This window comes from Watersipora subatra, chromosome 3, assembly GCF_963576615.1.
Source record: "Watersipora subatra chromosome 3, tzWatSuba1.1, whole genome shotgun sequence".
Lineage (NCBI taxonomy): Eukaryota > Metazoa > Bryozoa > Gymnolaemata > Cheilostomatida > Watersiporidae > Watersipora > Watersipora subatra.
In genome coordinates, this window is record NC_088710.1 from 41,711,727 (window position 1) to 41,814,658 (window position 102,932).

The 102,932-nt window shown below is 36.7% G+C and overlaps 5 protein-coding genes and 1 pseudogene across 6 annotated transcripts; 3 read left to right on the forward strand and 3 right to left on the reverse strand.

Annotated features, from left to right (window-relative positions):
• The first annotated feature begins 248 nt into the window (after positions 1-248).
• On the forward strand, positions 249-5,171 carry LOC137391421 (uncharacterized). 2 transcript variants are annotated; one of them, XM_068077887.1, is made up of 6 exons: positions 249-321; positions 1,364-1,510; positions 2,217-2,381; positions 3,223-3,282; positions 3,564-3,727; positions 4,542-5,171. In XM_068077887.1, the coding sequence occupies exons 2-5, from the start codon at positions 1,433-1,435 to the stop codon at positions 3,627-3,629; spliced, it is 369 nt and encodes a 122-aa protein (XP_067933988.1). In that variant the 5' UTR covers positions 249-321; positions 1,364-1,432; the 3' UTR covers positions 3,630-3,727; positions 4,542-5,171. The 2 variants fall into 2 exon arrangements, with proteins under 2 accessions (XP_067933988.1, XP_067933990.1); XM_068077889.1 differs by having other exon boundaries at positions 262-321; positions 1,406-1,510.
• A 2,550-nt stretch (positions 5,172-7,721) lies between these two features.
• Positions 7,722-9,512, reverse strand: LOC137392008 (uncharacterized). The gene is made up of 3 exons (XM_068078595.1): positions 9,427-9,512; positions 8,923-9,130; positions 7,722-8,724 (listed from the first exon to the last, which is right to left on the reverse strand). Exons 2-3 carry the CDS (start codon positions 9,122-9,124, stop codon positions 8,012-8,014), a joined length of 915 nt encoding a protein of 304 aa, XP_067934696.1. The 5' UTR covers positions 9,125-9,130; positions 9,427-9,512; the 3' UTR covers positions 7,722-8,011.
• Positions 9,513-10,180: 668 nt separating this feature from the next.
• LOC137390014 (UNC93-like protein MFSD11) lies at positions 10,181-50,584 on the forward strand. The gene is made up of 10 exons (XM_068076236.1): positions 10,181-10,344; positions 13,792-13,865; positions 16,609-16,688; positions 23,353-23,446; positions 23,612-23,785; positions 36,836-36,900; positions 39,229-39,354; positions 46,180-46,243; positions 47,040-47,113; positions 50,062-50,584. Exons 1-10 carry the CDS (start codon positions 10,246-10,248, stop codon positions 50,166-50,168), a joined length of 957 nt encoding a protein of 318 aa, XP_067932337.1. The 5' UTR covers positions 10,181-10,245; the 3' UTR covers positions 50,169-50,584.
• A 1,062-nt stretch (positions 50,585-51,646) lies between these two features.
• Positions 51,647-55,576, forward strand: LOC137391380 (uncharacterized). The gene is made up of 5 exons (XM_068077836.1): positions 51,647-52,000; positions 52,782-52,827; positions 53,695-53,753; positions 54,249-54,305; positions 55,173-55,576. The coding sequence occupies exons 1-5, from the start codon at positions 51,970-51,972 to the stop codon at positions 55,343-55,345; spliced, it is 366 nt and encodes a 121-aa protein (XP_067933937.1). The 5' UTR covers positions 51,647-51,969; the 3' UTR covers positions 55,346-55,576.
• LOC137391379 (uncharacterized protein F21D5.5-like) lies at positions 55,483-59,013 on the reverse strand (annotated as a pseudogene).
• A 20,570-nt stretch (positions 59,014-79,583) lies between these two features.
• LOC137391378 (tubulin alpha-1A chain) lies at positions 79,584-81,457 on the reverse strand. The gene is made up of 3 exons (XM_068077835.1): positions 81,316-81,457; positions 80,972-81,194; positions 79,584-80,870 (listed from the first exon to the last, which is right to left on the reverse strand). Exons 1-3 carry the CDS (start codon positions 81,316-81,318, stop codon positions 79,741-79,743), a joined length of 1,356 nt encoding a protein of 451 aa, XP_067933936.1. The 5' UTR covers positions 81,319-81,457; the 3' UTR covers positions 79,584-79,740.
• Positions 81,458-102,932: the final 21,475 nt, after the last annotated feature.

The window sequence follows — 102,932 nt, forward strand, 5'->3', positions numbered from 1 at the left end:
CATCCACTCACAACTTAGTTCCCTGAGCTGTACTCCCGATTTCAGAATTGTGGTAGCCAGGTCCCCACTGTCATCTTGTAAAAGCGTGTGCTCATACCAGTCATTGAACTGCTTGTTAACAAAATTCTTCAATGACTTGTTCACACTCAAATCCAGGGTCAGGTATAATTGCAGTGGCTCAAAACCTGGTCAGTTTCTGGGTCGTTTTGTAGGGGTGGAGCTTAATCCGGAAATACAAAAGCTTTAAAGTTAGTCGAACCACTGCAAACGTTTAGTTGTTGATAAATCGAGTAGTTATCTTTTTGTTTAACAAAATATCACGTAAGCATCTTTTCCAAGCAAATTTTTAATTACAAATATGAGTTCTTTTAGCAAAATAACATAGAGTATTTACATAGCTGTTTATCGTAGTTTTTTCTTGTTAAGAATAAATGGTAACACGCTCACAAAACGGAAAAAATCTTCTCAAAAATACACCATTAATTATTCTGTATTCGTTTATATTTGAAAAATAGTTATATATTTTTTTAATATGAATACACTTTTGTAAAGCGGTATTACATAAAATATTGAAAAGTTACGATTATGTTCTGAACAAAGAAAATGCATATTAAAACGGTTGTCCACTTTGTTACCATTCTGAGAGCCTAAAATGATTCTATTTTAATTCACTGTAAATATTAGTATTAGCATCTCGTTAGGCATTGATTGTAAAAATGAAGGCAACAGAAGACATCAGTTTTTTATCTTTACTGTATTTGCTGCAAGCACACACTTTTTTAACAACTAACTTTATATTACTACCAAGTCTCAACTGTAGCACATTTTGAAACAACGACAGTATGTAGCTACCTAAGGAACAACCATTTAATTGTGTATCTCAAATTTTATTTGAACTTGTTACTACAATGGTGCGCTGTCAGTAGCACCGCCAGGCCTAGGCTGTATCTCATCTGTTTGGTTCACAAAAAGTGTAGGAGAGGAGGCAAGGTAAAGCAAGTTTTTGTAGTCTTCTGCAATGCAGGGCAGTTATATTTTTGGACTAGACAGCCTGCCTGTGATCAGTAGTCCTCAGTAGTCAGAGTCGCTTACTGCTTGCAATTTGTCTTAAAAAATTAATTGAAATGCACTGCATATTCATATTGCTTCAAGACCTCAGTGGGTCATCATGTATTCATAACTGACTTTTTGTATTCATCATTTCATCTTCTATATAGACCTACCTACAGGCCTCCCGTGCCTGTAGTCGGCAATCATGTCGGTAGGTTATCAAAGCCTCGATAGCTGAATGACATGATCGCTGACGACAGTCAACTTCTACGAGGAGCCTGAGGGCCTACCAAATATATATTTTTAATTGCAGTGCATTTAAGCATTATGCCGCTCCTTCTTGCCTCATTGTTAGACGAGTCTGAGCAAGCTATCAAAGCCCATGAAATCGAATATGGCAACAAGTTTTACACAAACCATGAGGACGGCATATTCAACAAGCATGAAAGACTTTTTGAAGGTAATCTCATATCCTTAAAGCACTTTTTCTTCACTGCCTAATTTGTGATCTTTGCGTTGAAAATGAACATTTTATACCTCGGATATTTTAGTGTAACCTTGATGTTGAAGTGTAACCTTGATTGTAAAATGTAGGCCTATGCTTGGTTGTTGTGCAATAGAAGTACATGTCAATAGTAGCTTATATGTTTTTATGCTGCAGTTTGATGAAGCCCTTTTTGGTTTATTTTTGTACCATGTGATCTATGACGTCACAGGCCCTACTTGAAGCAGAGTTGACACAATTTTCATCAGTTCACTAGCAACTCACACTGGATACACACCATCTAAGTCTCAGCAATAAAGGATTACTCTCTATAGACACTCAACTCTTAAGCTTAATTTGACGAAGTGGATATTCGTGTATATACAGACATGCAGTGGATTACGATCAAGCTTATAGTGCAGCCTTGATTAGAAGATATACATGGACTTCAGTGTACAAGCATTGGCATGCAATTGAGATGACATTAAAAATCATTGTATATATTAATAACTACAATCAAGCAAGCAATAAATGTATCAAGCATCATATACATGCAGTAGTTAGTTCCCAATTGAGTGTTAGCAATCAAGTAAGGCTAAAAACCTACAACGTCTTCAGCCAATGAATCTAAAAAATCTGTACCATGTTTCTTAATTTTAAAATTTTATCTGCTCTAATTTAGCAAGGTGAAGATATTTGGAGAGGTAAGAACGTCATCCATGACAGTCAAAGCTATTTATGTATGTATGGCGAAGAAAAAGAGTATGGCGAAAAAAAAGAGTATGGCTGCATGTACGGCCCTGAAAGACAGCAAACCCAGAAGGAAAAGTACAAAGAACAGCAGAGGGTAAGTTACCGGTACACCAATAATATTTTACTCAGCCTATTATAAGGGATATTTTTGGACAGCAAAACTCGGTCATTGTATGTCCAATATATTTAGACAGGGCTATCCTTCCATGTCTTTGCAAATGCACAGATAGTATAGTATGGATTTTACATAGAGATGATGAATAATATTTATTACTTTTATGGATTTTAAATTGTTTTATTTCTGAAATAGCTATCTTGTAACAAAAGCATGCGTGCACATTTATATTCTTGTAAGCCAAAATCAGAGAATGCAGTAAATCTAAGTCTACACTACTGTGAGGGTTGCGACATGTCTAAGCTGTATTCGATACTTTGCTTTCGGTCTCACAATACATCAAAGTTCAAAAACATTTTCTCTTATTTTAATTTATCTACTCTCTCATAGAAATTTGGTAGAATTGCAAAGAAACACGGACTTGATTGGAATGCTCAGATACCATATCCTTGACCCAATAGCCAGTGAAGTTTACGGCAATCTGTCTCATTTTTCTTGAGAATTTCTCATCCCGAGGCCTCACACATGCGCCAGATAGTATTATATCGCAGTTCACACCTTTGGTTAAACTTCGACGTAATATTTTATTTTACATTTAATATTTCACACCTAAAATTTGCAAAAACAATCATTAAAAGCAAGATAAAATGAATGCTTATTTTGGAGCCCTGGCAACAAGGCCTTTGTTTGGACTCTTTTGCCAATTTGAATTTAGTTAGATTGTGCCCACAAATATAAATATGCTATACATGTGCATAAATTCATATATGTTGTCACATGGTGTCGATATACATAATTTACGTATTGTTTATATTTTTAGTCACAGAATCCAACAAAGAGACCGCATCCTCAAGACAATACATCTGATAGTAACACGGAGGTACTCACTCACACAACCAGCAATAAAATTTTAGGCAAATCGTGCAATATTAATTATGGTTAAATGTGGAATTTCATTGGTAGGCGCATCTTCAAGCCATTTATAGCCCTAGATTAGTAGCTAGAAAAACGTGAAGTTATAGTAGGATAATGCAGAAGAACCCTTTGTGTAGGCAGGATTAGGTTTCAGAAACAAATTATTTGCTGCCAACTGCGATATTTGTTAAGTTGCCTGTTCACACCCAGCCAAACGTTCAATGCCTCGAGCATTCTGATTTATAGCTCAAGATAAGGAGGAAACGCAGTGCTTGCTCAGGATGGGTAGGAGTAAGAGCAGAGGCTATGTGAGCTTCCATAGATGTGGGGAGCATCTACGAAATGCCACAAACAACAGCATAATAGATGTAACTCAGACACCTGATGTTACTTTCATACCTAACAGTCCGGTGAGTGGTAATATTCAGTAACTCAGTTTTAAAATTAGAACCCTGTTGCATGATGCTTTTGTGTCACTTTAGTGTAAGTGCTCAGTGTCTGAATTGGAGAGAGTTGTGCAGCGATGTTCCCAAGTCTTTGATTCCAGATTTGTAAAGCATATCAAATCGCTGGCATGCGTTTTGCTCCAAATCAAATCACTTAGAAGGGTGACTGCTCAGCATTCAAATAAAATGAAATTAAAACCATCATCCACTATGTAATTGATGGTTTTAATTTGATTTAATTTACAAACTGGGTAATCCATTTTTATGGTGCTTTGATGCCAATCTCACGATTGGTGATTTGATGTAATGTGCAAATCTCTAATCAGGATTTGGGAGCATCTCTGGAGTTGTTATCAACTCTTTGAGACATTGATAACAAGGTGCCACAACACCATCCGATTCATAGACTGAGTACTTAGACTAATTTCGCTGTTGTTTTGTACAAGTCAACTCTATGGGCTAAGTCGGTTGAGCAATGTAGGATTGGAGAAGATATATGAAGCCAGGAAATAATTGTGAAATAAAACTACTGTAAAAACAGTAATAAAGTCAGGAACTAGCAAAAGCAGATTTGTCCGGTTCTTTGAGATCGCCAAATTACCTTCCAGCTAATCACAATGTCCAATGTAACTTTCCAATCTACTTCATTAAATTAACAAATATTATTCCTGTCAAAGTCAAAAATTGTCGCAAATAATGCCACTTGAATACTGCATTCACAGTACTTTACAAGTTCAAGGAGATGTAAATACACATGCTATGATTGTTTTTATTTTAGATCAAGGATCTCCAAGAGGAGTTTGCAGGGAGTAAGAAATGACAGAGCAAAAATGCTTCCTGAGGCTTTCTAATACAAGCAATATCTAGATAGGCATAGAGCAAGTTTGTTCCCCATAGCTGTGGGTGAACTGGCAATGAAGGGAAGTCACGCCAGATGGCATTTGGCGTGCCCTCTACCTCATTGCCAATTCATCTGCAGCCATAGAGAACAAACTTGTTCTAGATAGGAATACTTTTATATGCAAAATCTCGAACTGTTTCAGCTTGTACTGTGCTCAATTTTGAGTGAATATATTGATCAAATTAAAACATACCTACATACATAAAACATTCAGGATTTTCAACACTGATTTTTTTTAAATAAACCAGACTTATATTCACTTATTTTCACATATCTACATGTAGTATATGTAGCCCTTTTCTACTGTGTTATTCTGTTCTCATTTGTGCTTGTTAAAGGCCTTTTATGGCTTTGGTGCTGATGTGGTAGTAATTAAGTTATGTGCAACATTTTCTTTTTATATCAAATAAAGTAAAATTATTAAACTTTACGATTTATCATGATAGATTCGTCCGATAACTAAAACAACCTACTTCCCATCATTGTTCCAGTGGTCCATCACCAGACATTTTGTCATTGCGCATCGACTTTTCAAACAATGTATGTTGTACAACATCAGCAATGCCAATAGACATACATCATGCTGAAGGTTTTGTGTGTGCTGCCCTCTGATTTTCCAGAATTGGCTAAATTGTGCTTGTGGAGGTAACGGGAAAGCTGCTAACAATGATGCACAACAATTGCCACATGCATTATTTATATTGGAGCAAGAAATTACATCATCATGCCAACAAAAAAAAAATATTTTTTGCTCAACAAATCAAGAAAATTTTTTTGGTCACACAATGCTGTACATAAATAATAAATATATAAGCAAATTGACAAATGAATACCTACAGAGTGCGGTCATGTTCAAAATCTAAACAAAGTTAGTTGTTGGAGAAGTCGGTGTTTGTAGTAAAGATAAGATAGACTAATGTCTTCTGTTGCCTTTTCACAATCTTTGTCTTACGATACGCTAACATAAATAGTTACACTAAAATGAAATAAAATCTTCTTTAGCTCTCAGAATGGTAGCAAAGTAGACAATTGTTTCAATGTGCATTTTATTTGGTTAGAACATAATCACAAATATTCAATAACTTATATAATACCGCGTTACATACATGTAAGTGCAATCATATTACAACGTATGTAAGACATTTTTATACACACTGTATAAACGAATACAGAATAATTAATGATGTACTTTTGAGAAGATTTTTTTTTCCGTTTCGTGAGCATGTTACTATTTCGTCTTAACACGACAAAACTACGATAAACAACTATGTGAATACGTTATGTTAGTTTGATGAAAGATCTCATATTTTTGATTAAAGATTTGTCTAAAACGATGTTTATGCTTTATTTTGTTACAAAAAATAATAAGATTACAGACTCAATTTCTAACCGACTAAACATTGGCACTTGCTTAAAACCTCGTCGCTTAGTGCCGACAAAACATTTGCATTTCCGGATTAAGCTCCACCTCTACAAAACGACCCAGAAACTGACCAGGTTTTGAGCCACTGCAATTATACCTGACCTCCTGTCTGAGCCAGACGATACATTCGGCATTACTGGACTCGGTGTTGGTGCGACAACCAAAGGAGGCAATTGCTGATAGCTATAAGTAATAGATTCATACGTTTCATCTTGTTTATCCATTTGGTTGTTTTATCCACCTAATTCAATGCGGCTCATAGCATACATGTGCCTATGCATCTGCTGAACAATATTGATTGCCATCTACTGTGTTTCACCTATAGCGCAAGGTTTGAGCGCCTACAAGGCTACAAGCAATATTTCAATTTGAAGATGACACCCAGTCTTATAGTATGGCGTATGGCGCCTTACAGTGCCTCGCGTTGCGCGTTCACAACTCCAGTTGCACAACTCGGCACATTAAAATTCGCCATTAGCTCTAGTTTTACAGTACATACATAGTTTAATTTCTATTAACTAACGGGTGTCTATCGATGTACCATTGTTAAAATAACCAGATCTACGGTTATGCTACCGTAATACTAATATATTGCCCCTTACTTTTACAAAGTCGCGTTGCGTGTTCACAACAAGTTGTGAACAAGCAACGCGACGCACTGTAAGGCGTCATAATCTCATCTCATCGTTTCATTTTCTCTTGCTATATGGAATTTTTTTCGGTGCATAATAAAACGCCGTTGAAATAATTTCTATGTTAATTCAGTTTCTTGTCAGGTTCTAGAGCAATAAATATTTTTTCATTTAAAAAAGAAGTTGCCCGGCTCCCACATAGATTGTTTTTTTAATTTGCTCTTTACATTCTACAGATGTTTTTGTCTCGTTATATTTATAGAAATAAATATGCGCAAATATTGCCAATTTATATAATTTAAATGTGTATATATATTTAAATTATTAATATTAAATTTCTGGAAATGAGACACCCCAATTACTCACTTTGCTTTCTTTACGAGCCCGTGTTAGTTTTGCATAACAACTCGAGTTCATCACAAACCCATGTCGAATTGTATAACACGGCAACTCAAGTTGCGAGCACGAAACTCGGGGCACCGTAAGGCGCCATACCATATTTATAGAGCTTTTGTTTCCTTTCAATCCATAAGTAAAACAAAAGGCATGGACTGCAGAGCAAGTATTGGCAAAAGGTCAACATTGCAAGAGCAAAGGTAATCAATAACAACGCCATTAGTTTGAAAATTATATAAATGTAGTACTACAAAGAAGCAATGACCTGAAGATGCTGATTATCTGCTATTCCTGTCAACCACAGACGAGGAATTCAGTAATTGAATGCTATCCAAAAGGCTGTTCATGCATATTCAACATAGAACTGAATAGCTTACATATTCAAAAGGTGTTGACCGATATTTGTGTAAAGCAAAGCTGGTTGTATTCACTCAATAAGAACTTTAGGCTATCACAACTCCCATCTTTGCATTTGGCAAAAACTGAAAACAGACCACCCTTTAACCAAAACTTACATTATTTAAATGACATTCACATTATTCAAATAGCATATGCTAACAATGCATAATGCCAATTTATTGCGCTTATTATCCATTGCTACATTAGTAATATTTGCTTATTATTTATTGTAACTTCTTCTCTGTGCATAAATAGTCAACATTTGAGGTGGTAGGAAAGTGAGCCAAAACTGTACACGTTGGTTAGTTCAGCATACACTCACAAAACATACTTCATGTACACTAAAACCGAGCTTCATCAAAATCGTTATAACAGTAGTCACAGAAACCTTTTAACAACAAAATGTAAAAACTATGGAAGGAAATAGCTCTTTAGACACTATCAATTCTTCCCAGTCCTCATGGTCTAACAAAAATATTTTTATATTTTATCTATACCTATGCTCCTAGACGCCACTGGATATAGACAGCCTTGAATGAATCAAAACCAGCCAAGACACCAGCTCCGGCAACACCACGCAACACATTTGCCCCAGCACCTTTCATTAATGACATGAATCCTTCGTTTTTCATGATTTGCATGCCGCAGTCGATGGAACCTTTGTATTTCACAGCCTGACCAGAGGTCATCATCATCCTTCGTCGAATAGTGTCAATAGGGTAAGACATGAGACCAGCGGACACAGTGACGGCCCATCCAAGCAAGAAGCTGATAAAAAGTCCGGCATCTTCTTTGAGCAAAATCGGTTTCAACGTGTCATATAAGCCAAAATAAAAGCCACGGTAAACAATAATACCGACGCAAGAAATGACAAAGCCTCTGTAGAGTCCAACAATTCCATCAGTCTTCAAGGTCTTTCTGTACACATCGACAAGGCCATTAAACTGACGTTCACCACCACCCTTACCAGCAGATTTGGCATCATTCGCTAAACGGGTACGAGCATAATCAAGCGAATAGACAAAGCACAAAGACAAAGCTCCGGCACAACCACCAGAAGCTATGTTTTTGCTAAACTTGATGCCATAGGAATCTGATTTCTTAGGATTAAAGACTTTCTTTATGCTGTCTTTGAAAGCAAAATTCAGAGCCTGGGTTGGAAAGTATCGGATGCAGTTTGCCAAGTTGCCTCTCCAGAATGGCAGAACACCTTCAAAACAACAATTGATTGTAACAGCGGCAACATTCTAATTCTAACTAAACTTATTTAATCAGTTTAACTTACTTACACACCGATAGAGCATTCTATGTCACTAGTCATTACCTTGTTAAAATTAAAATGGTAAAATAATATATTATCAGACAACAATAAATTAGAGAAAACATGAACGAATTATTATATACAAACCTTCAGTTCTGAATGTACGAAGTGTGCAGTCAATAACACCTTTGTATGGGGTTTCTAGACGACCTTGTTTAATCATCTCATCTTGATTTTGGACAAGCAGTTTGACACGCTCAATTGGTGCGGAAGCTGTTTTAGAGATGATGGCAGCAGTACCACTGAGACCAAAGCTCTCGGCAAAACTGAGTTTGTCTTTGGATCCCATAATTAGCTATACGAAAAAATTGCAAGATTTGAGGTTTATTAGACGGTCACAGTGAAAAATTGCCCTAACAAATGCTAGCCTTTTAATTTATACTGCTGTCTAACCAAACGATTGTTTTGAATGAGGCAAAACTGATTCAAATGTGAGTAACAATGACTAACCATCGGTGATTGTAAACAATACAGTGCATACATATCCTAACACCTGGTAACCACACTCAATAAAAATAGCTACCAAATTATCAGCCAAACTTACTGCTAAAAAGCAAATAATAACTATCACATTTAAATGTGATTATGTACCTTTATAAGATCGAGGAAGAAGGAATGAACAACCTAAACGAATGGGAGCACGAAGACTGAACTCGCTGGTGCCGGTCACCGTAATTGAAGAGAACCCCCAGCGACGAAACGTCAACTGGATATATACTCCCAAATACATTTCGTAAAATAATTAGATATTTCGGCAAACGCTGAACGTTAAAAATAAATTGTACCAGTCTAATAGTTGAGCCAATAAAAAAATTGCCGGTGCGGATGTACCTTAGCGTTAAAATCTAACGTTGAGAAGTTATTTTACATTTTCATTGAACTAAACACGTTATGGACTCGCTGCAAGAAAAGATAAAATTTAAATCATAACAGCTATCACAACTGGAGCATTCCACAGCACTACGTCAGTGAAGTAATTTAATAGATGTTGTCCGAAGAACACCTTTAATAGGTAAACTGATGTCTAAGTCTTGTACTGTAGTTAAAAATCACAACTAGTTAATAAATTTACTACGTCAAAAAAATATTAAATTAAAATTAATAAAATATTATACTTATATATATAATATAAATCTAGGTCGAGTACTTGTGAGCATATCAGATAACACCCTAGACCTATTAACTGTACGATATAGTTAATAGGTCTATGGATAACATATAGAAACACGATACGTACTTGTTGTTTTTGAGGAGTTTTCCCTCCGTTGAACGGGCTAGCAAAACAACAGTTGTTTTGTTCGCCCGCTTGATGGGGGGACAGCTCCGCAAAAATAACAGTTTGTCAAGACAGGCTACATACCAGCGCACAATCTCTAAACTTTAGAGGATTACGATCATGTGATTTGCAAAATGGCAGTCGTGTGGGATCGAAGCTTGTACAATGTAGTTTTTATAGCGATAGCATTCATGTTAGTATTTACGTCTTTTCAGACTGGAGCCATGATAGAGGTAAGTTAACGTTTTTAAAATTATTGTGTTGGTTTAAAAATGTTTAGCCTTTAATTACGGAAAAATTTCTACAGCTGATTTTTACACCTAAATGTACACGTTTTTCAGCTTCTCTGCAACATACACCTATGTATATCATGCCTGTATAGGAACTGGTTTAGACAATCTAATACGTAATGAAACTGTTTATGTTATTTATAAATTACGTGCTTACATTGCCCTAGTCTAGTGTAACTCGTTAACTAAAATGAAAAAAAAACGTATGCATGTAAATACATAGGTACAAATAAATACAGGTATGTACATACCTGCCAACTCTCATGCGTTAGGCGTGAGAGTCACGCAATCACCCAAAAAAAATGAAAATGCGTGAGATTTTTGCCCCAATTTCCACAATTTTATACATACTATCATTGACACATCAGTTGCCCCAAAACCAAATCTCACTCATTGCCCCACTCTTGGGTTGGCAGGTCTGGGTATGTATTATAAAATGCGTAGATAGTGATCAGTAGTTGTTTAAAAAATTTTAAACTCTGGTCTTGCCTATACTATATCTATAAGAGTACAGCTGATCCATTTCCAAGTCACGGTAATATTTATATATATATAATATATATATATATATAATTGTTTCATCACCCCAGTTAACCCGTATGGGTGGTTATTTCGGCTCTAACTCATATATATATAATATATATATATATATAATTGTTTCATCACCCCAGTTAACCCGTATGGGTGGTTATTTCGGCTCTAACTCGGGTCTCCTACCAGAGACCTGGGAGTTAGTCAAGCCGTCAAGACATATCTTACTAAAATCTTCAAGGGTGTTATTTCACTAGCCCTCCTAGCTTTGCTTTTCCGGGACCCCTTTTTCGAGGGCATCAGCATCCAAGCCATGGAACTTCTCTAAGAGGTTCTCTTCGCCTGAAATAATAGCTGAAGCTCGGGCCCCTTACGCATAGCTTCCAATGTAGTTTCACTTGAATGAGAGCCCACCTTACTTTTACCAGAATGAGAATCTACTGGAACCAGTTCACCACCAGTAGCCACCACCTCCATGGCCTCAATCTCTCTGGACGAGTCAGCTCCTCTACTAGCCTCCGAATCACATGTATCCCTAAACTCGTCAGCATTTCTGCTGATGCCTTCCAAGCTAACCTGTACACCTTCACTTCTGCCAGTGATGTCACTTGCAATGGTTATGGTGACAGTACCTGCTTTACCAACATTTTTGCTGTTCTCTTTACTACTGCTGGCAGTGGCACAAGAACGTCGTACAGAGGTCATCACCTCGACCAGGGGCTCTGAAGCCTCAAACAGCCTCTGAGGCCTCAAACATCTGCCTCTCCTTTCCACCCTTTTTTGGAAAGATTATCCTTTTCCTCCTGAAATTTGGTCAGAGTTTTCTCATAAGCTGCTCTGGCTGCCCGTCTCCTACTGTTAATGCTCTCGTCTTCTCATTTACCTCTTTTTTCGACATAAATTCAGACTTGATACTGTTTAAAAACAGCTGCACCTTATCAGTCACTGGCTGTCTAATCACCTTAGCTGCAGCTGCTTAGCTGGTGCTACAAGCAGTCACCTTCACCTTTGAATGTCTTTTCTGAGCTGGTACTATACCTCTTCGACCCGAAGATTTCAATTCATTTGTGCGGTGAGCCTTTAGGCTTGCTCGAGCAAGCATGTTAACTCGAGTGCTCATCTCTGATGATTTGGAGATATTTGCCAAATAGTTTGGTAAAGGTAACATCTAAAAAGCAAATCAGAGGTTTAACAAGGTACATCAGGTTGTCATAAGTTTTTTTTTCATCAATATATATAACATCAGTTGATTGTGCAATGATGTTATATATATTGTACTGTATACAAGTAATAGTAATAAGTAGATGACTAAGGGAGTAATTTTTCTTGGATTGTATCTTATATCTGCTGGGTGTATTTTTGGATTCTGACATGAGATTAACAGAAAGGAGAACATGAAATATTAAATATAAACTAAATTATTGCTATTGTTCAAGAAAAAATATTCCAAACTCATTTTATCACTCGCTCATTGTCATAACATTTCAGAAATTTGACCTTAAGTTTGATTCAAAAAATATTTGACTCATATGTAAAGTTTAACTTTAGAAACATTAGGCGTCGATAGACAGTACCGTTGAAGTCAAGCTTGGATAGCATTTGTCATATTTCACTTGATCAGTGGGAAAGATTATACTATTTATTATGTGGTTTTACCATTTTACATGTAGATATAGTAATCCTAAAAATCATTTTAAAAGTAGCATTAAACCAAATAGCTATAAATTGCAAATTAGCCAAAGCTGTATTTATGAAAAAACAGAAATGTCTAAATTGGTAAAAATAATGACATTAAACGGTTAAGAGATCCAACTTTTCTACCCTTACCCTCTGCCATTTTGCGATTGATTTTTTGAGCCAAGCGTCTGTTGCTTGAAAATAACTAAAATTAGGTTGAACCTGCTAATACTGGCATCACATTGCCCAAACTCCCTTAGATAATAATTTCACAAGCGCTAAGCTGCTTGGGAAAATTATATGGGAAAATATATGTCAATAATTTGATTTGTTTATCAAATCAAAATCATAATTTACTATATTTTCTTTTAATCAACTCCCAGATCACTTCTATATTTGTTCAAATCTAATTTCGACTGACTTCAATCACTGATTCATGGAAGTTTTTAGATGAGGCACAGTTTGGAGTTGAACAAATTTTAGTTACTATCTGCAAATTCCATAATATAATTTCATAAATTATTTTTTAGTAGCGAATAAGTTATTCGCTGCTAAAGAATAATTAGGAATAATTTATTCGCTACTCATTTTCTTCGCTACCATGGTATATATATGCTAATATATAGGTGCTACCTATATATTATTTGCTACTAAATATTTGTAATCTCATATTCTTCTAACATTTGACTATGGCAGTGTAAGCCTCTATGGCTTTATTTACTATGTCTCGGCTTGTCTCAAATAGTTATTTTTACTATGTCTCAGCTTGTCTCAAATAGTTATTTTTACTATGTCTCAGCTTGTTTCAAATAGTTATTTTTACTATGTTTCAGCTTGTCTCAAATAATTATTTTCCAAAAGAGTAAAAATTTAGCTCCGATTGGAATTGTTTTGTGAATCAATTGCAAGTTTTGCGAAGTCCAATTGGTTTGTTCACACGAAGTTGATAAATTTATTGTTAGCAACTCTGTCTACCCAAAAGGACCTGTACAAGGTCAGTATGACTAAAAGGGTCACAACAGATGGACCTAAAGTTCAATTGTATGTCCATTCACTATTCTGTGTCCAAACCTTTTGTAAACAGATAATATGACATTAATAAACTGTTTTTGTGTAGCAGTTAGCTGGTGGTACGCCAATGCTTACATCGCAGCAAATCTGATTGTTTCTGTTTCAAATTAGCCTGTGGTCCTTGAAGATGTACAGAATGAAACAAAATACTCACCGAATCCTTTCACAGGCACTGGATACACAAGGTCGGCCTAACTTATTTCCTCGCATGTATTACCATTACAAGATGTAGATAAAAAGGGCTCTTAGCATAGTTGCTCAGCCTCTAGCATTCAAGACATGTAACAGTTGGGCCTTTCTAGCAAGTTTTACCATTTTTTTCATATGATAAAATCGAGATGAGTAACTTTCTCTTATTTTACAAGCTAGGCGACGAGTTCTAATCGATATTTTGGTAAATTTATTGAGAGTGCAAGATGCAAATATTCTAGTGAAAACGCAACTTGGTGGGTAACCTCCTCAAAGGGTAAATAAATGTGAGGATAGGACTCTCTCTTCTCAAGAAGTCTGCACGAGGTCAGTATGACTAAAAATGAATGTTTCCTACAGACTTACCTAATGTTCAATTTTGGTTCTATTTATTATTCTGTGTCAGCTTTTTGAGAAGAGAGAGCGCAAATTTAGGCTTGTCACTTACACAAGTGATTTTACTTTTGTAAGGCTTGTCAGCCCCTGCCTATCAATGCAAGTTGAACAGCTGGTGGGGGTAATAAAATCGATGAGCTGTCAAGGAATCCGAGTAAATATTTATTGGCAATAGCAACTACCGTAGAACCTCTATTTGAATGCCATGACGCTCATTTTTTCAACCCTTCGAGTGGCGCTTTATTAGAGCTGACGTTCAAATAAAAAGTGGTGTTGTATTTTTCAAACCTTGGTCAGAATATTGAGAAGACAAATTTAACCCTTTCACTGGTGAATTAAATGTCATTTATATTTTGCACTCTCCTTCGGGCAGGGCGAAAGAAATTTGCTAACATACCTCCAACTTGTAGATCTCTGCATAAATATGTACAGGGAAGCTGATTCATGTTGATATCTATTGCTAGCAACTAGCCTATGATGATCTTATAACCTGCAATGCAATTTTTTTAAAGAGGAGAGTTGGAAGACCCTGCTGTTTGACCGGTTGTCATAGAGGAGGTCATTTTCAGTGTCACAACAATTGCTCGTATGCGAATTGAATGAATGGTTTGTGGCAAATTGTGTAAAACACTTATTTTATTAATATCTTTTGTGCAATTTGAAGTAGTGTTATGCAGCTTTTCCTATGACGCTTTATTATGATATCACAATGACGCCCACACATGCGACTGCCTTTATTGTGATATCACAATGACGCCCACACATGCGACTGCCTTTATTGTGATATCACAATGATGCCCACACACGCGACTGCCTTTATTGTGATATCACAATGATGCCCACACATGCGACTGCCTTTATTATGATATCACAATGACGCCCACACATGCGACTGCCTTTATTGTGATATCACAATGATGCCCACACATGCGACTGCCTTTATTGTGATATCACAATGACGCCCACACATGCAACTGCCTTTATTGTGATATCACAATGATGCCCACACATGCGACTGCCTTTATTGTGATATCACAATGACGCCGACACATGCAACTGCCTTTATTGTGATATCACAATGACGCCCACACATGCGACTGCCTTTATTGTGATATCACAATGACGCCCACACATGCGACTGCCTTTATTGTAATATCACAATGACGCAGGACTGGAAAAAACCATGGTTTTTATATAAAAAAAACACGTAAACCAGGTTTTTTTTTGTTTAAATTGGTTTTTATGGTTTGAACCAGTTTTTATGGTTTATGTAATTTGACCAAGGTTTTTGCAATTTCAAATCTAATTAACATCACTTACTATAGCTGCATGATTGAGTATTGAACATACATATTTGGAATCGTCTGTTAAAGATGGTACTATGGGAATTGTTAAGACAAGGAAAGAAAACATATATAGAAATTTCAGGATGAACCTTTAATCAAACATGAACGAAGAATTACAGAACAGAAATCTTATCACATAAAGTCAATATATTACATGTATACAGCTCCGTGAATAAGTAGGAATTTTTATCCCAGTGATTGTGTGGTATTGAAGAGCAGAGCATAATGATCTATAATATTATTGTTAAAATTGAGGCAAAAAATGTGTAAATCTGTAAGGGTAATATAGTACAGTAGATACTAATAATATAGATAATAGTAGATAATAATAGTAGATAATAATAGTAGATACAATACGTGACTGAATATGTACTTAGGTATTGGGCAATGCCCTTCATCACACTTTTACTTCAGTAATTTATCTTAAAACTGTTGCAAGTGCGACAATCAAAGGTAATAGCTGTGAGATCAATTTTAGTGGCAGCATCAATATACTTCAGCTGCTTGCTCAGTCATTCTACAGCAAAACTTTGATTTCATTTTTCATGTCTGACGATCGCACAAACGAGATACAAAGTGTAGCCCAAATCTGTTTTAGTAAACTCTGTTTTACATATTATTTATATATACAAATAATATGTAAAACAGATTTTACTAAAATGGATTTGGGCTACACTTTCTGTTGTTTGCGCAGAGCCATCGAGCATGAGAAAAGAGATCAAATTTATGCTGTTTAAAGACTGAGCAGGTAGCTGTGCGAATGCCTAGTCTGAGGTGTTAACCACTTCATCTGCACACTTATTCTTATAGTGAGTAGCATTTAGGCGCCTACTAAAACTCGTTAGGCTGAAAGTGTTGAAGGATTAACTAAGTGAAGACTGTACAAGGGTAGAGGCTACTTTACATGACTTCATTGTCATCCTTTGTCACTGCTAACAATGATTGCTTACTCATATCGCTGTTTGATCGCCTTTTCAACATTGACTGTCTGTTTTAGCGGTTTCATTGCTTCCTTTTTGGGCCCACAGACCTGGCTGCTCTACCTTATGTCTGTACTGCTCGGCATCGCTGCTGCAAGTATGTAACATTATTATCTTTCATAATTCGCACATGAATGGAATACATCCTTAGCTAAGTGATGCTGTATTGTGTGTATTTGTGCGTAAAAAAATTGTGGATACAAACCAATAATTCTACAGTTGCTGTACAGTTATTAAACAGTAATTCTACAGTTGCTGTACAGTTATTAAACAGTTATTCTACAGTTACTGTACAGTTATTAAACAGTAATTCTACAGTTACTGTACAGTTATTAAACAGTTATTCTACAGTTGCTGTACAGTTATTAAACAGTTATTCTACAGTTACTGTACAGTTATTAAACAGTAATTCTACAGTTACTGTACAGTTATTAAACAGTTATTCTACAGTTACTGTACATTTATTAAACAGTTATTCTACAGTTACTGTGCAGTTATTAAACAGTAATTCTACAGTTACTGTGCAGTTATTAAACAGTAATTCTACAGTTACTGTACAGTTATTAAACAGTAATTCTACAGTTACTGTTTAATAACTGTACAGTAACTGTAGAATTACTGTTTAATAACTGTACAGTAACTGTAGAAGTCGGTTTTGCAACAATTACAATAAAAGATGATACGGTAATGATAAAATTAATACAAACTGAGAAAACAAAATAAAAATAATGAATATGTTGAATTAATAGTAGCAATTCTTGCATAAAAGTGTGTGGGTAGAAAAGGGTTACTGTCCCACCAGAAACTATCCATCAATTCTTTGAATACGACGATACTAAAAAATATGACAGAATGTCATAGTATTTTGTAGTTGAGATTTTATTAAAACAATGTCTGCCAAAAATGGTTGAATAAAAGAATAATATTAATAATAAAGATTGGAAACTAATCAATTAATAATAACAGTGATAGGAAAATGAATAATGTTTAAACTTCACACGATACTCAATTTATGTTTAAAAGAATGCAAGTTGAAATAATAACAACGATGAAACAAACTTTAAAAAACTTATATTATAAACTTCAAAAGTTATTAAACAGTTATTCTACAGTTACTGTACAGTTATTAAACAGTTATTCTACAGTTACTGTACAGTTATTAAACAGTTATTCTACAGTTACTGTACAGTTATTAAATTAAAAAGTTAGGTTTAGTTTTTTCCTTTTTAAATGGCCAAAGGAGTGATTTTGGGAAGATCTTGCAAGGTATCATGCAATTTACATGTATTGTACTGTTCATATAACATAAAATTCCTACAACATGAACGTTCTAGGAAAGGATTTTTTACGTTGTAGGGGCATCTACTGTAGCTCACTCCTAAAATGTTCATATACAGTAGACGCTCCTAGTAGATACCTCCTATAACGTAAGCTCCAGATAACGTAAATTATACCTCCTATTACATCAGTTCCAGATAATGTAAAAAAAATTATGTGAAGTTTTTGCTTCTTACTACGTAAAAAATTCCATATAACGTAAAGTGTCAAGTTGGGCGAGTTTTCAGGATTGATTTGAATGTTAGTTTATTTTGCTGCACTTGCAGAAAAAAAACGCCGTTCGTCTGCGTACTATTTATGATATATAACTTTCGCGACATTTTAGTTCGTCGTAATAGACCGTTAAATGTGTTGACGAATAGGATAGCTGCGAAATTGTTCATAAATACAAAGGCGATCAGCAAGTGTAGGTGTTACAGTATCGGTCTACCAGTCTTATTGTCACGTATCGTCGAGTATTATCTTTATTCTAGTCTTGACCCCTGTATAGTAACAGACGACGAACAGGTAGAACTGCCTTTTATAGTAAAAATATTTTGTTGTTTTGTCTTATTTTAAACGTACACAATATTTGTTATTAGCTTTACTTTGCACAATAGACTTTGCCGTTTAGAAAAAATAAGCAAATCATTGTAAATGAACATCGAAAATCTGCAGCTCCTAACTTGTTGTAAATTTACCGCAATCATGGTCTATAAAACCTGTGAGATTGATCATGAAAAGGAGAAAAGTTGTTGATACAAAACAATAATACCGCAGTTACGGTACAGCCCACAAATTAAAAGAGTTAAGTAAAGTTTTTTGTTTTCGGTATGGCCAAAGGGGTGAGTTTGGAAAGATTTTGGAATGGATTGAGCAATTTACATGTATTTTACTGTTCTTTTAACGTAAATTCCCCATAACGTAAACGTTCTTAGAGCGGATTATTTATGTTATAGGAGCGTCTACTATAAAATAACACAAATCTAAAACAGTCGACTGAATCTTCGTTGTTCCTTACTTGCGAATAGTCCACAGTCATTGCATTGTGTTGGAGTTGTGGCGCCTTAATTTGATCTTATTAATCACTTCATTGGCATACAATACTTGATATGAATGAGAAATTATCAGACATGTTTTGATTGGTTATTTTCACTCATAGGAGGGTGAGTCAGTTTAAACCTCAGTTGTGTGAGAAGTTGTTTCACCTCTGCACCACAAATCACTAATTAGCATTGTTGTCAGGCCTGTATTTCCCTGGGGGGCTGAGCCATCCCAGCCTTTTGGGGATTTTCGGTGGCTAAGCATTAAGAATTGCAGTCTAAGCTCATTCACTTGGAATTTCCAAGTTGGAAATTATAACAGCTGTTGAAAATTCCAACAACTAATTTACTAGCAACTAGTGTTCTATATTGTCTCCGTGGTGATCTCGCCAAATGAGTGATCTTGTGAGACTTTGTTAAGACTTGGAAACGGAACTCTTTTGCTTATAGTGAGGATGTGAAGAAGACCCCCAAACTTGAATTTTCCTCATCATATAGAACTTGTGCCATTACAAACTTGCTTCAATAAAGCCTTTTTGTTGAGAGATATAGAGCTTTTAGCTGTTTAGATGAACATTGACTACACTACAATGAATGAACAAAAGAAATTAACTGCATTCTTCTCCAGGTAAGCCTTGTGGTGTAGTAACTAGGTGTTTTGGTTGATTCTGCCACTAAAGATAAACAGGCTGATCATGAGCAATACACTCTGATCATTCTTAATCAATCAATAACTCTCAAAATCATCAATCTTTCCTCCTAGCATCAATCAAACCATACCAATGAATTTGCTTGCTGGATAAGATGTTGATCTCAATGGAGAGTGCAGTGATGGTGATTGGTGACATCATTACACATTGAATCTAGATTCTACCAACTTTATTAATAAAGCAAACCAGTTAAACATGTTGGACCATGCCAACGATGAATCATGAGCGTAAGCTGGAAGTGACTAATAGTGATGACACATCCATCCACGCACCATTGATATTACACTCAGTCAAAGTCACTATGCCAGTCATTACCACCATTAAAGGTTTATTCACAGTAAAATTCACATTACAGTTATTTGTAAAGATAACTGATAAAGATAAAAATATTAAAAGATTCACCATGTCTTACTCTGTTGTGTGGTAGGCCTAGGTGCGAAATATGTGGAAATGGGATTACAATCTCTTAAAAGCTCAAAAACGAACAGTTAATCGCAGCCATCACGAAAACGCTGTAGATTAGAGTTCCTTTCCAAAACGGAGTAAATGGGACGTAACTGAACAAGATGGCTTCTGTTTACACATTCATGCAGTCTCTTTCGTCGAAATATTTTCACAAATTTACTTCACGCATTCAATAAAACCGTGTCTATTGTCATTATGCGCCTATTGCGCGAGAAAAAATCTGGTCGCGGTAAAAACGCTCAGGCCAAACAAACTTGCCCAAAATGATGTCACGCGTGATTTATCTGTCAATATACCTCGTATTCACATCGGCTATTTGCGATAAAAGTCTAGTCCTACGCGGCTGTATTGGCATATATTTTACTTTGTATTTGCTCATGTTGGTTAGAATTAAATTTTAAATGCATCTACAGATACATTATTATGAATGTTTCAAAGGCCTCAAATAACAAAAATTGAAAATTTGTCTTACTCACTTTCTCCAAATGCTGTGTAAAAATTTGAGTACCGACTACCAATTCTACCGGTCTACGGTAATTCTGTTAAGCAAACTATGTAGAATAAGGTCTTTGTATCAGCGCAGTACCGCCGCTACCCACACTAATGATATACAGCCTCCCAAAAGCCCCGCCCACATTATGTCCGTCGCCTATCCTTGGGGCGGGGCTGTATATCATTGCCTACACCGTCTACTAGTTTCTTACTACCGTAAGTAAAATAAGCATTTGCGTCTTTGAAAAGAATATACATAGGGATAGAGTTTAAGGATGAGAAGTCTGCTGCAAACTGGATTTGAACTCACATTTTCCAGTTCTGCGGACATCCATATACCGTATCCAATTCACTGCAATATTCTGCAAATCATGTTTTGCATTATTTTCAACAATATAATTTTATTATATAATTTTTACAAGCAAAAAGATTTTCATCTCGGCTTTTATTAAAAATATTCATCAAGTCGTGGCCACTCACATAGTTTTAGCTGAAACAATAAGACAAATTCATCTACTGCAACAAACTCAAACAAAACATCATGGTTTATGCAGCACACATTCAAGTCTCTCTTTACCCTTTATGGCAGTTTTCACACTGACAAAGCTGCTCCGGCTGGTGGGACGACATAAACATCTTGTAATCAGTAAAACGAATGCAATAAATATATGTCATTCATAGATGTCATTCTAAAGCGTATCTACTGAAAGCTTTCAGATTGGGAGTTTGATAGATTGCGAGTGTAATTCTAAAAAGGAATAAACGTTTAACAAAGGCACCAGTATGCCAAGCCAATGATTCGAAGCTTTGGTTCTGGAAGTTAAAGATTTGCATTGATCAATCGATTTTCTTCACATTCTACAATTGAAAAGTGAACATCTAAAGTCAAATCATAAATCTAATTTACTAGATAAAACTGCCACAGAAAATTTGAAGCAAATGTAGCTAGGTGAACCGATAAAAAACATAAAACGATGATTAGTGATAGCAAAAAGTTATAATTTTATTAATTAGTACATGTATTAATGAGTACTAAAATATTACCTTGAGTATATTCATCAATCTAAGCCATTGTATTGCTAGATGCTAAAGATTAAAAAGAAGCCGTCAAGAACTCACTGTACATACATGTACGTATCTCGAAGGCACAGGAACTCACATTTTAGCCTCAAACAGGGAAATATAATCTGAATATAAACTCAACAGGAAACTCTATAGGAGACTCAAAGTAAAAGGTAAATTTACCTCCATTCTCCGATCTTCCTCCGTAGAACTTTAACTACCGGATGCCAAGAAAACTCGGAGTCACCTTCGCAGCAATTTTTACAATTCTGTTGTTCGCCAATAAAACGTGTCGATCGAGTAATTCATTAAAGTAACGATGTTAATTAGTTTAGTAAATATCCATGTCCAGGCAATTTAATAATATGTAGAGTAAAATCCCTAAATTTGAGATCACAGACAACGCGTTTTACGAGTGATAACTTTTATTACGGCCTATATAAAAGTTTCGCGCTGATGATTGGCTAAGGAAGCGACCTCATATTTATTGCTCGTGGTTTCTTTTCAGATGTATTGCTTGTGACGTCACGAAAGAAGCATTCGCTGGAACGTGAGCTTTTTATAAGAGGGTCTCATTCAAACGCATATATCTCTGGACAGGGTTGGCCTACAAAGACAAAATTAGCATCAAATTGTAGCTGATGTTTTAGCCTTTTATGGGTCTTAATTTCATTAAATCAAATTTTTTGACGCAACAACATCTTTAAGAGCTTGTAATCACATTTCCACATATTTTGCACCTACACAGCAGAGTAAGACATGGTGAATCTTTTGACACCAAATAACTGTAATGTAAATTTTATTGCAAGTCAACATTCAACTATTTAGCACCCAGCAAAGGTCGTGCAACAATTGGCCATTCTCTCCACTGGAGCTGGTTCACACACTTATGGATAAAACTCCTGAATCAAGTTTGGAACTTTCTTCCTGACTCCATAAGAGTAGCAGTAGGATGGTTCTTGATGAAGTGGAAAGGCTCACTAATCTAGTATTGGTTTTGCCTGCCACTACTGCAACGACTGAGAATTCCTTTTCTGCATTGAAGCAAATCAAAACTTCGATGAGGAGTACTATGGGGCACGCTCGTCTAAATAATCTTTTTATATTACGCATATAAAAAGATGTTGAAATAGATACAGAATCAGTTGTGAAAGATTTCTGCCATGGACGCTTGACAGAACAAGAGCTATTGCAATAAAGAAGTAATAGCTCTTGTTCTGTCAATGTCCCTTACAGAAATCTGTAGCGTCATAAGTTTTATATCGTTCGTTAAATAAAGAAAAGGTTTTGTTTACCATGAACCATAAACATGTAGATTCCGAACAACCATATATTCATGTAGATTTCGATGCTTACAATTGATTGCATTTATGCATACTTGAGGGTTGTTGATGCTTAAAATGTCCAGAGCTTGAGCGCTGCCACGAACCCCGTTGGGTGGCTTACACCGCCCCCAAGCCTCCAGGTGTTTATAACTAGCCGCCTAACATTTGCAGCCCCAACTTGCATCCAGGGAATACAGGCCTGATTGTCGTAGCTCTAGCAGGGAAGTTAGCATATTCTCAGCCTGTGCTAGCAGGTCAACGGGTACACTTCTGTCATCGCCCACTTGACAATAGAAAGGTCATTATGATACTGACTGTTCAACCTTGACCGGCTATCAATATTGTAGTATGGACTGCTCAAGGCAACTTCCTTACCCTCAACTCTACTAGAGAAACCATGGGTCATAACTCTGGTCTCTTCTGGGCTCTATTCCAGTGCAAGTATTTCTTACCCCAACTCTAATAATATGAAGGAGTCTGCTGATCTGGTAAACATAGATAAATATCAGATATATTGAGTATTTTTGTGCCTCCATTATTTCTAGGCTCATGTCTTACTTCCGGTCATAATCTTTGTTTTTTTCGCAAACGCATTTTCTGTTACAGCCTGCTCTTTAGAAACCTATTCGTCTTTCTTGAGCTCAGAGGCTTGACTACTATTTCTAAATCAACAAGAACTGTTGTTTATGGCGGGCTAGCTGGGACGGCGGTCCTTGGAACCCTCCTTCTCCTCGTTCTCCAGAAACCACCCAATTCAGATGACCAGGCTACTGTCAATGAGTAAGGCAGCTCATATGATATTTATCTTTTCAGTTGATATTCCTGAACTTTATCACTGACAACAAGTACCGCTTATCTGTGTAATGGCTCTCTGCCAATATCAGTGGTACTATGAACTTCACGAGGCCATAACTCTGACCTATTAAATCCTGTTTCTCCTCGGAGTATTATAAAGCTGGTTGTTCCTGACTTGTAAAATAGCTTAATATACGTTTGCATTAAAAATCATTTGAATATCTCATATAAAACACTGGCTGCATTACCCGCCTACAGAAACAGATTCATGTGCAGCATAAGGTTTATTGAGAGTTGTCTTTCATACTGTAAAACAACTCCAAATATGCAGTCTACTGAAATTGTTGTCCTGATCAGGGTATGCCATTGACATATACATGTCAATATTGTTGGGAGAACAATGTAAATCTGCAATGGGTTTTACAGCTAGATGCGTGTAAAATCTAGTAAATATTCTAGATTCATGTGTCTAGATTCATGCATCCATTCATACCGGTCTATATTTGCGGTTGACGATTGCGCACTTTTGCCGCTGAGCCCCCGTCTCGGCTGACCAGTCTTTACCTGCCTCGCAGTTGACAATCGCGCTCTTGCACTCGCCTCGCAATCAATCACTTCGCACTCGCAATCAATCGTCCTACACCCGCCTCACAATCAATCACCACGCAATCAATCACCTTGCACTCGCAACCAATCGTCTCGCAACCAATCGCCTCGCGCTCGCAATCAATTGCCTAGCACTCGCCAACTCATTCATCCGGAAAGCCGCGCCTGGAGCCTCTCGCTGCACTCTCCCGAGTGACGCCCCAAGCTTAGCTGTGTTACGCGGCGTTGCCCGGGTAGTAAAAAAAGTCTGCATAGAAAATTGATTTGTATTTAACATATAACATAATTTGCCATTCTAACTTTCAAACTACATATCATGAAAGAAGTGTTTTGTGTAGTTGAAATAAATTAAGAGAGAAAATAAAACAACTGTAAAGGTTTTCAAACTTTTTCAAACAATTTCAACTTTCAAACTTCATATCATGAGGAAAATGTTTTGTGCAGGACAACTGATTTAAAAATAATTAAAACAACTGTAAAGGTTTTCAAACCAATGTAAATTTAAAATTTCATAACTTTCAGCGACCTATTTCTTTTGATAAAGTATAGTGGAACCTCAGTTCTCGAACATAAACAGTTCTAGAAGTTCGAAATCCGAAACAATTTTTCCCATTAAAATAAAATAATGTAAATTTTAATCCGCTTCAAAGCGAGAAAACAACTTCGGTAAAGTATTTTTTCAACATTTTACACCATAAGCTGTACTTGTACCCGGGTAATGAAAAAGTCTTTGCACAGAAAATCTATTTGTATTTTTGACATATATAACAACATTTGCCAATCTAGCATTCAAACTACATAGGTAACATGAGAAAACATATTAGGTAACCAACCTATCATGAGAAAAGTGTTTTGTGTAGTTGAAATAGTTTGAGAAAATAAAAACAACTGTAAAGTTTATCAAACTTTGTCAAACAACTGTAATTTTCAAACTGCATATCATGAAGAAAAAGGTTTTCTGCCAGTCTAATAAATTAAAAAAATAAAACAAATGTAAAATGGATTAAATGTAAATTTTAAATAATTAGCAAGTAATAGTTAAATTAAGTCGGTTTTGCAACAATTACAATAAAAGATGATACGGTAGTGATACAATTAATACAAACTGAGAAAACAAAATAAAAATAATGAATATGTTGAATTAATAGTAGCAATTCTTGCATAAAAGTGTGTGGGTAGAAAAGGGTTACTGTCCCACCAGAAACTATCCATCAATTCTTTGAATACGACGATACTAAAAAATATGACAGAATATCATAGTATTTTGTAGTTGAGATTTTATTAAAACAATGTCTGCCAAAAATGGTTGAATAAAAGAATAATATTAATAACTAGAAATTCCACTGTCATACAGCCCACGACCAAAGAGATGGCCAGAGATACTGGCAAAAAAAGAAAGGGTACTGATGGTTGAGAAATGCAATATTAGCAATCAAATGGCTCTGCAGTGCAATAGGATTACTGCAATGGTAGCTGTAATGTACTGGGTGTGGGTGTTATTATATACAACAATAAGCAGTAATGAATGGAAAAGATCTTTATATTTTCCCCCTGCAATAGGAGAAATGCAATATTGGCCAATATTAGAAGTAAAATGCACTGATATTCTTAGAATAATCAATTTTATTAATATAGTAATAATAGAAAAACAATACACAATTTTGATTACATTTCAAAACGTAATAGGTAGCAATATCACGAAGTTGTGATATTTATATAGATTTTCCTATATATATAGTAAAATATATACTAATTTCTACTATATATATATATAGTATATTTTTCTAGAATATAGTAAACTGGGTGTTATTATATACAACAAATAGTAATAATGAAAGGAAAAAATTATATGTTTATATCTCTCCTCCTGCAAAAAAAGAAATGCAATATTGGCCAATATTAGAAGTAAAATGCATTGATATTATTAGAATAACCAATATTATTTATATAGTAATAATAAAAAACCAATGCACAATTTTGTTTACATTTCAAAACGGCATAGCTAACAATATCACGAAGTTGTGATATTTATATAGATTTTTAGAAAATCTGTACTACGTAGTCATTGTCCTGTAGTCATCCAAACTTATAATTAATTATTGCAATAATCTCATTTGAACCGTTAGAAAAAATATCATCGTCATGCCTTTACTTACACTGCGTTAGATTTTTAGAAAGTCTGTACTACGTAATCATTGTTCTGTAGTCGTCCAAACTTATAGTTAATTATTGTAATAATCTCATAAGAAACGTTAAAAAATATCATCGTAATTTGCTTGCCTTTACTTATACTGCGTTGGACATCAGTTAGAATGGGAAAGTATTTAAATGTGTTGGCAAATGAAAATGAAAAAATTGAAATCAGCAAAAATGAAACGATTTCTGTACTCCTATGTTAATGGCCAAAACCTTCGGCAATTCGACAATGCTATAGACTGGTGAAAAGTGCACGTTACTTTTTCGTGAAATGCGCAAGACATTTTCATACTTCATCGTTCTATTATCTGTCCCTCGGCGTTTTAGTTTCCGGTCTTAACTTTTATTAAACCAAGCTTTTCAAGTGTTTTGTGGCGATTTTCGTTGAAATTAATCTGTCTATTTGTGTATAATCCGATCAGATGGGTGAGTTTTAAGATATTATCATAGGTTTACAAAGACTTGGTAACATATTTAAATAGTTTTAAATATGTTTTGTATCGTTATTATACTTTAACGACTTTAAATTCCGATGCTTAAATTTTTTGATGAAATTTCTTGACGAGGGTTCGTCTCATTGTTGATGAATAATTTTCGTAAGTTGTGTGCGCATGCATTTATCATAAAACTCCCACACTTCCGCTCCGCTCGTGTGGTCGTGGGATAAAGATTGGAAACTAATCAATTAATAATAACAGTGATAGGAAAATGAATAATGTTTAAACTTCACACGATACTCAATTTATGTTTAAAAGAATGCAAGTTGAAATAATAACAACGATGAAACAAACTTTAAAAAACTTATATTATAAACTTCAAAAGTCATAAGAAGTTTATAAATGTAAAAAGAGAATTTAAATTTATGTATTTATATATATTTCTCAAAGTATTTAAATATAAGAGAGTGGAGAAAAACTGACTTGCAATCTTACACGATAAATCTTACAAATTTTACACGATAAATCTTACACGATAGTCTTACAAATGTTTGTTGTAAAATGTGAAATCAATCACGAAAAACTAACTGGTTAGGTTTAACAGGAAAGATGTGTAAGCTAATACATCTAGCTGTACGACCCTGCGTTGCCCGGGTAATAAAAAACTGAGCAGAAAATTGATTTGTATTCAACATACAACAACATTTGCCATTTTACCTAAAACAATTATGAAGGTTTTCAAACTTACTTTGTCAAACAACTTTTAAGCTTCATATCATGACAAAAAAGGTTTCCTGCAGGTCAAATAATCTTTAAAAATAAAACGACTATAAAGGGTTTAGATGTATATCATAAAGCCAGGAATTGTAAGTTAATAATGTTATATTGTATGAACTGTAATGAACTGTATGCATAGGATGTGTGTAAGCAACTGGCAAACATAGCTAGCCCAAACATAGCTAGCCCAAACATAGCTAGCCCAAACATAGCTAGCCCAAACATAGCTAGCCCAAACATAGCTAGCCCAAACATAGCTAGCCCAAACATAGCTAGCCCAAACATAGCTAGCATAAGTAATCTTATAATAATAGGATAAGCTGACTCGGCTACTGTAGGGCTAGTAGAGTCATTAGCATTCAGTGTGAGCACACACTGTGACATCTTCCTCTTTTAGTTGTTGTTACAATTCAAACTGCTCTAAAATATCACAAGTCAGACACTTACAGAAAAATAACATATCTGCATAACAGTTTAAAATAATAGAAGTTATAATGATTGCAGAATAGAAGAATAGAATAGAAGAATAATGATTGCAAAACACAATTGTACAAAGTCTGATTCTTGGTAGAAATTGACTCTTAGTCCAAAACCACACCAAAAACAAAACATGATTTTTTTTAACTAAAAAGACCCAAAAATCTGGTGGATGTAGCTTACAATAATTGTCCTAATCAAGAGAAACCTAAACGAGTGGGTGGTTTGGACACTCTTCCCGACCTAGTGACAATCGAGGAAAAGCTTGAACTCATTTGATTAGGATTGGTTGCACCTGTCGATGCAGGAGTGGCGGTGCCACTCTGGTCAACAGAATTGGGAACAAACGCTAACTGACTTTGCTGAGCAGACTGGACCGGAACCAAAGTTTTATCAGAATTAGTACTTTCAACCAGTTTCTGTTGTTTATCAAGGTTATCATTAATCAAGGTTTTATTATAGGCATGAGAAGATCGGTTAGGTCTCAGAGATTTTATGTTGCGTCTGAAAACTTTGCCATTCGATAATTTAATGTAGTAACTTCGAGGCGTTTTCGCGTGTTCAACAATAACACCTTCTGCCCATTTCTATGGCCTAGTTTACACCAAACTTTCATTCCTACGCAATACTCAGTGGGAAGGGTAGCTGTGTTGTTCTGAAATATAGCTTGTGATTGTCTTTTAACAAAGCGACTGTGTATTTCCCCTAGATGTAGTCCTTGGGGCTTGAGTTGGTGGGGTAGGCAATGCAATTGTCCTCTTAAATTTCGAGCCTGTAGCAAAACTGCTGGAGGTGGGAGTTGGTCACCCAATGGAGTTGACCGTAATGTGGCCAAAACATCACACAATCACTATGTTTCCAAGATGCGCAGTGCTTCGGAGTTGCGCTATCTCCGAATCATGGAAACGGCGTCTTCGCACTGAAATCACTGCGCACTGATCAGTGCGAAGCCAGTGCAAATTCGCAGCAAAGAAACAGCGACTGCGCAGTGGCTGCGCATAGCTCTCATGCCGTGGATACGGATTCTTCGAAGGCCATAAACTAGTACAAAGGTTGTCCTGCTAATCTTGTTTTTTTATTCTTCCGATCTTCTTTCACTTAAATTTAATTATAGTCTGCAATCACGAGGATGATGAGGTGATTACTTTCCTGGACTTTGTTATCGATGCCAACACATTTCGAAAAATAAGTGGCAAGTCCTAAATCAACGTATAAATAATATATTACTTGAAAATACTTATTAAAAATATATTACTTTGTAAAAAGTGTGTTAAGGTTTGTAAAACCTTGTGAATGTGTATTGTAAATAAAAGTATAATGACGACAGAATCATAAAAAGACCGTTTATGACGTTCGGTATCCGTGATCGATTCTATTTCTCCATCAGGCGATTCAATTTATACAATTTCTCTTCTCTGGCTAATTTGCTGAAATTCTGAAAACCACTGCGCAGCATGGCAACGTACAATCCCCTCGACTTCGGAGGGGGGCTGCTTCGCAGTACTGCGCACCATGGAAACATAGTGAATGTCTGACCAGATATCAACGCCTTTCTGAGGCTGTTTTTGATGGTTTGATTCATGTGTTCGGCCAACCCGTTAGAGCGTAAATGATAGGGAGAGGAAGTTATGTGTTTAACGTCATTATCCTCAATGAAGCATTTAAATTCATAAGATGTGAAATATGACGCATTGTCACTGACCAAGGTTTCAGGCCAACCAAAGTCGATGAACTGCCTTTTTAGTAAATCTATGACTTCTAAAGACCGAGAAGTTTTTAATTGATAGCAGGCTGGCCACTTCGAGTATCGATCTACTGTTACCAAATAATCGTTGCCATCGAGGTGGAAAATGTCCATACTAACCGATTGCATAGGGTATTCTGGGATATCATATGGTTCAAGGCTATACTGACTGTTCGATCTCATGTATTCTTGACAAACAGAACACGATTCTATCAAATCTCTAATCTGACCTAAATAGCCTGGCCAATAAACTGCACCTTTGGCTCGCTCAGTACATTTATTAACTCCCATGTGACCAGCATGTATTTGGTCCAAAACCGTTTTTCTCATTGCTATAGGAATAACAATTTGGGCCCGGCACAGTAACAGGTCATTATGCATTGTGAGATCAGATTTTACATTCCAGTAAGGTTTTAGTGGCTCAAGGCAAGCATGTTTAGTCATTGGCCAACCATGCTTTATGTATGATGCTAGCATCTGCATTGTGGAATCTAGTTTCGTTGCCTGACTCAACTTTTCCTTTAAACAGAGGCTGTGTGATAATGCCTGTGGTTATTGAATCAATCTAATCATGATCTAGTGCTTCAAGTTTATTAGCCTCAGCACCGTAGCTAGGAAGAAATGCACGTGACAACGTATCAGCTAAAATTAGGTTTCTACCTGGTTTATGAATTAAAGTGTAATCGTATCCTTGATTACGTAGTCTCATACGCATCAATCTAGGGCTAAGCTCATTTAAACCCTTTTTCATAATTCCAATTAGTGGAAGGTGGTCTGTTTCTACCATGGCATGCTGCACGTATATGTACTGATGACTGGACTGATGAAACCGCCTCAGACCATATTGAATCGCGAGGTACTCCTTCTCAATTTGCGCATATTTTCTCTGTGTTTCTGTAAAGCCTGGTTTCCATATGACAACGCAATGATCGCGCGTGGCCCAGTGATCGTGCGCAATGCATTTCTTGGGCCGCGAGGCAGTGTTTCCATATCGCGCGTAAGCTCCATGCTTGCATTGGACAGGGTGGATATTTTCCTTACTTTTTCGTAGGAGAGACATATTTCTTCGGAAAAACTGACCTCCGTTGCGAAATTACGCTGTCATATAAAAATCAGGCTTACTCTTTCGTACGGGAGACCGATTTCTTCGGAACAAAGCCTTTCGCTGGAATTGTGGGATAGGTTGAAAAGGTCTAGCGGTGTATTGTGGGATACATAATCGCACGCACCCATCGCAAGGATCCATTCTGTTGGATACTTGCGATCAGCGTACGCACGTCGCGCGACCGTCGTACGTTGACGTTTCCATATCACAACTGGCCTACGCACGACGTCGTGCGCCTTGTTGCGCGCCTTGCGCTGTCATATGGAAACCAGGCTTAAGGGAGCAACTGGCATATTCTATTGGTTGGCCTGCATGCATTATTACTGCTCAAATGCCAAACTGACTGGCATCAACTGATAGGGTAACTGGCAATTCTGGATCAAACATTTTTAGCGTTGGGCTAGATGATACGAGGAATTTTAGTTTCTCAAACGCCTGCTCAGCTGCTTCGTTCCAGGACCATTCTACACCTTTTTTAGTTAGCTCGCGCAGTGGGGTGGTAACTTCCAACAGATTCGGACAGAACTTAGCTAGATATGTGGCCATTCCTAAAAGCCTACTGACGTCATCTTTACACTCTGGTTTTGGCATTTTTGTAATTGCCTCCACCTTACGGACATCGGCCTTGATAGTACCATCGCCTATAACGTGACCTAGATATTTCAACTCAGACTGCCTAAAATTGCATTTCGACTCTTTCAATTTCAGATTACAATCCCTGCATCTCTGCAATACCAACTCTTAAGATTTTATCGTGCTTGGTTTCAGTCGCTGCATGAATCAACAAATCATCTATGTAGCATTCCACTTCTTCAATGTCTTCAAATAATTCCGACACGGTTCGACAAAATATCTCAGGACTAGAGGATATTCCATAAGGCAATCTAAGAAATCGATATCTACCGAATGGAGTGGCAAAAGTCGTCAACAAACTGCTAGCCTCATCTAATTCAATCTGCAAAAATCCTGAGGTTGCATCTAACGTAGTGAATACTCGAGACTTCGAAAGTTTAGCAAATATTTCACTAGCTGTTGGTAATGTGAAATGTTCGCGTTTTAGATTTTTATTTAACTGTGTAGGGTCTAGACAAATCCTGAGTGACCCGTCAGGTTTCAGTATGTTTACTATAGGGTGCACCCAGTCAGTTGCTTGTCTTACTTTAGCTATTGTGCCCTCACTTTCCATATATTGTAACGTGAACTTTAGTTTATCCCTTAGTCTAAATGGGACCCTCCTAGCACTTTGTATAACAGGCTGAGCATTCTCTTTTAGTTGCAAAGCATGCTTACATGGCAACCTGCCAAGACCATTGAACACATCAGTGAATTTTTTAGCTACCCTATCTGTGATGGAATCAGCCCTATCAACCAACCCAAGCTCAATGCAACTGGGCAGCCCCAATAAAGTTGCCATGTTTGTATCAGTTTTTACGACTATAAACTCCACTGTATGATACTTATTGCTAACATCCACCAGTAACATAACCTTGCCTAATACATCAAGTGCATGTAAACTAAAAGACACTAATGATCTAGCATGCTTGACAATTGTCACCTGACTATTTACGCTGGCTAGTACAGTCTGTGAAATTACATTACATGACGCTCCCGTTTCCACTTTTAATCGTAATGGCTTACCATTGCACTTAGCATTGATTGTCCATTCTTTTCCGTCATTGATGGCAAATGCAATGTCTCGTTGTCAGGTTCCGATACCTCATTGGCAGTGTTGTTACTGTTATCTCGTGAAGATAAGCATGCAGTAGAAAAGTGATTTTTACGGGAACATTTCCTGCACACCTTTCCGTAAGCTGGGCACCTCCCTCGTTGATGTTCCATAGCACAGTATTTACAGTTCTTTATCGATTGTAACGGTTCAGTTCTATATTTTCTATTCGATTGTAGGTTTGGGCTCTTGCTCTGTGACAAAGATACTTTCTGTTGTGGGGGTACGACACTTCGTATGGCATTAACACCATCTGTCGGGTGGTTCATTTCTCTGAGGTATTGCGTGGTAGCCTCTTTACGTTGGCATACTGAGATAACCTCCTGTAATGTAGGATTGCCTGGCAAGTTGAATATATCCTCATGAACCAACTTAGACGATATACCTGCTACAATTCTGTCCACTAGCGCTTTGTCTTTTTCATCAGCATGGAATTCACAATTTGTGATGAGGTCTCGAAGCGCTGTCACAAAGCTTTCAAATGGCTCGCCTTGCTTCTGAACTCTGCTGTGAAATTTGAATCGCTCAAAGACTGTCTTTACCTGAGGGTTGAAGTGTTCAGTGAATGCTTTCTTTACTTCTGCAATGTCTTTTCGGTCTGCTATGTTCAGTGTTTGAAATATTTCTTGGCCTTGTGCGCCAAGCAGTGTCAATAAAGTCGCAACTTGTATTTCTCCATCCTTTTTAGTCTTTTCTGTTGCTATCATGTAAAAATCATATTGCTCAAGCCATGCTTTCCAACTTTTACTAGTCTCGCTGGGATTGTCTGTAGAATTTACAAAACTTGCCGGCGGCTTGAGCCCTCCTTCTGCCATTTTTTCTTTTCGTTCTCCTCAAAAATCCTACTCCTGACACCATATCATAAAGCCAGGAGTTGTAAGTTAATAATGTTATATTGTATGAACTGTAATGAACTGTATGCATAGGATGTGTGTAAGCAACTGGCAAACATAGCTAGCCCAAACATAGCTAGCATAAGTAATCTTATAATAATAAGGATAAGCTGAATCAGCTACTGTAGGGCTAGTAGAGTCATTAGCATTCAGTGTGAGCACACACTGCGACAATGTAACAGTGAAATAATTAGCAAGTAATAGCTAAATTGAGTCTGTTTTGCTACGATTACATTATGAGATGATTCGGTAATGATGCAATTAATACGAACTGAGAAAACAAAATAAATTTTGTGAATATGTTGAATTAATAATAACAATTCTTGCATAGAAGTGTGTATAAAAAGTTACTGTTCCACCAACAGCTATCCATCAAAACTCTGAATGCGACCATATTGGTACGACGATATGTTATGTACAAATATAATATTGTAGTGTCTTTGTCAGATCGAAGGTGAGAGAATCTAGATGTTATTCCTACTTGAGATAATACAATTGTCCGCGTGAATAGTAGTGACCTTAACAGCGATTTAGCAATTGAACCTTAAGAAAAGCCAAAAATAGAGGTTCACGAAAAAGGCATCGTGTTTCACAGAATTAATAAAATTTAATCGCCTAATTCTTATATCGAGAGAGTCTATTGTCAATATCGTTTTGCCGAAAACGAATCAGCCCTAGTACGTCGAGGACAAAAAAGCATCGCGTGTCATGAAGCTAAAAGAAAGCATGGAGATGTAATTATTACGTCATTTTTGTGTGAAAACGGCAAACGACGGATAGAGGCGCATAAACTGGAGATTTTCGTTAATGCGCCCTAGATACCTGGTAGCGGCTAATAGTTCGAAAAGTACAGTACTCTATAAGACGGACAGACAGATAGACAGACAGACAACGATTGCCATTTATATAGTAGATGATTATCTAGCTTTAGTGGTGTTTCCACTACTGTAGATGTTTAGAATTGCTCCTTAGGTCTTGTCACTGTTCTTGTATATCCTAAATAGTACATACATATACGCTCACTGTTCTTCTATATCCTAAATAGTACATATATATACACTCACTGATTTTTGCCATCAAAGCTCATATGAGCTAACAACTACATTCTTGATGGTCGTTCGAATTTTTTAAGATAAAGAATATTCAATGTGATCAATTTGGTAGGTTCTAACATATTTTGCATTTGGCTGGTCTAACATATTCTGAGTATAGCCGGTGTAATATCCTCTGTGTGACAGGTCTAACATATCCTGACTTCATGCGTACTTGAGAAGATGATGTCATGAGAGACCTACCTACCTGGCAGAATACTTTTAGCTAACATTAATGGTAACAATACATTTGGTACCAAAAAACGTGAAACAAGCTATTTTTGCGCCACATGAATCTAGTCTTGCCTAACCTACCATATACCAGAATTGTACCAGAACCTACCATATAATACAGAATTGTGAATTAATGGTTAAAATTTGAATTAGCGGATGCCATACTATTGTTAGCGGTGTCCCTTTTTGTTTTGCCGTTAGTAACTGGGATACTTTTTTTTCCTGACAGGGACTTGGGTGGCAGTAAAGTCTCACCTTTGAAAAAGATAGTTCTAGAGCTAAGTAAGTAGTAGTTGCTTTCTCATTGCGCTTGGTGAATCCACTTACATGATGGAGTTGTCATCTTTGTTTAAATTGTCTGCTCTCTGCATACCAATGCTTGTTTACGTTAATATTGGTTATTAATATTGTTAATATTAATAAGTTGATATTATTTAAGATAAGTGCCCATATCTGTGCTGACAAGATAGAGAAATAGAAGATAGGTAATCAGTTTTAATTTCTTAAAAATTGATCAAATATCTAGACTAGCAAGGCGTGAGGTTGCTCGTGAGTTTCTACAATCTATTTTTTATGAAAAAAGTTGAGAAGAGAGTTAATGATAAATGCTTTAACTTAAACATACATCTATAGGGGGAATATCATTCCTTGACGTACTTCTGTCTAGTTTACGCAAACATACATCTATAGGGGAATATCATTCCTCTAAGTACTTGTGTCTAGTTCACGCAAACATACGTTTAGTGGTGGAATATCATTCCTTGAAGTACGTGTGTCTAGTTTACACAAACATACATCTGTAGGGGAATATCATTCCTTGAAGTACTTCTGTTTAGTTTACGCAAACATACATCTATAGGGGAATATCATTCCTTGAAGTACTTCTGTTTAGTTTACGCAAACATACATCTATAGGGGAATATCATTCCTTGAAGTACTTGTGTCTAGTTTACGCAAACATACATCTATATGGGAATATCATTCCTTGAAGTACTTGTGTCTAGTTTACGCAAACATACATCTATAGGGGAATATCATTCCTCTAAGTACTTGTGTCTAGTTCACGCAAACATACGTTTAGTGGTGGAATATCATTCCTTGAAGTACTTGTGTCTAGTTCACGCAAACATACGTTTTGTGGTGGAATATCATTCCTTGACGTACTTCTATCTAGTTTACGCAAACATACATCTATAGGGGGAATATCATTCCTCTAAGTACTTGTGTCTAGTTCACTCAAACATACATCTATAGGGGGCATATCATTCCTTGAAGTACTTGTGTCTAGTTCACGCAAACATACGTTTAGTGGTGGAATATCATTCCTTGAAGTACTTGTCTAGTTTACGCAAACATACATCTGTAGGGGAATATCATTCCTTGAAGTACTTGTGTCTAGTTTACGCAAACATACATCTATATGGGAATATCATTCCTTGAAGTACTTGTGTCTAGTTTACGCAAACATACATCTATAGGGGAATATTATTCCTCTAAGTACTTGTGCCTAGTTCACTCAAACAAAGCCCTACAAAGCTCGAGATGAATAATCTTGTTAATAACTTGTCTCAATTTCTAACTATATTGTGTTAGATTCACGGTATCATTTGTTTTTTAATTTTCATGTTTATGAAATACAAATATTATATAATAGCCTTATTTTCACTTTCATGCTACTGAGTGAAAAGAACTTTAAATCTTAGTGGGACTTGGAATCAAGCGATTATAGACTCATAACTTTTATTGTAGAGCTGCTTTTAGTATCATGCTAACTGGAGACATGCTCTTGCTCTTCCTCAGCTTCTTCTATACAGGTTGGTGTGTCTCTTCTCATTGCATATATTCATACGTCTCTCTCCTCTCATAGCATATACTCATGTGTATCTCTCCTCTCATAGCATATACTCATGTGTGACTCTCCTCTCATAGCATATACTCACGTGTGTCTCTCCTCTCATAGCATATACTCATGTGTGTCTCTCCTTTCATAGCATATACTCATGTGCGTCTCTCCTCTTATAGCATATACTCATGTGTGACTCTCCTCTCATAGCATATACTCACGTGTGTCTCTCCTCTCATAGCATATACTCAGGTGTGTCTCTCCTTTCATAGCATATACTCATGTGCGTCTCTCCTCTTATAGCATATACTCATGTGTGTCTCTCCCCTCATTATATATACTCAGGTGTGTCTCTCCTAGCATATACTCACGTGTGTCTCTCTCATAGCATATACTCATGCGTCTCTCTCCTCTCATTGCATATACTCAGGTGGCTCTCTTTTCTCATAGCATATACTCAGGTGTGTCTCTCCTCTCATAGCGTATACTCATGCATGTCTCTCCTCTCATTGCATATACTTATGTGTGTCTCTCCTCTCATTATATATACTCAGGTGTGTCTTTCATAGCATATGCTCATTTGTGTTTCCTCTCATAGCATATACTCATGTGTGTCTCTCCTCTCATATCATATACTCAGGTCACAAGTATGCGGTTTTAGATGTCTACATGTTGTGCACAATATATTAAAGACTACTAGGGCTAGCTCTGAGGTAAGCTCATCGACAATATTTACTATAAAACTTCTATTTGAATGCCACCTCTATTTGAACGTCACCTTCATTTGGCTGCCCCTTTGACAATCTTTGATCTTTATGAACCCATAATATCGAGGGATCAGTAGAAAAGTGTCCACAGAATCGTATTAATAATGAATCGTTTACATCAATAACAATAAATTCTCTTGTTGTCCAACTCTAAAGTTTTTTGATTTTTTTCATTAAAACTTTGAAAGCAACGCCATAGAAATAATCAATAACTGTCTCAGGTTAGTAGTAGTTTCTTGTTTAATGAGTTGTCGATCCTTCGAAGTACATGTATATAAAAATCTGTTTACATCTACGATGGTAAATGAACGATTAGTTTTGGGCCAAAGGTTACGTTTAGCAAGCAAAACTTTGACGCTTTGCATTTGTGCTAAATGCATCGCGTAAAAGTTTTTCTCTGCCAAAAAATTGTTTGGACACTAATATCATCTGGTTTAGCAGTGCAGAAGAAGAGTTGAGGTCAAAAGACATTGTGGAAAATATTGGACAACCAGAAGATGTTCATTCCATCGAAAGCAACAATCAGAACGCAGCTATCCGAGCCTGTGATGCAAATATATTTTTTTAATGTACATTTTTTGTTTCTGCATGTAATCTAAGTATGGTTCATTTATGTCATTTGTTCATGAATATATATTTGTTGCATTCGATAGATTATCATTATATAATTATAAATTTGCAGATTTATAGCATACTAATTGATAGCATCATTGCGGTAATCTGAGCTTACAATGGTTCGACTCTCGTAACTCCTCTTCCATTGCACATAAATAGCTAGTTTTGGCTGCAACCTGTTGCAAACATGCCAGTGAGTGCAATAAGCTTTTGTGCAACACTTTTAAATATAGATATAAAATTAAAATATATCTTCAAATTTAATTTGAAGGAATTGAAAACTTCGGCAAAGCAGCATGCAGGCTAAAATATTATCGCAGGTTGATTGCAAGCAATAGATATTAACTGGTAGAGATATTTGTCGGTTTTTCAATGCAAATTTATCAAAAGATCTTTGAGAAGTTGAAGGTAAGCAAATTTATTGCATCCAAAAAGTTTAATGTCACTGCCTCGAATAAAAGGCAAACTATAGGCGAAATTCATTTCACCCATAGAAGGGCCAAGTTTATTTTTCCAAATTTTTGATGAGCCATTTGAAAAATACATTACTCACTTCTATTTGAACACCACCTGTAATTGACTGTCAATTGAAAATAGAACACCACAGTGTTCAATTAGAGGTTCTATGGTATTTTATAGATTCGATTGAAGTAAACCCAAACTAACCAATTCAAACTCATGGACATGTAGCTGCACATGTAGACTAACTAGTTAGTGTTACTAGTAAATTAATAACTCGTCATTCATGTCAAAAAAGAGATAACTTCCAATTAGTAGTACATGTATTCTAGTTACAGTTTATAGTTTTGGGTAGAATCAGAGCTGTTTTCTTTTTGTGAATCATGCCAATTGAATTTTAAACACATACATAGTTGTCTTAACCCTGCAGGCTTTCATAACGGTGTTATTTTTGCTAGGCTTGGAACTGACCTTCTTCAGTGGAGTCTATGGTACCTGCATCACTCATACTGCTGCCTTTGCTCAGGCCAAGGACAGTTACATAGGATACTCGAGCATGCTTATTGGAGCCGGTGAAATCTTGGGTATGTTGAAAGTTGTATTGTGCGTATATGTGTTGTAACTCATTCTATTATGACGAGCGCATGAAAAAATTCATAATTTCACTTAGGAATAGTGTTTAATCAATAGCACATAAGATATGGTTTATTGGAAGATATCTCTTCTACAAACTTCAATTTTTAAGATTGTATCTTTAATGATTGTCACATTCAGAGTTGACTTGTAAAAATAAAGATATGGTTACTACTTTTGGGTCACTTTCTTGCCATGCCGTTTAGGTCAACTTCCCTCACTTCAGTCAACGCAACACTGATTAGGATTTTATCTAACAACTAAAGGTTGCCTTATTATGTAATAGGTAAAGTTGCATTGTTGGTGTAGCATTGATGAACTGTCCCTAGGGACAACTAGGCATGAAGACGGCGTATTTCATGCCCCTTATAGTCAATATAATACATTGGCTGTAGTTTACAGTCCTAAATGACCTCTTAAAATGACAAAAACCTCAGATCACGCTAGTCCTCCAGTGTGCATCCTAGAAAAAGCCTGTATATGAACCAACAGATTACTCAAGTCCTACAGTGACAGTCCTTGAATAAGCCTTTATAATTGAGTTTTTTCTATTTCCGTTCTGGCATCTTTTCGTCACTTTGAACAACCTTTAACCAGAGTATTGAATGTTGTCAATAGTATTCTCACAGAAAGCTTGGCTACTAGTAAAGCTTGGCTACTAGTAAAGCTTGGCTACTAGTAAAGCTTGGCTACTAGTAAAGCTTGGCTACTAGTAAAGCTTGGCTACTGGTAAAGCTTGGCTACTAGTAAAGCTTGGCTACTGGTAAAGCTTGGCTACTGGTAAAGCTTGGCTACTGGTAAAGCTTGGCTACTAGTAAAGCTTGGCTACTAGTAAGGTTTGGCTACTAGTAAAGCTTGGCTACTAGTAAAGCTTGGCTACTAGTAAAGCTTGGCTACTAGTAAAGCTTGGCTACTAGTAAAGCTTGGCTACTGGTAAAGCTTGGCTACTAGTAAAGCTTGGCTACTAGTAAAGCTTGGCTACTGGTAAAGCTTGGCTACTGGTAAAGCTTGGCTACTAGTAAAGCTTGGCTACTAGTAAAGCTTGGCTACTGGTAAAGCTTGGCTACTAGTAAAGCTTGGCTACTAGTAAAGCTTGGCTACTAGTAAAGCTTGGCTACTGGTAAAGCTTGGCTACTAGTAAAGCTTGGCTACCAGTAAAGCTTGGCTACTAGTAAAGCTTGGCTACTAGTAAAGCGTGGCTACTGGTAAAGCTTGGCTACTGGTAAAGCTTGGCTACTAATATATTTTATCTGCGGTAGTAAGGATAATCATGAGGCCCAGTACTTCTTCAGCTATTCGAGCTACAGTTTAGGTTTTACAATTGTTCTGCTTTGGTCTCTAACTGTAAGCATTAATTAATTAATAAATAATATGCAGTACATAATTAATCTCACTATCTATAAGCTCCAGGCAACAGACACCAGTCATGACTGTAATTGTGAGCTATAGTGATGTGTGATGTCAGTGCACAAATATATGGTGTGAATATTTAGAGAAATTTATAACTGAAAATATTAGCTATGAGGCTATAATACAGACATAAGTGGTTATGGTTATCGATTAACTGGGGTGTTTTTATCATTAAACTTAAAACAACGCTTGTAGATTGTTTACACCATTGAACTTAGGAATGTTTACTCTAAATTCTGTGAGGGTGTTGAAGATCAGTCCTCACAGAATCTGTCTTAAGTTTATCAGCAAAATAAAGTGCTACACAACTGTGAAGAGTTTGGCGAATAAGATGTACAAGCTCTTCCTAAACTGTTATTTGAAGTTAGTACTATGTTATGTTAGTATTAATTTAGTAGGTTGATTGTTATTCGGAATTCTTGGTTCCACCACGAACAAATATGGTCGAGATATAATTGTTCTACTAGGACAGGGGTGCCCAAATACTTTTGCGGGAGGGCCAAACAGGTAACCAGGCCTTATCAGAAGGGCCAGGCATAAATACAGCTGTATATATGTAAATGTATGTGTAGTTTAAGTAATGTGTAAGTAAACATGAACATAAACATGAAATGTATGTGTATTTTAAGTAATGTGTAAGTATACATGAACATAAACATGAAAGTAACAAGGTGTAACATAATAACATATGTAGGTTTATTCTCAACAAAATCTACTGTGCAGAAGAAGTATCTGTAATGTTAATGAGACACATGGAAGCGAGTTTGCTTTGCAGCTATTGCTGCAATATCTGGTTTATCTTTGGTTGCTGCTACAGCTAAGAGCTGTTGAGTATGTTCCTCTGTCAGTACACTCCGATATCTACTTTTTATAAATGTCAGCTTTGAAAACATTGATTCACACAAGTAGGTTGTACCAAAGAAAGTAAGCAAGTGAGCTGCCATATTGCATAGCATAGGATACTTCTCCTGGACAGCAGGTTGCGTTCAGAACCCTACAGTAGTTTGCTCAGCAAATTGAGCTTTAGCCAATATATCTGCCTTTAAATCACACAGCTCTAATTCTGCCACACCTCTCTGAACACGAGGAAAGTTGTCAACTTGGGCTTTTCAAAGCTGATGTGCCTGAAATGGGCACGCAACCAGCTCAATAATGCCCTTGATACTATCGAAGGCAGCAAAGTGATGCTCCATCTCTGAAGAAACATCAATGAGAAAAGCGCGTGCTGCTGTAAGGTCCACGACACCATCACGATCATTCACAAATTCTCTGATGATTGGAAAGTGGTTCATATCACTGTTTATGCCCTCGTAAAAACAGTGGAGTTTGTCTTTAAAAGATGTTACTGCCTGCTAGAGTTCTACCACAGTACAATCTTCACCCTGCAATTTCAAATTTAGGTCATTCAGATGAGCCAAAATGTCTGTCAGAAAAGCCATGTCTCTCAGTGAATGCTCCGATCTGAGAATCTCTAAAAATTGTTCTGCTGCATCACCTCCAATCTCACTAAGAAACTGCTCAATATCCTGTCTTACAGGCCATACTCTTTGCAAAGTTCTACCCTTACTCAGCCATCTGAAAATATACATTAAAGTACATTGTATATTAAAAATAATTGACAATATTCACAAGATTGCTGTGCTTTTTTACCTCATCATAATGTAATGAAAATAAGTATGTCAAATACAATTCGAAGATAGCAGTATGGTACTAACCTGACATTGTTGTGTACTAACAATTCATCATACTGAGAATCAGACTCCTGCAGAAATTTTCTAAGCTGGCGGTGTCGTAGAAATGATTTTGATTTGAGAAAGTTTATTAGTTTCATTATGTCCAGCATAAGACTTCCATATTCATCTTTCAGTTGTGCACAGAGAATGCTTTCGTGTATGATACAATGAAATGCAATCATCTGAGGATTGTTTTCTTTCAGGCGATTAACAAAACCAGAATATACACCCACTATAGCTGGGGTGCCATCTGTTGCTACAGAAATTATCTTATGCATTGACACTTCATGGGAGTCCATGTAAGCCTTGAATGCCTGATATATATTTTCTCCAGTCATACGTTCTGTCAGTGGAATAACTGCTGCAAGGTCCTCACCAAACTTGTTGTTGAGATAATACCGAACAAACACACTCAGCTGAGCAACATCGTTTATGTCAGTACTCTCATCTACTGCGACTGAAAATGATTTACATCTGTTCAAGTTATATATGACACCTTCAGTCACATGATTGGCAATAGCTTCTATCCGTCGGGCACACGTATTCATAGATAGCGGTACTGACTGAACAGCTTGCTGAATATCTAGCTTTTCGGGGTAGAGCGCTTGAACGGCTGAAACCATGCATTCTTTGAACAGTTCACTGTGGCTGTATGGAGCCATTGCCTTGACAATTTTATAACAAACCTCATAACCAGCAGTAGCTGCTCTTTGTTGCAAGCTTGTAGTTCCCCTCATCATAGCCATTTGTCCATTAGCCTGCCTTGTTAATCTATCAAGCTGTTCCTGCCTCCTAGCTGTCCCTGGAGGAAATCTTCCGTCATAGTCAGGACGGTTTTGAGTGTAATGCCTTTTGATATTTGCTACCTTGTTTATTGCGACTGAATTATTGCCTTGTTGAATTGGTTTCCCTTTTACTTCATGAAAAAAGAACTGTGTAGTCCAGTTTGGATTAAAACGTCGGTTTTCTTTGTCTACCAATCTTTGAGCCATGATTGCTTACGAATTATTTTTTTAAGTCATCAGTCATACAATCAAACAATTTATGCTGAGAAATCCACCACACTAACGCAAAACTAAACTCTAGTATTGTCGATAATGCTGGTCAGGTAACTTCAAATAACTACCGTAACTTCTGGACTATTAGCCGCTACTTTTTTGCAATGTTTTGAGCCATGTGGCTGATTTAGAGGCTGCGGCTATTCTGCAGTTTTTTCTTTCACCGCTAGGGCGCATTAACCGGCTTCTGTGGGTAATGCGCCTCTAGCGGTGAAATAAAAATGAAACTTTGCCTACTGCAATACTGTTCCGTTAGGCACTGGGTTAAAAGCGTTGGTTAATACGAAACAGTGCCTAACGGCACTGTTCTGTTTTAACGAGCAAAGTTGTTGCCGTGTTAAAAGCACCTTCATGAGTTTTGCGGCATATACAAAAGGTGCGGCCTATGTACATGTATTGTTTTATTACCGGTTTTTTAAATAAAGCAGATGCGGCCAATATAGAGGTGCAGTTAATAGTCCGAAAAGTACGGTAATAATTACTACTGATACTATAATACATTGCCAAACAAACTCTTTAAAATTTTCAAAACATTAAAAAAATTACAACAGCTGGGGGCCTGATAAAAACAGCTGGAGGGCCGGATCAGGCCCGCGGGCCTCCATTTGGGCACCTGGGTACTAGGATTTTTGGTGCATATGGTTACCTTCCTCATCTTCATCAACCTGCCTGATGAATCACCAATTAAACTTTCTTCCGAGCCAACATACATTGTACCTAGGTTTGTTGCTGCCTTTTATAGTTACGATTAATATTTAAGCTAGGTGCTATTTGACAGAAATAGAAAGACACTACCAACGACAGCTGGTAGTTGCTAGGAATAGCTAGTAGAAGACAAGTATAATTGTTTGTAAACAGGAATAATTAATAATATACAAAAATCGCTAATGGTAGGCATGGATAGTGAGTAGTAGAGAGGAATAGTTAATAGTAGAGAGGAACAGTTAATAGTAGAGAGTAATAGTTAGTAGTAGAGAGTAATAGTTAGTAGTAGAGAGTAATAGTTAGTAGTAGAGAGTAATAGTTAGTAGTAGAGAGGGACAGTTAGTAGTAGAGAGGGACAGTTAGTAGTAGAGAGGGACAGTTAGTAGTAGAGACTAATAGTTAGTAGTAGAGAGTAATAGTTAGTAGTAGAGAGTAATAGTTAGTAGTAGAGAGTAATAGTTAGTAGTAGAGAGTAATAGTTAGTAGTAGAGAGTAATAGTGAGTAGTAAAGAGTAATAGTTAGTAGTAGAGAGTAATAGTTAGTAGTAGAGAGTAATAGTTAATAGTAGAGAGGAATAGTTAGTAGTAGAGATTAATAGTTAGTAGTAGATAGGAATAGTTAGTAGTAGAGAGGAATAGTTAGTAGTAGAGAGGAATAGTTCGTAGTAGAGAGGTATAGTTAGTAGTTGAGAGGGACAGTTAGTAGTAGAGAGGAATAGTTAGTAGTTGAGAGGAATAGTTGGTAGTAGAGAGGAATAGTTGGTAGTAGAGAGGAATAGTTAGTAGTAGAGAGGAATAGTTAGTGGTAGAGAGGAATAGTTAGTAGTAGAGAGGAACAGTTAGTAGTAGAGAGGAACAGTTAGTAGTAGAGAGGAACAGTTAGTAGTAGAGAGGAATAGTTAGTAGTAGAGAGGAATAGTTAGTAGTAGAGAGGAATAGTTAGTAGTAGAGAGTAATAGTTAGTAGCAGAGAGTAATAGTAGTAGAGAGGAATAGTTAGTAGTAGATAGGAATAGTTAGTAGTAGAGAGGATTAGTTAGTAGTAGAGAGGATTAGTTAGTAGTAGAGTGGAATAGTTAGTAGTAGAGAGGAATAGTTAGTAGTAGATAGGAATAGTTAGTAGTAGAGAGGATTAGTTAGTAGTAGAGAGGAACAGTTAGTAGTAGAGAGGAATAGTTAGTAGTAGAGAGGAATAGTTAGTAGTAGATAGGAACAGTTAGTAGAGAGGAATAGTTAGTAGTAGAGAGGAACAGTTAGTAGTAGAGAGTAATAGTTAGTAGTAGAGAGGAACAGTTAGTAGTAGAGAGGAATAGTTAGTAGTAGAGAAGAATAGTTAGCAGTAGAGAAAAATAGTTAGGAATAGTTAGTAGTAGATAGGAACAGTTAGTAGTAGAGAGGAATAGTTAGTAGTAGAGAAGAATAGTTAGCAGTAGAGAAAAATAGTTAGGAATAGTTAGTAGTAGATAGGAACAGTTAGTAGTAGAGAGGAATAGTTAGTAGTAGATAGGAATAGTTAGTAGTAGAGAGGAATAGTTAGTAGTAGAGAGGTATAGTTAGTAGTAGAGAGTAATAGTTAGTAGTAGATAGGAATAGTTAGTAGTAGATAGGAACAGTTAGTAGCAGATAGGAATAGTTAGTAGTAGAGAGGAATAGTTAGTAGTAGATAGGAATAGTTAGTAGTAGATAGGAACAGTTAGTAGTAGAGAGGAATAGTTAGTAGTAGAGAGTAATAGTTAGTAGTAGAGAGGAATAGCTAAAAGACAATAGTTAGTAATAAACAAGGGTAGCTAGTTGTTACAAATAAAGGAGAAGCAATAGTAATGAATGATCATGACTGTATTAGCGATTATGTTACATTGTCATAATTGCAGCCCTGCTGTCGCCCTTCTATGCAGCTTCCTTCTTGGATTTGGTGACAGCTGTTTTAATACTCAGGTGAGTTTCCATGTGTTATAGGTACATTATTTGTCATTGTACATGGTCCAATTTAAAGTTGCTTTAATTGGAAGTTGGAATTATGTTTAAACAATGGAGATTGTTGAAGTTGTTTCTGCTGATTCACAAGTGTTTTACAATGTATTCTATGGATTTGTTTTATTTATCGCTTGTCGCCTTCTCATGCTAGCCATTATATCATTAGTAACTCTTGTATATCAACAATTGAATTGTGCTTCATGCAACATTTTACATGGTCTCTAAATATTGTTTTTTATCATTAGGATTGATCCCATAAAAACTTTGTCTTGGTATTTTTAATATTGGAATAGTTTTGTCTTATAATTAACATTTTGAGTAATTTATAGGATTATATTGTTAGAGTTTAAATTTCATGTAAATATGAAAACCTTAGACTTCCCCTTGTAACATTTGTTCACAAACTGGGTTGTGTTTAAATGGACTACTTTCGGGAATATTTTGACTTCCGTTCAGAATAGTCACCCACTTAAGATGGCATTTGAAACATTTGGTTAGGACAATGTTGACTGTCTACTTTTAAAGACCTTTTCCTGTGCGCACATGACAAGCACATGACAATAACTTCAGATTTTATTTCCTTCTCAGCTCTAAAATAGCAATTTAAATAAACTAGTTTGTTCAGAGACCCAAAACAAGAGGGCCAGAGAGAACTACCAACAAACACATTTGTAGTTTTCTCTGGCCTTCAAAATATTAATATACTGGGTTCCTTTAACCGCAAAAATCATTTATTTTGGTAATTTGGGTTTTGCAGATTTATTCCATTCTTAGAGTCCTGTATTCTGACAACAGTGGTTCAGCCTTCTCTCTCTCTTCAAATTTGTCCAGGTTGGTGTCCTTGTTTCGTATACTCATTTGCATATACTCATTTGTATGCAATTGAGTTATAACGCATCAATAATATTGGTAGCATCAATTGTGTTCAGCTGTTGCCCTGGGTCATGAGTTTTGTGGAAATACCTAGACGAACCACTACTCATGGATTCAAACCACTACTCGTAGATTCGAACCGCTACTCGTGGAGTGGAACCGCTACTCATGGAGTCGAACCACTACTCATAGCATCGAACCACTATTCATAGAGGCGAACCACTACTCATAGAGTCGAACAATTACTCATAGAGTCGAACAATTACTCATAGAGTCAAACCATCACTCATAGAGTCGAACCATTACTCATCGAGTCGAACCACTACTCATAGAGTCGAACCACTACTCATAGAGTCGAACCATTACTCATAGAGTCGAACCACTACTCATAGTCGAACCACTACTCATAGAGTCGAACCACTATTCATAGAGTCGAACAATTACAATTATGCAAGTATTTACAGGAAAACTTGTATTTGAACGCCACCTTTATTTGAACTCCACCTCTATTTGACCGCCACTATAGGAGAAGGGTTGGAAAATATAGTGCAACCTTTCAAATGAATGTCACCTTTATTTGACTGTCACTGACATTCTTTGATCTTAACGAGCCCATAATCGCAAGTAATCAGTAGGGTAGTCCACAAAATCGTACTAATAATGACTCAATAACATCAATGACAATTAATTCTTTTGTTGTTCTTGTCCATATCCAAGTCCAGTTTCTAACTCCAAGGCTTTACGGTTTTTTGTCTAAAACTTTGAAAGCAACAACACAAAAATAATTTATAACTGTATCAGACCAATAGTAGACCCTTTTTTAATGTGGTCTTGATACTTCGACGTACATGTATGTGAAAAAATGATTTAGCAACTACAATAGAATTTTTAGGACTATTTTTTGAGGCTCAAACTTCTGTCTGCTGAGCACACATGCGCAAGATTACATGCAGTTTCCCTTTATTTAAGCATGTGTCTGTGTGTCTGTTTTATTTCATCAATTAGTAGAAATATAACATTAGGCTAAAATAAAGATATAGTTATAATACTGATTAGGTTAAACAAAATAATGAAGCTTATTTCCTACTTTTTAAGGTGTGATGAGGCCCACATGCACAGTAGCACTGCAGCTAGTCAAGGCACTGGGTCTACAGGAATTGGCAAACTTAAACAGCAGGTTTTCCCTCTAGGAATCTAGGCTTAACAAATGGCTTTTCATATTAACTCTAAAACTAGTGAATGCAGAGGTTTTGCATAAGTCTATTGGAAGACTGTTCCATTGTGATGGCATTCTGTACTCGATTGTTTTTGACCTGAAACAGTATGAAATACTGGCAAAGGCGGATTGGTTTCTACCAATTATGTGAAAAATAGCAGTCCAAATGGCAACAGGTAAAAAGTTTTCTTTGCTGAAAAATTGTTTGGACGCTAATATCGACTAGTTCAGCAGTGCAAAAGAAGAATTGAGGTCAGAAGACACTGTTGAAAGTATTAAAAAACCAGAAAAAGATAAAATGTTTTTAAACGAAAGCAAAAATCACAGCGCAACTGGCTGTGCGATCTAAACTCGGTTTTCAATGGATCGATGCTCATAACTCTTCTTTTATTGCTCATCAAAAGCCTGTTTTGGCTCCAAATTGTAGCAAACATATCAATGAGTGGAATGAGCTTTTAGGCACCATTGTTAAATATAGTTATAAAATAAAAATATTCCTCCAATTTTAGAATGAAATAAAAAATTGAAAACTCCAACAAATTGCAATGCATGCTATAAGATCATAGTAGGTTAATTGCAAGCAATAGATATCAACTAGTAAAATAATTTCTGTTTCTCAATGCATATTTATTTAGAGATTCTATGACAAGTTGGAGGTAAGTTACAGCAGATTTCTTGCATACAAAACAGCTGTCGCTCCGCCTTATTGAGAGTGCAAAATATAGGCGACATCCGCTTCGCCCGTAAAGGAGTTAAATTTTATCTTCCCAAAATTCTGACGAGCTATTTGAAAAATACAACACCACCCATTATTTGAACGTCACTTCTAATAAAGCGCCACTTTAGGAGAAGTTTTGAAAAATACAGTGCTTTGCATTCAAATAAAGGTTTTATGGGTATATGCCAAACTATTTAAACATGTCTATCCAGTCTAAGTTAGAATGAGTCTTAACTTTCTACATTTATATGTATATCACTCGTTAGTTTTAATGCTATGTGATCTTACCTGCAGTATGTATTAGATTGTCATGCTTTTGGGTTGAGGAGCAAATTAAATGATTTTTAGTGTATTATTATAAAATATTTTTTCATCAGTTATAAAATGCATTCGTTGGTTATAAAATGCATTCATCAGTTTTAATATATGAATTGACTTTGTATGTGGAGTTTATACTGTATTTGTAGAGGCTTCATTATATTTTCTCGAAGCATAGAAACATGTCACTTGACCATGCAGGTTCAAATAAAATTCAGTTTTGTCCTTTATCTCCTACTGTAGTTGACAACATTTACATCTATGATGTATGCGTGTATACATCTATGGTGTCTGCGTGTATACATCTATGGTGTCTGCGTGTATACATCTATGGTGTATGCGTGTATACATCTATAGTGTATCCATGTATACATCTATGGTGTATGTGTGTATACATCTATGGTGTATCCGTGTATATATCTATGGTGTATGCGTGAATACATGTATGGTGTGTGCTTAAATACTACTAGTAATATTAGTATTTACGTATTTATGTTAGTAAATTAATTCATAGTTTAGAATTAGGCTCAGCTAATATAAAATAGCACAATAAACACAGTCCATCAACTTGCCAATATTGTTGTTTTTTCACTCTATTTCAACTATTTTCAACTTCTAATTATGTTTATAGCTTGAATGTTTTGCTTATTTTAGTCTCTCCCAGCCGCCATAGCATTCTTCTACAGTTTGTACCTTGTAATGAAATGGCAGCTACTTATTCTTGTCATCATGTTCACACTGGGGGCTGTCTCCTTCTTTAAAGTTGCGTGGTCTGCCAGTAAAAGGACAGGTTACAATCACATTCCACACAGCGACTGATGGCTCATGGCAACCCTTTTGATTAACTTACCATATGATGTATAGTTTATTCTAGTCATTCCGAGCTACTTAATATTTGCTTTTCTTTTCCTCTGCTCGGCGTGTTATATAAGTTAATTTTTTAATTAGGTTGTCTTTATTCTTACACTAGTTTCATTATTAATTTTTGTTCGATATGAAGCAATTTTAAGTTTACTACATGTAATACACCATTATATTGTTCTATTACTCAGTCTTTTTTGTTCTTAGCATTTAACTTACTTATGTTATACAATCACCTGGTGGCAGCGCACTACAGCAATGATATTATGTTGGTATTCATATTTTTGCGAAAAATACATTATTCTATTCCCACCAACTTTGTAGTAAATAACACTGCTGTGTAGTTGTAATGACCAATCATGCAGGTACGTACTAATAACTGGAAGTTACCGTTTTAAGGCTTCTATTTCACTAATAATTTGTTACATATGGAAGGCACCTTTCTCTCAAAAACAAAATTTGTAGCTTTTTAACATATATTTGATCACTTGCTAATGATTACAGTACACCGAAATGCTGACCATATATATGCTAGAAGCTGTAGAATCGCAACTCCAGCTTATCGCTAAGCCCGTAGTTTGTGATCTGGGTTTATACGTATACTACGAGAAGTGGTAAATGTAGAAAATGCAGAAATTTTAAGGAAGCTCAGTTTAGGTTACGGTATTTGACATACTATTATTCAACAGGTAAGCCCTGAGACTTGGCGCATATGTGAAAAAAATGCATCTATCAAGGAAGCAAAGTTGTACTGCTTGAAGGCAGAACAGTAACAGGAAATTAACAATAATTAGCGCTGGTTATCAAAAATTGGCGAGTCCTATTGTTGAAATTACAGGCTTTGTCAAGGATATTTGTTTTGCGCGTCATCTCTGTTTGTTACTATACATTGCCAGCGAAAGAAAATATCGATGTATTGATACTTTTCATATTAGCTATTTTGAACCGTTGTCATTTTTGTTTTATAGATTTAGCAGCAAAAATAGTCATGTTTGCTCACTGACCTTTGTTTTAGTAGTCGTATGCTGTATTTTGTTCATATTCGAGAAACACTATACTAGTTGTTACATTCCTCTGTTACATTGTTCTAACGATGATTTATTGACCGATATGTTACGTTAGCAGTGTTTATCATATCAAACACTCAAGTTCAATTTCATAACATCGTGCAACCAGGAATTCTAATTTTCGTGTAAATAATAGTTTTGTGAGTGATTGCATTACAACAACTCTTACAACAAAATTGCTGTTTTTCACTAATACAAAGTAGCCTATTCTGACTGTATAAGGAGAAATCGTGAATTGTTATAGACCTGTATCGTGTTATAGACTACCTTTTTGCCGTGATACGTCGGTGTCCAATTTTTTCTTTTTGTAAACGTTTTCTTTTTGTAAAGTTTTCAATTTTTATGGTAATGTTAGACTCGCTATAAAGCAGTCAATAGTAGTTTGGTTTTTAGTGTGACGAGCTGCTAAGCATTTCAACAGCCAGATTTGTCATTGTTCATGGACCTTGAACACTTTGTTGTTGGTCACTCTGTTCTATTGTTTGATTTACCATGCTAATGTATATTTTAAACTGATACAAGCTTGCTGTCATTTATAAGCCTTTTTGTCCTATCTCTTTGCAATCGAGAGGAACTTGGCTACCATTATTCTGTTAAAATTTGAAAATTTTCTAGGTTTTGGTTCTATTCATTTATGGCTACCAAAGAAAATAGTGTGAATACAGGTAAGCTAATATCTATAGTAATAATGGATGAAAAATTTAGAGATTAAACCAGTAGTGTAGTGCTACCGTAACTTTCCCTAACTAAGTTATGGTTAGAAAATTTGGTTGTTTTCTAATTATAACTATAGTTAGGGTTAAAAAATTTTAGCCTATGCCAATTCTCAAGGTATGTTATAGCTTTATTTCATTGATTCAAGTACACTAATGTCATTATAGATGACATTCAATGGCCATTCAATATAAAAGCAGCATACAGTACAATACAGCGATGTAATGTTCATGTAACATGACAATATTGTGATCCTAATTGGTTGTTTACAACAGAGGCTAAGATCAGATTACAGCAAACCAATGGCAGTCAGCATTTGTACTAAAGGACAAAGGCTCATTTCTCATATCATACACATGATTTTAAAGCCCTGTAGGCTTTGGCGGCTCCCCAGTGGGGGCTTGCAGCGCCCCAGGTGTTCCAACCGCCGCGTAGTGGCGGTTGGAACAGGCGACCAAGAGTCGCATTGTGAATCTTGGTCGCCTACATCCACTTCTCTTTACTTAACAGTTATGGTTAAAAAAAAGGTTAGTACTACATCACTGGATTAGACATTTTATAATATTTGAAAGTGGCTAAATAACATTCTCCAGAGATAACCGGGCAATAGGATGTCTCATTTTACGAATTTGGAATTTCCTATAGCCAGAATCATCAATTATTTTTTCTGTTAGCATGAATCATGATTTTGCAATATGTGTGTAGAAGCTTAACTTGTACAATATGATGCAGAGCAAGTGTCAGCTGCAGAAGAATCAGAACAGGGTAGTCTGAGCAGGTTAGTTAATACCTATCCTCTCTTGTTGCCAAAACAAATTATGTGTTAAAGTGTATTAAAAAATATTTACCCTGTCATTTTGTGAAGAACCAACCATCCGTAACTGAAATTTTTAAATCATTGCATTAAGCAACTTTTTTCTCCAATTGGTGAGGGTCTATGTGGAGATTTGTTGTGGACACCATGGCCAAGAGAGTTTCGTACAGATCCATTGCTTGGTACAATACATTCCACTTCATCTTTCAATACACCCTTTGCCCTACATTAAAATTTTGAGTGATCCAATAGTTAGGCAAAATCCACTTTATTGTCAGTCTTTGCAGCATTGATAGAGTAAGTGCTCCTTCCTTGAGAGGGAGTGCTACTTTCTTGAAATGATTTTGTTCTCAGGTCCAGTAAAGCAAGAAATTTTACTATGAAACTAAAATGAGGTTTCAAACTACTTAGCCTGACAAATTGGAATTGCTAGCTAGGAATGTGTCTTCAAAAAAATTTGCCTGTAAAGGTGTGGCATTATGCTTCAGCAACAGCAGTTAGCTACAACATGACTGCTATAAATGAATCGGTTTTTGAAGTTGAATATATGTCAGTAAAAAATATGTTTACATTTCATACAAATAATCGATAAGTTGATGGAAAAAGTTTTACTTGAAAAAAATTGGAAAAATATAGCTCATATGTACATGAACACTCAAACATAATCAAACATGCAGTACGTTTAAAAAATGAATTCATAAGTTTTATAGTTTTGCAAAAGCTTTCCTAAAATAATGCAGATAATGGATGACACGTTTTTGATGTTTATTTCCTGATTTAACTGATTTCCTGATTTAGCAAAAATAAATTTCACATCATTGTGCATTTTAGGGAGAGCGATGATGGTGCCCCATCTCCTTCTAAGAAGTTAAAGTCTGAAGATTTGTCAGGTAAAACATATTTTATCACACATTGGAAAGTTGTTACAAGTTATGCACCACTTTGTGGATAGAGTTGTTCATCTATAGCATACCATGTATTGGTTACACTCAAGTGGTTAACCGTCGAGTATCTTTGCTTAGGGTCACCAGCAGCTCGCTAGTCCACGATGCTTTTTACTTATTTTTGCAAATTAGTCATTGTGACAGAATCTCTAGTGCTTATACAACTCTACAAAAAAAAGTTTTGTGTTGCATGTGTTGAGTCTATGCATCATTGCTCAGCTCCCCAGTATTGCGCACGCATTCTACAGAGGCTTTATGGATTTATCCATTCATAAGTTATGTTGGTGTCCCTTGGTTTATTATTAAACAGCTATGTGAGTTATCATCCCACTCTAAATAACTCCGATATTTCGAAAACTGTTATATGAATAAAGGTTTGCACAACCCAGAACCTTAGATGAAACATGTTTCCATTGTTTGATTAATCCTTCACTATTTTAGACAGAGAGTGGGTACAGCACCCTTGCAGAAGGGTTATCGCTATCTTGCCAGGCGTAGGTAAGCTATAAGATTGCGAACTCAAATATGCTTCTGTTCTTTGTTAGACTTCTTTCCATCCTAGTGTCATGACCATCCGATAACGAAATACCTTGCTTAATTGATAGAGCAGCTGGTTTTATCTAGCCAACCAACCGTGAGTATTTTTTTGGGTGTATGAGCTTTCTGTCTAGTAGTGTTTATAATATAAAATCCCAGATGGCTTTCCAAGATGCAAACACTTGATTGCAACAGTAATCAAATTTTCTCTAACAATTTTGGTATTCATCTTGTTATCAATTCTAGAGCCTTAGAACTAATAGCTGCCACAATAATTTTGTTTGCTTGATGTTTTGTTTTTGCTATACGTGTACTGTCTACTACTGTATACTGATGTCGTGCATCATTCGTTGCCCATCAAGACATATTCAAGGAAATTGTATGTTTTGCCACAAGAAACCAGTTTGACAAAAAGAACAAACACGTTGCATGGCCATGCATTTTGGTTGGCCAACTCTCCTTTAACATATCTTTGATGTTTTCTAGCCCATGGCCCATAGTAGCAAATATCAGGCTATAGCCATTCTCTCTGGTATTTTTTCTTAATATACCATCTTTCCACTTTACTAATACTTGCAGTCATCCTTGCTGTCTCATTATCCACATTTACTATTGCAAGGCCATTGCTACTCGCGATAATCATCAATACATACATACATGTAGTAGCCAACATTTCATTTTTTTTCAACACTTCTGAAACCTCACACACGCCAACTTTTGATATTAATAGCAGAACACTTTTCTTGGTGAGCTCGTTAAAATGTACTCATTAAAATCCACTCATTAAAATCCACAGTTGGGTGCATCGAGTCTTTTTTGGACAAACAGGTAAAGGCACATTGAACAATGATATAGAGAGCAGTGACAATGAGTTGAGTGACACTAGAAGTGAAGGAGTACTTGAGACGTCAACTGACTCGAGTGATGATGACTCCGGTATCCCCTTTCCGACCAAGACCAAGGTCATCATAAAAAAGTCTGAGCAACAGTCTGCACAGTGATAATCTCACTTCCTGTTTTATTCTGTCTATATATGTATAACGGCTGTAATAAAATGATTTGTAACGAATAATATGTATATCTAGGTATTCACCTGTTTATGACTGGAGAAACATTAAAAATAACATTTCTTGTATACTAAAAACTTTCATGTCTATTTTTCCAGCAAGTACAATGAGTATAAACTTTTTTGTTCATCATTTTCAAATCTAGTACAATATTTACTTTCACTATTTCAGCGAATCCTTCAGATTGTTCTGGTTCAGCGTATTTGGATTTGTACGCATTTACTATCACATCATTGATAGCTTTGTGCTTGCTATTTGTAAGTTGCCTGTAGACTTCATTGTGCCTTGAATGCTTGTATGTGGTAGCCATATGAAAGCATCTAGCAGTGATGCCATATTTTTTGCCAACTCTAGATATCTAGCTCGAGTCTCTTTGTCTGGGTTGGTGTTGTCTACTACAACAGACTTGCCTCGCTTCAGCTCTTGCTCACACCTGTCAGAGAGCGGACAATTACTATTATCCAGCACATATTTTCTTCAACTGACGGTAGGAAAGAAGATAAGATGACATAAGTTACTGTTCGCTGATAAATTCTTCAAAAGCGCGAAAGTAAGGTATGCAATTTAGGGCTAGTCAGAAAATGCATGTAGTCTTAAATAAAATTTTAAAACCGAATGAGATATGGCCCAAGTTATGTTCTATCTTCAATTAAAAAATCATACATCAGAAGTTTGCTTGTGTAAAACCAGTGTTTTACACACTCATTCGAGTGTAGTTGCTTAGCCCAGTGCTTAAGGCACTTTCTTACAAGTATTAACAAAATGGGAGTATGGAGAGAGTATGTAGGTGAAAGACACAATATTGATCATAGGAGATTATCAATTAGGCAAAGTGTAATGAGTCAGATCCGGAAGCACACTTTGCCAGAGAGTTGAGACCATTATTGAAATCATGGGCAATTTCTGCTTTAGTCTAGCCTGTCCTTTAGCAAAAGCGCTCTAGTGTGTTTACAAAGGTTATTTCTGGGACACCTGGTTAGTCTTGCTAAAGCTGCAAAACGGGCGAGTGCCCAAATAGTAGTACCAAGTACAACTAATCTAGAGTTAGCCAACGTGCCAAAAGGATCAATCTAAACTATTTTAAAACACAAAATTCTCAAAATAATGCAAATTGGTCTTAAACGATTAGAAATAGCTTACAGGTAAAAATACCTATGAATTTGTTATAGGGGTAGAGATAGCCAAGGTGATCCTTCTATACCAAATGTGAGCTGTCGGAGTACTGAAATGCAAGAATAGCTCAAATGTAGGGGCAACTGATTGTTCAACATTTTTTACAACAAAAAAATTCTCGCGTAGCTCACCCAGAGTGACAGGCCAAATGTTGCACTCAAACAGTCGTCCACATTTCAGCACATCAAGAAGCTGCAAATCTCATGCATGTCATACAATACGCCATATACCTGTTGGTTCCACCCACCTTGCAACACATTTCTGCCATGTTCCTAGTGTGTCATGATTAATACGAATGTACGCAGAAAGATGATTGGTTGAAAAGAAGCTCTTGCCACAACCAGGGAAGCCAACCATGATAATGAGTTCCTGCATATCAGCACAAAGTTTGGCAGATGAAGGTATCAATATAGAGGAATTCTTCAGCGCATCTGCCGGTGAGAATTCGGGCATCACAAAGTCGCCTTCCTTTTTCCCAAGAATAGAAGCTTCTGGGGTAGAAAAAGGAACACCTATATGAAATGAGAAGACCAAGTGTCACGCTGCACATATACAGTGGTGACAGTAAGTATGGAACCACCTAGCAATTGTCATGTTCATTGTCATTAATGGCATGAACTCACTTTACTATCTCAGACCATTTACACAATTCATATTTGAGAAGCAAATTTTGTTGACATTCCGTCTGCCACCAAAAGTACTCTCGAAACTAGCGGTAGCTTCCATGGCATTTAGGGTACACGCTAGTACACATGCATTGAGTCACAGAAGTCCTGTTAAGAACAGTTTTGCGCATGATTCTGTAACGCTTCCATAAAACACGTGGCTTGAAATCCTAATGCTGCATGTGTGTAGACATCGCTAATTGACTTACCGGCACAATACACACATGTGTAACAAACACTAGAAATATTGTTATCAATTTGATTACAGCAATGATATAACCCCCCCCCCCCCAATGATAGGCGCGGCTATCATATGGGGGGAGGGGTTTAATGCCGAATGTAGCACCAGAACAAAAAAATATGCTGAATAGAGCCCCTTGTAAATTTACAAATATTATGAACAATTGCGGTCATTTTACTGATCTGTTGGTTTCATTTTGTTGTCAAATAAATATAGTTGCCCAATATTGTCACTGTGATGATCAGTCAGTTGCCATTCACAAGCATTCGTGATATTAATGGTCCCCATTGTGAAATCGTCCAAATTAGGTTTTGTATTTAGATTTTGAGTATGAAAACTACAATGTACAGCTTTGCCCGCTGTCCCATCTTATTGGCCCAGTCAAACAATGTGACAACGATGAATGACTTTGTCATGTAAAATTAGGCAAAACAATTAAAAACTCGGGGAAAACGAACGTTGTTCGGGTGATTTCAGGTAAATTATATTTAACTTTAAGCATATATTACAACCCCTACCAATCTCAAAATTGGTAGAAATAGGTAATTTGAAATGCTTTAATTTGCATGAATCAATTTTTCTGGTTAGGTACTACCGCTACACTGTAGAAATTCAAGGTTTGCTATTGTGAACCGCGGGGTCTACTGACTGAATGAGCTAATGAGACGATAACAGCGATTCATTTTTTTCAAAAACCTAACAAAGCAATGCAACTGCCCAGCGAGAACTGTTAGCTCCGAAACCCAGGCTAGCACAATCCCAACAGAACTCGGATAATTAAACCCCGCCCATATGACAGCCGTCGCCTATCCTTGTGGGGGTGTTTATATCATTGATTAGATTTCCTATCTATCATGAAGTATCGGCTGTGACTATCGCGAATCAATAAAATCATCATAACAAGAGGATAACTCCTAATTTGTGGCGAACTGAAAACATCAACAATTACTAACCGCATGTCTTTTGTCAAGAAAATATCTCATTTATGCGCACTGAAGAGAATCAAAAGAAGACTAAACACACTCGTGTCAGCATGGCAAGCTTTATCAACCACAGTTGATGGCAAACAGACGATCTGAGATGGAAAAGTCTTTCTTCCTTCCTGGTGACCAGTTAGCTATACATCCTGCGGCGTCACCGACATATATGCAGTCTGTCAAACTAACAGCCTCACCTGAGTTATTCTTGCTGTCTGTAGCCTCTTTCCACATCCCCGGTAAAGGCTTACGGAAGATACCTGAAAAATGTAACAATATGTTCCATTTCTGGCCACAATAAACAAACTGTGACAGGTTTTCCTTGATAACATTCATTCCCTATACAGACGGTTCCCTACTTCCGAACATTCGAGTTACGAACAACGGTACATACGAACAGGTCTGCGCGTAGGCACTACTCAGAAGCACCACCCAGCATCCATCTTCCTCTGCCCAGTTTGTTGCAGTGCATAAGTGCGTGAGCGTATCTCCAGTTTGCAAAGAACTTTTTTATTTTTACTGTAAGTATTGTAAAGGGATTCGCCAGCCTTCACTTGGCACGATCTCTACTAATAAATAAAGAGAAGAGAGTGCCTGTAGTTTCATTCAGCTTTTTATTAGCGAAGGAAATTTCACTAGCCGAGGAGAGTATGGCTATCTGCTCTGCTCAACTGAATAAGCGCACTCCTTTATATACAATATTATCAACCGTTCCGACTAACGGTAAGAACACCGGCTAACAAGGTGAATAAATAGGACCGCTAGCGTGTTGGTATGACAACAATATAAGCGACGATAAGTGATAGTGTTATGACAGTATATCAGATATAACAATAGCATAACGAGTGAAACAACGATATAATAAACGGACAACACATACAAAAAAAAGACAACAACGATAAGTGATGGCATAATGATTAAAACAACGATATAATAAAAAGGACAAGACATACAATAAATAAGAAATGCAGTGTCATGGCCCAGCGTCCACCAAAGTATTATCTCCATTTTATTAAATTTTTTCTCAGTACAAACCAATACAGGTTACTTATACAAGCCTTAAACATACTTATATAAACCTTCAATATACTTATATAGGCCTTAAACATTAATTAAAATACAAAATATAGCACTGAAGCAACTTACGAACAAATTCACCTTACGAACGATCGTTCGGAACGTAGCTCGTTCGTAAGTAAAATATAATTTTAAAATATTCAACACCAACACAAACAGTTTTGTTTCAAGTATTCATTGACAGAACAAAGCATTAATTAGACTGTGTGGAAGAGAACAAAACCCATGGTTGTAGACGTGAATCTATAATCTATAAGCTATCGCCATCATCAGCTCAACTCTTAGCGAATGGAATGTTGGTAGCCACTGTAATGTCTTACCTCTTTTGCAGCCAGCGATGAAAGCCTGCATAGGCGTTCATCAAACCACTACATCAACTCATCACCTACACTAGAAATTATAGCCTCAATTTTATGTTTGACATCAACAGGCTTTACTGTGCCGGGCGATCCCGCCCTGATTTGTGAAGATAATTAACTTGAAGCCCTCCTTGTGTAGCCTTCGCAGTTTCTCTGGAATTTCTGGATATATAAACTTCCCAGTCATCTAAAATTGGTCAATCAGAGTACTGTAATGATGCTTATCACTTTCAGACTTATTGATTGATTACAAGTCATCATCACTGTCAATATTCTCACATAAGCCTTGTTAGAAGTAAAGCCATTGTAAATGTAATTTGACTAAATGAAACTAATTCCCAATGATTTCCTTAAACAAATTACTAAGTTTCCAAGAGGTGGTCTTGCATCAGAAACTTAGGGTGACTACATGTGAAATCTGTTAGTGAGTCGAATAATATTCTACTGAAAAACTAGTTTTTGAAAGACTCATCAAAGAACCGTGCTAGTTAATGCAATATCATAGTCTCTATACAGATTTACACCATCCTAGCATTTTGGTAAACTACAACAAATCAGACATACAAAAATAATCTCACAGAAAGTAAGGATAAAAAGCATTATATTAATATAGGTTGTCTCCCATAGAATAAGACGAGTCCTACAAAACCTTTCACATTCGGACCATTCTCTCGTCAAATGTTGGTCATGGCATACAATGATTGTTGCAATAGGGGACTCACTATCACACAACTACTTTGTTGAGCTAACATCATCTGCTCTGACACCAATTGAAAAATTTAATCTGAATTTAATTGTCTGACCCTGAATATGAACAGATCTCACATACAGGTTTAGTAACTGTAAATAGATTGCATTGTGGCTTATGAGGTACAGATTTTGGTGTTGTATTTTCAAAAATGAAAGTGATGAGGCTGAAGGTGAAAATTGAAATGAAAAGTATATAAAAATAATGAAGCGTGTGCAAGCTATGACAATGTAAACAACCATGTCTATGTTATAAGTTACTGTTCATACCTCTAGCACTGTTTTACTACAACATTTTCAATCTTCCACTTTTATTTACTCATTTCTGAAGTAAAAGTGACAATACGAACCTCTTTTTATATTCTTTATTTCTTCAATATTATATTCTTGTATAACTCTTTACATCTCTCCACACATTTCAATCTCTATATGTCAACATGCGCATCAGCTAAAACTATTCTACACATTATATATTACTATCTATTATTGTCTATTGTTATCTAATATTATTTATTATCTATAAATCTCAAAGTTTGTCTGCATGTATGTATGTACTTCGTTATGTCCCGCTATAGCTGCTACAATTTAGGGATGAAATACCCGTCTCATACTGAGTTTCAACCAGTTGGCAGTTGGAGTGGGCAACCACAAGTTTCAAAACACACATTCAACCACTGAACTATACAGTCCTTAGCATTCTATCAATCTTATCAAATACAGTATGCACACTCTAAATGTGCACTTCTGATTATTAACTAATATTACCTTTTGCATTTTTTATTTTTTGAAATGGTTTAAAAACTAATGTTTGCTACCATTAACTATTCTTTTAATTTGTAATTTGAAATGTCCGGTTATACTTCTAGTTCCGGTTTTTCGTAACATTCAATCGCTAAATTGGTAAAGGCTAATACCTTTCACGCAGACAATTGTATTATCTCGAGTAGGAATAGGCTCAACATTCTCTCTCTGTTCAGTCAGACGAAGTACTAGACAAAGACAGTTCGATATCTCATTTTTACATCTGTACCAGTATCGAGAGGTACCAGTATCGTTGTATTAAATGTTTTGATGGAGAGCTTCTGCTGGAACAGTAACCTTTTTTATACACACATTTCTATGCACGAATTGTTATTATTAATTCAACATATTCAGGATTTTTATTTTGTTTTCTCAGTACGTATTGATTGTATCATTACCAAATCATCTTTTATTGTAATGGTAGGAAACAAACTTAATTTAGCTATTACTTGCTAATTATTTAACATTTACATTTGAAAACACTTATAGCTGCTTTATTTTCTTTCTTAACTTAATTGACTTTTATTAGCCGGGCAATGTCGGGCATTCAGCTAGTATTCTTATAATAAATTGTAGGCCTATTAGAGATACAACAGATGCACAGTGTGCAGGTAGATGTGTTGATAGAGATACAACAGATGCACAGTGTGCAGGTAGATGTGCTGATAGAGATACAACAGATGCACAGTGTGCATGTAGATGTGTTGATAGAGATACAACAGATGCACAGTGTGCAGGTAGATGTGTTGATAGAGATACAACATATGCACAGTGTGCAGGTAGATGTGTTGATAGAGATACAACAGATGCACAGTGTGCAGGTAGATGTGTTGATAGAGATACAACAGATGCACAGTGTGCAGGTAGATGTGTTGATAGAGATACAACAGATGCACAGTGTGCAGGTAGATGTGTTGATAGAGATACAACATATGCACAGTGTGCAGGTAGATGTGTTGATAGAGATACAACATATGCACAGTGTGCAGGTAGATGTGTTGATAGAGATACAACAGATGCACAGTGTGCAGGTAGATGTGTTGATAGAGATACAACAGATGCACAGTGTGCAGGTAGATGTGTTGATAGAGATACAACAGATGCACAGTGTGCAGGTAGATGTGTTGATAGAGATACAACAGATGCACAGTGTGCAGGTAGATGTGTTGATAGAGATACAACAGATGCACAGTGTGCAGGTAGATGTGTTGATAGAGATACAACAGATGCACAGTGTGCAGGTAGATGTGTTGATAGAGATACAACAGATGCACAGTGTGCAGGTAGGTGTGTTGATAGAGATACAACAGATGCACAGTGTTCAGGTAGATGTGTTGATAGAGATACAACAGATGCACAGTGTGCAGGTAGATGTGTTGATAGAGATACAACAGATGCACAGTGTGCAGGTAGATGTGTTGATAGAGATACAACAGATGCACAGTGTGCATGTAGATGTGTTGATAGAGATACAACAGATGCACAGTGTGCAGGTAGATGTGTTGATAGAGATACAACAGATGCACAGTGTGCAGGTAGATGTGTTGATAGAGATACAACAGATGCACAGTGTGCAGGTAGATGTGTTGATAGAGATACAACAGATGCACAGTGTGCAGGTAGGTGTGTTGATAGAGATACAACATATGCACAGTGTGCAGGTAGATGTGTTGATAGAGATACAACAGATGCACAGTGTGCAGGTAGATGTGTTGATAGAGATACAACAGATGCACAGTGTGCAGGTAGATGTGTTGATAGAGATACAACAGATGCACAGTGTGCAGGTAGATGTGTTGATAGAGATACAACAGATGCACAGTGTGCAGGTAGATGTGTTGATAGAGATACAACAGATGCACAGTGTGCAGGTAGATGTGTTGATAGAGATACTACAGATGCACAGTGTGCAGGTAGATGTGTTGATAGAGATACAACAGATGCACAGTGTGCAGGTAGATGTGTTGATAGAGATACAACAGATGCACAGTGTGCAGGTAGATGTGTTGATAGAGATACAACATATGCACAGTGTGCAGGTAGATGTGTTGATAGAGATACAACAGATGCACAGTGTGCAGGTAGGTGTGTTGATAGAGATACAACAGATGCACAGTGTGCAGGTAGATGTGTTGATAGAGATACAACAGATGCACAGTGTGCAGGTAGATGTGTTGATAGAGATACAACAGATGCACAGTGTGCAGGTAGATGTGTTGATAGAGATACAACAGATGCACAGTGTGCAGGTAGATGTGTTGATAGAGATACAACAGATGCACAGTGTGCAGGTAGATGTGTTGATAGATACAAACGTAGTTTTACTCAGACTACTTAACTTAAAATTAACATAACTTATTTATATTTTTTGTTTTAATATCGGATATTTTTTATATTTCTCTTGTAATTATTACAACCAGCTTCTCCACTTTCACAAGCTTCAAGCTTTCTCTCTCACATTAATTACTACACACCCTCAGAGAATTTTTAAAGAATTGCTCCAAAAATGCTTGCACATGGATTATTTTTGTGACCACCTTCGGCCTCTTTTTCACTTGTTGTATGATTTTACTTTCTATCACTTACACTTTCTTCATCGTGATACCTATCAGAGGGCTTGGCAGGTTTTCTAAAGATTCTACTCAAATATGTTGTCCAGTTTTTTATAGTTTTGGTTTCAACTTAAAGGGAAGCATGGGGTTCATGTTATGATCATTGCTAGATCACTCACTCTAATCTTCTTTGTATCTATGATTGTGAAAAGAGAATGGAAGGTAAGAAGCACTGTTTAATATAGTACCACGGAACCAAACTATGTCCGAGAAAATAGTATGCTATTTAAGAGTTTTCGTCCCACAAAAACCAATTATTTGGATCACGTTTAACACCTGCATAGCTCAGTGCAACAACTCAAGGTTACATGACGAAATGAGCTTTGTTCAGTAAAAGCAAAGACATGGATGCAGAAGTCATATGCAACTCTGAACAGAAACATACTACAATTTGTATTTGCTGGAACTATGACAAACATAAGCAGGTAACTTGAAGTACTTGATGCAGCTTAGGAACTTTTGTCCTCATCTGAATATAATATATTATATTCGCTGTTTTGATTGTAAACTATTTTAGGAACAGCATAGTGACTTATTAAGGATAAACTCTTAAGAACTTGAATAAAAGAACACATTATAGGAAGAAGATGAGGAGAACTTTCATGGAAACTCCTTAGTAAGTTCTTTAGGACCCCCCCCCCCCTTCTCCGCGTGCTCAAGTATCTTATTTTGTCTGACATTTCTAATGAAACATATCTGCCATCCAACTGGCACCATAAAAAATTAATGAGGCAATGGTGCAAGTAGGCCAGGTACAAAAGTCAACATTAACAAGCGAGAATCTAACCTCGGTTCTTGGGCCACTTGGCTCCGCTTGCAGTAATGATCAAGATGCCATCCATATCAAATCCTGCAACCTTTATATTTGGCTGTACAGACGTACCGCTAAACATGTGAACAGCCAGAGCAACCTCCCTCCATTCACCTGCCAATTTAAATAACCCAAGCACGTTTTCAACAAATAACTAACAATCAATCGTCACAAAATTCATGCTATTAGTCTAACTAGTGTTACTAAAATACACATTTCCAAAGTTTTTTAGGATACGGGTAATAGGAGTCGAACTTTAACAGTGTTAGACATGGTGTGTTAGTTAGCAATAGATTATCAAGGAAACGTTTTTCAATTAAACCAACGAGTAGAGAGTAGAACTTGCACGGAGTGTTGCATCCAGGGCCATTTCATGGGGACTGGTCCAATGTGTGTGCTGACCCGTCACAGATATGATTAAAACTAATCCATTGTGAAAGGGCATGTCAAACTTGGTGGGAATCCAAATTTTTTTGTCTCTAAACATTTCGTGGCGCTGCCGGCGTCACCCCAAAGTTTGCCGTTCAAGAGGGGCAAATCTGAATCAGAATTTTTTAGGTTTTTTGATAACAAATATCTCGAAAACTATCTTCTAAAAATCTGAACTTTCAGTTGTCTTCTTCCACATGTGATCTATCATTTTCATTTAAAAACTTGTCTGTCGGAGGCTGTCATTTGGGGTCAGAGGTCGCTAAAGTAGGTCAGTGGGCCCTATTTTTGGCAAGTTTTGTAGATTTAACCTATTTTAGCGTCAAGTAAAACCTGAATTTTTTTCCATTTTTTGGCAATGTAACTCTTGATATTTGCTTATTAATGTATTTTCTACATAAAAATAATTATATATTTGTCAGATTTCATCCTCGTTAGGTGCGGGCGGGATAAATCCAACATGGCTGCCATTGACAGCGATGGAAAAGGGTGACGGAAACCACTAAAAATCACAGAGATAGCGTCAAAAAATATATAATAAATTAATGTTTTATACATACTTCACATGCGCTGATTCCAAATCTTGCTTCAAAAACATTGATATCATGGTAGAAGTTTGCCTTTTAATTACTTTTAAACTGGTCACGCCACAGCCAAAAATCACTGCAGGTAGGTTATTAGCCATCCCGATTATGGTCACCTTGAGTTATAGCACTCTGCTACATGGATATATATAATTATCTTCCAAGCAGTTTTGGGACTTCCCCTTTTGAGTAGGGGAAATTTTCTATGCAGCACTCATTTTCTATAAATATGCTGCTGCTAAGTAGTTGATAATTGGTAAAAGACGTGAGAGCATGGATTGCAAACTTTCTGCGCTTTCGAAATGCCATATAGGCACTTCCATAGCCAAGACAGACCATAGAAAACTGCAAGTAGTAAACAAAGAGTAAAGTAAACAAGTAAAAGTACACAAATAAAAATATTTAGCATTTTTGAAGTTGTTAAATTTCACATGGATAAGAAATTGAACATTTTACCATGAGGAGAAATATGTCGCGGGCATCCAGTAATGCATCAAAGTTTTCTTTTTTAGGTTTGTCGCTCTCTGAAACAGACAAGGTGTGTGCCCACCATCTAGCAATATACACTAGCAAATACAGGAACAATGTGATTGTCAACAGGTCCTGCCTTGATCCATTCGATAAACATTCATGAGGAATAAAAACTGGCTTGACACTAGTTGACCAATCAATTAAAGAATAGCTCGAAGCATTTTCGGTCAAAACACACATTGATCGTAAAATATGCAGAAACTGTATTTCTAGTTTGGATACTCGCAAAGACAACGTCGAAGAAGAGTATTGCCCTCAAAACTCATAGGAACTGATAGAATCTAATGTCGAAGAACTAATAACGTCTTTAGAATCTTTAACAACACCCATTAAAATGAGTCAAGTTTTAAAGTTACCTCTGAAAAGAAAGGCAGAATATACTGAAAGAAAGCAGAAAAAACTAGAAAAAATCTAGAGTGTAATAAAAAGATCTATTGGTGTAGCGGCTGCCAGCAAAAAACCTCAAGAAGATCCTTTTGCCGACCTTATGGAGGATATCAGAGAGAAGTTGAAAATAAGCACATGTAGGAAGCAAGTTTCATTGTTAACACTTTTGCCACTTTCCTGGCCAAGAGATCAGATTAGCAAAGATTTCAATGTGTCCGAAAGGCAAGTCAAAGAAGTAAGAGAGCTAAAGCGAACCAAAGGCATCTTAGCCACACCCCGATCCTCCAAAAAAGGTAATAAAGGTTTAGCGGCTAACATAAAAGCTGATGTAGAAAACTTCTACAAAAACAGTGAATTTGTTCGTTTGATCCCTGGAGCAAAACAGGTCTCAACACATAGAAGCTCTGATGGTACTAGAGAATATGAGCCGCAACTCCTGATTTTATGCAATCTTACTGAGTTGTATAACCATTTCTGCCAACAAAACCCCACCAGTGGTAGCCAGATAAAGCTTTCAAAATTTTGCGAACTTGGGCCAAAGTTTTGCAAAAATGCCAGTGCAAATGGTACTCATTCCGTTTGTGTGTGTACCATTCACCAAAACTTTCGTTTCTTGGTTGAAAAGGTACCGGAACTGAATCCCTACACGGATGTTATTGATATGCTGGTTTGTGATCGTAAGCAGGCAAACTGTATGTTGAGAAAGTGTGAGAATTGTCCAGGTCAAGCAAACATTGAAAATCGCCTGTCTGAGCTGTTTGACTAAGCTGACTATGAAGGAGTCGATGAAACCACATATAGCCAGTGGGTTACTACTGACCGGTCAAACATTGTGAAACACCATGCAACCATCTCCAAATTTATCCACAATGTGCCAAAAAGTTGATGAACTAAGTGCCCACCATTACATAAAAGAGGAGCAGTCTGCATTTCTCCAGAATCTGAAACAAAATCTTCAGACTACGGAAATCATCATGCAGATGGATCTCGCGGAGAATTACTCATTTATTGTACAAGATGCCTCCCAATCGTTCCACTGGAACAATCTCCAGGCCACACTACATCCTATAGTAGTATATTACAAGTCAACAGAGGAAAAACTTTTACACATATCTTACTGTTACGTAAGTGATTACCCTAGGACACTTAAGTATTCGCGGCATCTAACTTTCGCGTTTTCGCGGAGTCATCATCACGCGAAAAATTCATGCGCGAAACTAAACTATCATAACGAACTAGCGAAAATTCGAAATGAAATAGCTATGTTCTACACAGGCCTGTATTCACTGGTTGCAAGTTGGGGGGGCTAATGTTAGACGACTAGTTATGAACATCTGGGGTGTGGAGAAGGAGGGGGGGTGCTGTAAGCTCCCAACAGGCTTCTCTTATGGAAGGCCTCAGCCGGGCCTCTCACGTGAAGTTTTAAAAAATTTTATTGGCAAGTATCAACATTTTTCTATTTTTTGAGATTTGCTTTGTTTTAGCTGATGTGACTGAATAAACGTTTTAAAATTAAAACAGGCAAAACTTGTATGCAGTTAAAAAGCTCAGAAAGAAGACATCTTTTTCTTTTAAGCGTTTTAACAAAGATCATTTTTGCCGATTTTATTTCAAGTTCATTAAGTAGGATATGGGCAAGCAGATGTTTGCTAAAACTTGATATTTTGCAAACCTTTATAAAAGTCGTTAACAAGAATATTTTGCCGCTGATGAAGATAATAATGACGCCTAAGAACTACTAAAAGTTGATGTTTGTATCTATGGCTTCGAATAGAGTGATATTCTACAGCGATAAAAACCTTTCTATAGCCGTTGGACTATGAAATTCCTAAAAAGTTGGGGCGTCTTAGCCGGCCAGCTGTCCAAGGGAATACGGCCCTGTAGTTCATTGATATCCACAACAAAATCGTGATATTAGAAATGCAGATAATTTTGTGTGTGATTGAGCTCATTGGGAAATTTCTAGTAAATTCGTTAATACACCGAATGAGCAGCATGGCAAAGCAAATTAAGATAACAAGTTTTTTTGGAAAAGCCAAGACAAACGAAGAAGATGATGATATCAGTTTAGTCACCGATTTTGTAACTGATGAGGATGAAAGTCTGGTAGGTGAAGTCAAACAATTAAATAATACTTATTGTAGTGATGAATTTTACTGCCAACCAAAAACGATAACAACCCTCACCAGGTCCAACCATGTTATACAGTTCTGGTTGTGATGTTGGTTGCTATCTATTTTCTTTTTTATGAGACATGTACTGTATTTGATTTTTTTTAAATTTGAAATATTGTGAACTCAAAACGTGCCATGGCCATCGCTTGCTATAAATACTTGAGATCTAATATTGGTACCATATCGGTCACGACGGAAAGGACCGAGACGTCATTGATAGTCCAAGAAACAAATGGCAGCAAGCGATCACGTTGAATTATCGAATTCTGCCATACATTTATACCTGCGGGTTACAAATACAAACTAGTCGCAAATATAAAAACTTTTTTTACTAGAGGACCGGACCTGAGGAATCTAATTTGTTTGTTCCACTGTATTTATTTTCACATCACTATATTTTCGCACTCATCAGAGCTGCGAAATTAAGTTGCAGCGAAATTTTACTCTGTGTGCTACTCACGAAACTAAATACTAGCGAAATATAAGTGTCCTAGGGTATTTGCATCACAACCATTTAGCTGTCTATATGATGCTCAAAGATTTCTTTCCTCGACTGAAACGTATACTGCCAAATCTTACAATGATACACTACTTCACAGATGGCTGCACAGGCCAATATAAGTCATACAAAGCCTTTTGTAATTTGATGTTTCACAAAATGTTGAGGATTTTCAGGTCCCGGCCCATTGGCACTACTATGCAACATCGCATGGAAAGTCTGCCTGCGATGGTGTAGGGGCCGTCATTAAATACCAGGCACGTCGAGCAAGCTTGCGGCGAACTTCGGAACATTTTATTACTACGCCTCAAGATCTATATAACTTTGCGAAATCAAACATTACAAAAGTGCTAACTTTATGGTTTAATGAGACAGATATCGACAAAGTGCGTTTACTCCAAGAACAACGATTTGAAACAGATGGCGTCCCTGTACCTGGATCCCGTAGCCATCATTGTTTCGAAAGAATAGGGAGAACCCTTATAGGCAGGCGTACATTTAATGGTGAAGTACCTATCAGTATAGATTATGACAATACCTTTACAGGAAATTTGCTGACAGGGCTAATTCAGACTCGGCAAATTGCGTTGGCGGAAATTAAACCGGGGGATTACCTTGCCTACAAATATGAAAAGGACTGGTACATTGGATCTGTGATAGATATAGAGATGAAAGAAGAGGATGTAAAAATTAACTCTCTCTTAGCTCATGGACTAGCCAAGGTATTCAAATACCCATTAAGACCAGATGAACTGTATGTTCCAATTCAACATAAATTCAAACGTAAATCTTGAGACAGCTAACCACCGCCAATATACCTTGAGTCAACATTTACAGGAAGAAATCGCTCAGCTATTAGCATGATGTCATTGTGAGTTAAAACTGGTATATGTTCAAGCAGTTACTAACTATGCTCCAAATTATGTGATGACTGTCACATAAATGGTAATTGTGAATTCAATGTCTATGCAGATACACTGGCCTTATTGTGTTGAAATCGGCCTTGAATGGTTTTTTATATAAAGGTGTCTTCAATTCATTGTGCTATTAACCTACTTTCTAGCAGAATATCATAGATTTTGAGATACGATTTGGAATCAGCGCGTGTGAAATATGTATAAAACATTATTTTATTACAATTTTTCACGCTATCTCTGTGGTTTTTAGTGGTTTCCGTCACCCTTTTCCATCGCTGCCGACGGCAGCCATGTTGGATTTGTCCCACCCACATCCACAAAGGGATGAAATCTGACAAATATAAATTATTTCTATGTAGAAAATACATTAATAAGCAGATATCAAGAGTTACATTGCCAAAAGATGAAAAAAAAATTGGTTTTATGTGACGCTAAAATAGCTTAAATCTAAAAATCTTGCCAAAAATAGGGGCCGCGGACCTACTTTTGCGACCTCTGACCCCAAATGACAGCCTCCGACAGACAAGTTTTCAAATGAAAATGATAGATCACATGTGGAAAAAGACATAACTAAAAATTCAGATTCTTAGAAGATATAGTTTTCGAGATAATTGTTATCAAAAAACCTAAAAAATTCTGATTCGGAGTTGCCCATCCTGAACGGCAAACTTTGAGGTGATGCCGGCAGCGCCACGAAATGTTTAGACTAAAAAATTTGGATTCCCACCAAGTTTGACATGCTCTTTTACATAGGCTTAGTTTTAATCATATCTGTGACGGGTCAGCACACACATTGGACCAGTCCCCATGGAATGGCCCTCCAGCATTGCAAACAAGATCCCTATGTCTGCTCTTATGGATCAACATCAGATGGAACCAAACTATTTAGCTTATTTAGTTTTTTAGCTTTTAAGAGCTTGTAATCACATTCCCATATATTTCACACCTACAACACAACAGAGTAAGACATGGTGAATCTTATGATACCAAATAGCTGTAATGTGAATTTTGTTGCAAGTCAACCTTTAACTTGCTTTTGCATATTGTACAAATAACTTGGTATTTCCCTTTCGTGACTGGCTTCTCCATGAACTCCCAGACCACCGACATGTTGATTATTTCTTGCTGAAAAATGTTGTGAAACCTATAGTCCAAAGACTATTGTCGCAGACGCAAAAACATAGTATTGACTCATCTTGTTTTATTTCGCCTGGTCCTTCCGCTCTGGGACTAAATGCGACTCAATTTCAATTGCACTTAAAAAGCGATATGCAACCGCTGTTGTTTAGCCATAAACCTACCCATGTCTTTGTATAGGAAGACTCGAGGGTCGGGTGGCCCGACCCAGGCACCTCTGACCCGGTGGGTCAAGACCAGACGAGCTACCCGCGCCAGCTCTATTCTTAGCTTCATAATGCGCCCTAATCAAAATATGTCTCTTTGCTATCTCACGAGCTAGGCTACTAGCTTGATGATTACACTTAAACAATAGCATGATGTTGAATCTCAGCAACGTCTCCACGGTGGCAATTAGTGCTAGCCTGGGAAAGTTTTTCACCAATCCAGCACTACTAAGCAACACTCCCGTCGCTTTCTCACTGTGGTTGCAAATCTCAATCGCCATAGGCGAAGACAAAGTCAAGCCACCACGATTCTCAACTGTGATTAGGGGATTCGTTGTTTGGTTTACATCATAGTTGGTAACATCCACGATGCTAGTGAAACAATCATTACACTTCAGCTTTGGTGACCTAGCCAGCTGTAAAATAATCATTCTGTCTCATTTTTGACTTAAGACATACAGTGCACCCTCGAGATACAATTACCATGATATACAATTTTTTCATCTTACGAAGTCAAACATTGTGATATCTTCACCTCGCTATACGAATTTTATTTCACCATACGATTTTGTGAAAAGTTTCGCCAGAGTTAAAATTTGGCGGTCGGTGTGCTCGTAACGCACGTCAAAATAAAAAAGACACCAAAATATAGTTTGCCGAAAACATTTTCAGAACGTTTAGAAGAGACACGGTGATCAACTTCTCTTATGTCAGCATTCCGCGTGTAAAATACGCAAGCGAGAGCAAATATTCATTTATAGCATTACTAAATGTATATATTTTACTATAAACTTTCAAGTCAGCATACGTATATAACTACAAGTATATACATTTAATTCGGTAGCTATGGAATCTGAGACCGATACAAACGTTCCAAAACGAAGGAAAAATGATTTCTATGTCAACAATGTTGGATGTCGTAAATAAGAAGGCACTCGTATTATTAACATTGTCAAGGAATATGATCGCAACCAATCAGCATTTGCAATTATTATTAAAACAAGAACTCCATTAAAGCAAGCACAAGAAAGAGCTTCCGATTGTAGATTTGAAGGAGCGAGGTCATGCACGCGATCAGCATTCAAAAGGAGCAACCATTTAGTAAAGGCCAGGAAATAGATAGGAAGAAATTGGCAAAAATATTGGCAAAAATGCATTGGCAAAAATATTTCAAATGTTTAAATTACTGATGCGGACTGGTACATTAAAACAATGCATGTATAATATATATTATTTATTTCTTGTGTGGTATGTTTTTCATATTTTATTCATTTTATTTGTTTCCTTTTGATTTTGTTTTATTTTCTTGTTTAACCATGTCTTTGCAGGTGGGCTTGTTATCTCCTACGTGAATACAATTCATCGTATGTATGTAACTCATATAACTAGCTACTCAAGATAGTTGACGCATTTACATTACTTTCTGAAACTTTCCTCTAGGGTATAAATACGTAAAACTTTGTACATATGGTTACATCGATTCATGTGCACATTTCATACAAGAAAAACTACTGTAGCACCTTCTCTGGATCCTGCTACAAGCTTTAGCTAGCTAGCAGTTTTCTGCATTGCACCAGCATTTTTTTCTTTCAAACCAGAAGAAAAATTGGACAGGACTAGACAACCTTCTTTAGCGTGCTAAAAAATCCATTTGATTACATATTAAATTAATCTTCAAGTGTACAACAACATAATTAGCATTGATACGTTTTTGCCTCTACTCTGCTTTATTCGCTACAATATACCAGCTAAAGTCACGTTACTTCAAAGGTATGTACGTCCTGTATAGTAAATAAAATTTCATTTTTCTTTTCGGTAGCCATTAGATGGTCAGGTGTGTGAGAGGCCGCTTTCGATAACTGCATCGCTCGGCCTTTCCTATTGAATTCTGGTTGAAAAAGGTTTCAACCAAACACGCTAAATTTTATAATGAAAGTGAAGACAGAAACTTATGAAGGATAAAATTTCGTGATAACAGTTGAAATTCATTAAAATAGTTCAAAATACATACTAAAACTTGGTTTAAAGGGTGAGTTTGGCAAGCTAAACTTATTTGAAGTGTATTCAACATTTATGTTATGCGTACCCTTTGAAGGTAAGAACTTGTTACCGTTCGATCTGCATTTGGTACACAGATTACAATTTTACAGTATTGCAGATTATAATTACTATGTGCACTTAATACATTGCAGCTACTGTAGGTAACTATAGTTACCAAAGTTAACATATTATTTTGTAACTCATTTTCAATATGTACAGCATTTTTACAAAAATTTTGGACGATTTTTACCTTCTTTTCTTTTCATTGTATAATTACAATGGTTTCTATACCCCGACATACGATATTTTTGCCATGCGATGCCAGTCTTGGAACGGATTACCATCGTATCTCGAGGGTGCACTGTACTTGCATACTCATCATATTTAGTCATGTTTAGTTCAGCTAGATATTAGTCTATTTACCTAGCCATGGTCTGGCTTTTTGACTGGGTGGGCTATTTGCCCCCCTCTCCTTTCCCTTTCTCTCTTTTCCCCTTCTCACTTCTTCTTTGGAGAAAGGAAAAGAGAGAATGGTGATAGGAGAGGGTGGCAAATAAAGCCCTGATGGCTCATGATTTGTGTGCAACAATTCATAGCTTTTTTAGTTTTAATCTATGGTGGTTATCAGATATTAGCACATAATTGCTTTAGTTTACTGGATTATGTATCCAAGAAGGTTTTAATGTGAAAATAAATGTGATTTTGTCACCTTCTCCTGATTAGCTCCATTGTTAACAACAGTGCAGTCAAGCATGAGGTACAATACAATGACGTTACGTCATGCTATTTAAGTCTGACAAGGCAATCGATGGGAATACCTATTATTGGCCAATCTAGATTTATATATCTATGGAAATACCGCACTCGGTGATTACGTCCTGACTAAAGCCAAAATATTCCTCAGCTGTGTTGATGTTTATTAGGCTATAGACATGAAATAGATTATGTGACAGGCCCAGAATTCAAAAAGGTAAAAGTAAGAAACTTGCAGCTGATGATTTTTTATTCGTGTAGCAGGCTAAAATACAGTTTTCTGCTAAATAGTTTATCTGTAAAAAGTATCTGAATTTCTGATTTTTTAAGAAAAGATAGGCCGATACCGATTCAGATACTCAGCACCCATATCGGCACCGATATTAAAATCGGGGCAACTATAATCCAAGGTGACTCAAAGTTTTCTGAGCATCAGGTGGTTAAAGATTGGGGCAGACAGGTTATGGTTGGAGCTGACAGGCGTCAGCAGCATTATGCTGCAGAGGAAGATAGGAAAATGGAGGTGAATCTATCTTTAACTTTGAGTCTCCTTTGTATATACTAAACTAAAGGTAATAATTTTAGTACTCATGAATACATTTACTAATTGATAAAATTATAACTTTTTGCAATCACCAATCATTGTTTCATAACTTTTTTAACCATTAACATAACTATTTGATATGCTTCATATTTTTTTGGCAGTTTTAGCTAGTAAATTAGATTTAGGATTAGAATTTATGTTCACTTCTCACTTGTAGAAATTGATTGATCAATGCTCATCTTTAACTCTGAGAAACAAAGCTTCAAAATGTTGGCTTGGCGGATCGTGTACTTTTGTTAAACACTTGTTTATTTTGTAATTTTACACTGTCAATCTATCACTCTCAAATTGATAGCTTTCAGTGGATACACGTTAGAACGACTATCTATGAATGACATATATTTATTACATTTGTATAATTGATTACAGGATATTTATGTGGCGCCACCAGTGGAGCAGTTGTGTCGGTATGGAAACTGTCATACACGGAAAAGAGAGACATGAATGTGTACAGTATCATTGATTTGTGCAGTAAGCCAGTAACTGCACAAATCATGAGACGTTTTGTTGGAGTTTACTGCAGTAGAGTAATTTGTCCTATTATATGAGCTGAAACTACATGTATGTGAGTGGTCACGACTTGGATAGATGTTTTTAATAAAAAATTATTGCTGAAATGCACATTTTTTGGCTTGTTAAAGGTTGACTTGCAACAAAATTCTCATTACCGTTATTTGATATGAAAAGATTCACCATGTCTTACTCTGTTGTGTTGTAGGTGCAAAATATGTGGAAATGTGATTACAAGCTCTTAAAAGCTAAAAAACGAACAGAAAATCGCAGCTACACAAGACCGCCGTTGTTTGGATTCCCTTTCCAAAACGGCTCAAATGTGATGTAGTTGTGAGAGATGGTTTCTGTTTACACTTTCATGCAACCTTATTCGTCGAAATATTTTCACAAATATACTTCACGCATTCAATAAAACTATGTCTATTGTTCTTACGCGTCTGTTTTAACGTCATTGTAATGCTGTCACTTTTAGCACTGATATCTTATAACTTACCATAAAAAATCGTTAAACTCTTTAATCTTAGCTCGAAGGAGTACATATCATTGTCTGATAATCATGACGAGCCTGTTGGTCACCTGTGATAATCGAAAAGTGCTGCAAAAATTATTTGTGAAGTATTAGGTCGCATGATCAGATTACGACTTGACGATTGAATAATGCCGTAACAAAACTGTAAAGTAGCGAGCATCTATATTTGATACGGGGTCTTCGGTAAAACCCTAAGTGTTTGTCATAAATTAGTACTACGATAAGTTTAATATTGAGCTTTGTATTGGCCTTTCAAATCACGTGAGAACATACGTGACAAGACGATAACCAAATTTCGTGGTTACGTCATCGAAATAAAGAGATTCCAATCTACGGTGGCTTTTCATTTTTGAGCTTTTAAGAGCTTGTAATCACATTTCCACATATTTGGCACTAACAACACAACAGCGTAAGACATGGTGAATCTTTTGATACCAAATAACTGTAATGTGAATTTTGTTGCAAGGCAACCTTTAAAATTATATAATAAAATAATATTGTTGAAGATAATGCAAAACATGATTTGCAAAACATATTGAATACATCATAGCCCCATCACCGCCTGTGCCAAAATCTTCTCTGATGGATGAATTTATCAAGTGTAATCAGAGCTGAACAGACAGGTACTTTTGCGTAGCTGGACTTAATTTCAACTGTCTGCCAATATTAATAGCTACTCAGAAGATTTCATGATTCATACAACAAAGTGAAAACAAGTGAATCCACGCCACAAACCGCCAACCAGGTGCAACAATGGCTTTAGCAACCCTTTGCTAGAATCGGTGGGTTAATTGATTTCAAAGAAATTGACGTTGTTTTGCGTTTACCATTTTGGTCAGCTCAAAAAATCATTTGTTTTATACTTGAATCAACTAATCAAATGTGACCAGTAACTTTTTTTCTACAATTTGATACTAATAATGACTAGATAACATTGACTATACGTGACTTTTTAGGAATGCAGTTGGTTTCTGTTCAAAGATGTGGTTTGCGTATTTTATCTAGTAACTAGTTTCCAATGTCGACAGCAACTGAGAACTTAGCTGATACAAAGTTTTCGATGAAATAAGTTAACTCAATGACCTAATTACTGTAGACCGGCAGAATCGTAGTCGGTACTCAGATGTTTACACAGCAGGAGGAAACTCATACGGCAAATTTTTAATTTGAATTCCCTTAATTGAGACATTTAAGACATTTATAATAATGTATCTATAGCTAAATTAAAAATTTAATTCTAACAGTCATGAGCAAATACAAAATAAAATATATGCCAATAGAACAGCATAGGACTAGACTTTTATTGCAATAGCCAATGTGAACATGAGAGATAGAGACAGACTGTCTACCTATAAATATCATTTTGTGCAAATCTACGCAAACCTTTATTTTTCAGTATTTTTAGCGGGATCAATTTTTGTTGATTTTAATCTTCAAATATCTTGACAGTGAGATCGCCTAAAACAACAAACAACACCTAAAATGATAGAAAAAAATCCATGCTTTCAGATAAAATCAACTAAAATTTGGCGCAATCACATTTTTAAATGCACCAATGTAAGCTATGCGCTTGACATCATGTCTAGGCTTTGTTCCTGGCCGTATTGTTAATAAAGGCATAACTCTTAACAAGGACTGACAAGTCCTAATGAGTTCATAAAAGGTTGATATTGGTGGCTGTCAGGATAGAGGAAGGTAGCATTTATAGGGCCAAAAATTGATTAGTTAGGCAAATAATAAATATAAAATTCTATCAAAGTTGGTAGGCTACATGAAGCCAAATTTCAGTAAAAGTTTCAAAGAATTCTTCCTCTGTTAAACCATAACACCAAACATGCTTCTAGGAGATAGTCTGACGAACATACTCAGGGTTATGTTCGTCTGTTCGTCAGTTCTGTGTCATTTATAAAGCTTTTCCCAAACGCTAAATTTTTAAAGGTTGACTTGCAATAAAATTCACATTACAGTTATTTGGTATCAAAAGATTCACCATGTCTTACCCTGCTGTGTTGTAGGTGCCATATATGTGAAAATTTGGTTACAAACTCTTAAAAGCGAAAAAACGAAAAGCCGCCGTAGATTGGAATCTCTTTATTTCGATGACATAGCCATGAAATTTGGTTCTTGTCTTGTCGCTTGATATTCTCACATGAATTGAAAGGCCAATAAAAAAACTCAATATAAAACTTATCGTAGCACTAGTTTATGACAAACACTTCGGGCTTTACCGAAGAGCCCGTATCAAATATAGATGCTCGCTACTTTACAGGTTTGTTTTGGTTTGGTCTAATTGACAAGTCGTAATCTGATCATGGGACCCAATACTTTACAAATAATTTCTGCAGCACTTTTCGATTATCACAAGTGACCAACAGGCTCGTCATGATTATCAGACAATGATATGTACTCCTTCAAGCTAAGGCTACAAAAAACAAAAGAATTTTTACGGTAAGTTATAGGATATCACTGCTAAAATGACAGCATTACGATGACGATAAAACAGACGCGTAAGAACAATAGACATGGTTTTATTAAATGCATGAAGTATACTTGTGAAAATATTCTGACGAATAAGGTTGCATGAAAGTGTAAACAGAAACTATCTCTCACAACTACATCACATTTGAGCCGTTTTAGAAAGAGAATCCAAACTACGGCGGTCTCGTGTTGCTGCGATTTTCTGTTCGTTTTTGAGCTTTCAAGAGCTTGTGATCACCTTTCCACATATTTTGCACCTACAACACAACAGAGTAAGACATGGTGAATCTTTTCATATCAAATAACTGTAATGTGAATTTTGTTGCAAGTCAACCTTTAATGAAATACAGACTGTAAAGTGAATAAATCTATAATCGCAGTACATTTACACAAGTTGATCCATGAGCTCAGAGTTTAACTGAATATCTAAAATGCTTAGCAATTGTTAGCTCTTTAGTATTGCTACTGAAGCATTCAGTTTCTTAAAAAGCCTGTTTTAGATAATACTAAAATGCATAAAATTAAATTGTGAGCTCTAATTTATGTCAAAGAGAACCTGAGCATTTTTCAATTTTTTGCTGTGATATACTGACTACAGTTACATGAACCTATCCAACTTGCTCGTGGACGCAATCCCAGCTTGACATTCACCAAAATAATCCATGAAGCAAGTCGACCTTTGTTTAAACAATTTTTCCATGTGAGTATTGGTAGAGGTGAAAATGTAAAACAAAACAAAAACCATCGGTTACATACTGCAGCACAAGATATCAAAAGGTTGCAAAAAAACCTTAAATTTTAGGCAGATGCAAGTTATAGACATTGAGCTTTAACATACGCTCTTGAAGGTAATCATCTACCGTATAACAAGATGATACCAGGTATACTCTTAGAATCTTGTCATGTAACACACGTAGAGTGACACAACTTTGTAATTATTATGAGTTTATTGAAATAACAAGACTTTTACATGGAACATGAACATCGTAAAGCAAAAATACTGCATAAAATTATACAATACGAAACCAAAACAACAGCCGAGCCATGCCACGATGTTGTCATTTCAATAGAGGATGTAGAGCTGTTTAGTACTCTTCGCCCTCTTCCTCTCCTTCACCCTCGACGGAATCAACACCGACCTCTTCGTAGTCCTTCTCAAGGGCGGCCAAATCTTCACGGGCCTCTGAGAACTCTCCCTCCTCCATACCCTCTCCAACGTACCAGTGGACAAATGCACGCTTTGCATACATGAGATCGAACTTGTGGTCAAGACGGGCCCATGCCTCGGCGATGGCAGTGGTGTTGCTCAACATGCAGACAGCTCTCTGGACCTTGGCAAGGTCACCGCCTGGCACAACTGTTGGTGGCTGGTAGTTGATACCGACCTTGAAACCAGTCGGGCACCAGTCTACGAACTGGATGGTTCTCTTGGTCTTGATGGTGGCAATGGCAGCATTGACATCCTTGGGAACGACATCGCCTCTGTACAACATGCAGCAGGCCATGTACTTGCCGTGACGCGGGTCGCATTTCACCATCTGGTTGGCTGGCTCGAAGCAAGCGTTGGTGATCTCAGCAACGGAGAGCTGCTCGTGGTAAGCCTTCTCAGCAGAGATGACAGGGGCATAGGTTGCCAGAGGGAAATGGATACGGGGGTAGGGCACCAAGTTGGTCTGGAACTCGGTTAGATCGACGTTGAGGGCACCATCGAATCGGAGAGAAGCTGTGATGGAGGAAACGATCTGGCCAATCAGCCTGTTCAGGTTGGTGTAGGTTGGCCTTTCGATGTCGAGGTTTCGTCGGCAGATGTCATAGATCGCCTCGTTGTCGACCATGAAGGCGCAGTCGGAGTGCTCAAGGGTGGTGTGGGTTGTTAGGATGGAGTTGTATGGCTCAACAACAGCAGTCGAGATTTGAGGAGCTGGGTAGACGGCGAACTCAAGCTTTGACTTTTTGCCGTAGTCAACGCTGAGACGCTCCATCAAAAGAGAGGTGAATCCGGATCCAGTGCCACCGCCGAAGGAATGGAAGATGAGGAATCCCTGGAGACCAGTACACTGGTCAGCCAGCTTTCTGATTCGGTCGAGAACGAGGTCGACAATCTCCTTGCCAATGGTGTAATGACCACGAGCGTAGTTGTTGGCAGCATCTTCCTTGCCAGTGATGAGCTGCTCCGGGTGGAACAGCTGTCGGTAGGTGCCAGTTCGAACCTCATCTAGAAACGAGCTCGAATATTGTATATTCATGTATCAACTAAATGAGTGATTTGGAAACAAATCTACAAAGCAAATGAAAAACATTAAAGAGACAACTCACCGACAACAGTTGGCTCCAAGTCAACAAAGACAGCCCTTGGCACGTGCTTGCCAGCGCCAGTTTCGCTGAAGAAGGTGTTGAAGGAATCATCACCTCCTCCGATGGTCTTATCAGAGGGCATCTGACCGTCTGGCTGGATTCCATGCTCAAGGCAGTACAACTCCCAGCATGCGTTACCGATCTGGCAACCAGCTTGTCCGACGTGGATAGAGATACACTCACGCTATAACAGAGGCAATAGCAATTAAAAACATTGTTAACCAAAGGAATAGCAAATTTATAAATTAGACTCATACCAACTGGTTGCAATATGGAACTTGATAGAACTAATGCTACCAGCTTACCATGATTTTAGATGAAGTTGAGGAGTTCTTTAAGGAGAAAACAGCGGCTTGCTAGAGACAGTTATAGTCACGCAAGAGAGCTAGTGATTAGGTTGGGCTAAAGGGGCTCACTCTTATATCCGAACAACGGTGATGTAAACAAATGTGTGCGCGTTATTGGTGGATTTCAACATTCAAATCACTTTCATTATCTTCGTAACTGCGTAAGTAAATATGACGACGCGCCGTTGCCTAGCTTTTGTTACTAACAAACAACACTCGTATCAAACACAATGAATAGGGATTAAACTAACTAGTTTCCTCTAGACAATACCTATAGCATGAATAAACAGCATGCAATTATCCTTATCCTTTAATGCCTACAAACTGCACTTAATCAGAAAACTCTAAATGCGAAGCAAAGGTTGCCGAGCCTAGTTACCGTCTGCGTCTACCAGCCGGCTACCGCATTATGTAATTGTAAAGGTGCTTTAAAATTTGCTATATTATCATTCCTCTTAATTATGAACCTGAAAACCTCAATTCTATCAATTTACTTGCTCTGTAACTGAGAGGCAATATGAAATAAAGTAATAAACAGAATCACAGGCTTTCACAAGGTTTACTAGCTAGGGCAATGGTTCTTAACCCGGGTTCGCTCGAACCCTAAGGGTATAGTGAGTTGGTCTCGGGGGTTCGGTGGAGCCTCTGCCATGGAGGTCTTGGCACACCGACCCGTCGTGTTAATACGCGATGCCCCACTTGGCCATCACTAGCTGCAGATGATCACGTTACATAGTTCAACTCTTTCAATGCCATTCATGTACAAATTTAGCTATCAGCCTACTGCCAGCCATTTTACCGAAAATTGCCTTTCGCTTCATGATATGTATACAATTTTTTAAACTTTAAACTATCTAGAACACTTTTGTTATGTATTCTATTTTGCCAACCTTAACAAATAGTGCTATGCCAAAAATTCAATGTATCTATACTTTGTGCATTGCTACAATCGCTACGAAGCTAAAACGATCCTCTGCAGTGTTCCTTACTCTTACAAAACTATTACTTTCATCACCATCAGAATCAGTGCTGCTACTTCAATTATCTGTGTAATCACAAAAATCTGAATCTGAATTGGCTATACTGTCATCAACATGAGTAATTGTTGTTTTCTAACTTGGGAGGTACTTACAAAACTTTAACAAAAAATGTTCATTTTCATGTTTAAATTCCCAAACAAACATTTAAAATTGCGTCGTTTTTTAAGCTAATTTTATAGATAAATCTTCGGACAACACTGTCAATACCATAAAATCTTAAATATTGTTGGTTATGTTGTCAACAAATAATAAAGTCGCAAGCAAGTCACAAAAATGGGAAGAGTATAGTTCGTAACGGAAAAAGTTCATTTCCTGTTATAACGGATCCTTAGTTGACTCGCTGCTCATCCTAGTTGTTATAAATACCTGTAAACCCTATCACCGCAAAAACGCGAGCTGAATTGAAAATCACTGTTACTAATATTGTCTTATGGTGTTAATTGAATGTTGTTTTTTTATAGCAAACACTTTTCTTGTTATGACTTCTAATTTTTAAAAAAATTTTGAAATTAAACCAAAAATGTGTGCCTGGCTCCATGTACTGGGCTAAACAATAAGTTGAACAGGTTTCTGAAAGTAAAGGAGCTCCCTTTATTTTGTAACACAAAACTACTATGTATGTTGTACGTTTTTCACTAGTTGGTAACTTATTACTAAAAAGTAGTAGGTGTAAAACAATGCAAAATATGTGATAACAATTCACAATTTTCACAACGCAAAAAGACTATGTGATACTCATTAATAACAGTAGGCGTACAACAAAACAGAGTATGTGATATATGTTTATTTTATTCACCAGTAGAAAAACGTGTTCATTTTGAATCTAAAAAAATCATATTTTACACTAAAGTAGGGTTCGGTTGCATTGTGAATTGAGCGGCGGATCCATGGAATGCTACCCCTGCGACCCGGACGGATAAAGTGGGAAAAAAAGTAGGGTTCGGTGAATGCACATACGAAACTGGTGGATTCGGTAGCTCCATCAAGGTTAAGAACCACTGAGCTAGGGACCTCCGAGACAGAGAGAAATACTCGCGTGGCTCTTGTCATTTATAATTAGAGCTGTTAAGTAGCCAGGTAAACCAAACACATGGCCTACACTGTTTGCATCCAAAGTGGCCTCATAAGTGAAACCAGAAAACCTGTTTAGACTCACTTTGGGAAAAACTAAATATTGTAAATAAAAATAATGTACATACTACTTTAATAAAATCAATACTAAATCAGCAACAAAAGCAATAATTTCGGCAACAGAGGTACTTTGACTAACAGCGTATATGATTAGTTGTTTAGTTATAGAAAATTGTTTACTTTTGGTGATTTTTCATCAGAGAGTAGGTCACTTGTAGTTTTCCTCCAAAAAGGTCTAGTTAACTATGGTTGCTCGCAAATCACACTAAGGTAAGGATTACATACTGCCCTTCGAGTCTCATGTCTGATAACTTGAGCAAGTTCACACAATGCGTGTGTTTAAACAATTTTTCTGAGAGCTCCAGGAACACATCACCATGCTTATTATATAGATAAATACTTAGATATTATCTATCACTGATTTTGAGTACAATGAGCAACTCAGATGAAAGTTGATAAAGATTTCTGTCTTCAATTACCAATTTTAGCAATTTTACAGCCTTATGTAAAATTTAGTAAAGACTGTTTGTAGTCTTATCATATAAAAACCGACAAGATTGCAATGTCAACCATGTCAACTCACGCAAAGCGCTACCCTTTAGGTAACAGTCAACTACATAACTCATCGGTATGAAGTTAATTTTGCTGTTCAAAATATACATATGGGATCAGATGATTCACTGTAAAATTAAAATAATAACAGCAGAACCGAGCTGTCCAATGAGGGACAAGCTGATCAAGATAACAATGTAATGAGTCTATCCACCAAATATTCTAAGTCGGCCTTGTCTTGCCTTGCTCTACATTCTACAAGAATCTCCAACGATTCGAGAAACATGTTTGCAATGAAACTGAATGGTGAGCTCACACAAATAACATGGATGATAACTAAATATTAGTATTAAAACCACATAGTAACATTATTTATATAAATTAATTAAATACTATATGACCAATCAAAAAGTTATCAGATAAATACAAATTATAATTAGCTCAAAATTTCCCTCAGCATCACTGATAGTTTATACAAGTGTGCAATAATATAAATCGCTAATTAGATGAATATTTGTTCCGTTATATTGGAACCAGTTTTTACAGCAAAACATTTTAATAATGTACATGTATATATCATGGCAGTGAAGCATTAGAGAAGCCCTGCCTTATCGCTTGCAGTAAGCCATAATTGTGGAGAGCATCACGACTTTCCAATGCGTAGCAAATGTTACTGATACTGCGCTCTATTGCAAATTGCCCTCTGCCATCTACTGCGCATTTACTTCCATGACGCATTACTTGAAACCCAGCAATTCATGCATACTGCAAATGCGCATTCTTCAAAACTTAAAACCGCATGTATACTGCAACTGAGCATTAGTGTTAAGTTGATACTGTGGATGAACTGATGAACTGGTTTCCAATCATCTTTACTGTTGTACAAAATTGTCAGATGCTATGTTTAGTAAGCTCATGAACTTGTGCTGTAACTCCCATATAATTTCGAAATAGGGTGTCAGGCATTATCACCACTCCAATCGATGAAATTGGGGTCTTTGTACTATATTTTCATTGGTATTATATTAACACATAGTCAACTTTCATTTCAACTATACGCAACATGACAATCGTGTTCAACTTTTATGCCTAGTCATACTCAACCTTGAGCAGCATTCGCATCTCGCAATTATGCTGCGGTTGCGTCAAAGCCAACTCAATACTTGATTCTGTGATGATTTTTGACGAAAAATGTGCTGTGCATGTATATATAGCGTAATGCGAAAGTTCCTACTGCAGTTATTTCTGCGAAATGCGCACTAGCAACACTCGCATACAGCAATGTACGCAAGTGTTACAGTGCGCACGCATACTGCAGTGCGCAAGTACTTGTGTAATGCAGTGCTTGCAGTGCAAATATGTGTGCATCCGTCATTGTGCAAATACTGCTTACTGCGCATTATACTGTGTGATGCACTGTAGTAAAAGTATGTAATGCAATTATCCTACATGGCTGTGACATGTTTGCTACTGCACTGCTAATGCAACTACATTGGTATCCAGGCAAATATGTACTGCAACTTCAATACATTTTACATTAGGGCATAAGTGAGCACTTGCCAATGCGCAGTTATGATTTTTGCATAAATATAATATAAATAGATATATACTCGTCCTAAAGACAGTACTGTTTCAGTTATAATAATTGTAGCCTCATTAGTGCAGCTCAGAGCTGACAAGGGAGGAACATTACACCAATTGTCAATGATAGTCGACTTTCTGCCATAAGGAACAACTACTGTATACCCTCTAATTGAACGCCACTTTTATTTGAACGCCACTTCCATTTGACTGCTACTATAGGAGAAGGGTTCAAAAATAGAGCTCCACCACTTAATTGAACGCCACATAGATATAGTAAACCCTAGATATGCAATAATCAAAACAAGTGAGGCCTATAATTAGCATGACGCAACCATTAACTCCTATTGACTTAGCACTAAAAACTGCTCAATTTTTCCATAGTTTGTGCATCTGAGACTGCCTATTTTATTGAAAATATGTAAAACTTATATACAGTAATACTTTAACTTACGAGTGCCCTAACGTACAGGAAACTTGAGGTACGAGCCAGCTTTTAAGCAAGTTTTAGCACTAACATACGAGCCATGTTTGAGATACGAGCACATGAGTCAGTTGCCAAGTATGTCGGAGGTGTTTTATAAGAACAGCATCACTCTGCATTGCTCAGATTATACTTTTGTACCATGTTTTTTGTGCGCGATTTTCAGTGCTAAATTATGTGAATTAAAAGTACCGTGCATAGACCGAAAGTTTGCCAGTAAAAGGATAGATAATGCAAAGAAAAAGCGAATGATAACAATTGATATTAAACAGAAAATTATTGAAAAATATGCAAAATATGTATGCGTGATTGAGCTAGCTCAGCAATATGACAGAAATACATCCACAATTATCAAACGCAAGGATTATATTCAAGGCATTTAGTTTGCAAAAGGACTAATCATAGTTTCAAAATGACGCAGCGATCTTCACGGCCACTGATGGAGAGACTGCTCAGGCTTTAGATAAAAGACAAACAATTGGCCGGTGACTGCGTAACTGAAACGATGCTATGTAAAAAGGCTGGTGCTATCTATTAAGACTATAAAAAATAGACATTCGGACAAGTTGGCTAGTGGTCGTGCATTAACCCTTGGTGACGACACCTGTGTTCGTTCTGATCGCAACATATTGAAAGGGGGACAAAGGCAAACGCCCTTAGATAGGTTTCTCTTAAAACTATGAACGCCGAAGAAATTTTAATTACGCTAAGTTAAAGATTTAAGTTTGCTTTTAAGTTTGTCTTTTAAGAATTTTTTTTAAAGTTTTAAAATCCAAATTTATCAAAGTCAACTGTTGTAATGAAGGATAACTTATCTCTACCTCTCTGGCAAATGCTAGCGTTAGCTGCTATTGTATGTATTTAATTTTACATTTTAATTAATTACATTTCCTTGCATTATTTTTTATTTGTTGCTTTTTGAAAGGATGTGGTAAGTTAGGACAATAACCAACATGTTCTTTATGTTACAATATATTGTTTTGAGTGTTTTATTTGCATTTTTAAAGTATGGAAACCAATCAATATATATTTAATTGTTCTATATATAAATAAATTGCACCAACATGCGAGTAAATTGACATACGAGCTCAGTCTCTGAACGAATTAAGCTCGGAAGTCGAAGTATGACTGTAATGACTTTGGATGAGAAAGGCAAGAATCTTACACACATGGTAATGAATAATACCAATGATTTAGAAGCTTTTATATCATTGATAATACAAAGAGTGACCAAATAGAAATTAAACTAATCACAAACTAATGAATCAAATGAGATTTAGAAGCAGTTACTCTGGAACACTGTATTAAACACCCATTAGACATGACTGAAAATAACTAGACGAGATAGTTTTTGTCTAAGGTTGGTTAAACTAGATTCTTGGTTTGAAGCGGCAGTGTATTCTGATTTTAGTATAGCAATTTACTATAGTTTTGAGTAGACTGTTGGCATGCACAGTACATGTAAAACCTTGATTGAGGTTATGTAATAAGACATGTATGTTATTGTCTGTGATGTTACTTGTTTAAAGCTTTCTGTGTGATACCATAGCTCTTCATGTGTGAATGTAGGCACTTTTCTGCAGCAATACATATTCGGCCTATCAATCTGGTCACCAATTCTCTTCTGTTTTTAACGGAGATTAGGGTTATGTCACCACTATTTCTACTTCCCACTACTTCTACATCGGTCAAGAACTTGATACACTCATCACATTTGAGTTAGAAAACAATCCTCATCGCCAAACTCCTCATCTTCACCTTCCTTAGCTTTTGTCTCTTCTTTTTCTTTCTAGCCAGAGAATGTAGCAGGAGTTGGCCAGTTTTGTCAGCCCTGCTCACATCCAGATCAATACAGTTAACATTGGGACTTGGTGTGATATCTGCTTTTATAAACAGTGCTCGAATTGCAGATCTAGAGCACTGCACATCCGGGCTATTGTTATAGCCACCCTTAGATCGTATTGTGGAAAACAGAATCTCAATGTTATCCTGGTTGATCTTAAAGGTTAGGAAGTAGTTGATGTAAGGGTAGTTGCTGAAAAGATATTGAGCAATGCCATGTACAGATTTGGCTGCTGACTCAAAACCAATGACGAAATGATGATGATTTTCCTATTATTTTCCACTAGCAGCTTTCAGCTTGCTTTTAATCGGCATAGATAGCTTATGATATTGTTGAGAACTTCTTGTTTTGAGTTGAAGTTCTGTCTTGTTATGAGCAATTCAGGATATACCTGGGGTGTTGTGGTCTCTTCTGATGACATTTCACTAAGAATTTGGTCTTATTGTTACGTTTATGACTTGAAAACTAGCATACCAAGGGGCTTCCACTACTAAACTTATTGCTCAATTGAAGGCTTTGATACTGTGATGCACATCACTACGACGCAACGTCGTGAAAACACCAGCCAATTATAGGCCTCACTTTTGCTCCATTGTAATGATAGCTATTCGCCAATCTAGGGTTTACTATATCTATGGAACGCCACCTCCATTTGGCCGTCACTTTGACATTCTTTGATCTTTACATTCGCATAATAGCAAGTGATCAGTAGAAAAGTGTCCACAACATCGGACTAGTAATGACTTGGTGACGTCAATAGCAATTAATTCTTTCATTATTTCTGTTCGTATCAGAGTGTTTCGTTTTTTCATTAAACATTTGAAAGTAACACCACAGAAATAGATGAAAACTATCAGACTAATAGTAGTCCCTCAGTTTACGCATCTAGATACTTCAAATGTATGTGAAAAACGGTTTACATTCACAATGGTATATGAACAGCTAGTTTCATTAAAATCGACCATTTCAGCTGCGCAGAAGAGTTGACGTTAGGAGACATTGTAGAAAGTATTGCACAGCCAGAAGATGTTCGTTCCATCGATGGCAACAATCAGAACGCAACTGGCCGAGCAATCGATGAAAATATTTTTATTTAGAAAATGTTAAATTTTGTTTCTGCATGTATTATAAGTATGGTTCATGATGTCGCTTGTTCTTGAATATATATATTTGTAGGATCTGATAGATTATTATTATATAACTTACAAATTCGCAGATTTATAACACATTATTTGATAGTATCTTTGCGGTTATCTTAACACAGCTTACAATAGATCGATGCTCATAACTCCTCTTCTAATGCACATAAAAAGCCAGTTTTGACTGCAAATTGGAGCAAACATATTAATGAGTGCAATGAGCTTTTAGGTAACATTGTTAAATATTGTTATAAAATAAAATTAAGTCTTCAAACTAAGAAATAAAAAATTGTAAGCTCCAACAAATTGCAGAGTCGGGCACAGGCTATGATATCACCTCAGGTTAATTGCAAGCAGTAGATACCAACTGGTAGAGATATTTCTAGGCTTTTCAATGCATTTTTATTAAGAGATTTTTGACAAGTTAGAAGTAAGTCTGCGGATTTATTGCATTCAAAACGGGTAATGTCGCTCCGGCCAAAGGAGAGTGCAAAATATAAGCGACATTTGCTTCACCAGTCAAAGGATAAAATTTATCTTCTCAAAACTGTGACGAGCTATTTGAACAATTCAATTCAACATAAAAAATGAATTTAGTTTACTAAACCCAAACTTAAAGCTAAGTTTTACTATGCTATTTTATTAAACTAAACTTCAACTATGTCATCGGCTAAAAATCTATCACCTATCTGTTTTATCTGGTTTCATTTTCATTATCACTTATAATGAATAGTACTAAACTGAGATGAGCAAGCGAGCATCGTATGTATCCCTTTCAGGCATTGTGAGATATATAGTAACTGAATGCCCGGCGTTGCCCGGGTAATACGTCTTTGCACAAAATTAAGCTTTTATTAAACATATACAACAGTTTGCCGTTCTAACTTTTAAACTTCATATCATGAGAAAAGTGTTTTGGGTGTATTTCTGAATAAATTGAGAGCAAAAATAAAACAACTGTAAAAGTGTTTAAATGTTAAATCATTAGCAAGTAATGACTAGATAATCTGTTTTGCTACAAAAATGAGAAATGATTTGATACTAATACAATTATTACAAACTAAAAAAATAAGAATCATGAATATGATGAATGAACAATAACAATGAATACATAGAAGTGTCTGTATAAAAAAGCTTACTCTTACTGTAATAAGAAATTCTTTGAACAGAAAACTTAGTTTTATTTAACATATACAATATTTACCATTCTAACTTTATATCATGAGCTGTGTTTTTGTGCAATTCAAATACAATAAGTAAAGAAATACACAATGGGTGCATTGAAATTTTTATATAAAAATTGTTACTGTTGCAGCAGAAGCTCGTTGTATTCAAAGTTCGGATGGATGAAACTAGTACCTCTCGATACTAGTACAAACGTAAAAATGGAATATCAGACTTTTTGTCTCACCAAATGGAGAGAGAATGTAGAGGCAATTTTTACTCCAGAGAATAGAATTGCCGACACAGAAAAACATTTAGCTCTTACAGATTTACTAAAACCGGATATATGAATGTAACAGCACAATTGAAATTAACCACACCAACTGCTTGTATAGTTACCTACAGTAAATTTAGAGTATTTAGTGGTTATGACCTGCAATAAAATGTAATGCTACAATGTACTATCAGCAGTACATACCGTAGGGAGTTCCTACTTTCGAGACAGACGTATAACATAAACGTTGAACTTAGCACACACTGAAAGCTAAATTTTACTAAACTTTAATTTTGTCATCGTCTTGATCTTTATTACCCATGTCTAGTTTCATTATCACTTTAACTTATAATGAATAATGCCGACCTGAGAGAAAGCAAGCATCTATCTCTTTCAGACGTTGTGTGACGGATGTCGGCGAATAGTATACCGAGAGGCATCTTTGTCATTGCAATGTATTCAGCACACCAACTGCCAAGTTTGAATTTCAAGATGAACTTCTGTTAATATGGAATGACGAAAAATGTCATATGACAAAAAAACATCGTGTTCCACATCGCTAAAGGCAAAAAAAATGGTATAACAGTGTCATCTTAACTCAAGCTCGCAATGTGTAATAAAAAGTGTAAATTTAGCTTGCGCAATCCAAAAAGGATATCAGGATATGGATAAGAGAGATGGGAATGATAAGAACGGCTTAGCCTTGAGGTTATGCGTGCTTATTAATAGATTTGCAATTTGAATATCGCGAGATCAATGTTGAAATTATTCAGCCTATAGCTCATGGTTTTTGCATTGTGTCGCTAGCATCTCATTTTATGCTCATTAGTGCATTATGCTATACTCTGGATATAGTTACCCTTTGACCTTTCCTACATTCTCTGTTTTTTGCCCTTGTGAATGACAACGCTGCCTGACCTATATTCTTAGTCAGTTGCTTGCTAACTTCTATATCAATAAAACGCACATCTATCATAAAGGAACTTCAACAGGTTATGGGCCCAGACACTGCACACACTGTACTCTGATATCGATATTCTGAATCCAGAATGGCTGAGGAAAGGTGGACAGTTGAGAGGCTAAACAGTAACAATTACACAACGTGGAAATTTAGACTGAAACATCTACTCATCGCTAAAGACTTGTATGGATACGTTGACGGCAGCATAAAAGAACCTGATAGCACAGCGGAGCAAGGTGTCAAGGATGGATACACGAAGAAGTTCAACCAGGCTATGTCAACAATAGTACTAGCAGTCAGTGATGAACTTCTATATCTGATCACAGAATGCACAACACCTAAGCTTGCATGGGAGAAATTACAAGCTCACTTTGAAAGGGACACCCTAGCAAATAAACTCTATCTCAAGAAAAGATATTTTAGAACTGTTATGAAAGAAGGAACACTAATCGAGCAACATATAAAGTACATGAAGGAGCTAACAGATAAGCTTGGCGCAATCAAAGCTCCGATATCTGAGGAGGATCAAGTGGTTACACTGCTAGGAAGCTTACCTGAAAGCTACTCAACCTTAGTAACAGCCTTAGAAGCTCGCGTAGACGACTTATCGCTAACTAGCGTACAGCAAGCACTCTTGAACGAAGAGCAACGTCGAGAGAAAAATCTGCCTACCACTACGAATGATCTTGATGCTAGAAGACAGACTACTCCTGATGTCGCCCTGACAGCAGGTAGATATGGCAGAAAATTGAGTCTCACTTGTTACGAATGTGGACAACTTGGGCACATTAGACGTAATTGCTCAAGGCTAACCCAAAAATCGATCGGTCACAGAACTCAGGAACATAAGGCCAAACAAGCTGCGGTGAAGGATGACGATTTTGCCTTCATGATGAATGCTGGTAGCTGTGAACAGTCTGATACGGCCAAGCCTAATCGTTGGCTAATAGATTCAGGAGCTACTCGACACATGACTCCTGATAGGGTGAAATTCAAGAGCTACACCATGTACAGTACACCAGAGAAAGTTGCTCTTGGAGACGGTCATATAGTTGACGCTATTGGGGCAGGAAATGTAGAAGTTCTTGTCAAAACCAGTCGAAAGGTAACCAATTTATGCACCATACATGATGTTCTACATGTACCTGACCTGAAAGCTAATCTGTTTTCTGTGAGGTCTGCTGCAGAGAGAGATACCATGGTACAATTTGGTCATACGCGCTGTTGGCTAAAGAACAAACATGGCAAAGTCAAGGCTATGGGGACTTTGGTTGATAAACTGTACTACCTAGACACTGAAGCACCGAATCACAATGCTTCCGTTGCGCAAACTGACCTATGCCATCAACGCCTTTCTCATGCTGGTATGCAAACTATCCAACATGCTTACCGTAACAACCTAGTCTTAGGTGCTGATCTATCTAATGTGCATGCAAATATTTGTGAACCTTGCATCATGGGTAAAATGTCTCGCAAGCCTTTTAAATCTGTACCTGTAAGAAGTACTAGGCCTCTAGAGTTAGTACACTCAGATGTTTGTGGTCCAATGCAAAACGTATCAATAGGTGGCAGCCGATATTTTGTATCCTTCATTGATGACTATACCCGCTTTGTACATGTGTATTTTCTCAGAGAAAAATCTGATGTCTTTGACAGGTTTAGAGAATTTGAATCATTAGTGACCAACCAAACTGGGCTCAGGATTGGCACACTACGTAGTGACGGTGGTGGTGAATATGTCAATAGTGACTTTGAACAATATCTAGTGTTACAGGGTATACATCACGAACTGACCATTCGATATTCTCCTGAGCAAAATGGAGTGGCAGAACGGTACAATCGTACCATTTGCGAGTCAGGTCGGGCTATGCTAAATCAGTCTGGTCTACCTAAACGTTTTTGGGCAGAAGCAATCGCAACCGCCGTATATGTCAGGAATCGTCTACCTACGAGTAGCCTAGCCATGAAGACAACTCCGCACGAGATGTGGTATGGCAGGAAACCTGCAATTAGTCACCTAAAAGTGTTTGGATGTGTCTGCTATGCTCATATACCTGATCAACTTCGCCAAAAATTGGATGATAAGGCAGAGAGTATGGTATTCGTTGGATATAGCACAAGGTCTAAAGGCTACAGACTCTATGACCCTCGTACCATGAAGGTTGTCACCCGAAGAGATGTTCAATTTCACGAAAAAAGGTTTGACCTCCTAGATGAGCAGACAACTCCTAAGCCAGCTCAGAGTATAGATATAAATGTGACACCAACGCCGCCTACGCTCGATAGCTCCTTGGATAGAGTGACACATCAACTCCGACGTTCAGAACGGCATCACCAACCTCCTCAACGCTACGGAATTGATGAGTACGCAAGCAGTATTATACATCACTCTGCATGTTTAGCTGGAGAGATAATCGAACCATCAAGTTACGCGGATGCAATAAACAATCCTCAATCGAGCCATTGGCTAGATGCAGCTAGATCTGAGTACCAGGCACTGATGGAAAATGAAACATGGTCATTAGTGGAGTTGCCCAAGAATCGCAAAGCCATTGGATGCAAGTGGGTGTTCAAAGCAAAATACACTGCCAGTGGTGAGGTCGAGCGATTCAAGGGCCGGCTAGTAGCAAAAGGCTATGCACAGATGCCAGGTATTGACTATGAAGAAACCTATGCACCAGTCGTAAAATATTCCTCTTTGAGAACGCTCTTGTCCTATGCCATTGCTAACGAGATGGTGATACATCAAATGGATGTAGTTACTGCATTCCTAAACGGTAACCTTAATGAAGAACTGTACATGGCACAACCGGAAGGTTTTGTGAAACCAGGAGAGGAAAACTTGGTATGCCGACTCAACAAATCCATCTATGGTCTAAAACAGTCCCCGCGGTGCTGGAACATAGTGCTAGATACATTTCTCAAATCTCTGAACTTTACTCAATCAAATGCAGATCAGTGTGTATACATTCGCAACAATAATGAGCAGAAGACAATTATTGCAGTTTATGTAGATGACCTTGTCATCATTGCTAACCTGGAGAGTGATGTGAAGAAAGTCAAGACCGCACTTGCTAACAGATTTCAGATGAAAGACTTGGGAGAGCTTCACTACTGTTTAGGTATTAATGTTCTGCATCAAGGCAGCACTCTAAAGTTGTGTCAGAAAAGTTATGTTGAACAGATCCTTAGGAAATATGGTATGGAACATGCTAAACCTGTTGCAACACCAGCGGCCACTGATGTTCGACTGCAAAGGGATGATGGAAGCAAACCTGTAGATCCTGTCAGTTACCAATCTATTGTAGGGAGTCTTTTGTACGCCTCTATAGCTACTCGACCAGATATAGCACATTCTGTGGGAGTGTTATCAAAATTCAACTCATGCCCTACAGAAACGCATTTGACAGCCGCCAAACGTGTACTCCGATATTTGAAAAACACTGCTGATTATGGAATGACTTACCACAAGTCAAAAGGTGAAATTGAAGGCTTCTCAGATGCAAGCTGGGGTGATGACTATGATAATCGTCGCTCTACATCTGGGTATGTATTCATGAACAATGGTGGGAGTATTAGCTGGATGAGCAAACAACAAAGCACAGTGGCACTGTCAACAGCTGAGTCCGAGTACATAGCATTATTTAATGCTACTAAAGAAGCTGTGTGGTTACGCCATCTGCACAGAGATGTTACACAAACAACTTCTGCACCCACAATTATTCAAGTTGACAATCAGTCAGCAATATCCATCGCCAATTTTGCCAAAAACAATAAGCGTACCAAACACATGGACATAAAATTTCATTACACTCGCGAAGCGATAGCCGACAAATCCATTGCTACAACGTATTGCCCGACTGCGAATATGTTAGCAGACATATTTACCAAGCCTTTAGCCAAGGACAGATTCATTTATCTCCGAGCCCAGTTAGGTATTTCAGTCTAATGTGCTCGTCTATTACCGTGTTTATTATGTCTATATGTAGGCCTATGTACATTTGGTAGTCATTTACTTCTGTGTCGCAAAAAATGCATGATCTATGTGGGAGTGTTGAAATTATTCAGCCTATAGCTCATGGTTTTTGCATTGTGTCGCTAGCATCTCATTTTATGCTCATTAGTGCATTATGCTATACTCTGGATATAGTTACCCTTTGACCTTTCCTACATTCTCTGTTTTTTGCCCTTGTGAATGACAACGCTGCCTGACCTATATTCTTAGTCAGTTGCTTGCTAACTTCTATATCAATAAAACGCACATCTATCATAAAGGAACTTCAACAATCAAATCCACTGCGAAGGTGATTTTTCTAACAGTTGTAACTATTAGAAAAATGTAACTGGACAGACAAGCACTGAGATGTACAGTTATAAAGTGATAGTGATACAGACGTCTATCCAGTGAGTATGGCCTCAATAAACCACAAAACTGGTGAGAAAGTCAATGAGAATGACCGTGCTAATCTCCCATGGGACTTCTACCGTCGGACTGACAAGGATTTCTTGGCAAATATTGGAGTGGCAGACAAGGAGAAGAAAAGAGCTACCATAACAGATATAACAGATATAACAGTACCCAATGACTGCGGCATTGGGTACTGTTTGGAGTGCAATATTGGAGTGGCAGACAAGGAGAAGAAAAGAGCTACCATAACAGATATAACAGTACCCAATGACTGCGGCATTGGGTACTGTTTGGAGTGCAATATTGGAGTGGCAGACAAGGAGAAGAAAAGAGCTACCATAACAGATATAACAGATATAACAGTACCCAATGACTGCGGCACAGTCAGCAAAAAAAGCAGTTAATTATTCTCCTATTTTGAGAGGAAATTAAAGTGCTGGCATGTAAGAGCAACTGTAATTCCAGGATACCAGTGGATTAATCAATATTATATAGAACAGATATTAACAATTGTTATTCGTTACGTTATGCGTATGGATATCTCTAGCAATCATGATTTTTAAGTGTGCTAGTAACGCTTTAAACGCTGTAAATAGAAGTCATCGTGTTCAACTACGTCCCATTTGAGCGGTTTTGGAAAGAGATTCCAATCTACGGCGTTATCGTGATGGCTGCGATTAATTGTTCGTTTTTGAGCTTTTAAGAGCTTGTAATCACATTTCCACATATTTTGCACTTACAACACAGCAGAGTAAGACATGGTGAACCTTTTGATACCAAATAACTGTAATGTCAATTTTGTTGCAAGTCAACCTTCAACTATAAGAACCTATTTTTACAAACAGCTTCAACATAGCAGCTAGTATCAGTATCATATAATGACTTTATCCATCATGGGTTTCCCTCCATTTTTTCCTTCCTTTCCCATATCTGTTAAGAGATACCGGCTTGGTACCCCTCTAGATATGCTCTGTCAACAGTTTTTTTCAAATTGTACTTTTTTCCCAGTAATGAGCTATCCTGCACAATTATATGGTAATTCTTTATTTTTTCAGTTCAACACCAGTCTATTCAGTACTCGCTAGAAAGCTTCATTTTTAATGTTTTAAGAGCAACTGTTACGCTAATGGATATTTTGCTTTGGAATTTTCCAATTTTTGGTGTCTCTCTTTGGAGAAAAATTAGAGGGTCAGTTAGAACGTTATGAACACAGAAGACGAATGTTAGTGTTTTTGCACAAATAGAAAAAAATCAGCATATTAAGTTCTGTGCTCTGGTTGAGCCAATAAACCATTTTGGTTATCAACATAATCAAATTTCTTAGACTTATGTAGGTCAAAGCACCATTTAGGAATTATGTTGATCGATGTCATCAGTGCAGAAAATCACATGCCAGATATTAGATAAACTCTTGCTTACTGGAGAGAGGCACAAATAGAGAGCCCATGATAAATATTGATTAAAAATGCCTGTAACATTAGTTTTTCTCCTGGCTACTACATAAAATAAGCTAAGTCCTTGACTTAGATATCCGTCCGGTGTTATGTTAGGTAAGGTCAACCATGAAATTTTGCCATAAGATGCAACATAGTTTGTGATTAGCTTTGTGATTAAGTTTGATTAACTATCGCAAAGGAACTACATATGAAATATGTATTTCCCTCATATGAAAATACAGTGAACACAAAAATTAATGCTGAATCAGACGGTCAACTAAATAGCTGAAGATAAATAGTAAAATGTGATTTCAAGTAAAATGTAAATTTTTTTTCAAGCTCACAAAATATGGGTGTACAGGTGTGATTAATTAATTCTAATAACTTCAACATAGTTTTTAAACTGGCTGCTTATAACAAGCTAAAGAAATAGCTTGTTATATACTCTTGATCACATAACTTCATTGGGCAACAAATGCTTGTACATCTAAAAAGCTGTGATTTTGTATGAAGGATCCCTAAAAAAAGCTGAAGTATTTGATTGAGTGTTTAGTGTAGCTACCAAAGGTGATGCCAAAACGAAGGTGTGATGGAGGTCAACGTCTAGATAAGAGTTGGTTAAAAAAATTTCTGCGTAACATACAAAATGAACGTCACTTGAAATAAGTGATAAAACGTAAACACTATTTTAGACATGACCAAATCAATTTTCTTCATAAAAGTTTTGATGTTGAAAATGCCTAAGTCAGTTACGTACTTCTAAAATGTAAAATCTGTGTTAAAAAATTTTGACCATGTCTAAAATAAGTGTTTACATTTCAGAAGTTGTAATCTTTTTTAGATTACGATTGATGAACTTTTACAACGAGAATTCGGATCAACAGAAACTTTTTTATTTAATGTGTAGCCCAGGATTTTGATGGTGCTGAGAAAGCCAAATTAACTGTTGGATAACCTAGAGTTGATTATCTAGATTAGTGTGAACTCGAAAATCCTAACAGATCTTAAGCCGTAAGATTCTAAATCTAACAGTTTCAGAACCAAATTTAAAAAAAAGAGAAATAAAATTTAACTTATGCAAAGAATAGAAAAGGAATCATAACTATACTTAAAACAGCATAAACGAGATGTGATATGATAATGATTAACAGTGTTGGATGACTAGCTTATTGTGTATCAGTCCAATTATACACCAGTCTGTATGATTACAGACCCTTGAGACACTGCAATGCAATACACTACGTAATACCAATTGTAAATAGTAAAACACGACTACACACTACAGACCTGCCAACTGTTGACTTCTCAAGTATAAGATGCTAAGGGCATGTTAAAAAGGTATTTAAAATTCACATTAGACTGAATAATATTTAGCTGAACTCTTTGCATACTACGAGCAGCGTAGCACGGATCGGCGCTTGCGCATGGCCAAGATCCACACCGTGCGGCTCTAGTAGGTCGTCGTACTTGAACAAAAGGAAACAACTAGCTGCATGCGCTGGAGCCAATAGAAAATATGCTTACAACCCATCCAAAGCATAGTTTCGCTTGGCAGAAAACTCATTTTTATCGCAACTTCTTAATAATGACCAGTCGAACCTTGAATTTGGCATATTCTTGAGTTTTGCCGCATTATCTGAGATAACCTAGATCATGAAAAAACTTGTTATCCGTCTTAATAAAAAAAATTCAAAAACAAGTGGCACACAATACAATATTTATAAGAATTTGGTTAAATTATAATCCTTGTATCAAAAAATGCTTCCTGTTATTAAAGAAAAATGGAAACCTCACTTCTTTATAATCTCTGGTCTTGATGAAGAAAGTTGTGGGAGCCATAATTCTTAGAATAGTTTCACGAAAATCTGATTAACATTAGATTAACATCTGATTAACATTAGATTAACATCTGATTAACATACTGTGTAAAAACTTTGCAGACGATAAGCAGTACAAATCAGCCTGATGTCGTTCAATGGCAAACTATTGAAAATGCTGAAAGAAAGCTATATGGTTGGTTTATACCGGATGGTGATAAATGTGTGAAACATTGAAACGTATAAAATACACGCTTGTTAGCAATACATGTTGTTGAAACGTATAAAATACACGCTTGTTAGCAATACATGTCATGAAACGTATAAAATGCATGCTTGTTAGCAATGCATGTTGTTGAAATGTATAAAATACATGCTTGTTAGCTATACATGTTGTTGAAACGTATAAAATACATGCTTGTTAGCCATGTTAGTTTGTTGTGAAAACAGACTCCATTTCTACACATTTGGGTTGACTTTCACAAGTCACGTGATGTAGATGTGTAAAAACAAAAGATAAATTTATGCTAATTTTTTGACTAATTACTGCTTGGTAATTTGTATGATACTGTATAGAGATATTGGCGAAAGAGCATACCAATAGAGAGGAGAGCTAAGCCACAAGAAATGTACACTCACTCAATCAACGGTACACTGAAAAATCATCGGAAATATCAACTTAGAAGAGGCATTAATCAGTAGATCAAGAAACTGTCAGAGGCAACTAAGGAGATTTTCAGGCAGATCAGCAAAAGAAGTTATATTAAAAGCAATTACATGCACACAGCTCTGCGGACCTCTACTGAACACCCCAAAATAACAGGAGTTACTCATCATTTCGAACCAGTGCATTTCAATAACGCATTCAAGTTCACCTAGATACCGACCTAGACAACATTAAGAAAAAAACGACCAAATAAACATTTGAGTTCATTTCCAAAACCAGTTATTTCCATTTTTTGTACTTATTGACTTTTTAATCTTAAATTATACTCTAATAATATGAGTACATTGTTCAATGGATTTTTTGTTCCTAAACTAGTTATTTCTCATACATTACACCCACTAAAATCTTTGTCTTGTTCCAAAACCAGTTATTTCCTATTGGGTTTCATTCCAAAAGCAGTTATGTTTTGTGCTTGCTTTTCAGTTGGTTGTTGAAGAACTAGGTCAGCTTTTTTATTTGTTGACTCAGTTATGTAAGCTATCTTTCCACTTCCTGCGCTTTCATGATGGATGCATCTTCAACAAGTAATTCTACTGTAGCAACATTTAATGAATTTTTGAAAGAACCTGTGCAAATAACACGAGCAAAAGTAAGAAGAACAAAGCGAATGTAGAAGGTAATTAATTTAAAACCTTTTACTGCTAAATTGGTTTGAAACCAAAATTTAACTAAATTGCAGAAGGCAAAAAAATGAACTAATCACATCAAACACAATGCATGTTTGTATTTAGTACAAAAGTTAACTAGTGCTAGTAGTAGTAATCTACTACTATTTTTGCTATTAGCTCTTTTGCAAGCCAATGTATTGGCTTGCACTGTAATATAAGTACAGACCGTAAGCCAATGGATCGCCTTATCAATAGGGTGTCACTTTTTATTCGATACAAGACCCAAAAATTAGTTAGACTAAACAAATTTTGTCTCCATTGAAACAACCTTACTGCCAATCATGTGCAACCAATAATATAATTTTGGCTTAACAATTTCATTGTAAATTATTTTTCAAAACGGCAAAACCAGATCGTTATTTTCATAGATATAAGAAACACAACCCGTTTGTTCAACGCAAAAAAGTTACCAGTGTGAAATTTACTTAAGAATTTTATACATACCGTGTAGAGAACTTCTTTCTTAATAAGATGCAATTTACAGTAAAACGATATACGGTCTGTTTTTATTCTCAAGATATTGATTTAATATCGGTTTTTCGAAAATCCGTTTGAATTAATTTAGGCAGAATAATCGTTTGGTCAGAATTGAATGCGGTAGCGTTAAAGAGTTGAAGTTAAAAGTTAAAGAGCTAAGGTACACTGCACAATAGAAACTCACTTAACTAGTGGTTTTGCTTTATTTTTTCCTCCTAACCTTCTCATTTGTTAACTCAAAAGAGAGAAGTTGTGAAACAGTAAAAAATGCATACATCTGTTTTTAAAACTTGAAAGACAGACTACTTGAGGTCAATTAAATTTTTAATACAGCAGTAAGCCTACTGTTTTTTCTTTGTGGAACACTCTAAAACAACAAAGAAACGACTTGTGCATTCAGCTGGTGACAAAGTAGCTACTTTTTCATGTGCCCACAAGACAAAAGCAACAAGAGTATGCCATGCTAGCAAGCTGACTGCAGTAGATATAGAGCATAACTTTAGTCTTTTGTACAAGTTTAATGACAGGTTAGATCAAGGTAACCAAGTAACATTTTTGCTTACCATAAGCGAAACACAGAGACATTCTTGTACTCCAGAGAAAAAACGTAAAAGAAACAGAAGTGTCTACAAGGTTCACAGTCTTTGGAGAATGTGCTGCTTTTTACCTGGAGAGACGATCAAGCTTCAAAAGATTCTAACATAATCTCCTCAGCTGTGAGGCACGCTCTTACAGAACCATTCAAACATCACTTGAACAGTCTAAACCAACTACAAGTTTTCAGTGATTCATGCTCTGATCAAAACAAAAGCATGTGCATGATGTCTATGTTGCTGGCACTCGCCATATTTTGACCATCCTCTTTAACCCTCTCAATAGATTACACCTTCCCTGTGAGAGGCCACAGCTATCTTCCAGCTGACCATGTTTTTGGAAGGATTGGCCCGAGAAATAAGACAAAATGATACAAAATGTTGCCATCTGACTATGATATAATCTTGGAAAACCATGGCACTGTTTTAAAGTTTCAAGACGATTGGATAGCTAACGACTTCAAAAAGGAAGTAAAAAGCTTTGTAAAGTCCAAAAGAAGCTTAAGAATATCAGATGCCAAAGTTATTCAGCTGAAAGACGGCAAGTTGGCTATGAAAGAAGCTTATAGTGGTATGATGGCAGAGCATACTGTTCTCAAGCAAAGAAAACCGTGGATTCACTTTCGGCCATCAGTTCGAGCTACTAGATCCTGTGTTAAGGCAGCAAAAACTGATGATGTACGAAAGCTGCTAATTGGAATGGGTGCTCCATCAGATGTGTGTGGATTTTATAGTAGAATCCTCTGCTAAACTGCAGGAGATGAAGACGCCGATAGTGATAATGACTGTTAGAGACTTTATGTTGAACATTATGTCATAAACATATAAACTTTCTTTTACTTTATTAATTTGCTATCAAAGTATCTTATCCTATCCTATATACTCATGCTTTTTCTCTTGCATTTATTGTGTTTGGTGATTTATTAGACTAATAAACTAAACATGTCGGTTCACCGCTTGTAACTAGTCTGCTTTAATAATTAGTTCACCTAAAGCTATGGTTAAAGTCAGGCTATTATCTAGGACTTATTTTTTAAATCACTGGTTGCCGATTCTTTCAAGTTAAAAGCAGCTATTTCTAGAAATAACTGTCCTTGAACAAAATGCAGAAATCTGTTGGATGACTATCATGCTTCTTGACAAAATTGTTGAACAAAAAGGAAGTATAAGCTTGCTTTGTCATTTGTCTTGAGAATTAGCTAAAAACTATGCAACTATTCAACAATATTGAGTATACAAAATTTTCTTGTTTGTGAAAAATGCTAAAATCAGAAATGGCT

Coding starts and splice junctions, on each gene's coding strand:
- LOC137391421 (XM_068077887.1), top strand. CDS start 1,433: ATGAAATCGAATATGGCAACAAGTTTTACACAAACCATGAGGACGGCA. Junction 2,382..3,222: donor AGTACAAAGAACAGCAGAGG/GTAAGTTACCGG, acceptor TTATATTTTTAG/TCACAGAATCCAACAAAGAG. Junction 3,283..3,563: donor CATCTGATAGTAACACGGAG/GTACTCACTCAC, acceptor TCTGATTTATAG/CTCAAGATAAGGAGGAAACG.
- LOC137392008 (XM_068078595.1), bottom strand. CDS start 9,124: ATGGGATCCAAAGACAAACTCAGTTTTGCCGAGAGCTTTGGTCTCAGT. Junction 8,725..8,922: donor TCGTACATTCAGAACTGAAG/GTTTGTATATAA, acceptor GTTGTTTTGAAG/GTGTTCTGCCATTCTGGAGA.
- LOC137390014 (XM_068076236.1), top strand. CDS start 10,246: ATGGCAGTCGTGTGGGATCGAAGCTTGTACAATGTAGTTTTTATAGCG. Junction 10,345..13,791: donor AGACTGGAGCCATGATAGAG/GTAAGTTAACGT, acceptor GTTTCAAATTAG/CCTGTGGTCCTTGAAGATGT. Junction 13,866..16,608: donor ACAGGCACTGGATACACAAG/GTCGGCCTAACT, acceptor TGTCTGTTTTAG/CGGTTTCATTGCTTCCTTTT.
- LOC137391380 (XM_068077836.1), top strand. CDS start 51,970: ATGGCTACCAAAGAAAATAGTGTGAATACAG. Junction 52,001..52,781: donor AGAAAATAGTGTGAATACAG/GTAAGCTAATAT, acceptor AATATGATGCAG/AGCAAGTGTCAGCTGCAGAA. Junction 53,754..54,248: donor AAAGTCTGAAGATTTGTCAG/GTAAAACATATT, acceptor TCACTATTTTAG/ACAGAGAGTGGGTACAGCAC.
- LOC137391378 (XM_068077835.1), bottom strand. Junction 80,871..80,971: donor CTTGGAGCCAACTGTTGTCG/GTGAGTTGTCTC, acceptor GCTCGTTTCTAG/ATGAGGTTCGAACTGGCACC.